The sequence below is a fragment of the Panthera pardus genome, unplaced genomic scaffold (genome assembly GCF_024362965.1).
Source record: "Panthera pardus isolate Hobbes unplaced genomic scaffold, ASM2436296v1 HiC_scaffold_10, whole genome shotgun sequence".
NCBI classification, from domain to species: Eukaryota; Metazoa; Chordata; class Mammalia; order Carnivora; family Felidae; genus Panthera; species Panthera pardus.
The window spans coordinates 15,212,804-15,356,982 of NW_026526655.1; the positions used below are offsets into that span (position 1 = coordinate 15,212,804).

A 144,179-nucleotide genomic window follows, 5' to 3' on the forward strand; every position below is an offset into this window, starting at 1 on the left:
AGGCAGTCAGACTGATAACCTATCACCTAAGTCAGACTGTACATGTGTACGTAGATGCTCTAGCAGAAGAATCTTTCCATGACAGTATCGACCTACCTTAGCCTAAAGTTATAGTTGTTACTTAGTGTGGTACAAGTATTAAGCGACTAATGTTTAAAATAACAACATGAGCCAAGTTGATGACACAGAAATGAGGCACCATTATATCTAAGTTGATGCAAAACACAATGAAGCTGCTAGATCCTTTTTGCTACAGTTGCAGGATTCCATACAACCACCTGCTTTTATAGAAGTGCTACGTTAGCCTAAAGGTCCACACACCTGGGGTTTCATCAGAAACAAACATCAAGTGGCCGCTGAAGACAGGGAGGGGTCGGTCTCTGAGACATCATGGCAGGATGGAATTCTTCCACAATTACAGGATTAAATGTTGGCATAAAACCTTGATTTATGCCACATTGCTTTTAATCCCCCCCCACACACACACACAAATTTTATCTAATAATTCAACACGTCATGTTATGTGAATATTCTAAGTGTAGAACACATTTTATCAGGACCGCCTTCTGCGGAGTCAAAACCGTAATGGAAAGGAGGCATCAGGAAGGGTGAGAGAAGGGGAGAAGAGAAGAATGCTATAGGAAACAAAGTCAATTAAGAGCAGAATTTCTAAGATTAAAACATTCCCAGGGCGCCTGGGTGGCTCAGTGGGTTCAGCGTCCGACTTCGGCTCAGGTCATGATCTTGCCGGTCTGTGGGTTCGAGCCCTGCGTTGGGCTCTGTGCTGACAGCTTGGAGCCTGGAGCTGCTTCGGATTCTGTGTCTCCCTCTCACTCTCTGGCCCTCCCCCGCTCACACTCTCTCTTTCTCAAAAATAAACACTTAAAAAAAAAATGTGTCTTAGTTCCCTTCAAATGGATTGGCTAGGCCAAGAAAGAAAATTCTCCAAACTCCTTTTACAAGTATTTCAGGACTGTCAATTAACGTTTGACTTTATTATAGTTTTTTTTGAATAAAACAAAATATTGAGTTTTAATATCAGAAAGTTTTTACTTATCTTTATTCTTCAAACTTCGTATCAAGTTACAAATGAATAGTCTGTACCATGAAGCTACGCTGCTTATGATGTACACTTCCCCGGGCGGAAAACAGCAATAACCAAGAATACACAGAAAATGAACTCACAGTGAAGAACCAACTGTTAAGTATAGAGAAAGGACACATTACATTTCAGTGTGGCCCAATACGTACACTGTTAAAAGCGAATCCCCTTTAAAACATCACCGATGTACCTAATACTCTTACAAAAGAAAGAACTCACACACAGAGATTTTATTTTGTCGTTTTAAAGTTGTATCCCAGGGAGTAACTGCTTAAAAACTGTAAAATGTTGTGATTTTACCAGCAAAAAGTTATTCCAGGATAATCTTTTTTTTAAACATGGCTGAAAAAATTGCAAGCTTTAGAGAACACCATGGATATCAGATCCATTATTTAAAAACAAGCAGTACTCATAAAGTAGAGGCCACTTTCAGTTTTGTTCTGTTGTCCGTAAAAACCTGTTTAATTGCAGCTGAAAAATCCCAGCAGGAGAGGTTGCGGAAGCTGGGCGAGAGGAGGAGTGGAGTTAGCCACAAATCTGCCCTCTAGAAACCCCTCCACTTACTGTAACAGGAAAGGCTGAAGAATTCTGTTGTAACTTCCTTCCAGAAAACAAGTTCTTTGGAATCATTCTTTTAGGGTCTATGGTCTATTTTCAGATGTATTGGATTTGGCAACTTATTCTGAAATTCTTCAAAGTTTTTCTCCCCAGGCATCTTTTGGCTAAGCCGGTATTTTCTATAACAAAATCTTCGTTGTTGGGTTTTTGTTTTGGTTTTTACACCAACTGGTTCTTTTTGAAAGGGTGATATTAAAATATACCATTTTTAAAATATATCACAGAGTCATTTGTTTGAAAGGGGATTCTCCTCACTTAATTTCACATTCTGCTGTGGCATGACACCCGGCATCTGGGATTTTAGGATTCAAAGGAATCATCAAAAATGGAAGAAAAACGGAAGTAGATGCAGATTAAACCAGCCTTCATCGATGCTTCCGAAAAGAAACAACTTTTATTCTGAATCAGGGGTAAGCTGCACATTCACCTGAAGCTGTTTGAAGTCACAATTATATTGTTCTCTCTCCTTTGAAGCACTGACCCCTTTTTTTCTAAGTACAACTTCAAGTCATTTGAAAGCAAATACTACTACTAAAGATCAAGCATCAGAAACAAATTCTCCACCCACCCTGACTCTCATTTTTAGATTCCCAACATCCTGATAGGTTGCATTTCATTTCTTTCATGGTTTAACTTCTTGGCAATTTTCCCAAACTTTATGAAAATTTAAACTATGACAAGGAGAAATGCACTCCAAACAGAATACAAATAGACACAAATACAAGAAAAAAGTTCAAAACACAACACCGTATTGCAGTATCCCCAAACATGACGTGTATGTGACATGACCAAAAGCTACATGGCCCTGGGTCTCAACACTCCCACTATGCTACACAGATCTACATTCAGAACTTTTTGTCCTTTTTTCTTTGTCTTTTGATGCCTAAAGTAACTGAGAAACAAGAAAATAACCAATATAACATTAAAAAAAAAAAAATGGTACCTATGTTTTTTTTTTAAGTCTTGAACACCTCTTCCTTCGTTGGTGCAATATTACTCTTGATAAATGCTCAAATAACACTAGGCAAGCAACACACACGAAAAGACTTACTATGTTATCATACAAGCAGTGTTTTTGGAATAATAAATAACTCCTACAGTAACATAAAACACCTACAAATTAAATCTTAAGTCACCTCGGTATAAAGTGAATTAAATTCTCCTGTATCTTAGTCAGAATGCCAGTATCAGAAGCATTCTACATGTTCTCAGTTTCTGTTTCACAGAAAGGGTAAGGTGCTTTTTTAATAAGCTGCCAACAGACACACACACACACACACACACACCCACACACAACCAGTGCAAACGATCAAGAGGAAAAACACCCTAATTTTTCAATGAGACAGGATTACACATCTCGACTCAAAGTCCAGAAGTGGACAGAATGATCTTCCAGGATTGATGTGCTGTAAATACAGACAACTCAGCGTACATATGATCGATGAAATAAAGAATAGGTTTCTATGCTTTGTGTTTTAAATTCCATCCCGATTTTTAGGATTGCTTCCAACTCTTAAAAAAAAACAAAAACAAAAAACCCCAGCTAAGATATCTTATTTTCGAAGCTACCTAGAAGACCCTGAACATTCTGAGCATCAGCCACTGGACACTAATTATCCACTGGTGCTACACCTGCCGTGTTTTCTTCTTTGCTACTGAACCTAACGCCCTAGTGCTATTTCGTTTCATGCAGCACCAACCAAACTGCATTGTTTCCCTAATAAAAAATAAATACATAAAGAAGACGCTGCCAGGCATATATTCACAAGGTCTCAATTTCTCAAAACATAAGCGTGGGTATATTTATTTCTCTCAAATGCATACAAGACAATAATTACACAGCAACAAATCTTTTGTTCAACAATGATTTGATTCATAAGCGTCTGAATTTACATAATTTCACATCCATACCCTTGCATTTTTAAATACTGTAAGTAAAAAAGCCCCCCAAATAACCAATTCTTATATTTCCTATTTATCCCTCTATACATCCAAACTTTAAAAAGTTACAAACTCAACATTATACAGAACATATAAATCATGTTTAAAAACTTGAGGTTTTAAAATCACCGTTCCCCAAAATGATTCGGAAAGTCCTCATGCTGACAAGTGCAGTCCTAGGTGGTAAGTTGGAAAGGGGCAAGAAAGAAGAGGCAGACACCAGTTTGCTGTCTTAATGTTTTACTAATCCTGTCAGTAAAAATGGTGACGTCATGAGAAGTAACAGTTTAGGCTTTAATACGAAGAATGGGGTTTGCCTCACAGCTGGAGACACGCGCTTCAAGTATTTTCCTATTTGATCTGAGCTCCCTGTAGCAAACGGTGCTGAGAGAGAAGAACTACTTTCTTCCGTACATCCGCTCAATGTCCGCCTGGTAATGTGTTTTAAGCTCTTTGCGTTTCAGCTTGAAGGCGTCTGTCACCAGGCCAGTTTCGGGGGTCCACGGTTCAGGGCTCAAACGAATTTTTACTGGAATTTCAAATTTTTCTAGACTTGCTGAGATGGTGGAAAAGAAAAAAAATAAAACATAAATGCAAAGGCATGAAAAATGTGCAATTATGATTCTTAGCGAACAGTGTAACTTCCCCAATCTTTGGTGAACACCCAACATCCCACGAACCTCGCTCGTGATAATCCATGCCTCAAAAAAGTCTAGTAGAAGTACAAATAAATAAACAAAAAATAGATATGTATGAGAACTGTAATAGCAAAAAGCCACTTAAAAAATCTACCTGACCGCCAACAGAATGAGTTGGATTAAGTTAAGATACAGGCACATAGGGGGGCGCCTGGGTGGCTCAGTCGGTTGGGCGTCCGACTTCAGCTCAGGTCACGATCTTGCGGTCCATGAGTTCGAGCCCCGCGTCAGGCTCTGGGCTGATGGCTCGGAGCCCGGAGCCTGTTTCCGATTCGGTGTCTCCCTCTCTCTGCCCCTCCCCCATTCATGCTCTGTCTCTCTCTGTCTCAAAAATAAAATAAACGTTAAAAAAAAAAAAATTAAAACAAAACAAAACAAAACAAAACAAAAAAAAAGATACAGGCACATAGGGCGCCCGGGTGGCTCAGTCAGTTAACCGTCGGATTTCAGCTCAGGTCAGGATCTCACAACTCACAATCATGAGATCGAGCCCCACGTCAAAAACAAAAACAAAAACTGGAATATAATAGGCATAAAATGGAATATAATTCAGTCATTAAAAATGAGTTAGATCTATATGGCATGGGTGTGTAAAGATATGTGCAATATATCGTTAGGCTAAAAAGAGGTAGTTTTTTTTTAATACTAGACAAATGTTACACAGGTAGATATTCAGGACGAGAAGGATACACACCAAACCATAAAACGGACACCTCTGGGGCCTAAGAGGGAGGATTAAGGAAAAGCAAATGTCACACACCTATTTGTTTCGAGTTTACTGTAAAGAGCATAATCACTTTAACTAATAAAGTTTAAAGAGGACCCTGTCATTGAAGCTTGTCAGCATATTCAGCAGAAGCTATGAGGACACAATGTTTGCTCACTATCGCTATCGTGTTCCTAACACACTGTTGGATACCCAGGAGGTTCTCAATAGCAGAGGGCTGGAGAGGGAGAGAGGGATGGGAAAGGAAAGGGAGGGATGGGGACAGGGAGGGAAAACAGGGAGATGTTGTTTTGAAGGAATATGTTTCTTTAATAAGAAGGGTTTATTTTTCAGCATTCGTTCAACAAATAAATATTCATTGAAAAAATACCACGCAAAGTGCTTTACTAAGCACTGTTTAAAAAATACAAAAAACGGGGCGCGTGGGTGGCTCAGTCAGTTAAGCATCCGACTTCTGTTCAGTTCATGATCTTGCAGTTTGTGGGTCGCGCTCTGTGCTGACAGCTCAGGTCATGATCTCACAGTTCATGGGTTGGAGCCCCGCGTAGGGTTCTGTGTCTCCCCCTCTCTCTGCCCCTGCCCTGCTCATGCTCTGTCTCTGTCTCTCAATAATAAAGAAACGTTGAAAAAAAAAATTTTTTTTAAATACAAAGATAGTTTCTGTTCTCAAGTGGTGTTACAATCTAACAAGGATAAAGAGGTAAACAGGTAAATACACGCTTACTCGCTCACTAAATTGAAGACGGGTAAGTGCCTTGGGAGCAAAAGAGGTATTCGTTTTAACTTGTAAACATAAACACTGACATACCAAGGTTTTCTTCTTGGAAGATTACAACTATTTCAGGAGTGGTACAGTAAGAAAAATAGGTAGGATTCAGTAGGCAGAGAAGGAAAGATTAGGACCTGAGGTCCCCCGGTAGGGAAGAAAACACATCTTCTGGAACAATGCTGGGAGTGTCCGACCACAGCAAACCCCCTCAGGCGTTAAGGTTCCGCTTAAGAATGTAACAGACCCCACCGGCTCCCCCTCAGGTTCCCCTCAGGAATCTGACTCAAGACCTGACTAAAAAGTAAGTAGCAGACTTACTTTTAGGTGTCACCCGTAGGGAAAAGATGTGCCCACAGACCACCCCTCACACAGTGGAATCGGGCCAATCAGAACTGGACAACGCAGCACCTTGACTTATCCAGCCAGCAAGGGTAGGACCTGAGAGGCGGGCGGTGACCAGAACCTTATAAGAAACAAGGGCCCTCGCCTATAGTCGCGGCCATTCACTTTCCAATGTCCTCTCTGTAAAGACTGCTTTCCTACCATTCTTCCTTTCGGATCTTATCCCCAGTCAACTTCCTCCTGCTGCTCATTCAGTGCCCACTTCTTCATTCTTCAAAGCAGCGGGACAACGAACCTCGGGCATTGAGGTAAAAGTCCTGCGACAGTGGGGCACTTGGGTGGCTCAGTCAGTTAAGTGTCCGACTCTTAATTTCAGCTTAGGTCATGATCTCGCAGTTTGAGTTCAAGCCCCACATCAGGCTCTGCGCTAACAGGGCAGAACCTGCCTGGGGTTCTCCCTCCCTCTCTCTCTGTCCCTCCTCTGTTTGCTCGCTCTCTCTCTCTCTCTGTCAAAATAAATAAACTTAAAAAAAAAAAAACTTTAAAGTAAAAAAAAAAAAAACCAACAACTATTTCAAGAGTGCTTTGCTAGAGGGAAAACCACTGTTAGCAAAAGCAGCCAGGCCCGGACCTCAGGACTCAAGGGGCAGAGGAGTCTGGCACTCCGTAGATGTGGGAGAGACTAAAAAGCACACACTGGAGACCACATTTAAGGTTTTCAATCTCGAACTGCTCGGTACTGGACTCTGTGCCTTGACTCAAGATTATGTCATGTGTAGTGATAGCCTCCACTCAGGAAAATAAATGCAGCTACAGCTACGTGACCCGTCAGAGGAAGGAGTGCTGTAATGGGAATAGTCCTTTTTTATTTTGTGTCTGTACGTATGTTAAAGCAACTATTTATATTTTCTTCCTTCTGATTCTGTCATAACAGACATTAAAAAACTTTATATCACTGTATTTAAGTTACAGGAGGGGCCCCTGGGTGACTCAGTCGGTTGAGCATCCCACTTCGGCTCAAGTCACAATCTTGTGGTTTGTGGGTCCAGACCCCGTGTCAGGCTCTGTGCTGACAGCTCGGAGCCTGGAGCCTGCTTCGGATTCTGTCTCCCTCTCTCTCTGCCCCTCCCCCACTCGTGCTCTGTCTCTCTCTCAAAAATAAGTAAAAACATTAAAAAAAATTTAAGTGACAGGATATCACAGAAGACAAGAAGAGTAAAAATCACTCACACGGTGTGTACCCTCTTCTGCGGAAAAGGCTGATGTGTTTTCAGTTGTGTGCAGGGCGGACGTAGCACATCAGGGGGGAGTCTTTGTTACTGTCCTTGCTTAGAAATCAACTAAGCTCTAAGGAGATGTACACGGGGGCCAGGCTGACAAGTCGCGGACTGGGAAGGTCCATTTTATGTATCGACCAGGCTACATCCGAGTTCCCAGTTATTTAGTTGAACGCTAGTCCACGGGTTGAAGATATTTTGTACATATGATTAAGTCCATAATCAGTTTGCTTTATGGGAGGAAAACTGTCTCAGATAAACAGTGGGTCCAATTCGGTCCACTGAAAGGCCATAGGAGCAGAGCTGAGGCAGTCTGCCCTATGGATTCCCAGCTTTGCCTAGTCGGCCCCCAAAGATCCCGGAAACCAAGTCTCCACAGTAAGTCTCCGTCTATAACCTACTAATTCAGAGGACAGAGCATTTTACTTAAGAATGAGGTTCGGGGCGCCTGGGTGGCTCAGTCGGTTGAGCGTCCGACTTCAGCTCGGGTCACGATCTCGCGGTCCGTGAGTTCGAGCCCCGCGTCGGGCTCTGGGCTGATGGCTCAGAGCCTGGAGCCTGCTTCTGATTCTGTGTCTCCCTCTCTCTCTGCCCCTCCCCCGTTCATGCTCTGTCTCTCTGTCTCAAAGGTGAATAAATGTTAAAAAAAAAAAAAATTAAAAAAAAAAAAAAGAATGAGGTTGGATCCCTTCTTCACATCACATAAAAATGAACTCTGATGGATCCAGTAAGAGCTGAAAGTAAGAGCTGAAACTAAAGTTCTTAGAATGAAACACAGGACTGTCATTTGAATCAGGCAGTGGTTTCTCAGATGTGGCACCAGAAGCACAAGCAACAGAAGGGGGGAAAATGTATCTTCCAACATTAAAGCTCTTATACTTCAAAGGATACCATGAAAGAAAGTAAAAACACAGGGACGGACGCCTGCGTAACTCAGTCCCTTAAGCGTCCTACTCTTGATTTCGGCTCAGGTCATGATCTCACAATTTGTGGGTTGAAGCCCCATGTCAGGCTGTGTGCTGACAGCTCAGAGCCTGGAGCCTGCTCTGGATTCTCTGTCTCCCTCTCTCTGCCCCTCCTCCACTTGTTTTCTCTGTCTCTGTCTCTGTCTCTCTCTCTCTCAAAATAAATGAACATTAAAAAAAGTAAAAATACAGCCCACAGAATGGGAAAAAATATTTACAAATTTCTTATCCGATTACAGCCTTGTGCCTGGAATATATAAAGAACTTGTACAACTCAATAAAAAAAAGGCAATCCTATTTAAAAAATGGGCAAAGTCCAGCTTCGGCTCAGGTCATGATCTCACAGTTTGTGAGTTCAAGCCCCGCGTCGGGCTCTGTGCTGACACCGTGGAGCCTGGAGCCTGCTTTGGATTCTGTGTCTCCTCCTCTCTCTCTGCCCCTCCCCCACTCATGCTCTGTCTCTCTCTCTCAAGAATAAATAAACTTAAAAAAAAATTTTTTTTTAATGGGCAAAGGATCTGAATAGATATTTCTCTAGAAGATATACAATGGCTACTAAATATAAGAAAAGATGCTCAACATCATTAGCCACCAGGAAAATATAAATCAAAACCACAAGACCCCATACTTCATACCCAGTAGGATGGCTAGAAGCCAAAGGATGAACAGTAACTAACCAGTGTTGCAAGGCTGTGGGGAAACTGGAAGCCAACACTGATGGGAATGGTGAGAGGATGTCACCGTTTTAGAAAACAGTTTGGGAAATACTTGGAAAAAAGTATTCCAGTAAACAGTCTGGTACTTCCTCAAAAGGTTCAACATAAAGTTAACACAGGCCTAGCAACTCCACCCTGATGTATCTTCCCAGAAGGGAGCATGGCCACACAAAACCTGCACCTGAATGTTCAGAGCAGCATTCTTCATTACCAACCCAAAGCAGAACAACCCAAATGTCCCAGTCTCGTTGCGGCCCCCCAACATACACACACACACACACACACACACACACACACACACACACACACACGGGGTACAGGACCTATCCGTATCAGCAGCTCCCAGTACACTAACAGTGTAGAAAACGCAAGAAGAGAGCCTTGGACAGTTCAGGGTGGGCCAGGGTGGCCAGGAAACAGCTGAGGTAAGAGAGCAAGGGCCAACCCAGAAGACAGAAGCTGCAGAGGCCAGAACGTTCCGACTCATGCACATGAGCCACGGGAGCAGGTGACGCGAGCCCTGTGGACGCACTGGGATGCAGGCCTGACCAGCATGTGCCTCCATCCAACGGCAGGGAAACACCAGGAATCGGCGTCACCGGGCCTGTGATACAAGAGCCTACGTAATAAATTCAAGCGCTCTCTCCTCTCGGGCCTTAGGGTCCGGCTGCCACTCACTCACCTGAAACAGCAGCTTCGGAAAGCACTTTGAGCACCTCGTTCTCCATTTCACAGCTGTTGCACAGTTCCTCCCACGTCCCCTGAAGTCCCTTCTTCCGGGCGAGTTCCGTTAGTTCCTTTTGATTTGGCACGACAAATCCAATGACGTAGGAATGGTAACTGCGATACACGAAGGACAACGTGGCTGAGGCACCGTGCTTACCAACGACACAGACGCGGCTGCAATCAGCCCGGGACTACTCGAAAGGACACACACGAGGCGTGTTTGGTACCAGCCCACTCATTTCAAGCGACGGCCACCGCGACTGCCCGATTCGCCATGGGCTCCAGGCTCTGACAGAGCTCACTGCTAAGCACACCTTAATCTGATACTTGATGACAAAGTTCAAACATGTGTAACTGTTACCAATAGCTCCGTGGATACATCTCTTAAAAGAAAATTACAAGTATTAGAAAAATCTGCTTTTAAAAAAGTTTGTCATTCACATCAACTGGCTAAACAAAAATAAAAGCTAATGTAAATTTGAAGTTAGATCTAAAGATGGGGCGTCTGGGTGGCTCAGTGGGTTCATCGTCTGACTTCGGCTCAGGTCATGACCTTGCAGTTCGTGAGTTCAAGCCCCGCATCCGGCTCTGTGCTGCCGGCTCGGAGTCTGGAGCCTGTTTCAGATTCTGTGTCTCCCTCTCCCCTCTCTCTCTGCCCCTCCCCCACTTGTGTTCGCTCTCAAAAATAAACATTAAAGAAAAAAAGTTGTGTCTAAAGAAATTTGGGAGCAAATCAAAGTAACGTGGTTGTATTCTTTTCTTTTGTTATCATGAGCATTTGGTGACAGAGCCTTAGGTGGCCTGCCCATGGCACTACGGAATGGCAAGCAGTGTGCCAGGGAGAGAAGGGCGGTCTGATTACTATCACACACGTAAAATCCAGAACTGTAGCATCGCTAAAAAAGTTACCTCATAGCTAATTAAAGGGCAGAATAATTTATAATTCAATGAAGTAAATCTTTAAAATCTCGAAAGTTTCTAAGTTGGTTCTTCTGGCAGCAGATTTTACTTTTTCATAATCACCACTTTATCAACTGCTGTGGTGTGGTTCCCTGGCTGCCCACAAAGTAGCTGATCGCGAACAGCAGAGAATAATTTCCCCCCAGAACACCGCAGTGCCAGTCTGAGATTCCGGCACATTTCCCAAGAATACACTTCTGGGATTTTTAACTTTAAGCTCTCCTTCCCAGCTGCCTCTATTATCATCACGGACTAGAGATGCTATGTGTTCAGCCACAGCTTAACGTAGCTTAAGGCAGAAGCCCTCGGCCCGGCCCGGGTCCCAAGCAGGCCCAGGTTTAGAGCAGGATGATGAGTGCTGAGCAGAGTGTGGCTTGGTGACTCTGTTTCTCCAACTTCCTTCTTCACCCCCCTTTGCTCTGACTGGTTCTGGGAAGCTTCCGTGTGCTGGGGACAGGTAGCTGGGGGTACCAAGGTGGCAGGAAGGAGGCCGTGATTTTCGTCACCTCCCTACCAGCCAGGACACCGCAGTGAGGTACGGAGCAGGAAACAGGGACACAGAGAAAGACGAGGAGGAGACGCACCACAAGGGAGGAATCAGTTAGTGTCTACACTGCGCTGAGAAGAGGCCTTTCCCAGAGACAACAGATAAGAAGGGAGAGTTCCTAGTATAATCTGGCAAAGAAGATTCATCAAGGAAGGAAATACCAAAGGCACACAAACGTTCTGAGCAAAAGTAGGAGTTCTACTTTCTTACCTGTTTGCGTATGCACAAATGTTATCGATGAGTGAGAGATTCTTCAAAGCTGCCTCTACCTTCCCAAGAGAAACATATTCTCCTGCCTGCAGTTTCACAAGGTCCTTTTTACGATCTGGGGAGGGGAGCACATGAGAGATAGTCACAGTCAATACCTATGAATACTGGCCATTCCCGAAGTCATGTGCTATCAACTAAGGTCATTACAATAGTTACGCTAAAAGTAAAGGTACATAGTAAAATTAGATCCTAATGTTTGTAGTTTTAAATAAATTCTTCCAAAAAAGAAAATCAGCTTCTGACAAGGGACCCCGTCATCAGGGCCTCAGGTATGTTCTGCCGAACAGGCACGTGTCTGGGACCAGTTAACACCAGGAAGGTAAAGACTTCTCAGCGCCATCTGAAGGCTCACACACCGTCTGGAGAGCAGCGTGAGCAGGGACACATCACATCAGGACAGTATGGCAGTGGTGAAGTGTCAAACCTCCCCAACCTGGCTTGGTCGGTTAAGCGTCCGACTTCGGCTCAGGTCATGATCTCACGGTCCATGAGTTCGAGCCCCGCGTCGGGCTCTGTGCTGACAGCTCAGAGCCTGGAGCCTGTTTCAGATTCTGTGTCTCCCTCTCTCTCTGCCCCTCCCCTGTTCATGCTCTGTCTCTCTCTGTCTCAAAAATAAATAAACGTTAAAAAAAAAAAATTAAAAAAAAAAAAAAAAAAAAAACCTCCCCAACCTGCTGCTTTGGAAAGAATGCCTCCAAGTGAGGCCTGAGCGGAGTCCTGAGGGAAGATCGGACGGTCACCAAGGAGAAGAGCACTGGTAAAGAACACAGACGGGGCGGACACAGCCAGTGATGGAGGTGGAGGCGAACTGGGGCTCCGTTAACAGAGGTACACCGAACTGAGCCCCTAGCAGCAACGTGGCCCAGTGAGATCAGTGCTGAGGAATCACATGGTACGTGTGTGTGTGTGAGAGGGTGCGTTTCAGGAGGGATGTCAACGTCGACAGAGAGGAATTTCTTACAACGAGGTGACAGAAGGTGTAAGCCTGATCATGGGAAGAGGGCACAGAGAACGAAGACAACAGTCTTGAGGCATGTTTCACATGACACATCAGTAGGGTGTGGGTAAGATACGAGGAGTTGACTGAAGAGTCTCATCTCCTCCCGGGTTTCTAGGTAGCATGACTGGAACAGAAATGCTATTAAGAAAAAAAGAATGTAAGAGGGAAGACGGGGAGCTATTTTTTGCCCCTGGGGGGGTCAATACTCGAACTGCCAGGCCTTCCTCACAGGCAAGGCCATGACACCATTCCAACAGGAGAGAGCCCTGTCCAATAACCTCTAAACAGCAAAGAATGCACAAAAAATAAATATTTCCTACTAAGAATTTGATTCTTTGAGGGTTATCTAATAATTCAAAATACCACTGCTATTGAACAGACTGAGACCTTCTAAAATGTCAAGCCTTAAAACTCCCACACAGTCCCTAGTATAAAATTTTATATTCCAGGGATGATACAACAGACTGTATCAACACTGCAGAAAGATACATTCTTATATTATTGAACAGCTTCTCTAAATATACAGTTATCTCTTTTGTAAAACTATTTCCAAAATGTCCACTATCAGGGGGGAAAAAAAAAAATGAGATAGCTCACCAATAATCTTTAAACAACCGTCAGGGTCAAACTCCCCAACATCTCCAGTACAGAGCCACCTCTGTCCATTTTCATCTTCAAAGAAATCAGCTTTTGTTTTTGCTTCATTTTTGTAGTATCCCATTGTCACATTTTGACCGCCAATAAGAATTTCACCCCTGGGGTGTGGCTTATCGGTATTAAAGTATCCACCTAGAAAACACAAATAATTTAGAGTTAATTCAACATTTTTATCCCTACGCCCATCATGTGAAAATTGGAAACTATGACTGTCTAAATAGGGAACATCTGATTTCAATCCAAAGAGTTTCCCAAAAGAAGTAAGGCAGACAGCATGAATGAGCAAAACCCATTAATATAGAACTAGGTACAAATTTTCAGTTGCTTAACCATAAGCACTTCTGCACTTAAAACCACTAGTCCAAGAAAAAAAATTACACCGAAAAATCCAACACTTCCGGTATTAAATAATTACCTAGACTACACAGGTAAATCCTTTAAGGATTCTGTAGAGATTCTTACACATCTGATGAAAGTATTAAATCACATATTTAATAAAATACCTCTCTGTATAAAATCAAAATTACACTGTATTTAAAAGATTTATGCCTTACAGATAATTTCAGAATGATTCCAAGTTTAAATTTATTGAACATTTTCACTAATTCTGCTAAAAGATAATCGGACAATGGCATCAAACCCTCAGAATCTTTACTTTGAATAAAAGAAAAGTGCATCTAATCCAATCAGTGAAAATGTATGCACATTAACTGAAACAAATAATTTTTTTAAAAAGTGATTAGTATTGGGGTGCCTGGGTGGCTCAGTCAGTTAAGCATTCAACTTTGGCTCAGGTCATAATCTCACAGTTCGTGAGTTCAAGACCCACATAGGGCTCTGTGCTGACAGCCTGGAGCCTGCTTCGGATTCTGAGTCTCCCTGTCTCTCTGTCCCTCCACCGCTCATGCTCTGTCTCTCTCTCTCTCTCTCTCTCTGTCAAAAATAAACATTGAAAAAAAAATTTTTTTAAATAAAAAATAAAAAGTGATTAGTATTTAAATGGTATAAGCAACAGATTTTTATGAAATTACAGTAAAACTTTCCTTCTGATGACTCTAGATTGAAGTCCTCAGGGGAAAAGAAAGAAAAAAAAATGTACAAATCTTCCGTTTCATAGATTACACTTCATGGTTTTGTTTCCATATAATACATTTATGATCATTCCTAATTTATGGACATTATTCATTAAGCAGATTTCTCAAGTTTTTGCTATAATTCTTATTTGCATTTATGCAATAAGATAATAAGCAAAATGAAAACAATTCTATTTCTTCAGAATCATCCTTGAAACAAGAAAAAGAAACGCATTTGCATGGATCCTGATAGAGCAGTTCTATCACAAAAGACACGAGCACTCGTGGATAATTTTATATTCTAGAATAAGGACGAAAATGAAGCACAATTCCCATTTTAAAGTCGAAAATGACACCAGCGAACGCTCTGTGGGGACAACAGACTATTTACCTTCCTCCCAGTTCTTCAGTTTGATTTCACAGCAAACTAATGGTGCTCCCACTCGGCCAGTATTGTAGTCCCATACTAAAGACACAAATGAAAAAAAAAAAAAGTATTTGACTGGAGTGGTAAATAAACAGTTTCATTTTTCTGAATTACCAAAAGTGATGACTTATCCCAAAGCTTTCACATCCCCAGGGAATCTTTAAAAGCAGGAGTCACGAACTGGTAAACCACAAGCCGTGTGGCCTTGTTCTGTGTTTTGATTCTGAACTGGTTATGGACATTTGAAAATCCAGGACATTTTACACAGAAGTGTGGAATCTCCAGGAGAAACAGGGTCCACACGCCCAGCAGCAAGTGTGGCCCCTTGAGACGGCCACGCCTGATCCAGGCCCCCCAGACTCCTTCCTTACACCCATCGTGTATTCTCTTACCTCGGGGCTCACTCCACTCCCCGCAGTGGCTGTCTGCTTCATGAGTCTAGAGCCCCGCTCTTATAAGGATGATGGCTCACGATGGTTTACACCTGTTCTGCTTTCTTATTAGACCTGATGGCTTTGTAGTACAAATAACCTCTCCTACCTTCTCCCTCCCACCCATCACTGTTTCAGAGAGAGCCTCCCCGAATCAGCATACGCTATCATCTGTTTAAATTCATGCAGTGAGAGTTCAGAGACCAGGCTGGAGATCGAGGTTGGCTTGCAAGGATCTGGGAAAAGCACACACCATTACTGTGAACTGCTACTGTGCTATGTGCCCTTCTCAGGGGCAAATATCAGAAATAAAAGGCTTATCTTTAATACTTTACAGGTTGTTTTCTTTACACCATAAACTGTAACCGATTAATCACATTCAACGTGAATCTTAAAAACAGAAGACGTAAGGATCCTCAGGAGAAAGGAAGCATATATGCACGTATTTAAGGTTGCTTGTTTATTTCCTGCAAAATGAGACTTCGAAGTAGCTTCCAAAATACAGAAAATATCACTGAAAACAGGAAAATACAGAAGCAATGCAAGATAAACCTGCCATAAGAATGGACCACTGAAACAACTCAGCTAAGTAGGGGAAAATGATCAGTTAAAAGCTTGAGTATCTGTGAGTACCTAGAAAATGCAAAGCAGCTTTTCCTAGTAGTGAGAAGCAAAGTAACTTTCCTCCATAAAGGGACAGACACATAATGCACTTTGGGATTCATCACCTACTTGGATAGTGGATCACCTCTTCAACCACGTCACCAGGACCCAGAAATTACCCTGGAATTTATATTCTCATACCCTGGAAATTATATTTTCTAGAACTGAATCTAGTTTCCCTCTCACACAGACCACGCCCATAAACCACTTCTGAGTTTAAGACTTAATATACACACCTAAACAACTCTACAAAACATGGTAATTTTTCTACACACAAAAAAACTTCTTACCTGATATAAGAAAATAAATGTATATAATAAAGACAATGCTTGTTACTACAACTTCTTTTCCAGAATGCTAAGTAGCTTTTAGAGGACACATTGTAGTCTAACAGGAAAAATTCCTTCAACTACTGACTACTAGGTGTGCCTGATACAGTCTGGATACTGTATCAATAATCACCATCGTCCTGCACACGAATACCTTAACCGCTCTCATCTGATACACTGCCCGAAACAACCATCACCACACGGTGCCTGGAGCTGCACCCCAGCCTGTGCCGGCCACACCAGGTACTGATAACACCAACCTTCCGTAATCGTTCCTGCACCAGAAGATTCGGTGAGTCCGTACCCCTGCCCAACGGGACAGCAGAAACAGATGTTCATGAACCGCTGTGTGGTTGCAGAAAGCGGAGCGCCTCCACACAACAGAAGCCGAATGTTTCCACCCAGCAAGCCTCGAACTTTTCGAAAAATAAACCTTGCAACAAATAAAAATAAAAATAAATAAGCAGAGAATCACAGGATTTTAAAGCTGAGTGGGATTTTCCAAAGTAATCTCCTGACTCTGAGGGTCAGGCTCACCCAAGGCCACACCACCCATTCGGGAGATTCTCTGACCCACTACTTAAATCCTAACTCTTGTAAGTTCAACCACCAAGTAAAGAACATAATGACTTTTCTCTTAACTTGTCAAGTAATGTTTGAATTCAAAACTGTCAGGTTTAACTTTGTATAGTGACGGCAAACTAGTGACTTGCTTATGGCCAGAGCAATTAGTTTTATATTCTATAATATATATATTAATACTGAATAATCCTGTTGGATCTTAACACAATGCTTTTAATTTAGCATTAACATTTAATTTATTTTTGAAAGACAGAGTGTGAGCAGGGGAGGGGCAGAAAGAGGGGGGATACAGAATCGGAAGCAGGCTCCAGGCTCTGAGCTGTCAGCACAGAGCCCGATATAGGCCTCGAACCCACGAACAGGGAGATCAAGACCTGAGCCAAAGTCAGATGCTTAACCAACGGAGCCACCCAGGTGCAGTCGGTTAAGCGCCCGACTTCGGCTCAGGTCTTGATCTCGCGGTTTGTGGGTTCGAGCCCCTTGTCGGGCTGTGTGCTGACAGCTCAGAGCCTGGAGCCTGCTTCCAATTCTGTGTCCCCCTCTCTCTGCCCCTCCCCTGCCCATGCTCTCTCTCTCTCAAAAATAAACATTAAAAAAATTTTTTTAAAAAGCAAATTATTTTTTGCTTTTCATTAGAAATGTGTACATATTTGAATGACCTAACTCTTTTTAAAAATTTCACTGGATTCTGAAGTGTTTATTGTTTTTAAGATGTCTGCTAAATTAATGGGGAATGCCTGGGAGGCTCAGTTGGTTAAGTGTCTCTTGATTTCGACTCAGGTCACAATCCCACGGTCATGGGGTCCAGCCACGAGTCGGGCTCCAGGCTCCGTGCTGAGCATGGAGTCTGCTTAAGATTCTTTCTTGCTCACTGTCTCTGACCTTCTCCCCCAACTGCGTGCTGTCTAAAATGAATGAATGAATGAAAAAAGATGTCTGCTAAATTAAAAAAAATAAAATTCAAATATCTAATTAAAATATTTCTGGAAAGATACTAATAAAAAGATTACTTGCTAATCTTTATCAGAAAAAGAGAAGGGCTTTTTTTTTTTTTTTTTTAAACTCTGGAAAAGGTGAAGACTAAGCAGCAATCATTTAAAAAGTATTAACAGGCTTTGGGGTACCTGGGGTATTCAGTCACTTGAGTGTCCAACTTCGGCTCAGGTCACGATCTCACAGTTCGTGAGTTCGAGCCCCACATCGGGTTCTGTGCTGACAGCCCAGAGCCTAGAGCCTGCTTTGAATTCTGTATCTCCCTCTCTCTCTGCCCCTCCCCAGCTCATGCTCTCTCTTCTTCAATAATAAACATTAAAAAATAATAAATAAAATTTCCAGTTATGTTATATATGTATACATGTGTATATACATATATATATACATACATATATATACATACACATATGTATGTTAACAGGCTTTACAAAGTAGGTTATATATCCCACTAAGAAAAAAGCTAAAGTAAGGCAGGAAAAAAAACCAAAGTTTTAAATAATGTGGAGTATCTGAAAACTATATTAATATTCTCATAAAAACAAATTAAATGTTGGGGCGCATGGGTGGCTCAGTCGGTTAAACGTCTGACTCTTGATTTCAGCTCAGTTCATGATCCCAGGGTCATGGGATCAAGTCCCATAACAGGCTCCACTCTGAGTGTTGGGCCTGCATAAGATTCTCTCTCTCTCTCTCTCTCTCTCTCTCTCTCTCTCTCCTCCTCCACTGCTTGCTCTCTCTCTCTCTAATAAAAATAAAAAATAAATAGATTTAAAAAAAATTAAATGTCATCTTTTGTGTTCTAATTTCTAAATTATTTACAATTAAATCTATTTAAATCTATTAGCACTACGAAAACAAAATAACAATAAGGCTGGTGGTAAAACCTGTCATTTAACACTTTAAACACAAAAGATTTACTCATATTTGGTTGCCATTTTATATTCATATTGAAATACATTTAAAAGCAAAGAGAAACTATTTCTCAACTAAAATCACATACCACATAATGTGTCAACAAAAAATAAAAGCACACATTTTTTTTTTAAGTTTATTTACTTTGAGAGAGAATGGGGGAGAGGTGGGGGGGTGTGGAGGGAGGGAGGGAGGGAGAGGGACAGACAATGGGAGAGAGGCCAAGAGAAAAGGACATAGGGAGGGAGGGAGGGAGGGAGAATGGGGGAGAGGCAGAGAGAGAGGGACAGAGACAGAGAGAGGAGAGAGGCAGAGAGAGAGGGACAGAGACAGAGAGAGGAGAGAGGCAGAGAGAGAGGGACAGAGACAGAGAGAGGAGAGAGACAGAGAGAGGAGAGAGGCAGAGAGAGAGGGACAGAGACAGAGAGAGGACACAGGCAGAGAGAGAGGGACAGAGACAGAGAGAGGAGAGAGGCAGAGAGAGAGGGACAGAGACAGAGAGAGGAGAGAGGCAGAGAGAGAGAGGGACAGAGACAGAGAGAGGAGAGAGGCAGAGAGAGAGGGACAGAGACAGAGAGAGGAGAGAGGCAGAGAGAGAGGGACAGAGACAGAGAGAGGACACAGGCAGAGAGAGAGGGACAGAGACAGAGAGAGGAGAGACGCAGAGAGAGAGGGACAGAGACAGAGAGAGGACAGAGGCAGAGAGAGAGGGACAGAGACAGAGAGAGGAGAGAGGCAGAGAGAGAGGGACAGAGACAGAGAGAGGAGAGAGGCAGAGAGAGAGGGACAGAGACAGAGAGAGGACACAGGCAGAGAGAGAGAGGGACAGAGACAGAGAGAGGACACAGGCAGAGAGAGAGAGGGACAGAGACAGAGAGAGGACACAGGCAGAGAGAGAGAGGGACAGAGACAGAGAGAGGAGAGAGGCAGAGAGAGAGGGACAGAGACAGAGAGAGGAGAGAGGCAGAGAGAGAGGGACAGAGACAGAGAGAGGAGAGAGGCAGAGAGAGAATCCCAAGCAGGCTCCACAGCCAGCGCAGAGCTGGACACGGGGCTCCATCTCCTGAACCAAGAGATCATGACCTGAGCCAAACTCAAGGGTCAGATGCTAAAGTGACTGAGCCTCCCAGGCGCTGCAGAAGCACACTATTAAACACAGGAAAACTGTAAATGGAACATTTTTTCAAATAATATTGCAGTATTTTTAATTGCTCATATTCTTATGCAAGATGGTGTTTTATAGTCCCTTTGACTTTTTAAAACAAATTTCTTACAACTATCTCAATTAACTGGGCTAGTAATAAGAAAAAATGATAAGTTACCAAAGAGAGGGGGAGTCTACTGACCTGTCACACAGAGGGGTGCCATGCCCTTTTGAAATCTGCTCCATTTTGTAATTATAGGCCAGAATAAACAGATTGCGCTGGAAACTACTCATTTCATTCACTTTATTCATGACATTTTTGTAGATCCGATCCATGATTTCCTAGATATATAAAAACGAGTTAATATAATCAATAATGCTATCAGCTGTCTTATATATTACATCTTCACAACAGATAAATATTTCTATCAGTACTGAGGCATTTTAAAAATTATATTCTAAGAGGAACAAACTTTTAAAATAGAGCCACAACTAGTTTAAAACTGAGGTTTCTATAAAAATAATTTTTCATAGCACAAATATACCTAGATGCTCATAGGAGTAGTTAGAAGAAAAAAGAAAAGCCTTAGGGCAGTAATGTTATCATTACTGATTTTTATATTGCCTTGCTTATAAAATAAGCAACCGTCAGGGCGCCTGGGTGGCCCAGTCGGTTGAGCGTCCGACTTCAGCTCAGGTCACGATCTCACAGCTTATGAGTTCGAGCCACACGTCGGACTCTGTGCTGACAGCTCGGAGCCTGGAGCTTGCTTTGGATTCTGCGTCTCCCTCTCTCTGTGCCGCTAGCCCACTCGCATTCTGCCTCTGTCTCTCTCAAAAATAAACAAACATTAAAAAAAAATTTTTTTAATAAATAAATAAAATAAAATAAGCAACTGTCTTATTTATTTTGGAAAATAAACGAACTAAATAAATGAACAACTATATGAAATGGTTTCTTAAATTCTCATACCTTAACTTATAAAAATACAGCCTCACTTTGCTGATAAAAGGACCATAGGGTTGGGGTGCCTGGCTGGCTCAAGTCAGTTAAGTGTCCAACTTCAGCTCAGGTCATGATCCTACGGTTCGTGGGTTCGAATCCTGCGTTGGGCTCTGTGCTGATGGCTCAGAGCCTGGAGCCTGCCTCAGATTCTGTGTCTCCCCCTCGCTCTGCCCCTCCCTCACTTGTACGCTCTCTCAAAAATAAATAAAAGTTAACAAATTTTTTTAAAAAGGGGGGGACCATAGGGTTATTTTGGTTGGTTGATGGTCCCTTTTTTTTTTTTAAGTTTATTTATTAGAAAGAGAGAGGGCAGGGGAGGGGCAGAGAAAGACAGGGAGAGAATCCCAAGCAGACTCTGTGCTGTGAGCGCAGAGCCCGACGCGGGCTCTCCCTGTGAGCCGTGAGATCATGACCTGAGCCGAAACCAAGAGTCAGACGCTTACCCCACTGAGCCACCCGGGCGTCCCAGTTGATTGTCTTTTAATGCTACACGCAGGGAATCTTCCTTCTCTGCACTGCATTTTGCTCGCTAGGCCTATCACTATGCAGTATACTGTAATGACTTGAGATGGCTTTTCCTCTACAGTTTTAAATTATATTTAATTTTATAGGAACCAATACATGAACTTTTAAAAAGTAAAATACTACACCAAGGAAACTCCTCACCTCTAGAGACTATCAAACTACTCGTCATTTATACCGTGGTAACTACGTTAACTTTGCTGGCTGGGAGCACTCAAGTGTTTGCAACAATCCCAACACTTTGAGACAAAATCAGAAGCCACATAAATCTTACATTAAGGAGACAGAAAATTCCTTGCTACCCATTTCTACTCCTCTCATTCCCAGACCCCTCCCCATGCCTGGTATATTGGGATGCAAAGCGCTTCTCAGGTAATTAATTCAAAGTTGCACCAACTTCTTTGTCCCTTTTTCCAGTGACTAGGCCAGACCTCCTGTCTCAGGAAGGCAATGACACAATTGGCTTTGAGGAGAAGGATATCACACCTTCCCCCCATCTCCCACTGGGCTTCAGGTTTCTACTCATAGCAAACATATCATGAAAATGATCTGAGTAAGAAGCTTATTTAGGAAAAGGAGCTGATAATATCATAGGGAAGCTGAAACTAAGTTGAGTGTTTAGTAAATTTAAATAAATGAATAAAGCTAAAAAAAAAAAAAAAAGACTGAATAAATCCTGTAGCGCATAAGGCAACGTAAATAATCAAGAAGTAATAACTCCCACAGAAACTGCCTCGTCAACAGTGTCTTTCCCACTAGCATTTACATTCTGTAGCAGAGGATACTTGTTCAGTGCTCAACGTTGATTAATGGTCAATTCTTACCGGAACAGCCGCCATCAGTGTTGGTTTCAACATGGTTGTATCCCCTTTGCTTCCTTTCTTTATTTTTGAAGACTACGGAAAGAAAAAACAATCTCTATAAAGTGATCCTTACAGTGGAATTCTCAGACCAAAAAGTCAATTATCATAAATTCACCATTTTAACTCATTCATTGTAAAAAGAACTTAAAAGGCAAGTGATTAACTGATTAACTATCAGTTAATAGTTTTTTTTGCAACATACTGTCACAAGGATGGGGGGAAACGTGTTCAAGAAATTTGTTAGTATCTAAAGGCACCGACATTTAATTTACCTGATCTGCTAACGTCTGTGGTGAAGAGTAGCCGATGCGGCATCCGTGAGAAAGACACACAAGCTCGGCACTTAATTCTAACACGTGGGCCAGAGGCAGATATCCAATGTAAACATCTTCCTCTCTGAAAGACAAGGGGATATAAAAGCAACCGTCAGAGGCCAGCTCTGCAGGAAGCGACTGCAAAAGGGAGCCCGTGTGGGGAGAAAGGGAGAGTGAGAGTGTGTGCGTGTGTACGTGTGGGGGAGGGGGGCGGCAGACACACACTGGGGGTGTGCGGGGTGTGCAGGGAGGGCGGGGGCGCACAGGGGGAGAACCACAGCTCAGCCTGAACCCCAGGAGGCAGACACTAAGGAGGAGGCTCGTCTCCGGTCCTACTCGAAGGCACTAATTAGGAGCGCTGCAGGAGCCACATGCTAGGAGAGAAGAAATGAAGGCTGGGGGCCAAAAGAAGGGTTCTCTCGAAGGGCAGGGGAAATCATCCGAAAAGGAAATGGTCTTTAAAGCTGGTGGGCTCCCAAACGGAAGAGTCCAAACAGAATCCACAACTGTTGGCCAGGAGTTTTACAGAAGAGACTCCTGTTTTGAGAGTTATTTACAAATAATAAATTCTACCATGCACAAGAAAACGTGTACGTATGTGTATCTATTTCAAGAAGTGCCCCCACCTCCAAAAATATGAAGGGCAAACTAAGACTAACCCAGAGAACTGCTGCTCTGAATTCTTTCTAAAAGGGATCCATTCATAAGAGAAACCTCTCTCTCCATCCCTAAATTCAATTCCACAGTAACTGGCATGAGCGTAATTTCTGTGCACAAGGGCATCAGAAACATCCAGCCATGACCACACACCAGATCAGTCGTCCGCCCACTGCCATACAAGCCCTCACGGTCCCATCTGTTCTCCTCCGCCAGTCTCTTCCCACGGCACGCCCACCCTGCCCGTTAGTGCCGGAACTGCTCTTAAGAAGAAAAATCGGAGGCTGAATGAAGCTCAATAAACATTTCCTGGAATCTATGAAGTTACTTGTCCACCTGAATCACACCTGTTTAGGTATAAAAATGACTCTAGTGGCAATACTATCAACGGATTAAGATAATTCACATGAAGGGATTTGAGTCAGTTAAAATTTACTTTTAAAGTGAAAAGTAAATATTAACAATGATATTGTATGTAAAACTGTATTTTAAACCTCACAACTGTAACCGTTTTGTAATTAATTTAAGTGTCCTGCCTTTTTTTTTTTTTTTTTTTTTTGAAGGAAATGCCAACTGTGAACAGACTCTGAGAGACTAAGTTGGCCATATACTACTAAACGACACAAATGCTAATTTAACAACAGGTACAACCACCTTTACTATGACTTACCCCAGCCTTGGAATCCTTTCCGCCATCCCAGTTATACCAGCAATAATGTTGCTGTGGGAGATCATGACTCCCTTTGGAAGTCCTGTGGATCCACTTGTATACATGATTACTGCAATATCTAAGGGCCCTGGTTTGCTATGAGGTTTGTTTTCTGCATTGGAGGAAAAAAAACACACACTTCTGAGAAATTTAGCCATATTAACCAATTTTTTCCATAATCATGTTTGTTAACTCGATTCAACAACTAGGTCAGCAAAACAGATCAAGTCCCCTCACATAAAGGAAATATAGAATATAGAGATAAATCATAAATCTATAATGTCATAAGAGCTATGAAGAAAAACACAGCAAGACTAGGTGAGATGACAGGAGAAGCAATTTAGATGGAAAAGTCAAGAAAAACTTTCCTGTCAAGTTGGCATTTTAGTAAAGACTTGAATACAGTGAGGAAGGGAGCCATGGAAACCCTGGAATTGGGAGAAGAATGTTTCAAGCAGAAAATAGGCAAGAGCGAAGGCCCTGAGGTAGCAATGTGATTGGCATACGTAAAGACCAGTGAGTAAGAGGAAAAACAGCAGGAAAGGATGCTGAAGTCACAGCCAGGACCATATCATGCAAAGCCTTCAAGGCCTCACTCAAGACTTTGGATTTCACTCCGGGGTAGAAAACAATGCTGTTTCAAACAGCAGTTCCTCATCACCTGTGGCTGCTACGAGGCGACCCAACTTGAGAAAGGGACGAAGGGCAGTAGGGACACAAAAGGCTATTCCAGCAATCCAACTAAGAAATAAGGGTGGTTGCTAAACAATGTTCTCGGCCTCACATGGTGAAGCCAAGCTGACTTGGCTACAGTCCGAGTCCTGGATTAAGAGACCGTGTCCTCCTCGGGCACAAGCTAAGGACAGCAGCCAACGTCCAGCAGACAGCAGAAAGACAACGAGAAGCGGGTCACGGATGGCACTGCCTGGGTTAATCCTGGAAGCCCAGGTGGACCTCTTCAGTAAGTGGGGGGGAAGCGATTTTAAACGTGTTCCCCAGTGAACCCTTCCTCTCCAACATGCGCAGGCAGATCTCATGACAACGGTCTTCGTTCCAGTCCCACCTTCCTAGCCTGCCACTCAGCCCTTCATCCCAGGCACCGTCCTCCACCACCACCGCGTCCTACGAACTGCTATGAGGCGGCCCTCCTGCAGCCCCCGTGTCACCTGACTCCCGCTGACGACTCCTGCCTCACTGATGGGCTCCTCTCGCTTGGATTCCAGGAACCACACAGCATGGTTTCTTCCCTCTTCTCTGACCAACGCTCCGCTGCTTTCAGAGGCACCATTCTCTGTGGGTGGCCTCACCTACTTCCACAGCTACAATTAAAACCTAAGTGCTTCTGGCCTCTGAATCTCTTAACTCCAAACTTAGCTCCAGAGTATATGCCATACCCCCACTAAAGATCGACACTGAGGGGCGCCCGGGTGGCTCAGTAGGTTAAGCATCCGACTTCGGCTCAGGTCATGATCTCGTGGTCTGTGAGTTCAAGCCTCGCGATGGGCTCTGTGCTGACAGCTCCGAGCCTGGAGCCTGCTTCGGATTCTGTGTCTCTCCCTCTCTCTGCCCCCTCCCTGCTCCCACTCTGTCTCTCTCTCTCAAAAATAAAGATTTAAAAAAAGTGCTACACTGACTGTCCCACTAGCACTGAAAATTCCATATGCCCAACACTCATGTCAGCACAGCCCTATTCCCATTCCACAGCTGAGTGCTTACATCTAAATAAGCACTATGTTTCCAGCTACAGAGGAAATCCAGTCCCGGCATCGTAGCAGCTTCTGTGACATTCCCAAATCCCAATACGCTAACACTCAGTGACACTGAGAGTGGGAACCTCCGGCATCACCATGCCCACGTGTTCCAGCTAGAGGATGAGAAGACATTCCCTCTGGAAGGAAGAGGGAGAGTCTGAGCCGGGAATGAAAGCGGGGATCCAGGATTAGCCACTCCAGCCATCTGCCCATACTTACACAGAATTCACACAGCACTGGTTGGACGCCACGATTTACGAAAGTAACTTCAAACCACTCAAAACTATCAGAGGAAAGAAACGGGAAACCTGTCGAGAACATAAAAGTCTGTCCAACTAATCTCAAATACGTACTACTTTTTAGAATACGAATAAATTAACGTGTGGGTTCTTCCTGAAACCTTTCTTCAAAGGGCAGAAAACAGTAGATGTAGAGTGGCCGTACTTCCCAAAGTGACGGTGCAGGAAGCGGGTTTGTCCCTGACCTGACTTCAGGGTCTGGAACGACTCCGGAGAGCACGGTCGCTGCAGAACCCCGGGAGGGACCTGGCGGGGTGTGCCGTACCTGCGCTCGCCTTGGCTCCGAGGGCCTGCACCGCGGCCATGGTGTGCACGATGACGCCCTTGGGGAATTCGGACCAGGTCGGTGGCTTCCCGTCCACGGTGATGATGTGCCGCAGGCGTGGGACTAAAGAAACGATATCCTGGAAAAACACAAGCGTGCCTCATGTTCTTCACTGTCCGTCAGCGAACAGCTTAGAGCCAGTCCAGGACCCGAGAAAGGTAGTTTACCACAGTCACAGAATTATCCGTTTCTTGCCTCCAAAAAAGGGTGAGGGGGTGCACTGGTATGAATACCACTTCCTTCAGATGGAGAAATACCGGTCGGAAGTTTACATTGCTATTTTACGGCACTAGACTTACTGTGTGCCCTGTTCTTCGGTACAATCCTAATCAACAAAGTCACTTCCTTACAAAATAGGCGTGTAAGAACAATGGAGCAGCCATCGCCCCGCATGTTTTCAAGAGGCTAACAAAGATGGGGGGATTCACTTACAAACCTGCATATAAAAAGGGCGCCTGGGTGGCTCAGGTGGTTAAGCATCTGACTTCAGGGCACAGGTCATGATCTCACGGTTCGGTTTGTGAGGTCGAGCCCCACATCGGGCTCAGAGCCGGCTTCAGATCCTCTGTCCCCTTCTCACTCTGCCCCTCCCCCACTGGTTTTCTCTTTCTCTTTCAAAATAAATAAACAAATTTAAAAAAAAAAATCGCCAGGGGCGTCGGTTAACTGTCTGACCCTTGACATGGGTTCAGGTCATGATCTCGGGGTCAGAAGACTCAGCCCCACATCGGGCTCTGTGCTGACAGCATGGAGCCTGCTTGGGATCTTCTCTCTCTCCCTCCCTCCCTCTCTCTCTCTCTCTCTCTCTCTGCCCCTACCCCGCTCATATTCTTGAGAGTGCTCTCTCTCTCTCTCTAAAAATAAATAAACTTAAAAAAAAAAAAGGCAGATATTACTGTTTTCACAGGAAGTCATCTAGAGACTTAAACCCCTTTTCTCCTATAGTTTCATAAAGTCTCCTTTTTCCTTAAAAAAATTCTAAAACCTCATAATGACCCAATGCTTCCAACATAAAATGAGTTACTACTTTAGAAACAACCCTTCAAAATTAGAAATTTACTGAAAATAGACTAGAACACAAGTGAACACAATGAAAGTTATGACCCCTTCCCCTTAGACACGGGCGTATATATTATACTTACCAATCACTCTGAAACTCTATGCACTACTTATACATAAATACAGGCAAAATCTACTTTTTCTTTTCTAAAGGAAAGGAATGAAGTATGATATTCCTAAAAGTTTACAAAGATATTCAGGATTTGAAAGGTCATAATAGCATCAGTATCAGAGCCCAAGACACTGAAAATTCTCAGGTTTTGGACAGTTACAAAATAACTGCAGTCCTCACCTTCAACTTTGTTTGCAAGAGTTCTTTACTGGTAATGATGTTGGTCACCTCTGTTTCATTCAATCCATGAACAATAGCCGGACCTCCTAGAGTAGCATACAATGTAACAACTACAGGGAAAAGAAGGGCAAGTCAAGTGTTTGAACATTTCATGGAAGTACCAAATATAAACAAAGTCTCTGAAAGTGGTCATGAATCATAGTGGTATACTGAGCCCTAAATTTAACCATCCGTGGCTTATTACATAACTGTGCTACGATTTTCTAAATTATTTCAATATACTAATAAACATGCCCACTCACTCACCCTTTCCTACCTAATTGCTCCCCCAAGATTTCCAATATTTTAAAACAAAAAAATCTGAGGGGTGCCTGGGTGGCTCAGTCAGTTGAGCATCTGACTTTGGCTCAGACCATGATCTCATGGTTCATGAGTTCAAACCCTACATCGGGTTCTATGCTGACAGCTCAGAGCCTGGAGCCTGCTTCGGATTCTGTGTCTCCCTCTCTTCCTGCCCCTCCCCTGCTTGGTATCTCTCTCCCTCCCTCTCTCTGTCTGTCTCTCTCTCTCTCTCTCAAATATAATTGAAAAAAAAAATTTTTTTTTTAATTTTTTTAAGTTTTGTTTCACCTACACATGTTGCTCTGGGATGCCACAATGGAAGGGATTATATTTGACTCCTAAAACGTCAAAGCCTTAGTTAACTACTTGGTACGAAAATAAGAAAAAAGAAAATATACCAGTAAGACGCACTGAGTACCGGGTTGATGGTGCGATATATTAACATGAACAAATGGCAGTACTGCTTACTCTAAAGTAGAAAGCTAAAGAAAAACATTCTAGAAACGCTGACATTTAATGATGATCCTGTGGGCTTTTATTTGCTTTCTGCCTAACTGACAGAAGCTAGACTTAAAGTGACTTTGAAAGCTAATTATTTTAAAGCTTCTCAAAAGAAGCATACCGTAAACCCGAACCTATGAAAGCCAAAGGGTATCTCAGTTTTTAAAAAAAAATATTTACAGCAGAAAACCTGATAAAAGCGTCATCTTTTCTGTTTCATCTCAAAGGTAAGTCAACGTCCAGACGTCACGTCACGTTTTGGCACCAAGGCCTCTGAGCTAAGCTCCCGGGACGACCTCACGGGCTGGGGCCTCAGGGTTGCCACTTGAATTACTACAACATAAAAACTCCCTATCATTGAACTTGCAGTTGGGTTCGAGTACTGACGTCACCTGTCACTGCTAACAGAAATGGCACAACAAAGTGACACTAACTTCACAAGAGAGCTCCTGAGAGGACCGGCCGAGCCTTCCCTGACCCACAGGCGTAGGCCTCACTCACTAGGCCCCGAGCCCCGCAGTCATACGTTCCAGTCCCCTTACCACACCGGCCCCCCAACTGTTCCACACTTGATTCCTTTCCCAAAGTAGACCCACAACTCGAAGTTGTAACAGAATTCTCCCCTGATTAGATGCAAGGTGAAATTAACTCCCGGATTTTAATTTCTTAAGAATGAAATATTTATAAACAAACAATATCCTCTGTCCCACAGTAACTCAAGTCTGCTCTTCCAGAAGATCAGAAAGCCTACGTACGCTGAAAATTATACATAAAGCACGCCTGTGCAGCAATCATCCATTCGGCCCTGGTTTCACAGAAGATGGCGATGTTGGTCTTTGGTTTCTGACCCAACATCTGTAAGCCATTTCCAAAATTAAGAGCTCTAACGAAGACATCTTCATAGGAGAGCCAATTATAGTGTCCGAGAATAACCTGATAAACAAAAAACATATAAATACCTTTTAATGTAACCAAAATATTGTCTTCTAGAAAGAAGCCAAGAGTTGCTCCAAGTTCTAGGACAAACCAGAGTTACGTCTGCATGTAATTTAACTATTTCTTTCTAACAAAAGTTAGACAGTGAGTTTCAAGTGAAAAAAACCTGTTTTGAAAATTAGCTATTTTGTGACATTTTCTATGACAAATCGCATGCTAAATCCTTCACTGTAATGGCGGGGGGGGGGGGGGTTATTTTCAAAAATCTTCAGAGTTTGACAGGATTTTAAAGATCAATTTTTTGACCAAAGGATCCTACATTATTAATTCACTTATAGATCATTAACTTAAACAATATAGATGTTAGCTTAAAATTTAGCCTAATATCAAGTACTAAGGGTACCAATATTTTACTTTCCTTCTATTTATGAATTCCCAGATTTTAATATCAAATGATACAATATGATTCACAAACAGAAACTGGACAAACCCAAGATAATAGACATATTTATGGCTGTTCAATTTGAATTGCTGTATCCAACCAGGACTAGTCACATTATTCATCTAAGCCTTAAGTACCAACTGGCACCACTGGGCTTTCAACGTTTTATTTGTGTTTACCATAAGTACAGGTAACATTAAGTCTACGTTAGTAATAATCCTCTTGTAGAACTGGCTAACATTTTTGTTTAGGAATTTTCTCCAACTTATATCGTACCATAAATCCCCAATTACCTATAGATTGGATAAAAACCTCCTCACACTACAAATATATACATATAGTTCCCAAACATGGCTGTTTCACTAATACATCTCTCACACACCTTAAAACCATCTAACCACATTCATTTTCAAAAATGCATACATTTAAGACAGTTCTAGAAATAAGAGGCTGGGCGAAGATACAAAAAGGAAAAAAAGGGGGGGGTAAATACTGCCCTCTAGTGTCCTATTCCATAATGTACTTAAGAAATAAATTCCTATTTTGATGGTTAAGGCAACTGGATTTAAAATACTTATTGAACTTTAGTGGTTCCAAACTCTCACCTTGCTCTGCACCCCCATGAAATGCTCAGCACGGGGAGCTCCAATGACTTCAAAAGGAGCTCTGTGGGGGTGAGAAGACAGATGAGAATTTGGCCAAAATGTTCACAAACTGGATTACAATTATTAAGAATTTTATACTCCAAAGATAAGCATGAGCTACCTCTTAGATTCCAGAATCTAAATGATGAGCTTTGTAAGTTTCAGAGAATGTGTGTGTTCTGAAAGGTATTATCTGTATAATCCAAGTATTTAAATCCATATAATGGGGCCACCATATGGCAAAGAAATCAAATCACAAATTTAACTGAAGTGTAACCATACTGAATTTCACTAAATTCTTTAAACCACTGAATCTTCTATCTTTCCCATCAAGATTCCATTTAAAGGCCCCTACCCACCCTGCAATTTTGTCTTTTACTGGAAAAAATTTCCAATTCTAACTTTGTCCCTATGGTTAGCTCAAACCTGAGATTAAATTCATTTATTTACTCCCTGCCCACACTGCTAAAAAGAACACCCAACCTCATTCTATCCAGGATCATAGACCCAGCAATCCTATTATGCTTCCCTGCTGTATTCATTTTCACTCCCTCTGAAATGGCTACTTGAAACCTTCTCTCCACTCAAATATCCTCTGCCCCACCCTCTCTCCCTCGCTTCTCCACTTCCAGCTGATGGTACGATCTCATAGATCACTGAGAAATTAGAAATGCAACAGGAATGACCTTATCTTCCTACCACCAAGTTTAACAGCCTACATACATCTGTGTCCTTGGTCTCTGCAGAATCTCATGGTATCACAATGGTTGAAGCACCCCTAGCAAAAGCCAAACTTACAAAGACTTTACTTCAAGGCGCTTCCCAAACTTCTATCTCCAACCTTAACCACCTCTACATGCATAGCCAAGTTCAAAAACCTTACCCTGGCCTACAAAGCCCTGGGACCTAGCCATTGCCAGCATCTCTGTGCTCATATCAAACCCTCTTCCCCTAACTCATTACTTCCTGTAAATGCTTTGTCCTTTCTGTCCTTCAAACAGGCTGGGCCAGGGAAGGAGCTAAGATGAGCCAAGATGGGTGCCATGGGCACCAAATTTAGAGAGGTGCTCGTTCTCAGGGTCAGAATACCTTCCTTCCATTTGGCACCCCAACTGCCTCACCCAACAGGCTGCATTCCAGTTTTAGAGTCAGTGAGTGCACTATCCCGTCCCACTACACAGAAGGTTCATTACACAGATCTTCACAGAGGTGGCTCTTCTGTTGTTCAGACCTCCACGAAGAGAGGCTAACCCTGATCTCCAATTAGCATTATGTCTTCACAGTAGATATTAAATCTTTAACTTACTACTTACTGTCGCTCTTCCTCCAATACAAATGTAAGAGCCCTGAGAAGGGTAACCCGTGTGTCCTGTTCATTATTGTCTCCCTAATGGCGTATAGTTGGCACTCAGTCATTATTTCCTATACGCATAGAATGAGCAGTGTTAATTAAACACAATTTCAATTCACTCTGGGCTTCAGAGAGTCTTCTGACCCCTGTCTCCTCTAGAAGCCTCATTTTTGAAAAAAGTGCTTTTAAAAACATCCACATCCACCTGATCATTTCACCCCTCAAGCTACTTTTGTTCTGGCCACCCTTCCATTGTGCACATCCTTTGCCTGCCACCTCTCAACTATTCTTATCCATGGGGCGCCTGGTTGGCTCAGTCAGTTAAGCATCCGACTCCTGATTTCAGCCCAGGTCACGATCTCAGGGTTCATGAGATCGAGCCCCACGTCGGGCTCTGTGCTGACAGCTTGGAGCCTGCTTGGGATTCTCTCTCTCCTTCTCTGCCCCTCCCCCGCTCATCTACACACACCATATATTCTTATCCATGACCCCTGAGACACTAATCTGTTCAATTTTCCCGACTCTGAGTCAGGAAAAGGAATGACTAGTCTGGATAGGTAAACGTCTACCATGGAGCCTTTGAGCAGTTTCCTAATTTGTAAAGTTAGAGGGAAAGTTAAGATAGGCCCTATGGCTGCTTTCCTCGGGTGGTTTCCTCTCTCACATTTAATTGGCTTATCTTTATTCTGTGACAGGTGTGACATACACATGTGTAAATATCAGTGTTATCACTCAGACTACCACTGCCCAGAACAGAGAAACTTAATAATTGACTGTTCAGGAACATATTGATGATGCTAAGATGAGGGCCTCTTATCTCAAAAGATAACCTATAAAAATAAAGTGGAGGTAACATACAGAAAATTCTGTAAAATAAAAGCATACAATACTTAACTATACAGGACCCTGACAAATGACACAATCAAATAAAGATCAAGTTTTCCGGTAGCTAAGGGTTTGACCAGTTCAAGTACCAACTTTTCTTTTACTTTAGCCATTTAGAAGAGAAGTACTTCAAAACGAACACTTTCCTGCCTTCCTCGACAAAGTACACCTGGTTTCATTTAGCCCTACTCTGTGCGAATGAAGATCATGACAATTTATCGTGAAGGAGCCAGAGGGTGAAAATATCCAGCAGGTCTGGATGATGGGTGATGATCATGAGGAGAACGACGATGAGGAGGAGGGCGGCCAACCTTTGCCAGTGTTCACGCCGTGCAAAGCACGCTGCAGCAGCAGCTTGTAAGACTCTCACACTAACTCTTGAGACACAGTATTATTAGCCCTATTTTACCAATGAGAACACCGAGGCATAGACAGAGTAAGCATAACTTGCTCAAAAATCACACAGCCGACGTAGGACCAGAATGCGAACCCGGACAGGCTCATTCCGGAATCTAAGGACTAAATTACAGGGCTCCGAGGATGCTACAGAAGGAGGCGGCTGTCACTGTGCAGGTGAGAACGGTGGCCTGATTGACATTTGTAAAAGATCCTTTCAACTGCTGAGTGTGCGTGGGTTAGAGTAGGGGCAAGCGTGGAAGCAGAAGACCCGTAAAAAGGGGGATGGGGGAACTATTAAGGGGGGGAAAAAAAATCAGACTCCTGGTTCTTTGGCTCGAGCCATTTGTTACCCGGCGGTGCCTCTCACAAACGGGCTGACCAGGAGAGAAACAAGCATGGAAAGGAAAGCCAAGGTTCTGGCTGGGGAGAGCACTCTAACAACCGAAACACGAACCCTGGCCAAGAGACTGCCCATTGTTTTTTCTATAAATTAGGATGTAAATGTCCTAACGGGTCAGAAAATAAAGACCATACACATATGCAAATAGATTTATATATTTATATATATTCATATATATATATATGAATGACTCTGGAATAAGCAATAACACAAAAGTAGGCACTGCGGAAGAGGCAAGCTAAGTCAATTTCCAAGAGCAGAAACGAGTATTTCTATGATCTTTTTGGATCAATTTACAAAGAATAGCATAGCATAGTGAAATCTTCTCTTTCTAAGCACCATGATTATATGATCTCTTTTACTTTCTTCTAATGTGTGCAAAATACAGTGTTTCTGGTGGGTAGATTACTAAATGTCTGAGCTGGCTTCATGCTCCTTTTTATTTCACTGTAAAATTATTTTTTTTCTTTGCAACTTTGTTCTATTTCAGGTCCATGTATTTTAAAGACGCTCTGGAAATCAATCCTTCACTGTTCTTAATTTCCAAAGACCTTAGTACGATGCATTCGATGCATTCGTGGCCAGGAAGGCTGGTGTTGGGAGAGGCTGACACAGGTCCCAGGTGCTCAGAGCCCCACCGTAGTTTCATACAGCCAGAGGAGACTTCTGGAAAAGCTTGCCAAGCCTCAAGAACATAGCAGCCTCTGCTTCTCTGCCTTTTTTCTCTTTGTGCCCCCCAGAGAGACCGGTCTTAGTGAAGCAGAAGGCCACACCACCATGGGCATAATCAGAGTAGAATCATCACCACTGACTTCTCTGCTTATCTTTCCTCGGGAGCTCGAAACTGACTTAGGATAGGATGGAAACAAAGCTTCAGAGTTCTGGGTATCTTTATTTGAAATAAAGGTCTGGGTATCTTTGTTTCAACTACATCAGATACATTCTAGGGTTAATCCCCAAAGCTCAGCCCCCAAAACAAGAAGGAAGGAAACGTTGACATACTGCTACATCACTGGCTGGCTTTCCCAATTCAAGATTACTGTCAAACAGGGAAACTACCGAATGACGGTACATTTCATTACAAACACGTCTGCGCTCTAGTTGGGAAGCATTCCGAGCAGAAGCCACATTACCCTAAGCAACTCCACTCTTACATCTACCTAAACACCTGTTGTGAAATGTCCCCCTTTTACTGTCAGAGCAGAGGCTGCTTCTGCTGCAATACAGTGGGTGTAAACAAGAAAACAAAACGTGAAAAAAAACCCAGCATGTTTATAACACCCAGTTGAGATACCCACAGTCCAATGTTAGAGTTACAACACAGACCGAGAAAACCAGAGTCTTAGCTAATCAGTGGTGTGGCACTTTCTTCTTGAGTAAGGCTAACAGAAAACATTGGATTCGTTTACTACACACGAAACCTAAAAATTAATTTTTTCCCAATTAGCCTCATTTCAAATATGACATTTTCTATATCAGAGTTTATTTATATAGAGCCCTCCCGAAAAAGTCCAATGAATCACAAATGCCAATCGCATGGCAGACAGACTTGACAGTAACATGATACAGACAGAGAAGGCAGCTGACTACAAGTGTTTTCCTTTTCAACTCTCCTATCTGAGTTCAAATATTTCTGTTGAGTAAATGAGGACAACAAAGACACTGCAGGCAGGACAGGGAGGAAAAGGCTACACACACACACACACACACACACACACACACACACACACACACGACAGGGAAAAATTTTCCTTGCATCCGTTGTGTTATCTGGCCACGTTGAAGGAGAAACTTCGATAGCTCTAGGATTTTATTTTGTCCTAATTACACTGATACCTGAAGTAAGAAGGAATCTCACGTCTACCATACTGATTTCCTGTTCACATACTTGGAAGCTAGTTTGCTACTGTGAGGACTGAAAAATAGTGCCAGTCTTATAAAATGCCTATAACACATGTGCAATTCTGGAGAAAAAAATTAACCCTCCTGCTAAAGGAGGACTTCTGTTACACATGCTGAGATTAAAAACAAGAGAACCAATCTTTGAATTCAAATAGCATTAGATCAACAAACAAACAAAAGGAATGTTTTTAAGAGAAGGCAGAGGAGTGGAAAACTTTAGCACCTAAGAAAGTGGAAGTGTTTTTGGTACCCTGTATAACTGCCAGATCTCTCAAAGACAAAATCGAGGATGGTATTTCATAAAAAGTAAATATGGCAACTAAATATCAGATACCATTATGATAAAATGTTTTATAAGTTAAAATCTATAGGCTAGAAGAATAAACAAACATAGGTAACTTTATGATTTCCGTTTCAAGAAATGTGCTATTAACTCCAGATAGACCTTAAGTGAACTTAATAGAAAACAATTCATCTAAGTCAGCAGAAGAGAGAATATGCCTTAAAAGTAGAGTGACCCTATCATTTCCCCAAGCCACTACACCGTTAACGTGACAGGCAAAGCAAGATAAAACAAGGACGGCTCCAGGCAGAACAAGATAAAAGATCACTCTGCTTAGAGGGGATGAACACTTACAGGTTCTGTTGTCTAGACTTAAAATCATGTTTTAATTTCTAGGAGTTACTGATGTTAACTTGCTTGCCACCTCCTTCATGTTTAGAAGAAAAGGACTACAGAATTTGTATGGATAAGTGCTGAAATTAACAGGCTGGTAAGTTAAGGAACATCCCAGGAGAAGCTCTGAGTATTTCATTCCATGGTGTGATTATTTGAACTCTCCCCCAAACCTGAGAGGTTCCTTCGTGACTAACAGAAAAAAAAAGCAGCTGGAGTCAGGATGTAGATGGAAAAAAGAGTAAGAGGAAAGAACAACTTCGCCTACATACGTACTAAACATATAACCTGACCAAATTATCAAACAGCTACAGATCACCTTACTGCTTCTAAAAAAATTGTGTATCTTGGGGCGCCTGGGTGACTCAGTTGGTTAAACAGCCGACTCTTAGTTTCAGCTCTCATGGGTTTGTGAGATCGAGCCCTGTTGTTGGGCTCTGCACTGATGGTGGTGATAAGCCTGCTTGGGATATTCTCTCTCACGCTCTTTCTCTCTCTCCCTGCCCCTCTCCTGCTTTCGTGTGCTCTCTCTCTCAAAATAAACTTTAAAACAATAAAAAAAATTATCTTCAGTTTTTACCTACTGGAACTTTAAGAACTGCTTATAAGAAAGTCATGTGTCGGGGCACCTGGGTGGCTCAGTGGGTTAAGCGTCTGACTTCAGCTCAGATCATGATCTCACGGTTCCGTTTGTGAGTTCAAGCCCAGCATTGGGCTTCACATTCTCTCTCTCTCAAAAATAAACATTAAAAAAAAAAAAAAAAATCCTGTATCCAAGTTCAAAACCAGCATTTTCGTGCCCTTTCTGTACTCCCTACCCTTCAGAGTGTTGCACTGCTTGGTGATATGTACTGTATTCATTCATATAATTTTGTCCACCAAATTCTCAAGACAATAGTACTAATGCAGTCTAGGGCATTTACCCCAGATGCCACAAGCTATCTACACACATGTGTTTATATGTGCACACACATTCAATTTATCCTCTCGACAAGTCTGAGAGCTGGCATTTACGAAGCATGGAGCAGGTTCTAATCTTCACTTTACTACTTGCTAACTGAAATGTCCCCGTGTACATTCTCCATCTGTGCCTCTGTGCTGTCATCTGTAAAATAACAAGGATAACACTAACTCATATGGCTATTTTAAGTCTTAAATAACTTGATATATGCAAAACACTTAAAAATAGCCTGACTCCTACGAAATGCTAATAAATATCAGCAATAATCATTATCTTCACGTTACAGATAAAGAAACTGAGGCCGATTTGTTAAATAACTTTTACAAAGTCACACAGCTAGTTAAGTGGCAAAGCTGAGATCCAAACCCATAGTGTGGATCTGGAATCCAGGTTCTTAACCACTATCTTTATATTTTCTTTAAGGATATCTTATCCTGTTTCAAATCAACAATGGCAGGCTTGTCTATATTTATGGAAATTTTTTCTTTTTCTAATTTTTTTTTAATGTTTATTTTTGAAAGAGTCAGCACAGAGCCTGATGCAGGACTCGAACTCACGGGCCATGAAATCATGACCTGAGCCGAAGTCAGACGCTCAACCAACTGAGACACCCAGGCGTCCCAAAGAAAATTCTTTACAAAACATGCAATTGCCACTGTCAAAGTACCAAGACATAAAGCACCCAACAGAACCTACATTAAAATCAGAAACAGCAGGCCCCACATCCCAAAACCCAGAACCATCTCAAGCACACACAAGTGCTTGTGTAACTACCCAGGAATATGGTTTCAGACCCAAAACTGCTCTAGACATTCTATTCCAAGCCACGTTAGACATTCAGGCTCAGTGGGCAGTCTCAATGGTTTGTGAAAACTCAGACCAATCTGTGTAAGAGAGTACAGAAGGAGATCAGGGCACAGTCAGGTCCCCTTCCTACCCTGTTCCTCCCGCCACATCAGCAACGTCCAAGAGAAGCAGGCTGTACCTGTCCCCTGCCGCCATTTCTACAAGCACACTTTACTCAGAGGAAAAACAAAAGGCAATGAAAGATCACCTTACCTTTTTAAAAATTTTTCCATTTGGTTGTACTTCATCTTCCTCATTTAAAATTTCACGTGTCCCCAAGAGTCTTTTGTCCTTAAATTTGTTTTTTGCATACATAAAGACTTTATCTAGTGTATCACATCCAGGGTATAATACGGAGGCCAAACCATCCAAGCTGTTAACAGATCTGTATGCAGACTCAGGTTTTGAATTCACAGGCTTTGCTTTAATTCGGTTTGATTTTTCTTGTCTTGTCTCAAACAGAAAATAATATGGAATGTACGTTATAACAGTATAAAGTGATATTATAAAATGTATGAAATACAAAAGAATGGGGTTGATGGTCTGTTTTAGCTTCATGGTAGATGGTTTTGAAGATACGTGGTTATTCATAAGTGCTCAAAAAGTAGAATTAACAGATTTCCATAAGAATCTAGAAGGAAGAGAAAGAAAGGTATTAGTTCAAAATCATTTTTAAGTAACTTTAAAGAAAAATCCTTCATATTAGGTGGGCAAATGGAGATATTTTTTTCCAATCAAGCAGCAGCAAGTATTGGCCTCCAGCAATGTCCTGTCCACCCTGATATGGCACAGGTGAGTGTCTTCCAAGTGTCTTGTATCTCTTTCCACATCATTCTATAAACAGGTGGCTTTTCCAACCTAACCCCAAGTGGTGAAGAAGGAGCAAGCCAGAAGACCTACATCAGAATCCACAGCGAAAACGTGCCGATTTCCTCTTCCCGGCAATCTCCTCACTTCCCCAGGGAACGCAACGGCATACACCATTTCCTCCCTCGTGGCTCGGCAGCCACTATTAAATAATCGCTGCATTCTTTCCCAGTGGGCCCCATTCCCTCTCTCTAGGCAGCAACAAGCAGCTGGAGTTGGCAAACAACACAGAATCCACTTCCTGCGTGGTATTTTCCAATTTAGGCAGGTTGGATGGTGAAGCAAGGAGGCTGTAAACCTTGGTCTTTATACTTATATCATCAGATCTGTTGACAATCTACTATGTGTCGGATACTCTCCTAAGTACAGGAAATACAACAGTGAACCTCCTCTCACGGAGTCCACGCGGTCGCTGGGAGCAGCGGACGAACAAATATACGTACGCAGGCCAAGTGTCGGCAAATCCCTGGAGGAAAAATGAGCCAGGGAAGGGAAACACGAGGTGAATGGGCAAGGCTGGAGAGACGCTCTATGAGGGGCCCACAAGAGCCGCTCGGGCTGTGGCAGAGTCCCTCTCTAAGGAAGGCGGTAAGGCCTTCTCAGAACAAAGGAAGGCAACGTGCAACGTGGCCCAATCAACTTCTCTACACATATGCATAGCTCTGACACGACTCTGTAACTTGGACTATGTCCAATCGGACTATACGTGTCACCATATATGGGACACAAAGAAGTAGAAATTGCATAAAAGGCTACAACCCGTTGTACTTGGGGCTCAGTTTTTCAGGTACGAACCCACTGAGCCCGTGCCGGCACGACGAACAAAGTTGCTTCCCGGACAAAGAAAGCCTCGGTGTCCCGTTTCTCTGTAGGAGAACCCTGTTCTAGGGCCAGTGATATCCGAGCAGAGGCTTACAAGGAAGAGAGAGAGTGGGCCACATGCCTATCGGAGGGAAACTGAGCACTCGAGAGGAGACACTCCTCTGTGTGGTAGGTAGGTAACAACATCATTTTTGAAGAAACGAAACTGAAGCAAACTACTAATGACTCCATCCAGCTTCAAACCCAGGGGTTATGATTTCTAGCATGCTCAGCTCCTCTCCCCAACTCCATGCTGTAGAAATTCTATTCCAGGCAAATGTGGCCAGGAAACGCGAGGAAGCTCTACTGCGGGCACAGCCGGCCAAGAACGCTGGGCACCAGTTACCCTTGCCTCAGCCTGTCGATAACGTCCAGACAGAGAGCAAAGCTCCAGAGAAGACCAGTGGCGACAGCCGCAGCCCAGCACCTCACTTCCAGAGCACAGGCCAGGCTGCTGTCCCTGCCCCTGGCTCTGGAGCAATGGCACACGGGTTCCGCTCAGGCCAAAGCAGGCTGTGAGGACGGAGAGCCCCTTAGCAAGCCCCAAGCGGGCTGACTTTCATCAGAACAGAGAACAGGGAGCTCAGGCCTAGTGGCGCTGAGGAAAACAATGGAGACCTTGGTGAGGAGCGATTCGGCCGAGGCTGGTAGTTCCAGGAGAGCAAGGAAGGAGTAAATAGAAGTTTCATGGAATCAGGGAAAAGAGAACCTAAGAAGAGCCCTTCGGGAGTCAGGACAGCTCAAAGAGTGGCCTCAAACACAGCCCCTTTACAAAGGCCGTATAATTTGACTGGATCACACGGTGAGGCAATTTATGGCCCAGGGCTCTGTCCAATACAATAAGGCAATCAGCTAGCTATCAGCGGAGAATAACTGCTGGGCGTGAACTTGGCAGAAGTTTAACAAGGAGATCAGAGAAAGAAAATAGTTAAAGAGCGTCCTACTAAAACCATGCTGTCATCCCCTAAAGAGGGCACTTCAAGGGCACTCGGTGTGCTCCCAAGGCGGGGGTGGGGGGTGGAAACTGCAGTGAAATAAGCCAGCCAAGTCACTAAACAAATAGGCAAGCCAGCAGCACAACAGCAAGAAGCCAGGGGAAAGGGGGAGGGGAGTCAGCATTCAGAAATGCTGAAATGTGCAGCTTACAGCAAAAAATTATGGGGCATACAAACAGACAGCAAAGGAAGACCCAAACACAGTGGGAGAAAGCAGGCAACAGAAACTGTCCACAAGAGGGCCCAAATGTCAGACTCAGACAAGACATCAAAGCAGCTATCATAAACACGTTCAAAGAACTAAGGGAAAAAATTAAAAGTCCAGAGATGCCTGGCTGGCTTGGTCAACAGAGCAAACAACTCTTGATCTCAGGGTTGTGGGTTCAAGTCCCACGCTGGGTACAGAGATTACTTAAAAAATAAAACCCTAAAGGGGTGCCTGGGTGGCGCAGTCAGTTAAGCGTCCGACTTTGGCTCAGGGCATGATCTCACAGTCCATGGGTTTGAGCCCCGTGTCGGGCTCTGTGCTGACAGCTCAGAGCCTGGAGCCTGCTTCAGATTCTGTGTCTCCCTCTCTCTGCCCCTCCCCAGCTCACACTCTGTCTCTCTCTCTCCCTCTCTCTCTCTCAAAAATAAAAACATTAAAAAAATATTTTTAAATAAATAAAACCTTCAAAAATAAAGTAGATGTCCAACTCTGCAATTTTACAAGATAAAGAACACCTCCAAATTTGCCCACGCAAAGCTGGTGAGAAGCCACGACCCTCAAATAGTCCCCAGGCTCTGTTCACCGTTCCACACTGTTTTCTTTGACAAGTCATCTGGAGGAAGAGTCCAGAGAATCTAGATTTATGCCATTAATGGGGACCCATTGAAAGTCTCTATTTAGGAAAATGGCACAATAAAAAATAAACGGTCCTGGGGTACCTGGGAGACTCAGTTAAGCTTCTCACTCCTGATTTTGGCTCAGGTCTTGATCTTACAGTTCATGAGATCGAGCCCCGTGTCATGTCGGGCTCTGTGCTGACAATGTGGAGCCTGCTTTGGATTCTCTCTCTCTCTCTCTCAAGATAAATAAACATTTAAAAACAAAACAAAAAGACAAATGGTCCTACTACTTCCAGGACATCAGAGCTGCAAAGAATAAAATGTATCTCAATAATCCAGGGGAAGGATGTTACCTAAGTATTCTCCCTGAAATTTTATTTCACATGTCTGTGTTTTGAATTAAAAAATAACACTGTAATAAAAAAAATCTTATCTGCAGATAATGACTGTATGATGACTGTACAGAAAATCCTAACTAATCCATTAAAAAACTAATAGAACTAGTAAGCAGCTCAGCAAAAGTCACAGGGTGGACGATGAATATATACAGATCAATTGTATTTCTATACAGTAGCAATGAACAATCAGAAAATTAGGTTAAAGCAATTATATTTATCAGAAATAATACTTTGGATAAGATATAACAAGAAGTTTACTATGAAAACTAGAAAACACTGTTTAAAGATATTAAAAGCCTAAATAAATGGAAAAACATCTGCTATATATGGACTGTAAGACTTACTACTGTTAAAATGACAATTCTCCAAACTGGCGCACAGATTCAACACAATCCTTATCAAAATCTCTACTGGCTTTGATACGGAATCGTTCAAGCTAAAATTTGCATGGAAATTCAAAGTAGCCGGAACAGCCAAAACAACCTTGAAAAAGAACAACGCTGGAGGGGTCATACATCTCAATTCCAAAACTCAGCACAAAGCAATAGTGATCAAGACAGCGTAGTACTACTAGCAAAGGGATTGAGGGGTGGGGGGGTAGAGATTTTTAAACAAAGGACACCACATAATTTGAATAGGCACCAGAAGCAGCAGGGGTTCCAGTGGAGCAGGGTGGGGGTGAGGAGACAGGGGCAGGGCATTAAAGTCAAATCCTAAGGTCCTTTAATGCTGAGAAGAAACTTCATGGGCGTTCCACTGTACATTGCATTCCAGTGTTTTAGAAAATTAGTTAACCACGGGGCACCTACGTGGCTCGGTCGGTTCAGCGTCTGACTTCGGCTTAGGTCATGATCTCACAGTTTGTGGGTTCGAGTCCCACGTCGGGCTCTGTGCTGACAGCTACAGCTCAGAGCCTGGAGCCTGCTTCGGATTCTGTCTCCCTCCCTCTCTACCCCTCCCCCATTCATGCTTGATCTTTCTCTCTCTCTCTCCCTCTCTCTCCCTCCATCTCTCTCTCTCTCTCAAAAATGAATAAACATTAAAAAAATTATTAAAAAAAGAAAGAAAATCGGCTGTCAGCTAAAGGCAGCAGAAACATGAGGCGAGGCGATCAGATGAACCAGAGTTGAAAATAATCCTCGGCTCCTGGGAGCAGGGTGACTAACGTGTGTGACGGGAAGCCAGCAGCTAGGATTCCCAGCTCCCAATTGCCCAACTGCCCAGAGGGTGGCAGCAGCCACTGTTCCTCCAGGCCTTCCCAACAACTGAAATCTTTCTTAACACAGTGCAGGTGGATCAGAATCCTAGCGAGGAAAGTCCCGAATGAGAGGAGCTGCAGTGAAAGAAGGGAAATGGCTCGGGTGCCTTCAAGTGAGACAGAGACACGAGAAGTAGCTGGTCAGCAGCTGGATGGCTGGTGGGAAGGAGACGAATGCAAGTCTTGACACTAAGGAGTTTAAGATGCCTGTGAGTCATCCGAACATAGAAACTATGGGAGTTAAGAGGGATCAGAGCTGGAAGCACACCTTTTAGAGCCATAATCAGATGGAGGAGGACAAGGTAGGAAATCTCCGAGATCAAGTTCAAGGACAGAAAACTCTGTAAGGAAACCAAAGCCAAGACTGAAGAGCAAAATCCCACTGGCGAGACCAATAAAAGCAGTACCTGGAGAGGGCAGGACCGTGAAAGCCAAGGGTTGGGAGAGCCGAGGAGGAAGCGTTCAGTAGCATCACACGCAGCCTACATGTACCAGCCACATGCAATTAAGACATTTAATTTTTCTAAAATGTTTTAGACAAACAAGGTAAAGTAACGAACCTTTGGCCAACTGCATCCTATTTGCTGAAGGGGCTGTGGAAAATCTAGAACTAGGAAAGCAGTCACAGGTACCCTCTTATGTTGCCTCGTCTTAGAATGAGTATCACCTTTCAGAAAACAAACCCGAACGATAAAATCTGTTCATTTCCTTCACAACTTTTAGATTTCCAACCCACTTTAAGAAGGCCTCATCCATCCCAGGGTTAAACTACTGTCCTCCTGTATTTTTTCCAGGATTTACATAATTTTTACATTTAGACCTTTCATCATTACGGAGTTTGTTTTTCCACATTGTACAAGGGAGAAAGCCAACTTGTTCTTTCAGATGAATTACCTGAACCGCTTATTAAATCAACCCCACTTTTCTCAATGACCAAAACGTCATCTTCAACAGTGAGTTCTTGTTCACAACTGGATCTGTGTCTAGACATTATTCTGCTCCTTGGACCTGTCTACTGCTTTGTCATGCCTCCAAATACAGTAGATTTACAACAGTGATTCTCAACTGTGATACATGGACCAATCATACCAGAATTGCTTAGAGCGTATTTAAACAGAAGGCTCCTCAGACAGGTCTTCCCATTCTTTCCTCCCTACCCTATAAGTTGAAAACTCTACTGGCAGACTCACTTTTAAACAACCACCATGTAAGTTTTATGTGCACTGTTTGAGAACTACTATTTTAAATATCTAGTAAGACTCACACTCTGCATGTGCTTCAAAACTTTCTTATCAATTCTTACAGATTTACTCTTCTACATAAATTTTAAAGATTTAACATTTGTCTGGTGAAACTATTTGAAAATCAAAAGGAAAAAACACATGACAAAATATACAAAGAGCTGTTACAAATTAAAAAGAAAAAAGAGGGGGCGCCTGGGTGGCGCAGTCGGTTAAGCGTCCGACTTCAGCCAGGTCACGATCTCACGGTCCGTGAGTTCGAGCCCCGCGTCAGGCTCTGGGCTGATGGCTCGGAGCCTGGAGCCTGTTTCCGATTCTGTGTCTCCCTCTCTCTGCCCCTCCCCCGTTCATGCTCTGTCTCTCTCTGTCCCAAAAATAAATAAAAAACGTTGAAAAAAAAAAAAAATTTTTAAAAAGAAAAAAGAGTCAAGCGTCGTAGAGGAAAACGAAAGAAAAGATGCATACAGGTGTGAAGGTCACTGTTGACCTTGAAAATAGCTGTGTTAAGGATCAAAGCCCAACTGGAGAGAGTTTAGGAAAGAAGAGGAGGAGCACTTTAAAGAGCACTTTAAAGAGGAACAGAGAAGTGGATACTAGGACAGGACAAAGCAGACTCTTTTGTTTTAAAGATAAGAGATAGTTATAGCTTGTCTTCATGCTGAGGGCTATGACCCAGTAGAGGAAGAAGAAGATTAAGCAGAACAGAGAATGAGACAGGCACACAAGTGGAAGAGGTTGGCCTTACGGAGCAACAGGGGCACAGATGCATGTGGGCGGTACCAGGAGCTAGTAGAAGGTTCTTTTCTGAGCGCTTCTATCTTCTCAGAGTAATAGGAAGCACAATCACTGGCTGAAAGGGAGGAAGAAAGAAGGGTACTAGAAAATTGAGAAAGGGGCACCCAAGTGGCTCAGTCAGTTAAGCATCCGACTCTTGATTTTGGCCGGGGTCATGATCTCGCGGTTCATGGGTTCGAGCCCCGTGTTGGGCTCTGCACTGACAGCACGGAGCCTGCTTGGGACTGACTGACTCTCTCTCTCTCTCTCTCTCTCTCTCTCCGTCCTTCTCCCTCCTCTCAAAATAAAGAAACTTAAAATTAAGGAGAAGTAAAGTATCAAATAATCCTCTAGGAGAACAGGAAAATAGACGGAGCAGGAGCCAGTAGGCTCCCTCGGCAGCGCCTAAAGCCCGCCTGAGGTCTGAGTCCTGATGTAAAGAGAGACCCACCCAGCTGTTGTGTGCTTCCCAGCCAAGTTCGGCTGGTGGAGCACAAACGTGAATCAGACAGAGAGCTGCATTAACCCAGGAGAGGGTTTTACCAGCAAGTCCCAGAACAAAACGTGGGGAAGGGGAGGAAGACAAGGGAATGAAGCCTATTTCCAAGGCAGTGGCTACCATGACTAATCAGGGAGTTTTCAGCCGAGGGAAGGATAGCCCCTAAGGAGGTAAAGGGTTTGTGAAAAAGAGACAGGATCAAGGCAATCAGGTCCTGCGTTGGGTTACAGAACTGTTGGCGTTGAGGTACTAAAGGAGAGCAAGATGGAACTGTCTTACTAAAAGGAGGTGATGGTCTGAATCGAATGCTTGAAACCGACAGTGTGGAAGGCATACAGTTATTGTTCATGAAGAGGACTAGGTTGTGATAACAAAGGGACAGCAAAGGCAGAGTATGAGATCATTTAAGGACAGGAGGTCAAGAAATTCAACTGGGAAGACATTGAAACCACTAAGAATCATGACAGGATAGAAGCAGAGTCACAGCTTGATGTTCAAGTATTTCAGGAATAGGGGGACAGATGACTGCAACAAGAAGGAACAGTAAGCAGTACAATTTAAAGGCAAAGCTTGGAGGACATGCCACTATCACTTCAGAGGCAAAAAACTGTGTTAAAGTAACCAGACTAGGCCCAAGATGGAGTCACTCAGGCTAAACCCAAGCTCAGGCTAAGCCCCAAGTCAGCAACCCAAAACTTAAGCTTCCACCGTTAGCTCACAGAGAAATGGAAGACTTGGGTCAACCAGTCGGCGCCTGCCCTCTCAGCAAGTTACCTGAACTGGCTCCAAGACGTTCCTTTGCTCCACATGAGAAAAGGAACCCTGCCTTAAACAATCAGCAAATGCCCAGTATACCTTCCGTATTTCTGCTCCCTTTGATCTATAGAAACCTCACCTTTCAGAGCTCTTCGGAGCTCCTTTCTATCTACTCATTGGATGCTGCCTGATGAATGAATTACTGTATCAGTAAATTGTTGGTGGAAAATTTTCTCTAAACAACTGAAAACAAAATGATCTAAATCAATCAAAGAAAAAGCTGAAGAACATATACATCCGCAGTATGAACGATGAGGCAGCCACTAAAACTAGTTATATGTACTTGCAGTTGACCTGAAGGGACTTCCATGCACCTTGCTAGTTCTTAAAAGAAGGTATATACGGGCCTGCATGGTTTATGTCTGACAACAGTATGGACAGGTCAAGGTTTTTAAGCGATTATTTATAAATTTTAAAGGAAGCTATTTGGGGTCAAAGTACATTAATTTCCCACCATAAAGAATATAAAAACTTCCATCTTTACTACACTCCCAGAACTGCTAATTAAAATAACAAGCTGACTCAAGTTTAACAATATTAAAAGAAAATGACCCATCAAATACAACCTTTTTTTTTTTTTTAGCAAATACAATCGTAAAATGAGATTGTTACATCAAAAGAAGGTATTCACTCACATCTTGCACCACTTTAGCAGTTAGTTGCTTTAAATCATCCTAACGATCAAGTTTAAGAAAATTCCTTCTCTGTGTGGCTTCTACCACTTGAGAGGAAGAACACAGGAGACCTGGGGAGGGTGGAGGTGGAGGTGGAGGTGGAGGTGGAGGTGGAGGTGGAGGTGGAGGTGGAGGTGGAGGTGGAGGTGGAGGTGGAGGTGGAGGTGGAGGTGGAGGTGGAGGTGGAGGTGGAGGTGGAGGAGGAGGTGGAGGTGGAGGAGGAGGTGGAGGAGGTGGAGGAGGAGGTGGAGGAGGTGGAGGAGGTGGAGGAGGTGGAGGAGGAGGAGGAGGAGGAGGAGGAGGAGGAGGAGGAGGAAGAGGAGGAGGAGGAAGGGCATATAGGATTTTGTGTGACTGTCAGAAAGCTGAGGACAAAGCAGCTGGGGTTCTGAAAATAACTGTGCATCAGGTAATGGAGATTAACACCCACCTACAAAATCACCCTCAAATAATACACTCAGGAGACATATGAATTCTGATGTTAAGATAAAATTTTGGGGCGCCTGGGTGGCTCAGACAACCGGTTAAGTGTCCGACTCTTGATTTTGGTTCGGGTCACCATCTCACCACTTGTGGGATCAAGGCCCACGCCGGGCTCCAGGCACACAGCACAGAGCCTGCTTGGGATTCTCTCTCTTCCTCTCTCTTTCTCAAAATAAATAATAAAATAAACTTTAAAAAAAAGGTAAAATCTTATGTTTTAAATTGTTAAGGAATATTATCATAGTCCTACAACCTGTATTAACTCCCCAATTTTCTTTAAAAGCCAAAAAAAAAAAAAAGCTACAAGTCATATGAAAAGCTTCCACAGACACCATGTGCTTTAGTAATAGGAAAAAACCTGTAAATGCCTGTATTGTGGGGGAAGGGAAAACCAGTAAGTAGGTTGCCACAGGGATCATGTTCATACGCACATATTAAATGGCTTTGCCTGCTTAGATCTGGTTGCATCTGCCTACAGAGACTTCAAGAACCTCTGAGGCACAGGAGAGAGAGGGCACAGTAGTATCTCAAGCCATTCATCTCCATGCGCCGCAGGACTGACCCAACGGAAATGGGAGTCTGGCTCAGAATCCACGACTTCTACAGTGTTCGCGGGAGGGAAGCGGCCAGCAACACCATTACGTTACTCCGCTAATACAGAGCGTCTGTCTGCTCACTACCACCTCCCTCCCAAACACCACCTGCAAGCTCCAACTCCCAGAGCAGGGGCAGAAGCCCAACACTTAGAAATTCTCCTACAAATCCACTGGGAGCAGAGAGAACACCCCAGGAAAGAGGGGAGGCGACGAGACAATGCTCCAGAGGGGTATCTTGATTCTCCACAATTTCTTGGTTAATCCTGCCCATTACCCAATCTTATTTCCACCCGGATTTTCCTTATAGCCAACAACACCCAAACATGCATCGACACTCCAGAAATATTTATATCTGGAAAAAAAAATACAGCTTAGCATGTTATCTCTAAGACAGTATATAAATAAGGGGATTGTACACCAATGGATATCAAGGTATCTGTATTTGCTGGCGTGAAATATGCCTTGAATTTTTCACCAAACTTGAAATAAATGAGCAATTCTGAGTACCAATAACGCAAGCACCGTGTGGGCAGCTTTATATCATCTCACTGAATTGTTACAAAAACCCAATTTCAAACAGATCGTGCCCAAAGGCACTTACAACTAACAGATGAAGTAGAATTTTAACCTGTATGTTTGACTCCCACCCAAGCTTTTTAATTCCTCCACACTCCCTGAACTCTAGGCTTAATACTTTATTGTTAAAAACAAAACAGGGACGGGGCGCCTCGGTCACTCAGTCAGTTAAGCATCTCTAGATTTCCACTCAGGTCCTGATCTCGAGGTTCCTGAGATCAAGCCCCAAGTGGGGCTCTGTATGCTGTCTGCTTGGGATTCTCTCTCTCCCAATCTCTCTGCCCCTCCTCCACTCATGCTCGCGCGCGTTCTCTCACTCTCTCTCTCAAAATAAATACACTTAAAAACTAATAATAATAAAAGGAAAAAAAATGGAGTCCTTCACTACTTTAGAGACACTCCTTTGCACAAAAATCACATTTTACGTAAACCAAAAAAGTCCCTGAAAAATTATCTAAACTATTTGTTTTGAAATAAGAAACTGGGTCAAGAAGGGCAGAAAGAAAGATTTCCTTCCCAGAATGAGGGTCTAAGGAGTTGTAATGAGAAATGCAACCAGCAATGACTTGCTCTCAGGAAAAAGTTTCTTTAGAGGCAGGACCCTGGCTCTGATGAGGACGCTTGCTTCTCTGCTTCCCCAGGCTAAAACCGTAATAGAAATAATATGACAAAATGCATCTCTGGCTCAGGAGAATGTGTTGTTGTTGTTGTTTTTAACATTTTTTTCCTCAAAGCTTCTGCCATTTAATTTTATTTTTTTTTTATTTAATGTTTTATTTATTTTTGAGAGAGACAGAGCACGAGCAGGGGAGTGGCAGAGAGAGAGGAAGACACAGAATCAGAAGCAGGCTCCAGGCTCTGAGTTGTCAGTGCAGGGCCTGACACGGGGCTCGAACCCACAGACTGCGAGATCATGACCTGAGCCGAAATCAGACAGACATCCAACCTACTGAGCCACCCAGGTGCCCCTCACCCTCCCTTTTTATGAAAGAAACACAAAGGATTTCTCCTAAAACTTCCAATATTAATACAGTGATTAATAACTTGGAAAATTTCAACTCTGACTCCACAGTTGTTACTGGTCTATGGATTATTAGATTGTATGGCTGAAAAATCGAGGCCATTAATCCATTTAAGTACTCCCTTAATACAACAAATAAAAAAGTGAAGAAATTCTGTACCAGGAAGTCTACTAAAAGCATTATTAGAGGTTTGAGTCATATTTTCATCTGAATTAGATTAACTTCCAAATTCACAACTAGAAAGTTTTATGAGGAAATAAGAATTGTGTCCTTTTCTTTTTAAGACAACTACTAAGCTTGTGTTTATTCTAACCACAGGAAATGAAATTCTGACCCTGAAGAAACTGGAAGGGAGAGGGGTAAGGAGGAAGAAATGGGAGGGAAGGGGAAAAGGGAAGAAAGAGGGAGGGAGGAAAATTCAGCAAGTCTTTGCCATAAACATATTTACATTAAAAATTAAAAAGCAGCTGACCAGAGTCAACTAACTTTACATAATCTTCAGTTATTCACTGTAATTTTTAAGCTTTTTCAATCCTTTTATCATAATAGTTGAAATAACAGTAGGCCTCAAATATTCTCTTTGAACCACAAATATAGTCCCCTGACTCCCCTAACTGGCTAAGACACATTTTTTTTTCAATCTACTTTTATCCTATCTTCCTTTTCTAATGTCTGAGCCAGATGTTTTTTAAAAAAAGAGAAGTGCTGAACCTTGAATGAATCAAATAGGAAATAGAAATTAGGCAAAGGAACTTATTATACCTTTCTCAGCTTGATATAGAACGGGGGTTTCAAACACACACACACACACACACACACACACACCCCACAACACACACATACACAAGTATACTAGTCCCGGCTCTGCCACCACTTACCATGACACCCTGTCCAAGTCAACAAATTGTAATTTTCTCACCATAAATGTTGATGGGATTCAAATAAATCTACTGTAAGACTAAACTGTACTGATGCTAAGGGCTCCCAAATCAATTTCAGAGCAGTGACAACCATCAAACATTGAAGATGTAGGAGGAGCCCAATCCTATTTCTGTCTTCTACATAAGGTACTCTTCCCCCTTGGTGGGGGGGGGGGGGGGGGGGGGGGGGTAGAGCAAGAGTTCCCTTGCTTTAAAAAAAAAAAAAAAAAGCAAGACCACTCAAGTTTTCTAAGGTCTATTTCCAAAATTCTAATTTTTTCCAATCAGATCAGACTATCTCCATGGTGGACAAATGAAGAGGTCCAAGAAGCGAGTAAGGAAAGCCTTTACTTCCTTCTCATTTTGAATCACGTGAATGCACTATCTTAACAACAGCAATTTTTAACATAGTCTAGAGGCAATATGGGCAGTCTGTGAGAATGTGCCCGTGTTTGACAGGCTGATCCAGCAAAGATGGCATAAGGCTCGATCCGTCTCGGCCAAATTTCCTCCCAAGTGAAGAACCACTTCAAACCAACCAACACACACACACACACACACACACACACACACACACACACACACACGTTTCGACGCATTGAGCACAATACGGTTCCATATATTCATCCTGAACTCTGGCATCTCTAGCCACAAAGTTAAAAGAACAAGAGTCAAATACTACCAGATGCTACATTTATTTAAGCAAATAAATGTATAAAACCTAAGGTCTACACAAAAAAGCAGCTAAGTGATCTTTTTACACATCAGAACATCCCTTTACTCTTACTTAAGGCTGTCAGATTTAACAAATAAAAACAGAAGACAGCCGGTTAAATTTGAATTTCAGAAAAACAATGAACAAATTTTAGTGTACATATGTCTCATGCAGGATCTGGATCATGTAGTAAAAATTCAGTCGAGGGCGCCTGGGTGGCTCAGTTGGTTGAACATCCGACTCTTGATTTTGGCTCAAGGCATAACTTCACACACAGATCATGGGTTCAAGCCCCATGTCGGGCTCTGCACTAACAGTGCAAGAGCCTGCTTGGAATTCGCTCTCCCTCCCTCATTTATGCACACGCACTCTCTCTCTCTCTCTCTCTCTCTCTCTCTCTCAACAATAATAAACTTTAAAAAAATTTTTTTAATTGTTTTTTATCTGAAATTCAGATTTAACTGAGTGCCTTCTTCTGTTTTATCTGACAACTGTACTCCCACCCCCAGGTGACCACAAAGTGTGACAATTAATTAGGATGACCAACCACTCTGAGGTGCCTAGACTTTGGGGTTTCCCAGGACACAGGACTGTCAGTGCTAAAACTGGGAAAGTTTGGGGGTCCCTAGGTGGCTCAGTAAGTTAAGCATCCAACTCTTGATTTTGGCTCAGGTCATGATCTCTGATCTTGAGGTTCATGAGATCAAGCCCCAAGTCAGGCTCTGTGCTGGCAGTTTGGATTCTCTCTCTCTCCCTCTCACTCTGCCCCTCCCTGACTTGCACATACCCATGCACATTCACTCTCTCTTTCAAAAATAAATAAACTTTAGAATATAAATAAAAAATATGGGGTGCCTGGGTGGCTCAGTCAATTAAGTGTCCAACTTTGGCTCAGGTCATGATCTCAAAGTTTGTGGGTTCGAGCCCCACATCGGCCTAAATGCTGCCATCTCACAGCCTGGACCCTGCTTCGGATTCTGTGTCTTCCCCTCTCTGTCCCTCCCACATTCATACTCTGTCTCTCTCTTTCTCTCTCTTTCCCTCCCTACCTCTCAAAAATAAACATAAAAGGGGCGCCTGGGCGGCTCAGTCGGTTAAGCGTCCGACTTCAGCTCGGGTCACGATCTCGCGGTCCGTGAGTTCGAGCCCCGCGTCGGGCTCTGGGCTGACGGCTCGGAGCCTGGAGCCTGCTTCGGATTCTGTGTCTCCCTCTCTCTCTGTCCCTCCCCCGTTCATGCTCTGTCTCTCTCAGTCTCAAAAATAAATAAAACATTAAAAAAATAAAATAAAATAAAATAAAATAAACATAAAAAATTGTTTTAATAAAAAATGAATAAAACCAGGAAAGTTTTAGGCAAACCTGGACAAGCTGGTCACTCTACAATTAACCATCTCAAGGAATAAGCGAACAAATTATAGCCTCAATTACACCACTAGTTAAGTTTGATCTTTTGTTTATGAAACAACTTTTCTATACTTCATTTTCCTATATGTGTCATCACTTGGATAAAATGGAATGCAGCAAATAAAAAAGGACTTTGGAAAATGCAAAGGCATTATAAATGCCACTTATTAGTATAGTTGGTTTGGGTTCTCTTTATGCAGAGTTTCAAAGCAGACCATTACTTGGTTTTACTGTGCTGACAGCTCAGAGCCTGGAGCCCGCTTCAGATTCTGGGTCTCCCAACTCTCTCTGCCCCTCCCAGCTCATACTCTGTCTATCTCTCTCAAAAATAAACGTTAAGAAAATTTTGTTTAATAAATAAAAGAAAACAAACAAAAACGAACATTTTTTCTCATGTCTAGTACTCCACGTGAAGTGTAAATATCCTTGGACACAGAACTACTGGGTCCCACTCTGTGGATCCCACTCCAGTTCCAAAGGTAAAGAATACACATAGAATATAATTCAGGGCCAACTCGGTTTAGCCAACTCAACTCTTCTGGCCTCCATACATCTATAAAAGATGATCCTCAACAAACTTCCCTGTCAGGATTTTTAGAGTCTCCTGTCTACCCTTAACAACCTCATGCCAGAACTCAGCAATACACAGGAGAGTACTCAGAAGTGGTTCTGTTGTTCCTTCATCAATCTTGTCACGTGACAATCCCCAACCACCCTCCAGCCAGACAGCTTACACACACACACACACACACACACACACACACACACACACACACACAAGCTCAGGGTTCTGAATCATTTTGCCTCAACTTCCTCATCTAAGGGAAAACCTATTCCTACTGTGCTTTCTATTCGTCTTCCAAGCCATGTAACTCCCCTCTAATGATTGTACCCAGAAGAGGTAATCTGAGATTCTCTCTATAGAAGTACACCTTGTTGTATCAGATAATTTTGTTCACGGTTGATGCAGTGAAGGGAAATGGGGAGAATGGCATGTTCAGTCATCCTTATATTATCCACATGTCAGGGCAGAGAACTTAAACCCTGGAGCCCTACTTCACAGCACTGTTTTGACAAATTCATCAGTGTGTCCTAAACAGCCAAGAATTAAATGCCCGGACCATATTAGAACAATATTAAATAGGACCATGTACTCCTTTGAGTGCTAATTCCTTACTTATTCCAATTATCTCCAAAATGGTTAATGAGAGCCACCTATATAAATATTTCAGGAGACCCTAAACTATTAGATTATATAATAACATCAGCTCGGCTGGTCGGTACTTGAGGGTCTTAGCAATTTCAACCCAATCCAGCTAAGCATTTCACTGAGTATTACATTAACCTAAATCTGAGCGAGTGGATTGGTTGCTGGTTCAGTTAACAACTTCACTTTTGAACTTAACTATTTTCTTCGCTACAATAAGAATAGAACACAAAATTAAAGAAAATTCAAAAGCCAGAGGCTAAATAGTTGCAAACATGTGAAATATGTCGGCAAAAGCAAATGTGCATAAAATCAGCAAAATAAAGTATGCGTGTTTGAGAAGAGGCAGCTCAGGAAAGTTTAGCCTTTGAGAATGTCAAGACATTAAAGTGTCAAAATTAAGATTTTCAAGATAATTTTAATCTACACTAAGTCTACCCAATCTATACATTTTAATTTCAAAGATTTATAAATGATTCAGTAAGATTCTTTACCTATTTGCTTATCTTTTCCTTCATTCCCCTCAACCCAAAAGCCCTTACCTTGCCATATCAGTTAAAAACAAACTTAAGAAAAAGCAAATAATACTAAGAAGAAACCTATAAGTCGTGGAAATATGGAACTACAGGATAAATAACCTGCATTACACCAACCAACATGAGATCAACTTCATTATTTGTACTATCTAAACATTAAAGAGCTAAGAATAAGGTTTAAATATGCAATACTTCCTATAGTCAATACTTAGTTTTCACTATATTTCATTTTATTCATATGATCTCATTCTATGTTTCCTTTTTTAGCTCTTTACATAAATGTTCTTCTTCCTATAAACCGCCTATTTTACCCCTAAGGAAGCTTTTCTCAAACAAGAAGTTTCAAAATTAAAGCTATGAAGATAAAGAGTAGTCTTCCCTCTCCTCCATTCGCCAGTGTGCCCAGCTTTCTGGCCTCTGCAGCTTTTCCACACGTGGTCAAAACCTAAACTGTTGTTTTAAAAATAGAAGGCACGTGGGAATGCAAGCTGGTGCAGCCACTCTGGAAAACAGTATGGAGGCTCCTCAAAAAACTAAAAATAGAACGACCCTGCGACCCAGCAGTTGCACTACTGGGCATTTATCCACGGGATACAGCTGTGCTGTTTCGAAGGGACACATGCACCCCCCCTCATGTTTATAGCAGCACTATTAACAGTAGCCAGAGTATGCAAAGAGCCCAAATGTCCACCGATGGTTGAATGGATAAAGAAGACGTGGTGTGTATATATACAATGGAGTATTACTCGGCAATCCAAAAGAATGCAATCTTGCCATTGGCAACTCCGTGGATGGAACTGGAAGTATTATGCTAATTGAAATTAGTCAGTCAGAGAAAGACAAAAATCATATGACTTCACTCCTATGAGGACTTTAAGAGACAAAACAGATGAACATAAGCGAAGGGAAACAAGAATAATATACAAACAGGGAGGGGGACAAACCAGAAGAGACTCTTAAATACGGAGAACACACTGAGGGTTGCTGGAGGGGTTGTGGGAGGGGGGATGGGCTAAATGGGGAAGGGGCACTAAGGAATCTACTCCTGAAATCATTGGCGCACTAGATGCTAACTAATTTAGATGCAAATTTAAAAAAAATAAAAAATAAAACAACAACAAAAATAGAAGGCACAAGAGAAAGGAATCTACCTTCAACCGTTAAGAGAAATACTTGGCCCAACTCAAAGAAGCCTTTTCCTGCTAAGCCACAACAAGCCGCACACCTGCTGCTGTCCGCACCTCCCTCCAAACTTCAAATCTAGATCACCTTCACGTACAAATGACACTATTCTGAATGATTCCTCCCTACTGCATGGCTACACGCAGATAGCTCTCTCTGCTACCATCTGAACGGGTAACACTGGATCATTAGGATGAGAGATGAAGTCCTGAAGTCCATCAGAACTCGTCTAGTCTAGGAAATATTTAAAGAGGGGCACCTGGGTGGCTCAGCTGGTTGAGCGTCCGACTCCAGCTCAGGTCATGATACCACGGTTCATGAGTTGGAGCCCTGCATCGGGCTCACTGCCATCAGCACGGAGCCCACTTCACATCCTCTGACCCCGCTCACTCTGCCCCTCCCCCGCTCAGGCTCTCACTCTGAAAAAATGAACACTAAGAAAAGAAAAATTTTTAAATATAAATTACTAGAAAGTATTTAAATGTAAATTACTAGAATCACTGACAGAATACACTTTTTAAAATCAATATATATACTACTTGGCAAGGAGAAAGAATGAAATATGCCCCTCTGTAGCAACGTGGATGGAACTGGAGAGTGTGATGCTAAGTGAAATAAGCCATATAGAGAAAGACAGATACCATATGTTTTCACTCTTATGTGGATCCTGAGAAACTTAACAGAAGACCATGGGGGAGGGGAAGGAAAAAAAAAAAAGCTAGAGAGGGAGGGAGCCAAACCATAAGAGACTCTTAAAAACTGAGAATAAACTGACAGTTGGTAGGGGTGAGAGGGAGGGGAAAGTGGGTGATGGGCACTGAGGAGGGCACCTGTTGGGATGAGCCCTGGGTGTTTTATGGAAACCAATTTGATAATAAATTTCACATTAAAAAAATAAATCAATAAGAATAATGAACTTGCTGAGCATCTATAATAGATTTAAAACACTAGATAATAGCTACAGTAATGGCTCTAAATTTACTTTTGCCCAATTCTATGTTAATGTTCTCTTTCAAATTCTACATGTCCTTTTTATCTTTAAATTTAAAAAAATGTTTTAATGTTTATTTTTGAGAGACAGACAGACACTGAGCACAAGTGGGGGAGGGGCAGAGAGGGAGGGAGACACAGACTCCGAAGCAGGCTCCAGGCTCCAAGCTGTCAGCACAGAGCCTGATGAGGGGCTCGAACTAACAAGCCTCGAGATCATGACATCATGACCGGAGCCAAAGTCTGATGCTCAACCGAGTGAGCCACCCAGGTGTCCCTAACCAATAAACAGCATTAAGATAAAACTCTGTAATCAAACTGCTCTTCCAGATTTTTTAAGGAGTATAAATAAAACACTGTAATCTAACAACTACACTCTGGACATCTCTGCATGTGAATCAGTTCAATTTTTACACCATTTCTGAAGTCACAGGCCTTCTGAATATGTGCAGTTGCCAATGTGACATGGAGGAGTTCTAAGTTTTAGAATTCAAGACACTGGGTTCCCCAAAACCGTCTGGGACGTTCCTTTTACTTCACAATATACTTAACCTGTATACAACGGCAAATGTCCTTTCCCTTTTTGGGTACCTGATCAAGTCTAGGCAACATTATGAGAGACAAAATTACTTTTGTCCCTTTGCCACAGCACTTTTTTCCTATCCCCCAAATAGATACTTAAACTCTAAAATCACTTCCCCATTGACCCCATCCAGCTGAGCCTCTATAAAGGCAATACTAACTGTAGTCATTTATATAAATGCCTTACTATTTAATACCCATCGCTTAATACACAGTGAATTATATGTGCGATTTCAATTTCATTGTAAATCTGAATTCTGTTGACCCATTCTTAGCTAGAAATTCAAAGTTTGGAGTTTCCAAAACCCACTAATCACTAAAAGGAATCTGCAGAGATTCCTACCGTGTTCTGACATTTACTTAGTTCAAAGCACTCCTCATGCGGCCAAGTACACCACTCAAGAAACTGTAGGCAAAGAAAGGTCTAAAATAAAGTGAAGGCACATCAATGGGCATGGAATATTCCTTTTTCCATCACACCTGCTTCATTAAAAGATGCTAATCTTGGATATGCACATGAAAGGTCTAGAAGGACACACTCCAAATTGGTAAGGGATAACACCCTTGCAAAAGAACCACGGGAACAGCAAACTTATCTGCTACTTACACACTCCTATACTGTTTAGCTTTTAATAACAGACATACTATTTGTTTGAATTCTTTTTTAAAATTGTTAACGTTTATTTATTTTTCAGACAGAGTGCGAGCAGGGGAAGATCAGAGAGACAGAGAGACATAGAATGCAAAGCAGGCTCAGGCTCTGAGCTGTCAGCACAGAGCCCGACGTGGGGCTCGAACTCACGAGCTGTGGTATCATGACCTGAGCTGAAGTCGGACGCTTTACCGACTGAGCCGCCCAGGTGCCCTGTTTGGATTCTTTTTAAAATCAGTAGATAACATAAAAATCAGTAAGTTTGGCCGATATAGACAAAGATTTTGGGGGGAAGGAGCAAAGACTCTGAAATGATCTTCTGAAACAAGATAAATAAATATCAACCAGCATGATTCTAACTGATAAAAATGCTTATTGCTTTTATATTCTCAAAGCATTTTATCAACACAGACTATTCCTTTTAACAGTTCTATCCAATTTTACTTTTACGATGAAAATTTTCAGTTCACTGGATCCCCAAATTCTTGCCCCAAAATTTCAAAAACCTAATTCACTTCAGAAACCACAGTAAGGAAAAAAATAAAACATTCTACATTCTATCCCATCACAACTATAAGTGACGTGCAGAACTTAACTGCAGGTGAACAAAAAGCCCACAGCCGTTTTCCTGGCCTAGCACCTACAACTTCTGTTAAAATATCCACTTAGAAATTTAAAATAACACTAACACAAATTTAAAATGACTGTCATGGGGCACCTGGCTGGAGGCTCAGTTGGTTAAGCGTCCAACTTCGGCTCAGGTCATGATCTCATGGTTTGTGATTTTGCTTCAGATTCTCTGTCCCCCTCTGCCCCTACCCCATTTGCACGCTCTATGTCCCTCAAAAGCAAATATTAAAAAATTTAAAAATAATAAAAAAATGACTACCACATATTGAAATAATACCACTCTAATCAGTGCTAAACTTCACAAAATAAAGAGGCTACTGGGGCGCCTGGGTGGCGCAGTCGGTTAAGCGTCCGACTTCAGCCAGGTCACGATCTCATGGTCCGTGAGTTCGAGCCCCGCGTCAGGCTCTGAGCCCCGCGTCAGGCGCTGGGCTGATGGCTCGGAGCCTGGAGCCTGTTTCCGATTCTGTGTCTCCCTCTCTCTCTGCCCCTCCCCCGTTCATGCTCTGTCTCTCTCTGTCCCAAAAATAAATAAAAAAACGTTGGAAGAGGCTACTGAGTTCAAATTCACACAGATACTTAAATGAAATTAAACTGAGAAAAGGAAAATCAGTAATATCGGTGAATAACATGGCTTAATATTCCAATGGGTTTGTACTGACTTAAAATTAGTAGGAAAGCTACCTTCTAATTTTCATTATTCTACAATCACAAAATGGGAAGAATTAATAAACATTTTTCTCTTAGACCGTTTATACACACTTGATTTTAACTTAATACATTTTATGCCTAAGAGAAATATTTTATAATTAAAAAATTAACATTTTACCAGTTGACAACGGTAGGACGTGTTAGTGCCTTCAAGGTATGTGCCTTTCCTTCAAGATCTGTCAAAACACACATAGACAAACATTACTACTTGCGGTCTAGTTAATCGGAGCCAAATACCAGCCTTTTCCTAGAAATATTTTTACTTCCAAAAACCCACAGAAAAATTTGTGGGTTTTTTTCTGAAAACACCATCTATCACACTAGCAAATGACATTTTATCACTGAAAAAAGCATATGGTTTCTTACCACACACCTATCATAATGGCCAAAATCCCAAATACTAACATCACCAAATGTTGGCAATATGGTGCAAGAGGAACTCGTTCACTGCTGGTGGGAATGCGAAATGAACGGCCACTCTGGAAGACAAGTTTGGCAGTTTCTTACAAAACTAACATATTCTTTACAATATGATCCAGCAACTGAGCCTCCTTGATATTTACCCACATGAGTTGAAAGCTTATGTGTCAAAGAAAAACAAAAGACAAAAAACAAATACAAACATTTATAGCAGCCTTATTCATAATTGCCAAACCTGGAAGTAAGCAAGATGTCCTTCAGTAGGTGAATGGATAAACTGTGGTCCATCCAGACAATGGAATATTACTCAGCACTAAAAAGAAATAAGCTATCAAGCCATGAAAAGCCACAGAGGAAATTTAAATGCATATTACTAAGTGAACGACGTCAATCTCAAAAAGCTACCTACATACTGTAGGATTCCAAATTTATGACATTCTGGGAAAGGAAAAGCTACTGGGACACTAAAAGGTTGCCGAAAGGAAGGCGGCATGAAGAGGCCGAGCACTGAGGATTTTTACGGTGGTGGAACCACTCTGGATGCTGTAACAGCAGATAGACACGTGTCATTACATATTTGTCAAAACATCATGCAATGTACAACACCAAGGGAGAGCCCCAGTGTAAAATAAGGTCTTTGACAACGATTTATCAGTCTAGGTTCACTGACTACAATAAATGTACTATGCTGGTGTGGGATTGCTCATAATGGGGAAGGCTGTGCATACGTGAGGGCTGGGGGTTTACAGGAAAATCTCTGAACCCTCTGCTCAATTTTGCAGTAAATCTGAAACTGCTCAAAAAAAAAAAAAGTCTCGGGGCGCCTGGGTGGCTCCGTCGTTTTAGCATCCGACTTCAGCTCAGGTCATGATCTCAAGGCTCGTGGGTTCGAGCCCCAAGTTGGGCTCTGTGCTGACAGCTCGGAGCGTGGAGCCTGCTTCAGATTCTGTGTCTCCCTCTCTCTCTGCCCCTCCCCTGCTCACGCTCTGTCTCTCCATCTCTCTGCAAAAATAAACCTATAAACAGTATTTCACTGTGTATACAACACTTTTATCCATTATTTCAGTGATTTGCTCAATTGCTTGTGAAGCAAATAGATTTGCAGTCATCATAGTCATTAAAGAAATATTTTAACATCAGCCTAAACTCACAGAGCCTGTAAGAGCTAACTAACGGTTTATTAATTTCCTCATTCCCTGTAAGGCAGCCAGAGATACTAAAAAAAGGAATAGGTCTTAAAACCAGATATCCCTGGGTCCAAAATCCCCACTCTGTTCCTCATTAGCTATGACTTTAGACAAATCATTCATTTATTCACCCATCTATCCTTCGGGGGTTGGGGGGGAATCTTATAAATCTACCTGCTATTTCTTGTGCCAGTTTATCCATATGTAAATAAGGACAACAACATATAAACAATTCATATCCACAATATTTGGATTTCTATAAATACAGGACAACTCAGCAGAAAAAACAGGCTATTAATATCCATGAAAAAAAACCTCAATGTCCATCAAATATGAAATAGTCAGCCCCACTAGTTATCAAAGAAACACAAATAAAAACATTATCATTTCCCCCTATTGAATTTTTTTAATTAAAAAAACACATCACAAGCCTTGGCAAGGATATAGGAAACAAGCTTCTCTTGGCTTTGTTGGGGGAAGTGCAGCCACTTCGGAGAGCAACTTGGCAGCACCCAGACAAAGCTGAAGATGTAAGTTCCTATGACCTAGCAAATCCCTTCTAAAAAAATTTGCCCTGGAGAAATCCTGGCACATGTGCACTTACTTTACCCTATTTTGTTTTGTTAATTAAATGGTCCAACGTGACAGGTCACAGTATTTAATTGGCCCTTAATAAATGTTGAATCTCCTCGACAAATATTTAGTGAATGCCTACTCGGCTCCATACCTAATGCTTCCCATTCTGGAAATGTGCCCACGGTACTCAGAAAGTTCCCACTCCTGTGGCAGAGACAGAAACGACAAACAGGCCTGACGTGGCCAAAACTGCTGGGTAAGTCCACGGGCTGTATTAAGAGAACAGACAAATGCAATCCTCTGTCCAGGAGGGGGAAAAGGTCAAGGAAGGCTGGCTAAGAACATAGTTGATCCACATTATCTTTGGCAAAAGAGACGAGAGAGGACACGACAGGCTGTAGTAACAGCATCTACAGAAGCGCAGGGGTATTCAGGAACTCCTAAGTACCTACAAAAGCAGGCTGATAAATGACCCCACAGGTATCAGCCCCTAATCCCTGGAACCTGTAAATGTTACCTTATTTAGGAAAAGCATCTTTGTAGATGTGATTAAATTAAGGGTTTGGAGAAGAGGGAGCAGCCTGGGATTATGAGACGGGCCTTAAATGCTGTCAAGGATGCCTTCAAAGTTTTGAGGGAAATGAATTTTAAATCTAGAACTGTACTCCTAGCTAAATTCCTCATTAGCTGCATTTAGAATAAAGAAATTTCCAGACAGGCAAAGACTTAAGAAACTTATTCTGCAAACAAACTCTGCTAAGAAATTACTTTAAAAAGTCCTCCACCATGTGCATATACTATTTTGATAGTTTTTTTTTTTCTTTAATGTGTTATTCATTTTTGAGAGAGAGACAGAGACAAAAGTGCAAGCTGGAGAGAGGCAGAGAGAGAAGGAGATACAGAAATCGAAGCAGACTCCAGGCTCTAGCTGTCAGCACAGAGCCTGACGCGGGGCTCGAACCCACAAACCGTGAGATCATGACCTGAGCTGAAGTTGGATGCTTAACCCACTGAGCCCCCCAGGTGCCCCTTGATAGTAGTTTCAAAGACAATTTTATTAAAGCTAGAATTGACCGACGGTTTTGTACTATTTTACAAGAGCTACATCCCACAGGTTAAGGGCTTAGTCTCACAAGAGTATTCCCCACTTGCTAGTCATGAGTCACCAGCTGGTTATAAATCAGGGATTCCCACAATGCCCTCTTCAGGTTCAATAATTTGCTAGAATGGCTCACAGAACTCAGGAACACCCATTACTTATGTTTAGTGGTTTATCATAAAGAATAACAGCTCAGGAGCAGCTAAATGGAAGAGATACATGTAGTAAGGTATAGGGGGAGGGAGAGACACAGGAAACTTCCAAACCCTCTCCAGGTGCGCCACCTTCCCAGCACCGGCTGTTCACCCACCCGGTGAACCCGGAAGCGTAACCGATTTCATTGTTCAAGAGTTTTTATCTCCGGCCCCTCACTCCTCCTCAGAGGTCAACGTGTGGGTCTATAGGTTTAAACCCTCTAATCACTGGGTCTCTGGGGTGATCAGCCCCATCCTGAGGCTATCTAGAGACCCCCCCCCCCCACGCCCTAAGTCATTCATTAGCATAAACTCAGGTGTGATCAAAGGGAGTGTTTATGAATAACAAAAGATTCCTATCATTCAGGGAAACTTTAAGGGTCTTAGGAGCCGGGTACCAGCAGTGGGGACAAAGACCAAACATACTTTTGTATTACACAGCAGAATTCTGTTATCATCCTCTAGACTAGCAGCTTATTTTTATTTTTACTTAAGTTTATGTATTTATTTTTCCAGACACAGAGCGATGAGGGGCAGAGAGACTAGTGAGAGAGAATCCCAAGCAGGCTCTGCGCTGTTAGCATGGAGCCCCAACACAGGGCTCGATCTCACAAACAGTGAGATCATGACCTGAGAGCCACCCAGTGCCCCTCCATTAGCAGTTTAAGTAGGAGGTAAAAGTGCGATCATGTCAGTCACGTTAAAAACAAATCTTCCATTAGGTACAACTCCCTGGCGCTCCCCGCTCCTTGCTAGGGGGGATGCTGCCTGATTTGTGAATCATTTAATAAAACGAATTAGGTCTTCAACTCGAATGGTTGAACTGTCTTCTTTAACAACAACAACGAATAAAATAGAACAATTACAACAACATGCTGTAATGAAAGTTACGTTGACCATATTGGAATTAAGATTTAAAAACTTAATTTTCAAAAGCTATGTGAATGCAATCTTTCTCAAAACATCTCACTATACTGCACTCCCCCTTCTTGTGATGATGTGAGACGATCAAATGCCTAAGGGATCAGATGAAGAGAGGTGTGGAAGAGAGGCAGCCTCCAGCTCCCACTGCCCTCCGAGGACAGGTCAGGGGCAGGAGCATCCCATGGTTGACTACGGGTAAGTACAACCACGGACAGCGAAACTCAGCTCAGGGGGCACGACTATACACTGATTAGATAAAACATATTAAAATTACTTGCTTCTTTTTACTCTATTTACTATGTCTACCGGAAATTTAAAGTCATGTATGTGGCTCATATTTGTAGCTCTCACTGCCTTTCTCTGAGCCCAGCACTGCAGCTTAGCCAGTGCAACGGTGAAGAAAAGAAATGAGGAGCAGGAGTACTGGAAAAGGAGAACAGAACCTTCACTGTTTGTAGATCATTGCCGGTCTGACAAGAAAATCCAGAAGAATCATTCGAAAACTATCCAGACAGAATTCACCCAGATATCTGGACGCTAGGTAAATAATAAAAGTCTGTGGTTTTTCTATATACCTCTAGTAACCAGTTAGAAAATGGAATGAGGGAAGCACCTGCTGGCTCAGTCGGTATGGCATGCAACACTTGATCTTGGAGTCATGAGTTCGAGCCCCAGGTTGGGGGTAGAGTTTACTTAAAAAAAGAAGATCATGAAAAGAGAAAAGATCTTAGCCACAACAATAAAGCAACTTTCAAATACCTCATGCACACAACACCTTACTTAAACATATGAGTGTATGCATGCACACATGTATAAAATGCTACTGATGGACACTAAATTCAAAAACAGACCAGTCAGTTCCTGGGTAGCAAAGATCATTATAATTCTGCCAAAACTAACCTATAAACCAAATGCAATCCCAATCAAAATCCTGGTAGGACTCTGTTACTTGTTTGTTTTGTATGATTACTTGATACTAGTTCCAAAGTGTATCTTAGAAGAAAACCTTTTAAGATTTGCTAATAAAACGTGAGAACAAGAATACTTGGTACATACTTGCCCTGTTAGACGTCAAAAGGAACGCTAACTATTCTGGCACAGAATTTTAAAACCAGAAACAGTCACTGGATTTTGATATTTGACAATGGCAGTATTTCAGAGCAGTGGTTAAAAGATTATTCAATAAATTAAGCAGCATTAAAGAAAACTCAGAACTGAGCCAATGGCTGGATTTAAGTCCTAGAAAGCTGAGGGGCAGATCCGAGAAGCAAACAATCAGCCAGGCAATCCCTCTCCTCCACAGTTGCCACGTCCCAAAAAGGATTTGTTTCTAAGTCTTTTTTCTGATTACGGAATCCTCTCCCGTGCTAGCAAGGCAGCCTGCACAGCCCAGTGCCTGGCCTGCAACTTTTGCGAAGAGAAACACTGCTTCTGTCCGAACTGTGTGACACCGCTCCGCTCCTGTGTGTACCCCAGAGAACCACAGCAAACGTGACATTCACAGGGACCCAGCAGCCTATGAGCTAGGAGGCCCGTATCAAACACATGGACGTGTTGATCCGAGAATATTCTCTCCAGAACTTAAAACTGGAGTCGAATTAAGAGAATTTGCGAGAATTAAGAGACGCTAAAAAGCCTGCCAAAGTAAACTTGTCCTTCAAGATTGAGTTGAAGCCTCTCTGTGAGGTCCTCCTCGGTCCCACAGACAGCTACACTGACCCCTCTGTGCTGACTCATCCCCCCTCCCTTCCTGTCTAACACACAGAGGCATGAACAAATACAGAATGAGTAATCCCAAGTGGCTTGACAGATGCAACACAGAAAATGAGGGAAGCTAGAAGCGAAAATGAAATATAGAAACAGGTAGCAGATAGAATGAGGTGGGTTTTTTAAGCAAAGCAGTTGGTTGATCCAGTTTGTTTTATCATGATTCCTTGGGCTATCACAGAAAAGAAACCATAAAGGATTCCAGGTATGAAGTTACTGGAATAGCCCAAGTGAAGGACAAAGAGGTCCAAAGTTTAGGGCAATAGTTACAGAAGAAGGATTAACTGTAGAGATTTTTCTCAAGTAAAGCCAATAGGATATGGGGGATGTGAAGATTAATCGTGGAAGATTAGCATCAACACTTCTAGAACGTCGGGTGACTTGTACTAGACATGAGGAAATGAGAGGAAAAGCAGCCACATGGGAGACTGCACGAGGACAGGGCTGGATACGAAGTGTGTGGGAATGACCAGGAGAGATATTCAAGATTTTTGTCAGAAATATAGGACTGGGGCTCCCAACAGAGCTGTAGGTGTACATGTGGATTTTAGAGTCATCACTGACCCTACCCGCATTAGAGTCCAAACCATGAAATCCCTCAAAAATAGTATATTCACCTATAAGGACAGACGCCACAAAAGCCAGTTAGAAAGGTTAAAAAAAAAAAAAAAAAAGCAATCCCTACCAAAATAACACCAGCATTCTTCACAGAGCTAGAACAAACAATCCTAAAATTTGTATGGAACCAGAAAAGACCCCGAATAGCCAAAGCGATCTTGAAAAAGAAAACCGAAGCTGGAGGCATCACAATCTCAGACTTCAAGACCTATTACAAAGCTGTAATCATCAAGACAGTATGGTACTGGCATAAGAACAGACACTCAGATCAATGGAACAGAATAGAGAACCCAGAAATGGACCCACAAACATATGGCCAACCAATCTTTGACAAAGCAGGAAAGAATATCCAATAGAATAAGACAGACTCTTCAGCAAGTGGTGCTGGGAAAACTGGACAGCGACATGCAGAAAAATGAACCCGGACCACTTTCTTACAACATACACAAAAATAAACTCAAAATGGATGAAAGACCTAAACATAAGACAAGAAGCCATCAAAATCCTCGAGGAGAAAGCAGGCAACAACCTCTGTGACCTCGGCCACAGCAACTTCTTACTCAACACATCTCCGGAAGCAAGGGAAGCCAGCAAAAATGAACTACCGGGACCTCCTCAAAATAAAAAGCTTCTGCACAGCAAAGGAAACAATCAGCAAAACTAAAAGGCAACCGATGGAATGGGAGAAGATAACTGTAAATGACATATCACATAAAAGGTTAGTATCTAAAATCTATAAAGAACTTATCAATTTCAACACCCAGACACTTAATAACCCAGTGAAGAAATGGGCAAAAGACACAAATAGACACTTCTCCAAAGACATTCAGATGGCGAACAGACACATGAAAAAATGCTCTATATCATGCATCATCAGGGAAATACAAATCAAAACCACAATGAGATACCACCTCACACCTATGAGAATGGCTAAAAATTAACAACTCAGGCAACTACAGATGTTGAGGAAGATGTGGCGAAAGGGGAACGGTTTTGCACTACTGGTGGGAATGCAAACCGGTGCAGCCACTCTGGAAACCAGTATGGAGGTTCCTCAAAAAACTAAAAATAGAACTACCCCACAACCCAGCAATTGCACTACTAGGGGGATACGGGTGTGCTGTTTCGAAGAGGCACATGCACCCCAATGCTTATAGCAACGCTATTGACAATAGCCAAAGTATGGAAAGAGCCCAAATGTCCAGATGAATGGATAAAGAAGATGTGATGTGTACACACACACACACACACACACACACACACACACACACTGGAGTATTACTCGGCAATCAAAAATAATGAAATCTTGCCATTTGCAACTACATGGATAGAACTGGAGGGCATTATGCTAAGGGAAATTAGTCAAGTGAGAGAAAGACAAATATCATATGACTTCACTCACATGAGGAATTTAAGATACTAAACAGATGAACATAAGGGAAGGGAAGCAAAAAGAATATAAAAAGCAGGAAGGGGGACAAAACAGAAGAGACTCTTAAATATAAAGAACAAACAGGATTGCTGGAGGGGCTGTGGGAGGGGGGATGGGCTAAATGGGTAAGGGGCATTAAGAAATCTCCTGAAATCATTTGTTGCACTGTATGCTAACTAACTGGATGTAAATTAAACAATAAATTTAAAAAAAAATAAGAACACAGTTCTACAAACCAAGGGCAGACAATGAAGGTCAATAAGGACACTGTCAGGAGTGTCAAAGGCTACAGAGAAGGCAACAAGTAGATATAATATTAAGGCTCAAGTACTTGGCCTGGCCTGAGACAATCTATCACACTTTCTCATCTTCCTTATCAGGAAATTTCTAAATTATAATCCGTACATATTACTCAACCAGCTAGCTATTCAAATGCATATTTTATCAACAGTTAAGTCCGCTCTTTCAGAATTCCTGAGCTCCCACTAATAAGCATATACTGGTCATTTTGGGTCAGGTTGTTGGCCTTCCAAAATTTTTCTGGTGTTATGTTCAAGTCTCTCAACTCAATTTAATAGACCCTATCTCACATCCTTTACTGTGCCGGGATGCAAACACTAATTCATGCAACAAAATATGAGTTACTTCTATATGCTGGGCACTGGGTGTGCATCAGTAGATAAAACACAAAAATATACCTGTCCTCACAGAGCTTTCTTTCTAGCGCAGGGATACATTAAACACAGCTACTGTCCCCTAAGGAGCCCCAAAGAAACACATCACGTTCCAGACTTACCCGGCAAGATAACAAACGCATTTATTATTTCATGAAGCCAATGTGAAATCAATCAGTAACAAGAAATACAAAGCTATAATTAATCACCTACAGTGAACCTGCCTGTCCACTGAAATCATACAATACAAACAAACACTATTAACTCAAACATCCGTGCAGTCAGCTCTCAGTTACCTGGGTAAACTATCAACGCATCAAGAGCAATTCCTTAATACTGACTCGTGTTTCTGGGTTAGATCCATCCAAACTTCTACCATGTAGTCTTCTAACACGATATGGTGTAAAAAGATACAGTTTTAAGACTTCAGAAACTAACTCAAATCATTACACATGCCAGTTTTACCATGTGCACCACTTTTCAAATGAACTTGCAGAGACATGCTCCCGAAACCCAATACCCTTCAATTCACTTCCCAGAGCCCATTAACCGAAGCTCCTGAAACTCTTCCCAAACTCGATTCATCTCTGAAGCCGCCTCAAACTAATAAGCCTCCAAGCCCCGACCTAGCTTCAGTCTAAGAGTTCAGTCTCTAAACTTGAAGGATCACAACAAGCCCCTTTTGGTAAAAGCTACTGGTATTCCAAACACGTGTACCTTTAATGCTGGGTGTATGTACTACTGTCCTAGCATACCGTAAATACTACAAATCATGCATAAAACATAGAAATTCTTAAAAAGAAGTAAAGTTTCTAAACTTTTCTTCCTGCACCCTAGCGATGGGTTGCAGACACACCTGGAACACAAGGACCCGACAAGAAAGACTCATCCTTATCCGAAAGAAACCGAAGCTCAGAGGTTAAGGAGTTTGCTGCGCTCATAAAAATGAGACAAAACTAGATTTGGGGATTCAAGTAACAGTGTGGTCCCAAAGCTCAAGCCTTTCGTCACCCTTTTCTCCAGGCCAATCTCCTTCCTTACACCTGGGGTCCCATGAGCTCCCTCCCTGACCTCACACCAAGCTCCTAGCCAGCTGCCACCTCTCACAATGCTCCCACCTCAAGATGCTACTAGATAAAACAGGAATTCCTTTTATGCCTCAGTAAATGACACACAAACCAAACACTATGAATTTCTAAAGAGAGTGCTATGCTGTCTAAAAAAGCATACAGTCTACAAAGAAAGGCTTAGTTTCAGGGTAAATGATGAAGACAAATTCTTAAACTCTAGCATGTCAGCAACACCAGGAGTTACAATTCAAAAGGAAAATGACTTAGGAAAATACTCACTATGGATATGTAAAAAAATGACACACGTATTATGGTCCATGTGGTATAATTTCAATTAATGTTAATTCTGTTTACATTAAAATTATGTCAAATACAGTTCTAAGATTAATTGTGGTTTATTCTGGTCATCTATGAACTAAAATAAACTCCATGCTTCATCTTAGAAAAAACTCAGGGGTGCCTGGGTGGCTTAGTCAGTTAGGTTAAGTGTCTGACTTCGGCTCGGGTCATGATCTTGTGGTTCATGGGTTCAAGCCCCACATAGGGCTCTGCTGATAGCTCAGACCCCGGAGCCTGCTTTGGATTTTGTGTCTCCCTCTCTCTGCCCTTCCCCTGCTCACGCTCTCTCTCTCTCTCAAAAATAAACATTAAAAAAAAATTTTTTTTTTTTTTTTTAAAAACTCAACAGGAGGTTTCAAGTCCAGAGATCAATGGTCCTGAATGGGAATTCAGGGTCCTGGTTGTTTCACTGTTACAGTAAAAAAAAAAAAAAAAAAAAAAAAAAAGTCAAGGTCCAGAATGAGGATTACTACAAGGTCCAGAATAAGAAACCTATATGGTTGAAGAACTTTTTATAATGCTGGCCAAAATGATACTGAATATTTTACAGAACATCAGAAGAAACATCAGTGAAGAAAAATGAACTCTATTACATTTCCACAAAATCAATTTAGAACTGAAATAATATTCAAAGGTTAAGAGCTATCTATTTCAGCAATCAGCATAGTTACTATCTAATAAAACCCATGCAAATACCCCAGCGAATTCCGAGTAGTAAACACATAAAATGAACACACAGAAATGCACAAAGCAAACTAATAAAATCTCAAAGAAACCAAAGAAAGAAACAGGGCACAGATAACAAAAATCCTGAGACAAGAGGAAGAAGAGGAAAGGAAGGTGAAGAAAAAGAACGCTGATGGAGAAGATCATAACGCTACTGAGCAAGAAAGGATTACAAACAAGGAAACTGAACTCCAGAAAGGCTAACTGGTGTGGAAAACACCACACCGCCAGGCACGATATGGCCAGTGCACATCAGCAGCCATGGTGACAGGGTTGGAAACATCTTGGGCCAGACCCCCAATGCTCTTCCTGCAACAACTCAGAGCCCACATGATCCTCCTCATTTGCTGGTTGCACAGTCTCCCTCCTACTCCTAGAACCTTCCATTCATTCAGCAATTATTTTCTCAATTGAAAGAATCAATGAATAAAGTTTCACAAGCTCTTAATTGTTTTGTTTTTCCACCCTCTGTTTTGTGCTTCCCCCTGGGCTGTGATTTATCCACACAGCTTTCCTAGTTCCCTTTCTATCTGCCAGCCCTGCTCTTCCCCAACTGCCTTGGACGTCCCATCTGTGCACCAAACTCAAACTCAACTCTTTCTTCAAATCCAACTTATGTCTCCTTTTGCTCAGCTGACCTTTCCCTGGACGCCCTGGCCAAACACAACCATTCTGACCTCTGCATGGCTCACTCAACATTAACCACATCTCGTGCGTATCTTCCTACAGCTTGAACATTCTTGTCTTTAAGAAAAAGTTCCTACTCCTCTTTAAATGACGTACACTTTTATTATATGATGGATTCTCTCACACACTGGAGTCATAATATCTCGTTATTGCTTACCAAAAAACTACTCCTGAAGGACACAGAAAAACAAAACAAAACAAAAGACAAAGAGGCACAAGGAAATTTTTGGAAGTGATAAATATATTAATTACCTTGATTGGGGTGACGGTTACATAGGTGTATGTATGTAGAAACTCCAACTGTATACATTAAATATATGCAGACTTTTGTATATCAATTCAAAAGCAGAGAAAGGAAGGTGGAAGAAGAAGAAAAAACTGGAGAAAAAGAGAAGACAGAGAAGGCAAGCAACTAACACAGGAGGTCAAGTGTGTGCCCTGAACTACCATCTGTTGTCTCCCTTAATGCTCACAATAACTCCGTGAGGGAGAATTAAAATATTTATGTTCATTAAAATATTTATGTTAGAGAAACTGAAATGAAAGGCTTAGAAAGGTTAAGGAACCACCTCAAATTTACATAGCAAGTTTTATACACATGCTTGGCAATGATTCCTTCTCCACTCCACAGCAGAGTTGATGATATAGGATAATTAATGTATTTAGGAATGCCACCTAAATCATTATCAAGGTCATATCACAAAAGGTATTTAAAACAAGAGGGGACTCTTGTTAAGTTACTTGAATGAGAAGTACACTATGTCAACCTATTTCAATGTGCTTTATATACATTTCTAGAAAATGAAAGCACAAGATAAATCCTAAATTACTAGTGTTAAAATAAACTAGGTAATGTCCCTCTCAATTTTCTCCTATTTACAATATCTCTTCTCAGTCTCCCCTAACTAAAGGTTACAATACATTAGACGTTTCTTTGAAGTATATTTGTATATGCAAAGATAATAATGCTGCTTCAGAAGAGAAGGCAATAATAAAAAGTGGATAGGGGCGCCTGGGTGGCTCACTCGGTTGGGCGGCCGACTTCAGCTCAGGTCATGATCTCACAGTCCATGAGTTCGAGCCCCGCATCAGGCTCTGTGCTGACAGCTTAGAACCTGGAGCCTGCTTCAGATTCTGTGTCTCCCTCCCTCTCTCTCTCTCTCTCTCTCTCTCTCTCTGCCCCTCCCCTGCTCATGCTCTGTCTCCCTCGGTCTCAAAAATAATTAAAAACATTTTTTAAAAAGTGGATAACTTAGAATATATTGCATACTCTAAATACAGTTAAAATAGTTAACATTTATTAAGTGCTGACTGTGTACAGACACTTACCTCATATAAATCCTTATAACAATCTACAGGTAGATTCTATTATGATCCCTATTTCACAGAAGAAGCAATGGAGTCACAGAGAGGTTAAACAAGCTGCCCAAGGTCATAGAGCTAATAAGAAGTAGAGCCGGGACTCAAATCCAAGCCATCTTAACTCCGAGTCCATCTTCCGACTCACCAAATGACAATGGAAACGAGCACATTTTAGAGAAAAAGTATTTAAACAAGCACTAAAATGCAGAACTGGACAAATCAAAAGTAGATTCACAAAAATTTCCCAAGGGGAAGGGCACATATGAATTATCCCTACAGTCATTTATGAAACTTAAAATGAAATATTAGGTATAATATGGTAGGAACAAAAAAAGAAAAGCGAAGAAAGTCAAACAAGGTTGATTAAAAGTTACTAAAAAGAACTTTAAAGGAAAAGCATCCACTGTGGTTTTGCACTACAACTAAGACAGAACCTTAAGTCAAACAATGACAAGACTGGAGGAAAGCGGAGCTAGGAAAAATATACAGAGCAAAGAAAAAGGAGAGCAAGGATGACTACAGTGTCAACAATGGAAGGACACAAGGGATGACGGTCAGGAACACTTATGCTAATATTTGGAAGGACAAACGAAGGAAAGAAAGGAAACAACCGAAAGGTCTAGCAACAGAGCAAAGGGGAAATAAAATGTGGTCTAGCCCTGAAATGTCAGAGCATATCACCGTGAAAAGAAATGAACTACACAGATATGTACATACCTACTCTGATGAAATGCAACGGAGGAAACCACAATGATTAAGTGATAAGGAGTGAAAAAACGTATGTTGCAAAATACATACAATACTATCTATCTGAAGTTTAAAAACACATAATACTATACACCGTTGGGGGATAGTAAAACTGTACAGAAATGCAGACAAATAATAAAATTCAGATCACCAAGTTCATGTCAGTGGTTAACTGGAGGATTTGAGGGAGGGAAACAGGTCTCTTTCTTTGGATTAAACATTATAAAATACTTTTCAGACATACAGAGAGCACTTCTATTTTTTTTAACAGAAGGAAAATAAAAAAAGGAACATGATATTAGATGATGGCATTCCAAACTGCATTATATTCCTGATCCAAAAAATTCCAAAAGGGCAATGATAATGATTCCTGAAGAGGAGGATATATCCTTAAGTATTCACATTCGAGTACAAGAAGAAAATTCTAATCAAATTCTCTCAATTCAGTTCGTTTCTCTTTATTTATGCTCTCCCTGTAAAAACAGGGCTGTGGGGGCTGGGGGAGGGCAGTAAAACTATGTGTAATCAAAATAAATATTGTCCTGAATGTCATCACGGCTCCTTTCCTGATATAATGGTGTCTTCAGAGGGAAGAGCCCCAGAGAGGAGGCCCAGTGCCTGGGCTAATGACACAGACTCTGGAACCAAACTGCCTGACAGGAGATCCAGCACACCTTAAGCAAGTCACTTTAGATCCCCTGGGCCTCAATTTCCTCATCTGTGAAATAAAAAGGATTAAAAAAAAAAAAAAAAAAATTGAGAAGAAAACAGAAAGAGCATCTGACCAGAGGGAGTATTATTGTAAAGGTGTCGGCTATTAGCCTTCTTCCAAAGACCGTTAGTTTAGAAGAAAAACCAGGATTTGTACCAGAAAAATATAATTGCGGTTACTTTCTAAATCAAGTAGGGGATAACAAAGCTGACCACGACAGGACAGGAAGATGGACAGCTTTTTCACCTCCCGCGCAGTCAATGTTAGGGTAGCAGGGTAAGCGTTTTATTTTTCTAATAGTCTTTGGTATCATTATAACATCTCCAGTGTGTACATATTTGCAAACATACACACCTGGACTAAATTCAAGTTAAAACACTATTCCCTGGCTCCCTTGTTCACCTGCCAGCCCAACTCATCTCAGAAAACCAGGCTATCACCTCCACTGTGAAGATTCCCCCTTCCCCTCCTCTGCTCCATCTGTACAGCACCATACTGCAATACATCTGCGCGTACACCTTCTTCGCCTACACCATATAATGTCCATACGCCTCATTCTTTTCGTGAACCATGAGGACCTCTTTCAAATTCCCAGTGTGTCGCAAGATAGGCACTAAATACGCACGTGAATGAATACATCGATTCCACTATATTCTCTTATAACAAATACCTTCAGAAACAAGTAGAAACCTGTATTCGGAGGTGGTTTATCCAAAAGATTATTTAGGTGTCTTCAGTTCTATTTAAGAATTAGCAGATCAGTTGGAACCACTGAATCATCTACCAGTTCTTTTTTTTTTAATTTTTTTAATGTTTATTTATTATTTTTGAGAGAGAGACAGAGTGAGAGCAGGGTAAGAGCAGAGAGAGAGGGAGACACAAAATCCCAAGCAGGTTCCAAGCTCTAAGGTGTCAGCAGAGAGCCAGACGCGGAGCTCGAACTCATGAACCATGCGATCATGACCTGAGCCGAAGTCGGACACTTAACTGACTGAGCCACCTAGGTGCCCCATTATCTACCAATTCTTTATGCCTCAAAGTGGGAAACATTAGAAGTATGGAAGTATACTTCAGTAAAAACAGAAGCTAAACTTTGAAATTAAAAGAACTAAGGCATTTAAAATGTCAAGGAAACAAAAGTAGTCTAAAAACTTTCTTATGAAACTAAAAATAGCATGTACGAGAAGATACCACAAGATTTAATGTTTATATCTTCTCCTTTTCTCCTTTTTCAGAAGAGAACTAATCACAAGTCAGATGAAAGGATTTTCCCTATTAAAGTGGATAAAATCAAAACTAAACCATGTATTAAATCAATTTCACATGATGCTTCTATAGTGAGGTTTTGTAAAGACCCTATCAGTCAGCTAAAAAGATGGGCTGATTTTTAACTTAACAATTCTTGGCAATTTTTTGGAAATTGCCAGGGCTCCACTAGAAGGTACTGATTCGCAACAAATCAATTCCAGGCCTTCCTTGGGCTACTACAGAAGGGGTGTCCCTCCTCCCAGCTAAGGGGCTGGCCTCACTTGGATCCCACCCCCTCCCATGTTCTCAGGAACTTTGCACAAAGAAGCTAGCACTTTTCTCATCTGTATTCAACCTCTCCCTTCCAAGGAACACCTACCTTCCCATCGGCTTTTAAATTTAAACAATACTCAATTCCCCTCTCATTGGAGCCCCCACCCCTGCAGGCACACTGCTTCTGACTATGCCCACACTTCCCAGGCCACTCCTCCCATCTGCGGTGCCTCCTCTACCCAGCTCTATCCCAGGCCTCCCCCAGGTCGTATTCTAGTCTCTTCACAGGCAAGCTCACCCAGGCCAGAGGGTTCACCCACCACCTCCACACTGATGGCTCCAAAACAGTAAAACTAGTAATCGCTGGACATCTCCTTCTCTCAACCTCTAAGCTATTAATCACCATGTCTGGCAATTCTACCTCCAAATTTCCTTTTTCTCAGTATTTCTGCTCATGATATGAGGCTCTTCAGAGGATCAAATGAGCTAACGTGATAGTACTTTGAAGGGAGACAGGGGGACTTAAATCTGAGTATTAGTATTCATTAAATTTAAATCTCCTTGAAAACAGGGCCTTTATCAAATTCATCTTTTTATGCATCGAGTAAGCGTACTGCAATGCATTATTTGCATTGGCTTAATACACATTCAACTGAAATATTCATATACTTAACAGCTTGCATTTCCCAAACCACATTATTATTTTGTCTCCTAAGAGGTGAGAATTTTAACTGTAAACTACTCTGGTTACCTTCGATCATTATGATGCTGGCTCATCTAAAGTGAGAAAACCCTGTCACCTTTTTTGGCCTGGCGTTCCCGACAACATCCAAATCCCATCAAGTCCAAAGCTCACCTAAAGATCCTTGGTTCCCAACGTTCATGTTAGGAGGGGAAATTTTAAGTGTTACAGGAACATTTAGGCCGGGAGGCAGAATGCTGCAAAAAGTTCCCCATCTCATTTTTCTATCTTGCAACGTGAGCTAGAGTACGCTGGGTAGGAACCAACACCGTGAAATGAAAAGAATGTCATCGTTCAAAAGTTCTCAAACTCTCGCATTATGTACTTTCGATCACAGACTCAGAACGCAAGACTGTAAAATCTCACCACATCAGTTCAAAAAACTCCCTCATTTCCATCTCAATCACAATCCTCATTATACTCTTCATCCACACTACTTTTCCTTCATTGCACTTCTCATAACCTGTAATTATGTATTTATCTGTAGGATGATTTGCTTCATACGTTTCCTCCATGAGGGCAAGGATCACCTCAATTCTGTTCATTGCTATATTTCCAGCACTTACATGGTGCCTAAAATGTAACAGGAGTTAAAAGGCTGTAGCTGAGCAATTAATTGAATGAGGAATAGAAGTAGTCATTTAAGCAGGGAAGCACATCAGCAATGAGAAAGATCCTGAGGCTCTAAAATCTGACCCCCAAACCAGTGGGCATGATTTTCCGCTCATAATTTATCCAGCCTTCGTTTCTCCATCCCCTTTTCCTTCCTTCCTTCCTTCCTCCCTCCCTTCAAGGACATTTTAGACTCAAAAAATATTTCAGCTTTGAAGCCCAACCGAACATCTTAATAAATCCAGTAACTGAGACCCAAAGACACCAGGTGACCTGTCACCTGGACCCTGCTCATAAAAGAAGAGACAGCACGAAAAGCCTAAAGAACAAGCCACAGTGACTGCAGAAGTCTTAGTCATCCCTAAGGGTCAGAACTGTGCAAGAAGATGCCAGAAAACAAAAGGATGAAGTCTGTGCAACGGACTACCACATCACCACACCTCTTCCCTGTAATAACCTTCTAATTCGCTTCAGGAGCCAACTCAGCGACAACCTTCACCTCCCAGGACTAATCTGGAGAAACAAACAAGGTTGCAATGGTCATGAAAGAAGGTCTTCAAACTACAGCTCTCCAGGGCCCGCCCCCCCCCCCCCCCCCCCAAAAAATCCACCGTGGCAACAATTCAGCCAGCCACCAAAGAGAGGCAGCATAATATAGTGGTTAGATTCAAGAGCTCTGGAGTTTTAGACGACAGCCTAGTCTGAATCCCAGCTTCTCTTACTTGCTGTGATCTGGGGCAAGTTATGTGTCCAAACTGCGGTTTCTCTAGCTGTAAAATGGGAATGAGCACCACAACAGAGGGCTGCTAACTGTGTGAAGATATCACGTATAACGCACTTTGTACAGGGCCCGGCATGTAATAAAGTCTCAATAAATGTCAACTATTTGTCACTGTATTCAGCCGTAATCGCTTTCGCAAGGCCTATTCCCTCTCTAGCTGCCATATCATTTTAAAGACGTTGTTCTACCCTTTCCACGTTGGAGGGGCCATACATACAATAGCTTAGAGCACATTTTCTAAATCCAGACCGGGGGAACCAGTTAAATGTCGCTGCGTCTCAGGTGGCTCACCTATGGAGCGGGCCCGATAACTACTCCCCCGCAGGACTGCTGATAACGAGCACCACCTCGGCGTTACACATTCTATTACTGGATGTGTAATTAAAACGCACTTACGGAAAAGTAAACCTGCAACTCTCAACCCCAACCATCGGCCAACCGTGGCCCCACCAGCCAGGGGCCCAGAACAAATGCCAAGGTCGACCCCGCTCACCCACCCAATTTCTGCCCCCAGCCGGCAGCAACAGACACCCCCGCGCGTCCCTCCAGCAGGGTTTCCCGCAATCGCAGGGCTATATCCTCGCAGGGACCGCGTCAAGGCCCACCCAAAGGAAGATGCCAGCACCTCCCCCCCACCCCCCACTGCCCGCCAAGCCGCCCGCCCCCTACAGAGCCGGGAAGGACCCAGGGCATCATCCTTCCTCCCCCGGACTGCGCGGACGCCCGCGCTGCGGTTCCCCCAGCTCACGTGAGCCCTTCGGCCCAGGCCCCACGTCACCCGCTTCCCGGACCCCACGGCGGCGCCTCCCACCCTGCCCGGCTGCCTCCCCCACTACGCCGCGGGCCGCCACGCGACCCCGCGGCCGCCTGCGCGCCCACCCCCGGGGCCCGGCTCCGCGGCCTCGTCGGGCACCCGGGGCCCCCCGGGCCGCTCGCGTCCCACCCCCAAGCCCAGGAGGCGGGAGGGCCCAGCCCGGCCGCACGCCGAGGCCGCGCCGCCGACCGGCCCCGCCGCTCCCACAACGGGCGCCGCACTCACCGCGACGCAGGAGCCCTCGTTCTTCCAGCCTCGGGCCCGCGCAGGCCTGGCTGCGCCCCAGAGAATTCACGCCCCGTGCCGCCTCCTGAGGACCCCGGCGCAGCCGCCGCGCCCGCACTGCGAGAGGACGACCTTCTGCTACCCCGGCCGCAGCCGCCGCCGCCGCCGCCGCCGCCGCCGCCACCGCCTCGTCCCAGCCCCGGCCGCGGCGACACACGCAGCGTCGCTCGCAGGCGCCGGCAGACCAGCGTCTGTTGAGCCGAACCGCCCGGGACGCGCACCCCCGGCCGGCGCTCGTTGCATATGCAGAGAGGCCGCCGCCCATTGGCCCGCGGGCGGTGGCGCGTGCGGGGCTGGGCCTATCGAATTCCGGCCGGGGAGCGCGGCGCGGTCGGCCCGGGGCGGGACGGGGTTACTACGGGTCATTCGGCGGAGCCGCCGCGGACGGGACTCGGCCGCCACCGGCGCGGGGCGGGGACCCGGTCGGCGGGAGGGATCGGACCGCAGCGGCGGGGGGAGGGGAGGCGGGCTCTGCGGCCGAGACGTGGGCGGAGGACAGGCGGGTCCAGCGGGGTCTGCAGTAGGGCCGTCCCCTCGGGGGGAAAAGCCCGCCCCTCCCCAAAAAAAGAACTGGAAATGCACTGTTGCTGCTGTGGTGTTTAAATCTTAACATCGATCATGCGATAATACGCGTATCCTTTTCATACTTAAGCGCATCACTATCCTTTTCTTCTTGCACACTTTTTTGTCCAATTTTGTAAAATAAAATGATTTTCGGAAATAATCGGAAGCGAGAGAGGCTCCTTTATTATTTCTCTTGTTTTGGCCCCACTGAACCCAGTAAATAGCCCATCAAGATTTGATTGTTTTCAAGGGATAAAGTTTATTCCACGTTATTGTTTTTAGACATGCTTCTTCTGCATCCAGAAGTGTTTCTGTATTTTAAAGAGTTTGTCGTTATATCTCATTTTAAACACTACAAAGCAAAAAGGACAGGAGTGCAGGTACACTGCCTCCCCACAAGCAAACAAATGCAAACCAAAACACAAATGACTAACACAAAAACTACAGTGCTCTGAAAAAAAAGATGCCTTTCGTTACCCACTAGTAGGAGGGCTGGGCCTTTTTTTTTTTTAACCCACCAAAATATTTAATTGGTCTGGGAACAAAGTTATAACAATAAGTCAGATGTGATACCACAGGAAATAAAACTGATTTGGAGGGTTTTATTTTTTTTATTTTTTTATTTTTTTATTTTTAGTGAAGGCGCTAGAAATAGCTACTTGAATAGTAAATCTCCCCGCTATGCAAAACTTTTCTTTAAGTAGGTGAAAGGTGACGTTTCTGAGCCAGCCGGAGGCTAAAAGCAAGGGCGCACTTCCCAAGAGACTCTCTAAAATCAGCGAAGCCGTCTGAACTTGAACTCGGTGGAGCGTTGATGCGCACAGCAAAGAAAGCTCTCTCACCTTGGGCCCCAGGCCAATTTAGCTACCTAAAGGAATGGCTACCTGACTCAGGCAACCTGTTCTTCCACTAGGAAATATGTTCAGTTGCTGCTAGTCTATAGAAATGCTATCAAAGGATGGACTCTGGGACGCCTGGGTGGCTCGGTCGGTTAAGCGTCTGACTTCAGCTCAGGTCATGATCTGATAGTTTCATGGGTTCGAGCCCCACCTCAGGCTCTCTCTCTGTCTCTCCCTCCCTCCCCTGCTCTTACTCTCTCTGTCTCTCTCAAAATAAACTTAAAAATAGTTATTTAAAAAAAAGTTTTCAGTATATTTTTATTTTTATCTAGAGCTTTTGAGAGTTACAGGATTTGCCTTCGCTTTCCTTTTAGAAAAATTCAATTCAGAAACTATAACGGCCAAGTAAATGAAAGCATCCAACAGTACCTTTTATAGCTTTGTTATTTTTCCAAATTACAGGGGAATTCAGGGAGATGTCTTTGTAATTCTCAAGAACACTTAATGATCTGTTTTATTTGAAGGGTCGCAGAAATAGTCTGTGACCGCCTGGCTAACTACTGCTAACATTTTCCATAATCATTATAATGTAAAACCAGGGCCAGCTGATGTTCAAAAGTGTAACAAAAGCCTTTTTTGTTCTTTCATTTCTGGGGATTGAGAAGGGGTGGGAGGAGCTGAGGTAGCACGGGATACTATAGGTTTGAGTTATGATGGTTCTGGCTCCAAGGATCAGAACAATCAACAAAAAACGATGACCTTTATTTGCGTCACATAAAGATTACTCCAGAGGCAGGGCAAGTCCGAGACGAGTCCAGAGACTCTGCCCTGTCACTGAGGATCAGAGCTTTTACCACCTTTCACTGTCAGTCTCAGCATATCGGCTTCATCAGAGATGGCAGCCACAGTGTCAAGTGTCACTTGAAAACACAACAGCAACTGGCCCAAACCTAGAGGCATGTTCCCTAAGGCCATTTCTTATTAAGGTGGAAACCCTTCGTCAGAAGGCTCGCGACAGACCGCTCAACTCCCATTGGCTGGAATTAGGTCACATGTTCATAGCCTAGCCGCAAGGGAGGCCGGGAAGCGTTGGCCCTCCCGGTCTCCCTAATGGGAGGCAGGCACCGTCAACGTGGAAGCAGACAGGGAACGAATAAATGTGGGAAGGCCTGCAGTATCTGCCACAGATATCACCTGAAAGTACTTCTCTCTGACACAAAGTGCTCAACCAATAAAACCATCTATTAGCTCGCTTAAAATGGCCGGAGGAAAGCACTTCCGGGGTTCCTTCAAAGGCTCAATTGGTGTTATCGAGAGCCTAGCTTCTTCCTTCTCTGCGTTCTGCCAAGCTCAGTGTTTCTGTTCTTTCCCTTCGTGATTTTGCTAGCAAGTGAAATGCTCCGATAAACTGAGCCCCCTCACAGATCACCTACCAGGGCTGGGAAAGGACAGTCTAGCAGCTGGACACAGCATCATTTGACCTCCATTTCAAACCATAAGAAGGGCACTGTGAAGGACAGGGCCCACCCCAAAAGAGGAATCCTCCTCAAGCTGGCTCTTTAGCACTGTCCTTTAAGGGACCTTTAAGAGTTTTATCAGGCAGGGCATGCCCAGTTGGCTCCTTTGGTAGACCAAGCAGCACTTGATCTCAGGGCCATGAGGTTAAGCCTCCCCCCCCTCCCATTCTGCTTACCTTTTTCTTTCTTTCTTTCTTTGAAGGAGGTTTTTTTTAATTTTTAAAATTTTATTTAGTTTTAAAATTTTTTGTTAACATTTATTTATTTTTTGAGAGACAGAGCACAAGCGGGAGAGGGGCAGAGAGAAAGGGAGACACAGATTCCGAAGCAGGCCCCAGACTCTGAGCAGTCAGCACAGAGCCAGACACAGAGCTCGAACTCAGTAACTGCGAGATGGTGACCTGAGCCAAAGTCAGATGCTTAACCGACTGAGCCGCCCGGGCGTCCCTCTGCTTACTTTTTTAAAAAAGAGTTTTATCGGGCAGTACTTACCGGGGAGGAAGTAGTATGATAGGACCCGTGGATCCCGTAGTCACATGCCCATCATTGCTCCTCTGCCATAAAATGGGTCCCTTAGTAGCAGACAAATGTTACGCAAGATTCCATGATGGCAAATCAGACACTCTGTGAGCCAAGACTCAGTGGGCAGGATTGGCAAATCCATACAAAGATTTTGTAGCAGCCCCAGTAAAGGCAAATAATTGCCCTACACACTGGTAGGGAGAAAGCCCTGAGGTGGAGATTCACAGGTGCCATCAGCATATACTGGACATATGAGTGATAAGATATGTGCGGGGCATCAACACATCTGCTACAAGTGGGCAAACAATTGTGTCTACCATTTATCTTTTTGTTGGGGGGAAAAAAATGGAATGTATTTCAAGGAATTTTCCAGTTACTGAATTTCAAGGAAAGAATCAGGAGAATTCGAAGAGGTCCTGTGTGTCCAAATCCTGTGGTCCTGTCTTTCTAGAAAGCCCTTTGTAACATAGGCATCAGATTCAGGAGGAAAGTGCATGGTGATCATGACGTAAGATATCACAGTGGGATACCCTCCTACCCACTCTATATAAAGACCTCTAGGGATTGAGATTCTTAATGTCAGTGTCCTCAATGACACTAGATTGCATAAACACTCTTATCAGTATGAATCTATTCCCAGCCCTACCCATCAGAATTCCATAAAAATAAGCTAATGTTAATTATCTTTATATATATATATATATATATATATATATTTGTTTATTTTGAGAGAGAGAGAAAGAGAGCATGAGCAGGGGAGGGGCAGGGAAAAAGGGAGAGAGAGAATCCCAAGCAGGCACTGCTCTGTCAGCACAGAGCCCGATGAAGGGCTCAGTCTCATGAACCATGAGATCATGACCTGAGCCAAAATCAAGAGTCAGACGCTTAACTAACTGAGCCACCCAGACACCACTAATTAGCTTTTGAAAGTAACAACACATACTTTCTCATACCAAGTTCATTTTGATTAAGGATAATTTCCAATCAAGGAAGTGAACATTTTTTTTAAACATTTATTCATTTTGGAGAGACCACAAGTGGGGGAGGAGCAGAGCGAGGGGGACAGAAGATCCGAAGTGGACTCTGTGCTGACAGGCTGACAGCAGCAAGCCCAATGTGGGGCTCGAACTCACTAACTGCAAGATCATAACCTGAGTTGAAGTGACACTTAACCCGACTGAGCCACCCAGGTGCCCCTAAGGCAGTGAACATTTATTAGCTACACATTTGTCTGTGTCTTAAAGTCTCTTTAAATCCACTGTTGGGCTTGTTTGCTGCTCTATGTGGGAGTCTCTACATATATAGAGTCTTATAATATCTTCATTAAACTTTATAATTTTTCAATTCATTTGAATATAGACATAAAGAACTCTGAATTCAGGAAGTTATAGTAAACTCTCCAAAATAGTTGGTTTTCTAGTATTTTTTAAAGATATTCTGGAATAGAGACTTGATATGTTCGATTAAAAAGAAACAACTGAGACATAGCAGTTAGAATTAAGTTTGACTGCATGTAACTGAGAATGCAAAATAATAGTGGCTGAAGCATACAAGGACTTTAATTCCACCTAAAAGGAGTATGGAAACTCCATGTAATCATCAGGGACCCAAGAGGATTCTTTCTACTATTATTCCTCATGTGTGGCTTTTTCATGTGTGACTTCCCTACTCAAGGTCATAAAATAGCTGCCAGAGCTCCAGCCATCACATCTACCTTCCAGGCATCAGGAACAAAGAAAAGAAGATTGTAAAAGGCATGCAACTCCCAGTAAGTCTCTTTAGGCAATTAAAAGAATTATGAAATTGTTTTTCCCACACATCTCACCCTACATGCCATTGACCAGAATAGACTGGGATGTGAGATCTCCCAGAAGCACACATTACCATCCTAAATGAAATCATGCTTCTGTTACTAACCATGAAGGGAAGTTATTGGGTAAGTTATTGGGTAAGGGAAGTTATTGGGTAAGCAACCTACAGTCTGCCCCCCCGCCCTTGATAAAGATGGGGCAGTTGATGGAAACCATAATATGTTGAGCACTGAAATACGTGCCTTTATTTTATTTTATTTTATTTTATTTTATTTTATTTTATTTTATTGGTTTATTTATTTATTTTGAGACAGAGAGAGAGAACAAGCAGGTGAAGGACAGAGAGAAGGAAAGACAGAATCTCAAAAAGGCTCCATGCCATCAGCACAGAGCCCAACGTGGGGATTGAACTCACTGTGAGATCATGACCTGATCTGAGATCAAGAGTTGGACACTTAACTGACTGAGCCATTCAGGTTCCCCTGAAATACATGCCTTTAACCTGATGTTGTTCAAGTTTTCCTAGGGCCAACGAAAGTGCTCCTGTTCATTTCTCCCTTTGATTTAGAAGTTTGTGACAATAGAGGGCAACTGTTCTACATTTTTCTGACAAAGAGCTTTCATATAATTGTGAGGTTATGTGTCCTTTCTCTTCTTGGGAACCATCGGTCTTAATTTTCTTCACAGTTCCTTACTGAACTTCATGCTTTCATCCTTTTTCCTTCTTCTTTCTGGACCTGCTATAGTTTCTTTATATCATTATAAAATGTTTGGAAGCCAAGCTGGGATTCAATGCTCTAATTAATTGCACATTAGTTCAAGATATTTCTGTGCCACTAGGTGACAGGTACTGTGCCAGATGCTGCAAATATAGCACTTATCAAGACAGAAAAGGTCCTGACCCTTAAGGAGTTTATATTCTAAGATAGGATCACTATAATAAATAAATAAAAATAGTGAAACAAGATAATTACAGAGTCAAAGACGCTCGTTAGACTTTAGGATAACTGGAAGAAAGGAAGAACAGAGGCACTTTTGGATAGAGAGGTCAGCGATGACAACTCAGAGAGGTGACACTGCAGCCCTGATGAGGAACTGGCTGAGAGTTTTGGCAGGAAAATCATCTTCCCGCTCTAGAGAGCTTTTCCCAGAGCCTAGGGACATATACTTGTATCACGTGAACTTGACCTGGCCTTTTTAGGAATCCTGCCCAGTTTGCAGAATCAATAAATGTAACGAGGACCATGGTCCTATCATCTAAAGCTTCATTAGATCTTGCTTTGTCATTTAAGTCATTTAATTTAAATGTCAAGTGCTCTGTGAAGCTCCCAAGCAAAATGACACGTCCCATTTTCTGTGCTTTGTTTGTGCCATTGGGTTATTGGTTAGGCCTCTTTAGGTTCCAAAGAATAGGAAACGGAAATTAAACTTGCTTAAGCAAATGGCATTTATTGGCTTACAAAATTGAAGGGAGTTTATCTACCCGTAGGGACAGCTTGAGAAGGAGCTCGAAAGAAATCAGAAAGAGCAATTTGGACTCTCTCTCCGTTCCGCAGGTCGGCTTCCTTTGGGGCGGGTGTTTGAAAACCCCCGAGCAGTAAGACGGCTGGAGGCCCTTGCCTACTCGGAGCCCACAGGAAACTCAGAGTCTCTTCCCAGAAATCTCTTTTCCGCTTGAGCTTCTGGGCGTCCCTCCCTGCCCAATCTGCGTGCCCGGAACACCCCGCTCTGTCCCGACCTGATTGACTTGCTCCCCCCTGGGAAGTGAAAGTGGGGTTCAGGAATCCACACCCCAAAGGCACCGAGGCAGTGTGGTGGAAAGGCAGACGTAGCTTTTCCCCAGGGAAATCAGAGCGCGTCACTAGTCAAGGTGAAAGGAAACAAGGACATCAGATGGCACCACCATGAGCTCTTGTGCTGTCTCGAGGCCAGTTGTGTCTTTCTCTTCCTCTGATTCCGTGCTGAGCTGTTCGAGACGAAACGTTATTTCGCCTGCGACGGCTTTCGTTTATCTTAATGTTCATTCTTTCTATGAATGCTACTGAATTCATACTTATACGTTTCAATCCACATTTAATTGACCACTTCGCAGGCCTTCTAAGCCCTTCCAGTCTGCCCAAACTGGGAGCTCGTAAGACATGCGGAATCTCAAGCCCAGGCCTACTAGCACCGGATGTTCATTTTAACAAGATTGTTCAGGTGATTCATAGGCACATTAAAAATTGAGAATCACTGGTCTCCGGGTCTAACTAGCGCCATCCTCTGGAAATCTAATGGAAGCCACATAGGTGATTTCATATTTTCTAGTAACCACACTTAAAAAGTTCGAAGAAGAGGCGCCTGGGTGGCTCAGTCAGTTGAGCGTCCGACTTCAGCTCAGGTCACGATCTCATGGACAGTGAGTTCGAGCCCCGCATCGGGCTCTGGGCTGATGGCTCAGAGCCTGGAGCCCGCTTCCGGTTCTGTGTCTCCCTTTCTCTCTGCCCCTCCCCCGTTCATGCTCTGTCTCTCTCTGTCTCAAAAAAAATAAACGTTAAAAAAAATTGAAAAAAAAAAAAGTTCAAAGAAAAGAGCCACATTCATTTTACTAATATATTTCAGGTGACTCAACATATCCCGAATATCATCATTTCAACGTATAATCAATATAAAAAATATTAATGAAAAACTATTAGAGGGTGCTCTTTTAACCTGGGTATGTATACATATTTATATTTATATTTTATACATACAGTATACCTCAGTTTGGACTAACCCCCTCCGAGTGCTCAATAGCCACATATGGTTAGTGGCTATCATATTGATCACCCCAGCTCTAGACTGTAAGACGCATGAAAACAACAGATGGCGTGTGTTTCACTCTCCGCTGTATCCCAGCGCCTAGCCCAGTGCCTGACAGGTAGGAAGCACTCACTAAATGCTTGTTGAATTCATAAATTGACAGGAGAGATGTTTAAAATATTTAACCAGCACAGCAAAAGCACTGACCAAAGAGTATAGGTCCCCCGTAGCAGTCACAATTGACACAGGGCATCGACAACCATAACTGCGACATCGGTGAGGGCAGACGTAGCACCAGCCAAGAGTACGTGCCCGGGTCCAATCCCTTCATATCTCAAATGAGGACACAGAGTCCAGACAGGTAAGTGATTTGTGCATAGTCACCCGTTCTTTATGCACAAAGCTAGGATTAGACATTCAGGTCTCAACTTCCAACCCAGAAAGCCTTCCACTAAATTCATTCATTAGCGAGCACCTATTGTGTGCAGAATCACCCTGGGGGTGGGGAAGGGGGGCACAGCAGGAGAAGAAACAAAGAGGAATGATATTCCTGTGCATCTGAGGACACCCCAGCCGACTAAGATCATTTTCTTTTTCAGTGGACCAGAAACCTCAACTCCAGCTGATTTAAATAAAAAAAGGCATGTATTCAGTCATGTAATTGGAGCCCTGGAGGTAGAGTTTCCTTCTGGTGCAACTTCATCTAGACTCCCTTGTCATCAGGCTCCTCAGTATTTCGGCCCCTCTGGGCTTGTCTTTCTTCATGAGTTGACTTCACCAGACCGGTAACCCTTAGCTCTGAACTACCCTTCCTCAAATCGCCAAATTAAGCCCGAGGAAAAAAATAGCTATCTTTTTCAGAAATCCTGGGAAACATCTTCTTGCATTGTGTTGACTGTGATAAGACTAATCTGCTATCCTTACCTCAAAAACAGCTATGTGTGCAGGGAGATAAAATATTCTTGCTCAAGGTTGTCAGGGCCTGTCCCCAGAGCTGAGAGTGGGGCACCAGGGGTAGGCGGCACGTAGGCTTGAGGTGAGGAAGAAGTTGGAGTAAACTTACCTTACACTGGGTAGAGAATGCTGGTGTGCAAAACACAGCAATGCCGGCTCCTGAACCTGTGTTGTTGTTGTTTAATGTTTATTTATTTTTTGAGAGAGAGAGTGGGGGAGGGGCAAAGAGAGAGGAAGACACAGAATCTGAAGGGGGCTCCGGGCTCTGAGCTGGCAGCATGCAGCCCAGCTTGGGGCTCGAACTTATGAACCATGAGATCATGTCCTGAGCTGAAGCCAGCTGTTCAACCGACTGGGCCACCCAGGTGCCCCAAGAACCTGTGTTTTTTAATTAAATTACCCTACCTTCAAAAAGGTTCAAGTCAATCGAAATATCCGTTTTCTCCTCTCTCATTTTTCTCTCTCCTCCATTTTTCTTTCCTTTCTTCTTCCCTTTCCATTCTCTTAAAGGTGGAAACATCAGGCAGACAGAATCGAGAGCTATGGGCAAAATCAAAACAGAGAAGTCATTTCAGGGTTTCTTTTTTCTCCTTCAGATCTTAACTTGAAAACCTTTATTATTTCTATTTGTCTTACTATTATAAAGACAGTTTTCGTCTAGAAATTTGTCACGAAGACCATGTACCTGACTTCAAAAAAAAAAAATCTACACGTGAAAATTGTTTATTTACATCTTGCTAATTTATTCCTGGTTACACTAAATCTCTAATGACTTTGTAAACATTCCTGGACTCCGTGAACAAATACGAAAACATTTTATATGTTTTATATTTTATCTGTTCTATATACTTTCTATGTAATTTCTAAACCACCACACCCTGGTATTGATTACATCACACCATGCTCAAGAGGTTATTTCTTAAACGAATACACATTGCTGAAAATATCAAAGGTTAAAAGCACAGTGAGGGCACCTAATTTATTTAGGAAAGCCTTCCCATGACTTTAATACCTTGTTGCTCAAAATGTGTTCCCATGGTCAGGCAACATCAACTTCACCCAGGAATTTAGTCGAAATGCAGCCTCTCCAGCCCTTCCCCAGATCTACTGAATCAGAATCTGCATTGTAACATAACAAGATCCCTAGGTGATTCCTGTGAGTCTGAGAAACACTGATTCACCATTGGTGTCAGCCTGTCTACCACCAGCTGGAGATATGCTGGCCACTGAGACGAGCCAGGCATCGAAAGGAGAAAAAACCCACAGGCCCAGAGACCCAATAGAGCGTCTCCAATTTCTAGTGCCTGGGCACTTAAGTAATCGGTATGCCAAACGTGGGGCTTGAACTCATGACCGCAAGATCAGCGGTCACATGCCCTACCGATTGAGGCAGCCAGGTGCCCCGTCCAATGTAACACTTCTTATTGCCACTATCAAAGCAGCTCTGAAAAATAGTAGTTTCCCTCAATACTTTAGGCTATAACAAAGACCTCGCTCTCTCTCTCTCTCTCTCTCTCAAAAATAAATAAAATAAAAACATTATTTAAAAAAGAAAAAAAAGCCACCACTTCCCTTTGAGAACGGGCTCCTCGCCATCCTGTGCGTTGTGTTTCTGGTGACCAAGCCTTCCCACACTGGCCACGGAGGTGAGTAAAAACCCCAACCTGCCATCAGAATGTCCTATCCCTCAATACCTCCATACCTATGGTTTGGTTTAAGGGCAGTCACATGATCTGAGCAGGCCCAGTCATTCCAACTCTAGCATTTTGCTTCTTTATACAGAGGCTGAGTTGGGATGGTTTAAGCCCGAAGTGTACCGAGTCCAAATCAACTCTCTCTCAGAAACCATCAGGCCAGCACAACCCAGGGAAGAAATGAAGGTGAGACACCCCCAAAGGTGGTGGTTCTTGAGGTCAGCATCGACCACTATCTTGACGGGTAAAATGAGTCAGGACATGTGTGTGCTTGCTGAAGCCGGTGTTGGGTCATTCACAACACAAACGTCCTAATACACACACACAGGAAAATGAAAGGAGATTTTCAAAATGAAATTCACTGAAGCCTTGGAAGGTAGCTTCTCACTCTTGGGAAATCGAGAGTTATATCTTTCGTAAACAGACTCATTCAGCCTTTTACCAGGAGTCTGCCTACATGCTACCTTCCCATCTCTGTAGAGCAGGAATCGTATTTCCAGGGCTTCCTTTTCTTCCTGCACTAGGTCAGGCAAGCTCAGGTTTCTGAGTAAACACGGTAAAAAAGAAGTTAATGCAGTGTTTCCTTTTAGACACGTCTTCTGTCTGAGTCACTCTTTCCTCCTCTGTCCTGATTAACTGGCTGAATGGCATGAAGTGTCCATTGACGATTCTCTAAGTCAAAATGTTAAGATGAGAAAATAGCACTCATGTATTGAATCAGTGTTTTACGTGCATATTATTTTAATTATTAAATAAATACCCCAGTGACACTAACAGGATTTGAAAAGCAGGGATGGAAAACCTGGGAAGGCAGGAAGGCTTGCTTTTGACCTGGCCCTGCTGAGTCCTTAGCCCCATACGCACTCAACACGCTGACAGCCCAGCCCTCCTTATTCAGGCTTGTGTACAAAGATTTCCTGCCCCTCCTCACCCTTTGAAACTTGCCTATCCTGTATCTCATTACCTAAAGGCATTTTCTGGGTTTTTCTAATCCTTTAGTTGTAGGACAGTGACGCGGAAAAGTTTCTAAAATATACTGTTGCTTTGCAAGACACATAATGAAAGTGGAAAGAAAAAAGGACCTGGAAAGTACACAACATAATTGGGGGGGGGGGGGTGTGGGAGGAGGGGCAGAGAATGTGGAGGGGAGATGGTAAAGTGAGGCTGGAGTTTACCCTTTTGTTCCTTATATTTCTGTATTTTCTAGATCTTTTACATTAAGCACCTATTTATATATTACTTATGTAATTTTTAAAAATGAATGGGAAAAAAAAATAAGAAAAATCCATAGTATAGTTTATTCTTCTTTTACCCGGACACTGCTCAGTAGCAACCTTTTGGAGAGGACTGCTAAATTACTAGAAGGGATTTGAAGGAAGGAGCAAGTTGAGATATCCTTGGGGTTGGGGGACAGAGAGAGAGGGGAGGTGATTCTGTAGCTGGGCCTTTACCCTTCATGTGGATGCAGGCAGATTCCATTCAGTCCATAGCCACCATGTAAAACAAACCTCGACGTTCTTTTTTGCATCCATACTGGGTTATAAGTGTTTAAAAATGCAAACTGAATATGGGGTGGCCTCTGGAGGGGGGTGATCAAGGAAAAGACGGGGGACTTTTTGCATTCTCTATATTTCAATGTCTACCAGAAGAATGTATTCAAGTGCGCATAGTAATTAAAATTAATATGAAACAAAATCAATTTTGAAACATGTTTTTGGTGAGTGAGAATGGGATGGGCACCAAATGTGCCCCATCTGTGGGCTTTTTTGTTTTTTGTGTTTTGTTTTTTAATTTTTTAAATGTATTTTGAGAGAGAGAGAGCCAGGGGAGGGACAGAGAGAGAAAGAGAGGGAATCCTAAGCAGCCTCTGCCCTGTCGGCCGAGAGCCCAACCTCAGGAACGGTGAGGTCATGACCTGAGGGGAAACCAAGAATCAGATGCTTAACAACTGCGCCACCCAGGTGCCTCATAGATGTGCCCCATCTAAGTGGGCCATAGTTTGAGACCCAGAACTCCCTCTAGGGTACTCTTTCTTCTGCTACATGTCCAGAGGGTCAATGACCTCAAGACCAGAGGGTCACCGGGTGAAATGATTTAGATGGAAGGAAACATACCCTTGTCACAGGACCACAGAACCAGGGGTCTGTGCGTTCATTTTTTTTTTTTTTCTAGATTTGCTGACTACCCTGATTTCAGAACTAATAAAGCCTCCTTGGGTTGCCAGTGACAGATACCCAGACTGGATTACCTTATTCAAAAAGGAGAATTTATTTTATGACAAGCAACAAAACAAAACAGGCTTTCACTTCATGCAAAGTTGGATTTGGCGCTCAAACGTTATCATCAGCAATTTGTTTTTCTGCCCCGCGGCTCTTCCTCCTTTTGCCACGGGCTTCATTCTCAAATCTTTTCCCACAAGAAGAAGATCAAGCTGGCAAACAGCCACTGCAGGTTTGTAATTCTGTCTTAGAGTTCCAGCAACCAACCTCAGGGAAAACAGAAAATTTCCATTTCGCTCCAGAGAAAGTCCTGGCACTTAGCGTCATTCAGTGTCCGGGTTGGGTCATGAGCCTATCCCTGAGCCAACTGCTGGGAAAGGGAAATGGAACACTGACTGGACAGGCCTGGGGCATGTGTCTACCAGTGGTGTGGAAACCGGGGATCAGTCCCACCTGAAACCAAGGGCTGGGTCGATGGAGAAGGGTTGGTGTTCCAAAGACATACATACCAAGGTACAAAGGGAAAACATTTCTGGAAAGCAAAAACAAGAAATGTCTACCAGTTTCCCCGACAAATAGTCACACTGAATCATCAAGTTTCATTATCGTTACTCTCTTTTTTATGTCTCTAATGTCTGTCTGCCATGCTCTGACTTTTGGTTCTCAACCAATTTCTCTTTTCAACCTTGGAGTCTCAAGAAGCTCTCAGGGCATTGCTATTAGCACTGGGAAGGATTACCTGATAACCCCCTATGATTTGGACTGAGGAAGGACAATTTTCCAGGCAAGGAGCATTTACTCAACATGTGTTTCATTCCTTCTCTGTATCAAATGGCTTGACCCAGTTCCTACCTGTACTCATTAGCCTTGTGATAGTGCTAGCCAAGAAAATCAGTATTAAGACATCATGATAAAGAGTAGAGTAGAGTTATGCACCCTACTGATAGGGCTAATAGAGGAAAGTTATGAAGGAGAAACTTCAAAATTAGCCCAGGGCCGTCAGGACATGCCTAGTTCTAAAAGAATATATTTAAGCTATATCCCTAAGGACATGTAAGGTTTAGGGAGAGGTGGGGGATGAGGGGTTAGATGGACATTCCAGGCGGAGAGAACAATACATATCAAAGCACAAAGGCAAGAGGGGCCAAGGTGCATTTTTGGAATTTTAAGCTGACGGGGATAACTACAGCTCAGGGTAGGTATAGGAAAGTGGCCCCGAGAACACGAATGAACTTGTCGGCCGTATCAAGCCTGGATGTTTGAAAGTTATCTTGCAAGCAAGCATTAGCCCCTGAAAGCTTTAAGGCAGAAGAAAAATATGACCAGGTGTGGTTTCATTCATCCAGTCATTTTCTGGAGAACGATTGCAGAGAAATACGCCTGGAGGCAAGGAGACAAATACAGTCCACTTCATCCTGGTAGGTTTTGATAGGGAGGAATTGAACAAAGCACAGTGGGAGAAAGAAAAGAAAATGATTAGCCGTGTATCGGAGATAGAATTGACAGGACAGAAAAACTAGGGGGGGTGAAAAGAAGGAGAAGGAGAAAGAGGAGAGGGAGAGGGAGAGGGAGAAGGAGGAGAGGGAGAGGGAGAGGGAGAAGGAGGAGAGGGAGAGGGAGAGGGAGAAGGAGAAGGAGAAGGAGAAGGAGAAGGAGAAGGAGAAGGAGAAGGAGAAGGAGGAGAGGGAGAAGGAGGAGAGGGAGAGGGAGAAGGAGGAGAGGGAGAGGAAGAAGGAGGAGAGGGAGAGGAAGAAGGAGGAGAGGGAGAAGGAGGAGAGGGAGAGGGAGAAGGAGGAGACGGAGACAGAGATGGAGACGGAGACAGAGGAGAAAAGGGGAGAGTCCAAGAGGGTTCCAAGGTTTCTGGCTTGGGTGACTGCTTGGTTAATGCGGTCATTCCAGCAGAAACTAAGGTTTCAGAACAAGATGATGGATACAGCTGGGGACATCCAACTGGAGACAATATAATGGCTCTAAGAGCTGTCAGGACTGGAATATGTCATTGGGGACCAGGGGTAGCTGAAGCCATGTGCGTGGATGGGTCAGTCACAGGGATGTACAATATGAAAAGGGAAGTGAGAAGGACAGAACCCTGGGTATGGCCAACATTTAAAAGTCCAGTAAATGATGAGGAGTCAAAAAGAAGACAAAGGGGAAGGGACGAGACACAGAAGGGTGCAGTGAGGATGCCACACACCAGGAGGGGCAGATTCTCTTCCTCATGGCCATTTGCAGTCCTCTTTAGGAAAACTGCTCCCTCTCCTCCCCACTCCACCTCCTAGCTGCTAACGCTGCAGATTGGGAGTGAAGATAACCAACGCTTTGGGGATGCTCTGCTGGCTCAGTTGCTGGAGCACGTAACTCTTGATCTCGGGGTCGTGAGTTCAAGCCCCACAATGGGTGCAGAGATTACTGAAAAATAAAATCTAAAAAAAAAAAAAAAAAAGGATTTGAAGAATATGCAGAAAAGCTGCATCCTCTACACTATAAACAGCTTGGTACTTTAACATCATGTTACTCGTTTCCGTTCTCCTATGTGGTAACAGGTAATGGGATTTTGGGTTATCGCTTCTGGGTTTTGGGCTATCTTCTAGATAACTGAGGTCACAAATACAAGAAGCATTCCAGTAGCACTTTCAAGGCAAAACTTACCTTTATAAACAATCAACTGGACTGGAGAAAACTCTCTCAAGTTTCCCTTCAGAACCAGGAAATTCTCCTTCACGGGACCCACAGGGCCCTTCTCCCCTACTAACCACAATCTGTTGCTGTAAAGAAGGAATGGGTATCTATGTTTGGGTTGCCTTGATAGATCGTGGGTAGAGGAACCTACGTATTTAGCCCTGGGGAAGGACTGGACTTGAGCCTAATCCCAGCTCTGTCAGTTGGTAACTATTGGCCACGAGCACCTCTCTGAGCCTTAGTTTCCTTAGTTGTCAAATGGAGACAATAATTTTTACCTCATGACACTGTGTGAAGACAAAGGTGACGTGAGATGATCCAATGTGTATAGAGCTCCTCGGTTCATGTCCCAGGTTCCGTGTGAAAAGAATAGAAGAATTATATAATCAACTTTCCTTTTTATCTTACTGTAATAAAGGATAGACAGCATGAGATTTGCCATCGGTAAGTGCAGTTCAGCGGCATTAATCACATGCACGATGTTGTACAGCCATTATCACCATCCCTTTCTAAAATTTTCCATCACCCCAAATAGCAACTCTGTACCCATCAAGCAATTAACTCCCATCCTCCCACACCCCCCACCCCTGGCAACCTCGAGTCTACTTTGTTGAGCCTGTAAATTTGCCTATTCTAGATATCTCATGTAAGTGGAATCGTACATATTTGTTCTTTTGTGTCTGGCTTATTTCAGCTGGTATAACGTTCTCAGAGTTGATCCGTGTTGTGAGATGTATCAGAGCTTCACTCCTTTTTTATGGCTGAATAATAGTCCAGCGTGGGCACGTACAGCATGTTGTTTCCCCCTTTCATCTGTTGATCGACACAGGGGTTGTTTCCATCTTGTGGCTATTGTGAATGATGCGACTATAAACACTGGTGCACAAGTATCTCTTTGAGTCCCTGCTTCCAATTTTGGGGGGTATATTGACCCGGCATTGCTGGGTCATATCGTAATTCTGTGTTAAACTTTTTGGGGAAACCACCAAACTTTTTCACAGCATCGCACCGTTACGCTTCCACCGGCAAGGTGCACGGATTCCAATTTCTCCGTATCCTCACCAACACTTGCTATTTTCCCTTTCTTTTTTCTTACATTATATCCATCCTAGTAGGTGTGAAGTGGCATCTCACTGTGGCTTAATCAGTATTTTATTATCTCTGTCAATGAATGAAAAATAGTTCAAATAATCAAATATAACCAACAGTCCAAAGATCATCTGGATGAAGTTTCGTAATATCTGGGCATTATTTGAAAGAGTCTGTGCCACACAAAGCAACGATGATTATCTGGTTTTAAAAATACATTTAAGCCATGTACATATCTGGCTCTAAAAAAGGCTGGAAGCTGGTCCCCGGCTGGGTGACTCCCTGACTGTGACCCACACTGCTAATTAATCTACAGTGACCCATGACTGATCCACTATGACATGTCAAGAAAGGCTGGGTGCTTGCTCTAAGGTTGTCTTTCTGATTTATGACTTCCTCAAAACATAAATAATTGTTTTGTTTCAGAAGCTTAACAGTTTTGATCACTGAGAGTTAAAGAGAAATAATAGCAACACACACACACGCACATAATATATTTATATTTTAAATGGTATATATATTTTAAGAAATAACAGCAATATTATTTTTTTTAATTTTTTTTTAACATTTATTTATTTTTGAGGTAGAGAGAGACAGAGCATGAACAGGGGAGGGTCACAGAGAGAGGGAGACACAGAATCTGAAACAGGCTCCAGGCTTTGAGCTGTCAGCTCAGAGCCCGACCCGGGGCTCGAACCCACGGACCGTGAGATCATGACCTGAGCCGAAGTTGGACGCTTAACCGACCGAGCCACCCAGGCGCCCCAGAAATAACAGCAATATTATTAATGGTCACTAACGGACAAAGGAAGTGATGCTGAACTTGAATCTCTAGGAGGCATACAAATTGCAAGGACCAGCCTGACCGCCAATAGATTTATAAACATTTTTTGAAAGATAGTCAACTGGGCTATCAAGAGCCTCAGCCCTTGAATTTATAACACCTAGAAAAGGAGGATCTTATTTATTTTAGCTCTTTTAACAATCCAAAGAACTCTCTAGTAGGTATTATTAATGTTCTTAGTTTATATGAGGAAATAGTCTTGGCGATATTAAGAAACTCGCCCAAATGATTGAACCAAGATCAAGTCCATTTGACTTCTGAGCCACCTTCATGCAAGAAGGAAATGTGAGCTGAATGGAGAAGGTGCTGTCAGAGTAGCTGTGTTGGTTTCCTGGGGCCACAGTCACAAGGTACCACCAAATATGTGGCTAAAACAACAGACATTCATCGTTTCACAGTTCTGGAGGCCAGAAGTCCAAAATCAAGGTGTCTGCGTGGTCAGTTCCTTCAAGGGCCATGAGGGAGAATCTGTTCTGTGTCTTCTCTCTCAGCTTCTGGTGGCCTTGGGCATTCCTTGGCTTGTAGATGGCATTCCCCTAGTATCTTCAGATGGCTCTCCCTCTGTGTCTGTTTTCCTTTCTGACCCCAATGCCCCTTTTTATGGAAACGCCAGTTGTATTAGATTAAGGCCCACCCTAATGACCCCATTTTTTCACTTGATTACCTCTGGAAAGATTCTATCTCTGAAAAAAAGTCACACTCTGAGGTACTAGGGGTTAGGACTTCAGTATATCCTTTTTCGGGACTTGGGGGGATTCCACGACTCAACCCACGGCAATGACTTAATATTGAGTTGTTCATACCTCCAAATGAGTTTGTACTCCTGTCTTCACATAAGTTTATAATGTCTGAAAGACATTTTCACACATTTTAAGTTAGAAAATGTAGGAATGTGGGGCACCTGGGTGGCTCAGTCGGTTGACTGTCCAACTATTTCGGCTCAGGTCATGATCTCATCATTCGCGGGTTTGAGCTTTGAGTTAGGCTCGGTGCTGACAGCACGAAACCTGCTTAGGATTCTCTCTCTCCCTCCCTCTCTGCCCCTCCCCCGTGTGTGTGTGTGTGTGCGTGCTCTCTCTCTCTCTCAAACACAAAAAAATTAAAAAATTTACAAAAGAAAATGTATGAATGTATTTTTAAGTTCAGAAAACAAAATGCATAATTTTCTAACTGGGAGTTTACTCCCTTAGTTACTTAAAAACCCTGCCACAGACTTTCGTACATCTGCTGTTACAATCTCCTCAAATTTTGAACTCTTAAAAAGTTTGGTTCACAGGGTCTGTGGGCCTGCTTGACTTTTAGCATCGGTTCAAAAGGAAGGTCCTCTTTATTTTCAAACTGCTTCAAGGTTTATTTGGGGGGGAAAGTTTCCATTTCCTACGGAATTCACAAAGTTTAGTGTAGTGGAAAAGAATGCCTTGGGTTTCAGAAATATATTTTGGAACGTAGACTTTCGTTTCGTTTATCCCAAACAAAAAAGATTTAACATTTCAGTTTCTGTTTTGTAAAAAAGTAAGACCACGTTGTACCACAATTTTTGAAGGGGTTTCTGCTTGTTTTTTAAGATGTTGCTGAGTCTTTGGTTTTCACCTGGAAGATCTATAGGCAGAGCCCAGGGCCCAGGACTTGGAGAATGGCTGGTGGAAGAATGAGGGATTATGGGGGGTGCGCTCTGCTCCCCAGATCCCTCCCCCGCTCCCTCAGGGCTGAAGGATTTGTTTCTTCAGCTGCTGAGAATGTTGGCAGCCCATAGCCCTCAGCTGTCAGCCCTCTTTAGGAACTGGCTGGACTGAGTCAAAGCCCAGCCACTATCTCTTCCCAGAGCAGCCCGCATCCAATGACTGGCCTACGAGGAGATAATCAGGGCCAACTCAAGTCAGGACGACTCTGAAGAGCCTTCTCAGCTTCAGGACTCTGTGGGCTGAGGCCCTGTTGCATTTGTGCGGCCGCACGCCTGTCTTTGCCCACTTTTGTTCCTCACCTAGTTGTTGATCTCTAGGACAGTCCCTGAAAAATTCATTGTGTGATAATCTCAGTGTATGCTTCTGGTGAACCCAACCTGCGACAGGGAGCCAAATATCAAGACTCTGAGGAAAAGAGTCTACCGTGGGAATAAAATGGGAGCAGATTCTAGGCTGTGGCTTAGGTGAGACCACAGGACAGGTTGTGTGGGAAGCTGCTTCCAAAGGAATGGTCTCAGCAAGCACCTCAAGCAATAGTCCTGGAACCTGAATGGGAAACAAAAAAAATATTCCTCCAAAAACACAAGGGGAACTCAACAGCAATATCCCAAACCAAAGAATGGAGAGGAAGGTGACCAGGAAAAATGTATGGGTCGGGATGCAAAAATAAAGCTGCTGGCTAAACTGGGAAAAGGATGGCAGTAAATGTCAGAAAGTATTGCTTCACTGTTCAAAGTTGGGATAAGCCAACAGGGGAACTTGAAACTGTATCTGTAATTCAGCACAACAAAGACCTTGACATCTTCCCGCAGTGTTATAAGATGTCGTCTTCCCCTTGAACCAGTTGCTTGATTGTAGTAAACAGGACAAGTTGAGAGTATAGCCGGAAAAGCCCAGGCAAGCATTCAGGGACATGGTTTCGATGGCGAGGTGGTGTTTCTTTACGGCCTTAGGTGGTAACAACGAAATCTGGCCAGAGGCGATGACCGGAAGCCTGATGGATGTGCGTCACCGTGTGTGTTTAATCTGTATCTGCACATGCGTGTTTGTGTGCGTAAGTATCTCTGTGTGTCTGTGTGAGTATACGTGTGTCTGTGGTATCTGCATGTGCACACATGTGTATGTGGGTGTGGATGTGCGTGTAATATGTCTCGTGTATCGGGATAGGTTGGGATGGGATCACCTACCACAAGGAAGGAGGAGTCTGCTTCTTCCGGGTAGAGTGTATCCTCTTTTGTCATTACTTTGGGTCTCTCCAAAGGCAGAAGCAGGATTTGAGTGCAGGTAGTTTAATTGAGAGGTGGCCCCTGGAGGCAAGAAAGAAGGGCAGAGACAGGAAAGGAGGAAATGCCAGTAAAGGGGTGTACTATCTATTCCTTCTGTGGGATAAAGGGGGTCAGTCTCCCTTGGACCTCTTGAGAAATGTTCCACATGCTTCCCAGAATTGCCCACCCAAAGGCCAGGCATGTGGAGCTCTTCTCACAGGCTCTTCTTCACTCCCTGAGGGTTGCCCCTGTGGGCATTGACTCCCCCCACAATTGCATAATGTGCTTCCGGGCTGGGTGGGCAACCCCCCAGCTTGGGAAGAGGCTGTGGCGTTGAAAATGAACAACACAGGGTGCCCACCTGAGGCGGTACAGTCTGAGCTCACAGAGAACCATCCACCAGCTGTGACTGAAATCAGAGGGGGTAGAGGGCTGGATGTAGGTGGCCACACACCTTTACCACGGTCATAAACTGCCGAGAGCCCTAGGAAAAGCAGGCACATGTCTTAAAAAGGGTTTCTTGGTAAATCATTGCTGAGCACTTACAAGGCAAATTGAAATATTAACAAAGATGTTTTACACTGAGTGTCTTTGACTCCGTAATAAGCCATGATGGTTGCTGAATTTTAAATAAAGAAGAAAATAGATGTTTTATATCTGGGGAGTTTTAAGAGGTCAGTAAACAATAACACTCCCTTCTTCCCCTGTGGCGCTCTGAAGCATCTGAGAAAGAGGACACGGGAGACCAACAGACGGATGTGAAAGTGGCAGCTGATTGCAGGATATGGATTTATACCTGCCACCAAAAGGGCAGGGCTGGCTAATGTTCTATGCCCACACCGCAGTCTGAACTATGGAACTGAGCACCTGAGCAGATATCTGGGATCACTGCCTTGCTCTGGTCTGGCAGAGGGAAGAGCGTGAATCTTTGATGATTTGCCGCCTTGCAGATTTTAAGTGGTTGACTTTTATTCCGTCAAGGGATGTGCACCATTTGCCATGGGATCCTTGTCATTCACCAATCAGAGAACTCATTTCTAATTTTTTTTTTTAACGTTTATTCATTTTTGAGAGACAGAGTGCAAGCAGGGGAGGGGCAGAGAGAGAGAGAGGGAGACCTGGAATCCGAAGCAGGCCCCAGGTTTGGAGCTATCAGCACAGAGCCCGACGAGGGCCTTGAACTCACGATCTGCGAGATCATGACCCGAGCCGAGGTCGGTCGCCTAACTGACTGAGCCACCCAGGCGCCCCAGAGAACTCATTTCTAGGGCAGGCACATTGCTCTGATGGGAGTTCCCCCGTGCGGAACAGTGAGGCAGGGCAAAAAAAGAAAAAGATTTCTTCCAACAATTGTGAAAAGAAAAAGAAATCGTAGGAACAGTGTATGGTCGGGTACTCACTATCGATAGCATTGGTACTTTAATGCTGTGGTTCTAAGTGTTGACAGCACTCCATTTGACATTCAGCTATATTTTACAATTTGCTCTGACAACCAAGAGTAGAGATGTCTCTGCGAGTCTCATTCCCCAACTATAATGTGAACTCAGGAAGGGCCTCTGTCACACTTACTAATTGAACTGAATAGACTCTGATGTGGTGAATGGGGTTAAGTGCGACCTAATAATGAAAATAAGACTTGACGTTTACTAACAGAGTACAGCATACCTATGGAAGCGATAAGCTCAAGGAATAAGCATTGGCTTGGCTTTGGACAGATCTGAGTTTACATCCTGGTTCTGTCACTTTCTTTCTTTCTTTCCTTCTTTCTATCTTTCTTTCTTTCTTTAAAGTTTATTTGTTTATTTTGAGAGAGAGAGAGAGCGCGAGCAGGCGGAGGGGCAGAGAGAGAGGAGAGAGATAATCCCACGTAGGCTCCACTCCATCAGCAGAGACCCTGACACAGGGCTCGATCCCAAGAGCCACGAGATCATGACCTGAGCTGATATCAACAGTCGGATGCTTAACTGGCTGAGCCACCTAGGCGCCCCCTTGTCACTTTCTACCTTGAGAAGTTTACTTGACCTCCCCAGTCCTTCATTTTGTCACGGGTGAAATCAATTCCTACCTTGGCGTTTTGTTGTAAAGACTTAATAAAATAATGTAAGTAAAATAAATAACATTTTGTCTGCGAGGTGCTCCAATAAGTGGCAGTGATTACCTTGTTCTCTAGGAGAGAATTGTAAAATACCATGGAAACATACTTGGTTTGACGAGTGGGGCTTCCGAAGGATTATCTTTGAGTCGTTAATTAACAATCTTAAAAATCCCCAGGCATTTGTAGGTAAGAGCGGGTGGAGTTATAAGTCCATAAGGCAGGCCTCCGCAGGCTTGCATATTAGCAGGGAAAATTTCTCAAACATTTCTAAGCACACCGGCTTTACATGGGTTCAACTCTTCCCACCAGGCCCAGCTCCTTCACTTGGTCCTAAGAGAAAAGATGAGGGGAAAAAAAACCACACTACCTGGCAAAGAAGCATATATTGAATGAGCAAATGAGTAAGTAAAATAAATGAATTACAACAGCAAGAAAGAGTACAAACATCCTTTTTGCCATATGGAAATGGTCAGAGACAACAGGTTACCTTGGAGGACCCCCACTGGAAAGCAGTCAAATAGGCTGTCAAGATCTGGGGGGCTGTTTTGTTTTGTATAGTTTTGTTTCATTTTGTTTCATTTTGTTTTACATCTATGTGTCTCCAACTAAAAGGTGATAGGAAAGGAAAGAGCATGGAGAGGAAGGGCATCATGGGTTTCGGATGACTGCCTTTTCTATATCCATTATTCCATCTGCTGCCATCAGGGACTTCACCCCTGCACAAAGGATAGATTTCATCTCTGGGAAGGAGAGGGGTAATTTGAGACTACAGACATGTTTCATACCTTTGGCCACAGAGATAGGTCCAGGGATGGACATGTGCGTGATTTTGGTCAAAGACTGTGCATCCCACAACTTATGAAGGAGCTAGTTACCCTGGAAGGCATGGAGAGGTGAGATCTTAGAATGCTGCCTCCATATGGCCACCTGAAGCTCCGGGGTGGGGAGAGGGTGGTGGGATGCCCTGGGGAACCAACCAGAAGATGGTCTCCTCCTGGTGATGTTGTCTGAATTGTCAGCTCAAACCTTGTCTGAAGGCTATCTGTCTTGAGACTTTTAATTATGTGAGTCGATAAATGCCTTTCACTGTCGAAATTAGTTACAGGTGTTTTTCTGTCACTTACAAAACGTTCTGTCACTTACAAAAAGAGTCTTCTTTCCTCCATGCCAGGTGACATGTTGCTGATGTGCGGACTCTGACATAAAATCCAACTGAGGTCAATGTCTGAGAGTACCATATACATAGGGTTCTGACCTTGAAAATGAACTTCTAATACATTTTGAAAGACCTTGGTTAAGGTGGACTTAGTTACCGAAGGCACAGGTTCTACCCTGAGTGGGTTTCCTGCAAAATCCTACAGAAAGGTTTTAGTTTTGACTGGCTCCTTACTTAAATACTTATTACTTAAAAACTAAATACTTACTTAAATACTACTTAACAAATAAGTTCAAATACAAATATGTAAAATACAAATATAATACACACAGTATGTAAAGTATTTGGAACTACACGTGTGGTATTTCGCAGTCTTTTATACTATACTGAAATCTAGAGACATGTACATAAAAGCAATACGTACATTTCAAACAACTGTTTAATTCTTGAAATCCACAAAGAGACTCCATAAGTGACTAGAAACAGAAAGTCTTTGTTCCCCTAAATAAGATTTTAAGTTAAAAGTTACAGGGGAAAATAACTTCCAGCCCTGATGATTACAGAGCGCATACATAAATATTAAGAGGAAAATAAAAACCAGACATGTTTTTTTTTAAGAAAGTATATTTAAAAGCCCCTACCATGAAGATTCAGAATCTAAAGACATCATATTAAAAACTAGGTGGAAAGATAACTAAAGAGGTTTCTTGGTTTATTTGATTTTATTTGATTCAGATATTAAGTCTACATCTGATTATGGTCAGACTGTCACGATTTACAGAGCATGAGGGAAATAATCAAATTGTGACCCATCTGCAACAAATTCCTACTATTTCCTACTGAATTTTAGTCAGATTACTTAGATTTGATTCATAATTCTTTTCCAAGAAGAGAGCCTTTGAAGTTAAATAAGGATTTCAAAGCTACAGGAAGTTATAGTTTGAGTTAAGAGCTATTTCTTGGCTGTCTGTACCATGAAATATACATTTGAAAGCTGTAAAGGTAGCCCCAGTCTTCGTTAATGAGTTAATGAGTCAGATTAAAAAGGTCCTTCATCCAGAGATACAGATAATATATGCACAAGCTTGGAAGAAAGTGATGTTGGTGCAAGAAAGGGTCGAGTAATAAACTGGTTTTGAACTCTGGTGTACGTTGTATATTGTTTTACCGCTTAGTGCTGAATTTAATTTACCTAGAGAGATTGCTATTTAACTAATGTAGGTCACCTCTCATCCTAGATGGTAGTAGTAAATAAATCAAAGCATATTTTCTTGGTTTAAGGAAGCATTGCTTCTTCATTTTTATTTTTGGTTGAAGTTGGTATGTTTCTGGTTTACCAACGTCTGCTTCTCCAATACTCCATGGTATGCAGGAGTGGTACATTTAAAAAAAAAAATTTTTTTTAACATTTGTTTATTTTTGAGAGACAGAGCATGAGCAGGGGAGGGGCAGAGAGAGGGAGACACAGAATCTGAAGCAGCCTCCAGGCTCTGAGCTGTCAGCACAGAGGCCGACGCGGGGCTTGAACCCATGAACCGTGAGATCATGACCTGAGCTGAAGTTGGATGCTTAACTGAGACACCCAGGAGCCCCAACAGGAGTGGTCCATTTTTGAGGAGAGGGTGGCATAATCTGCTTGAAGAACTGGGAGCTTTGGGGAACGTGGAGAGGCTTACAAGTCCTACCCTTTGGGGTTCTGATTCTCCTTAAGGGGTTGAAACGGTATGCAAGGGGAATCTTGCCAAGAAGGAAAAGACAAACTTGCTTGGACTCCAAGGCCTGATATCAGGGTCTAGATTACTGACAGCTGGTTCCAGCAGAATGCACGGCTTATCCTGGCAAGAAAGCCGTGCTTTGGGAACTGAGGCAGAACATATAAGCATAAACCGAGGGCATCTGTGGAAGCAGCAACCTCAGCAAATGTGAGCTCCATCAGTGGACTAATCGTATTCTTCAGATTCTGTTGACGAGATGTTTGGAAACAGGCCTGGCCAGGCTCGGCTGTGTAACCCGTTGATGTTCTCGAGAAAGCCCCCCAGGGGAGAAAGCAGATTCGTCGCACAAGCTGGCAAGTAGGGCCCCATTGATTAAAGGGAGATGTGACCTTATTTGAACCTTGAACATGATAGAGCAGGTTAGCCTTAATTTAAATAATACAATGCTATGATCTCAGCAGGTGTTGGATATTCTCCAGCTATTCATGTGCTATATCCATAAATGACCAAATGGGTGTGTTTGCTTCAACACAATCGTTTCCTCTGTATTCATGGCCAGACTACAATAGAAGACAGTTAACCTTCATATACAGACTTGTCCAAGTTAGTATACTTCTTTTCTTTTTTTTTTTAATTTTAGAGAGAGAGGGAGCACACAGATGGGGGAGAGGGGGAGAGAGAACCTTTTTTTTTTTAATTTTTACTTATTTTGAGGCGGGTGGAAGGCAGACAGAGAGAGAGAGAGAGAGAGAGAGAGAGAATCCCAAGTAGGCTCCATGCTGTCAGCACAGAGCTTGATCCCATGAACCATGAAATCATGACCTGAGCCAAAATCAAGAGTCAGATGTTTAACTGACTGAGCCACCCAGGCACCCTGGAAAGAGGCTCTTAATCACAACTCCAAGATCAAGAGTCATACACTCTACCAACTGAGCCAGCCAGGTGCCCCTAAAAGCTCTTTCGTATTAAATTATTACATTTAGTTAATTCTTTAGGCAAAATTGCTTCACAGAGTTTTTATTTCCCCTCAATTTTAAACTTTTGTGAAGATGATGCTTCACTTGGTAACATTAAATTATCAGGGTGACAAATTCTATTTTGAATGATAATTGGGCTTTTTTGTTATCATTTTAAAAAACTCCCCCCTCTGCTTACTTTTTGCAGTCAAAATATTCCTTGTCTCGAAAAGAGTATGTCACAAATTCGATATCCAAAGAGACTACTTCCTGCAGGAATAGCAATATAAGTGTCTGAACTCTTATGTCATTAATATTTCATTTCCAGTTCAGAAAACGTATAACCAATTTACCCCAGGGACTTTATAACTGCGTTCTTATTGTATTCTACAAAGAAAACCAATGTTGTGTTAGGGAGATGTTTAAACAGATAACGAAAAGGCAGAAGCCCTTCAGCAGAATAGCAAAGTCATGTTTTGCACTTTGAGGCCAAGCTTGAGAGAGGAGCAGGTGCATGAAAATGGAAACTCAAGGGAGACAAGGCGAAAACGGAAAACATTCTGCTGACTCCAGGCACACTTCACTTTCCCCAATGACTCAGACGCACACCTAATCAGATTGTCGGTTTATTTCTTATGTATTAATTTTTTTTTTTTGAGAGAGAGAGAGAGAGAGAGAGAGAGAGCGCACGCAGGTGCAAGAGCAGGGGAGAGGCAGAGAGAGAGAGGAGAGAGAGAATCCCTAACACCCGGTGTGGAGCCCGACGGTGGGGCTCGATCCCACCACCAGGAGATCATGACCTGAGCCCAAATCAGGAGCCAGAGTCTTAACTGACTGAGTCACCCAGGCGCCCCAGAATGTCAGTTTAGATGACGGGGAGAAAAGTCATCCTCCCCTTCAGCAAAGTACGCTGCTGATGCTCTAGTCACTTGGCCGTGTGGCTTATTAGCAAAATCAAGACACTGTCTTTGTGATCTTCAGGTCCAGTAGGGGACGTAATCACATGAGTATCTAAAGCAGGATAAGGACAGAAAGTTAGGGACAGGTTTGGCCTGGGTGGGGGTGGGGGCAGGGCAGCCTGCCCAGAGGAGATGACGTTCAAGCCCAGATAGAAAGGAGGCAACATTCCAAGCAGAGGAGGATTGAGTCCCAGAAACCCAAGCAGGCAGAAGCCTGGGCTTCTTGGCCAGCATTAGTACCTTTCATCCCGTCTTTTGGGCTTCCCCTTAAGGACCTGCCCCTCCCATCTCCTTCTACCCCTCCCTCCTCCTCCCTCCCTTTAGCTCCACTGAAAAACGAAAGAGTAAGGCAATTACATATCTAAAATGAGTCACAATTTTAGTTAGAAGAGAATGAGGTTAGGAACCACTGTGAGCTCCATTCAACCTGAAAAAGTAAGACTGTTATGTAAGGCTGCAGAGAAAAGCAGGCCCCGATTTATCTCTCATGCCAGAACAAATGAAGGCAAATGTCCCCAGTCTTTCCTGTAATGACTCCTCTGTAGTCACTGCAGAGATTTCTCAATGGTTTTTCTCTGCTCTCCTGGTCTTCTCTGATTTCGTGAAATCATTCCTATTGAAACTTGTTTCTGATGGGCTTTGCTTTTGAGGGGGTTTTCTGTTTAGTCGTGGGAAGTGTGCCACTGTTGATTTTGATCCCCTGGGGAAAGAATTCCCACCAACACACGGTTTTTGTCTGGTTCTAGGTCAGCGTTCATTTTATCAGAGATTCAGTCTTTCCTCGGATAACCTCCCCGGAAGGCTCTTCTGCACTGGTACTTGAAGGAGATATAGATTGTAATCTGGGCAATTAGGCAAAGCTGCAAAGAGAATGCAGAAACACAAAGGCGAAAGCAACAAGCCTCACTTCACGGAGGGACGTTCAGAAGATGGGTCTTTTGGCTTTTGACCCTGTTTATTCAACAGTCTTTGCTTGTTTCTATCTACTAAGGGATAGAAGCCAATTCTCGTAAAGACATGAGTGGAGTGTCTGCCCTGATAATCCTGTAGAAAATAAAAGGACACGGAAACCTATCATGTAGATAAGAACCAATGTGCTGGACTTGAAATTTACTACTTCACCTGGTGATATAGAAATTACCTAGATAAGACCAGAAGGAAATACACACCACATATATTAAGCATTAACTATATATATATTAAGCATTAACTATGACCCACCCTACATTAAAAACACAAATAATTCCACAAGAAAAACATAAGTGTATATGCTTGGGACTTCTTACTTTTTCTAAGCAAAAAAATCTATATTGCTCTGCTAAAATAAGAATACCTGTAATGGAGATACTATTTACCCACTTTAGGAGAGCTGATGATTCAAGATATGAAAAGTTAATATCAAACATCAAAGGGACGGTTAAAAGACTGGATCAGGAGACATACTTTATGCCTGACTTTGTGTTTTTGGAGCTGAGGCAAACTTTAAGCCTGATCAATATCAGCAATAAATTAACATTATCTTGGAAAACAAGAGTGTCCCCAACGGACCAGAACAGTTGAAGAATTACTAACAGAAAGCCCTAAGGGTCAGCACTATGGATGAATCAAGAAAGGGAAACAAAGCTTAATGTGGGGAGCACATTAAGAGCACCCAGAAGAGCACTCAGCTCAGACGCAATGGAGCTAAAGAGTAGCATACACAGAAGGTGATGAATGGGAAGATGACTTGGGAGAGGGGGGGAAGTGGGCTATTTGTTGAACTGGGGGGTTTGCCCATGGAAAAAGCTTGAGTGTAGACATTGGTGCTGGAAAAGCAAGATCTGGGGAATTACACATCCCCATGGGCACTAAAGGCTTCCGTACTCAGAGGAGAAGCTAAAGGTAGATTCCCTTACCAACATGGCTTCTCCAATTCACTCTCACATCTCCCCAGAACACAAGATATGATGGGCACACGGCCAGAAAATTTCAACACAAAGATAAGTGGAAACCAAGTATCATCAAGATTTTAGGGGGGGGGGGGGGGAACACTACCATAAAAAGACATCAAATTCAACAATAATTTTTAAAAAAGAATAAATACCTGAAGAAATACAGTTAATTAGGCAGGCAAAAATGTTCTAACAGGTGACATCCTTAGAAAGATTTGAGAGGATATCATAGAAAAAAATAACTACATGTTTTGGAAATTTTTGTTTCTTTTCTTTTTTTTTTTTTTTAAAGTTTTTTCATTTATTTTGAGAGAAACAGAGAGAGAGAGGCAGAAAGACCATCCCAAGCAGGCTCTGCACTGTCAGTAGGGAGGCCACTGCAGGGCTCGAACTCATGGAACTGTGGGATCATGACCTGAGCAAAACTGAGAGTAGGATCCTTAACCAACTGAGCCACCCAGGTACCCCTGTCTTGGAAATTTTTAAGTGTAATAGATAAATATTAGGGCAAGGATTGAAAAAACAAAACCAAAAAGTGAAGCATACCCATGAAGGAATAAAAATCCACTTTGCAATAAACTTGCAACGCAATTTAGTCTTTGCCTTCAAGGATATGGCACATTTCTCTCTTTTCATCTACATCTTTTACATCTTTCACATCTTTCAATTTAAACTTGTAGTTTTCTTTTAAAAAATAAAAAATAAAATACACAGGAGATTTCCAAAGAAAACCACTGTCTCATAAAAGAAGGTGTAAGTCCTTTAACTCACTATTGAAACATCAGCAAATTATACTTGTTAAAAGTGAAGGGGAAGGGGCGCCTGGGTGGCTCAGTTGGCTAAGCGTCTGACTCCTGGTTCCGGCTCAGGTCGTGGTCTCACGGATTGTGGGTTCAGGCCCCACGTGGGGCTCTGTGCTGACAGTGCAGAGCCTGCTTAGGATTCTCTCTCTCTCCCTCTCTCTCTCTGCCCCTCCCCAGCTCACTCTCTCTCTTGCTCAAAAATGAATGAATGAATGAATAAATAAATAAATAAATAACTAAAGGGGGAAGAAAGAAGGAAGAGAAGGAAAAAAATGGCATCAGTAGCAGTTAAACTGTGCCCATGGTCATTTTTGGAACAAGAGGATAATTTTATAATATAAACCTCTCTCATATTCTAGGTCTTTACTGAAGATATTAGAGGTGACTTTCAAACATTTAAACTATCACCCCCACAGAGAAATGTGTGCAACCCACTGTGTATATACGCAGACATATGTACAAACAAACATTTCATAGAACAACACTTATTTTCTGGTATTTTCTAAAAACCTGTTTGTAATTTCTTTTTTTTAATATTTATGTGAGAGAGAGAGAGAGCACGTGAGCTAGGGAGGTGCAGAGAGAGTGGGGAACAGAGGATCCGAAGTGGGCTCCACTCTGACAGCAGAGAGCCAGATGCAGGGCTTGAACTCACGAACCAAGAAATCATGACCTGAGCCAAAGTCAGATGCTTAATCCACTGAGCTACCCAAGTGCCCCCAAACCTGTTTTTAATTTGAATGCCCTCCCTGCCCCCAATGCATATAGCTCCCAGTTTGGGAAGTGCAGCACTAAGAAGCCTCATTAGAAAGGTATTTGCCCATACCTTCCAAAGTACCCAATTTTTCACGGCACACAGAGTGAGTTCTGGTTCCCCGGTTTCTCTCAGGTCCCTGGAACACCTATGCAAACACCTCTGGTGTATTCTACCGTGATCTCTTCATATCCCTCTCATCTTGGAAGACGGATACTCTGGTTTCACTCTCTATGCCTCTTCGATTTTGAGTTATGCATGGCTTTTTATAATTCTTCAAGGACCACATACCATAACAACATTTATTTAAGATACAAGGAAGCTTGTCTCCGAATCTCACTGCTCTGCGTCGGGACAGTGAGCTAGCCTGAACAGTAAGACTGCCCTTAACATAGGGAAGGTTTTCTTTTCCCACTCAATGCACGCCCCTCTTCACCCACTTTGTACCTTTGCTGCTAGAAAGAGGAGGTTCTGTAAAGCAGCACAGCCCTAACGGAAGCTAACTGCTACTTTGGCTCCTAGGTGTGGCAAGGTGAATGGAATTGTTTCTCTGTCCCAACAACCGCATACGTGCATACATTGGTCATGCCCAGAGAAGATAAAATTTAAAAAATATATATGTGTGGGTAGAATGGGGTGTGATCTAATGAGGTTTTTTCCACCTCCACAATCACGAAGGTGTTTTGCTGATATCCTTACTAGAATTAATGAAAACCTAGGGGCGCTTGGGTGGCTCTGTTGGTTAAGCATCTGACTTCGGCTCAGGTCATGATCTCACGGTTCATGAGTTCGAGCCCCGCTTTGCGCTCTGTGCCAACAACTCAGAGCCTAGAGCCTGCTTCGGATTCTGTGTCTCCCTCTCTCTCTGCCTCTCCTCACTTGTTCTCTCTCTCTCTCTCTCTCTCCCTCTCTCAAAACTAAGCATTTAAAAAAAATAAAAAAAGAATTAATGAAAACCTAGATCCCTCAAACTTCTATGTGTTGTCTAATTCTGCAGGACAGGGCAGTGATATCCACGACTAGAATTGCCTGCCAGGGGTTTATATACATGAAAGGCTGGGAACCTCCTGCTGAGAAACAGCCTCTTCTAAGGGAAGAGGGAGCCATGCCCAAGAGACTTTGACCCAGGAGCAAAGTCGCCAACCCTGGAGAGGAGGAGAGGAGTGCTCCCCGGGAGAGCACCAAGCCTCTTGTTCACATCTAGGTCTGGCACATTCTCCGTAGTGGCCATCAATCTTATAGAGGCGGTGGGGGGCGGGGCTGGGAAGTAGGGAGAGAGGGGCTGTAAGTAAAACACAAAACAGGCGGTTCAGTAAACCTCCTCGAGACAAAGCAGCAGCACAGACCACATGATTCTCGTTTTAACCCCCGGAAAACCAGTTCGATCACATACTGGTCTTCCAACTTGGTCAAGCTGCTTTAAACTTCCTATGCCTCAGTTTCCTCCTCTGGCAAAAAGCATTAGTAATCGTCCCTACCTTGTTGAGTACGATCAAATGAGGTAATTAAAAACAAGCGTGTAGCATAGTGCCTGACACAGAAAACCATCCAACAGACGGCATCTGTCATGACGAAGAAGTGTCAGATCTCAAGCCAGTGCCAACACCGAGAGGTACCTTCTCCACTTTCCAAATGAATGCGGGTGTCGGGGGGCTTTGTCACCTCGAAGGTCCCGCTCTGCATTAAGAGACAAGCAAATAGGTCCAGAAGAGACGAGGTATTAGAAGAAGTTTCGATGTCGTTAGAATATAAGGTCCCTAAGGGGGATTGGATGGTCTTATTCAAAACCGTATCTTGGTATTTAGCACCGCGCATGGCATCCCAGGGACTCAGAAAGGGCTTGTTACATAAATAAACAAGTGTCTAGATGAATGAACTCGTGGATGAAAAGTCTGAGCATAAACCGTGGCTGTGAGCACAGGTGAAAGCCATCCTGCGTACTTGGCGGTGGGGGGGGGGCACTTTGCAAGGAGTTGGCGTTGAGTGGCATTGAACTGGCTAACGCTGTTGTGCACGAACAGTAAGAGTGATTACAACAACACTGACATGACATGTTTATACACTGCCTTTCATCTCAGGTGCGTAAGCCATCATCCTCATCAGCATCAACATTTCTTTGAGGTTACCTCAGTGGGTAATTTTACTACCCTTTTTATGGACTCAGAAGCTACAACAAAAGTGTAGTCACATGCCCAAGGTCACACAACAGATTAGAGACAAAATCCAAGACTCGTCAGTCATTCTTTCACGCTTGCAGGCATGCATCCTCCTGCTAATTAAAACTAGGGACATTCAGGCCACGGAGCACATTTTATTAGGTTAGCGTTATGCATAAACATTTTTTTTTTTTGGCGGGGGGAAGACAGTGGGCTCATTAGTATTAAAATTTAAACAGCCAATCTATTCTTCTTTGATACAGATATATCACGTGCTGTTTGTAACCTTTTCTTACATTCTATCCTCAAGTTCATTTCATTTTTAATAGGGGGCAGAGCCTCAAGAGCTAATGTAGCAGCATAGATAGCAAGAAGTAAGAGGGCAGATGGAGAGGCAGCCCGAAGTTTAAGAAACACATACTTAGGGGGCTTTGGGCCAAGCCACAAGAAGGGATGGCTTCCTCCTTGAACTAGGATCTCTTCCTCTTGCTTCCTGCCTTTCTTCTCTTCTTCCTTCTAGTCAAGAGACGGTCTGTGAACTGCTAGCTTCCTCAGTGTGTTTTATTTCAAGAGAAGTGAGGCGTGGAGGGAAAAAAAAAATGCCTCAGCAGGGCAAGTCACGTAAGTTCTTGAGGCTTCAGTGTCTCCAGCTTTCGGATGACAGAGTTGGTGGGATAACGTCAGGGGTCCCTCGGAGTTCGGCCAACCCAAGCTTCTACCTCCTTTCATCACTTCTTGGCATCCACTTATGTCCCCTGCTTAAAAAGAAAGGCGTATTTTATGTCAGCAAAGGATCTTCGCCTGTAGATTTCTCTGAATGTTCCTTGAAACCAAAGCTTGGTCTGATGGCCCATGATTTATTTTATCTTCACTTGTTTCTCTCTCTGTCCTTCTTCCCCCTTGCTCCTGGAAAATTCTAACAGTCTGAGAACCCAACAATCAAGAGGATGCCTGCATTGCCCCTAGATGATGCTAAATATATTCAAATAGGGCTTTTTATGTGAAATAGTAGAGAGGTCAAAATAGACTGGTTTCCTCCAGGGCTATCATCATCAATTTTGTCACGTTCCAGACTGAGTTTCCTTCCACAGGTATTCTTACACACACCACAACCAAATTTCCTTCTTTCGGATTAGGACCAACTGCCTCCCACAGGAAAGCACTTTCTAGTGATTCTCAAACAGCAGTGTCACCATGGGCTTGGGGTTTTTTTTTTTTCTTTCTAAAAGAGAATTGTAGGAAGCAACATCTTCCTAATTAATCCATCATAAAAAATGAGGAATGGCTTAATCGAAATCTCTCGTGTTTGGGTAGTCGTTCCAGGAGCAGATCTTGCCTACACTGCTCTAAGTAATTTGCTGGGTGCAAAAAAGATTCCATCCAGCCTGTTAATTACCCCAGGCTCCCTCTGCTCTCTAATCTCTCACCCAGTGAGCAAGCATTTCTGGGCTCCTTTCAAGTGACCTTTTGAAGGGTTATTGTGAAACCACCGACTTCTCTGTGAAGTCTGAACGGATTTCTGCATGGAACATGCTTAATGTTCTAAATTTGCCTAACACAGTACATCAGTTATGTAAACAGAATGTTAAAACAATGTTCGCTTTGGTGAACACTAATTGCTTCATATTTCTTATTAAATAATAACCATGCAATCATTTTTTTATTGTTTCTGCGAGGCTTATGGGTTTTATTTCCATTCTGACACATCTAAAATGCCTTTAAACCTTTCAACAGTGATGCTTCTGTTCTGCAGAATTTTGCAGGAGACCTAATTGTCTAGGAATAGATCCGATATATCAACTAGGTTTGTGTTTTATGTAAGCCAGAGGCCAGCGCTGAAGGGCTTAGGCTTCTCTCTTTAATCTATTTTAGGATCACATTACCTAGCATGGAGAGCCAACCCTCTCTATCACAAAACATCACAGCCATTGAAATGCCCTCAACGACGCCAGGGGACAGTTTAGATTAGAAAATGAAAAAGAATCCCGTGTCCAATGGAAAAGACCGGGAGGAGTGTGTCAACGACTGTTTATGGAAGGCAGTGAACTTCTGAGGGAGACAAACCTGTTCTTTGTTCAAAAGCGCAGAGAGGAATCTGTGCTTCAACAACGGTGACTCGAGTCGGTTCCCGGAACCAAAAGAACACAGGAGCGTTGCATTTTACAAACTGCATTACTAAATCAAGGGGAAACCTGGTGCAGACCCCACTCTACACCATTCCCTTTCTCCCCGGTTTATAGCCCATGCTGCCGTTAGGACGGGGAAAATAACCCACCTCCCCCTTTGTTTTCCTTTCAGTACAAATGAAGTCAAGGGCGGTTCTGACAGCCTCAGGAGGCAGGCCGCCGGTGCAGGAGCGCTTCTGAAATGTTATAAAAGCCAGTCTGACTCAAATGGCTCTGACAACAAGATTAACTACCCAGACCAGGTGGGACTTGTTTTTCCATGCATGACGGGACAGGTTGGCATTCCACTTCAGTTTACGAACCCGTTGTATATATTGATTTATTTCATGGAAACACAACACCTTCTTATCTTTAGCTGCGCTTTTTCAAAGCAGTTTCCTATGAATTAATTTTATGCTCATGGGTGCTCTTTCCTTTTCAACTTTTCTCGGGTTAGAAACATACACCCTAGGGGCGCCTGGGTGGCTCAGTTGGTTAAGCCTCCAACTTCCGGCTCAGGTCGTGATCTCGCGGTTTGCGAGTTCGAGCCCCGCGTCGGGCTCTGTGCTGACAGTTCAGAGCATGGAGCCTGCTTCAGATTCTGTGCCTCCCTCTCTGCTTCTCCTCTGCTCACACTCTGTTTCTCCCTCTCTCTCAAAAATAAATAAGCATTAAAAAAGAAAACACACACACACTAAATACAAATCAGGGTGAAATAATTCAGAGATATACTAAGAAGAAAATAAAAATTGCCTTTACTATTCTTACACAGAAATCACCACGGTAGGGGCGCCTGGGTGGCTCAGTCAATTAAGCTTCCGACTTCAACCCTGGTCATGATCTCACAATCCGTGAGTTCAAGCCCCACATGGGGCTCTGTGCTAATAGCTCAGAGCCTGGAGCCTGCTTCAGATTCTGTGTCTCTCCCTCTCTGCCCTTCCCCTGCTCCCACTCTGTCTTTCTCTCTCTTTCTCTCAAAAATAAATAAACATTACAAAAAAATTTTTAAAAAGAAAGAGAGAAATCACCGTGGTAGGTCCTTGGGTTTTTTTTTTTCTTTCTAATTTATTCTAACTTATTTAAAAGTTCCCTGCAGTTAAACCTCAAAACATTCCCTTGAATGAAGGTAGGTCAGGAATTATGTCAGTTTTGCTGATGAGGAAACGGAGGCCCGGTGAAATTCCATGACGTGGCCAGTGGGCCACCAAACACCAGCTGGAGACCCTGGCTGGCCCCTTGGTGGCTGCACAAGGTGGCCCCCCAGGCTGCCCTTCTGTATAGGTCCGCTTACCTGTTCCATTGCTTCTGCAGCCGGTGTGATGTTCCTCAAATGGAGAGAGGACTTTTTTTTCATTAATTATGATTACACTCCCTCCTCATCATTCACAGGTTTCCGACTTGCAAATTCGCCTACTTGCTAATATTTATTCTAACCCCCAGATCAATTCCTCCCGCGTCGGACCAACTCGTGGACAGGCAGCCACAGATTGGAGCCCCTCTTTACACCCGTTCTCAGCTGAGTTCAAACAAGGGGACACTCTACTTTCTGGCTTCAGCTCTCAGACTGGAAACCAGTGTCCTCTCAGCAGTCTCTTTAGTGTACATCACCTGCAGTTTTGTGCTCTTGTCGTTGATTGTGCCATTTATATCTTATGTATTTTTTCAAACGTTTATTCCTTTTTTGAGAGACAGAGCAAGGGTGGGGGCGGGGCAGAGAGAGAGGGAGACACGGAATCCGAAGCAAGCTGCAGGCTCTGAGCCATCAGCACAGAGCCCGACGCGGGGCTCGAACTCACGAACCGTGAGATCATGACCTGAGCCGAAGTCGGATGTTTAACCGACCGAGCCACCCAGGCGCCCCTGATTTTGCCATTTTAAAATGGCCACCAGGTGCAGTACCAAAGAGCTACTGAGTGCTCTCAAGCGCGGAGAAGACCTGGGTGTTAAATCCGGCTCCTTCAGCCGAGAGCTACAGAGCTGTTGACTCTGAGTTCACACGGCAAACAAGTTATGCGCTGATAGCTTGATAAAAATGTTGTTACCGGAAGCTTATAGGAGTGTAACGGTATGATAGGCCCAGGAGCAATGCTTCAAGATTGGCTAATTCAAAGTTTACTGTGGCTTTGAGAGACAGAGCTACCATGGATAAGCGGAAACAGCTGTATTCTTATCGTGGCTGTTGGGGTTGTTTCCCAACGAAAAATGACGTGGCCTCTCAGAATTCCAGCTTATGCTTTAGGCTTAGTCAACAGAGTCTGACCTTTAATGTATATGTCTTCCTGCCACGAATGCTGAGGAGCTGTCATCCCATCCTTTGTAGCCTCAAAAGGATTTCTGGCCCCCTGCTGGCAATTAATCATGGTTCCAGACTGTTTGGAACTGAAGCCCTCCTGTCTCGTGCCTGGTCCTCCCGAAGCACCAGGATGGCCCCCTTACAAGTTAAGGCAGGCTTGCTTCTGCCTTTTCTGCAAGAGCATCAATGTCAGAGCCCTGAGGGCCTGGCCATCAGTCCTACTTCCGTCACTGCTCCTTTCAGGAGATACGGGGTCACCCACACAAGAGTCCCCTGGGCGGATACGCAGATCAGACCTCAAATCAACAGTGTTCTTTGAGAGACGGATGGCTCACTGCTAAGAAAAACATATAAACCTTGTGCACCAGTCTCAGAACCTCAGGACATTAATTGTAAATTAGTCAAAGCGTATATGTCTTTGCATGTCCTTTAGAGAAACCTTAGTTTCAAATGGAAAAACTTGCTCGGTAAAATGGCTAACAAAAAGGGGAGAATATTCAGAGAAACAGCCTCCCCTCCCCCTGCCAGGAAATATTAGAGCCTCTTTTTTTGTTGTTGTTTGTTTGTTTGTTTGTTTGTTTGTTTCAGAGAAATTCCAAATGGGACTGGTGAGGAGCATCTAACCTATAATGAAGTAATTCGATTGGTTATAAATAGATGTTTTGTTTTTATTTCATGTGAGTTGCAGTTTCATGAAAAGGACAGTCGTGTTGCCAACCAAAATGATTCACTACTGAAAGATCATTTCTTAATTAATCTAAAAAAAAGAGCAAACTGATTTGGAAGTAAGCAAATTATAGTCCTCTTGATACTCACGTTATAAAGATAATTACTTATCCTTAAAAATATGTACCTTTATGGGGCACTTGGGTGGCTCAGTTGGTTAAGTGTCCAACTCTTGATCTCGGCTCAGGTCATGATCTCCTGGTGCGTGAGATCAAGCCCCGCATCAGGCTCTGTGCTGGCAGAGAGGAGCCTGCTTGGGATTCTGTCGGTCTCTCTCTCTCTCTCTCTCTCTCTCTGCCTCTTCCCTGCTTGCTCTCTATCTCTTTCTCAAAATAAGTAAAAATAAACAATACATACACCCTTATTATAACCATCAGTACTAAAATGACCGGACCCCTGTTGCCAGATGCAAACCTGTGAAAATCAAGCATCTCCGGGACGCCCCTCAACCCATCACTCTGGTGAAGCCAAGAGAAGGTCGTTCAAACAAGGACATCGTGAGGGTTGTCAATATATATGGATATCTATCTTCACCATAGTAAGAAACATGCAAATGAAAACCATAGAGAGATTTTTTTTTTTTTTAAAGCCAACAAAGTGGCAAAAATTCAAGAACTTGACAGTGCTCTGCTCGTAAGGCTATGAAGAATTAGGCTTCTCATACGTTGCTGGTGGCAGTGTAATAGAGTAAGTTAGGCACATCTAACAAAATAACGGTTGCATATACTACCTGCTCCAGAAATCCCACTTCTGAGAAGGTATTATACATACGGGACAGCACACACAGGGAATGACATGTGTTCAAGGTCACTCGTGGTGGCATTGCTTGAAGAAGCAAAGACTGGGAAGAACCCACGCTTCTGATAGGGGAATTATTTAGCAAAGAGTGCTACCTCTGCACAGGAGAATACTATGCAGCTATAGAGAGCGATGCTACAACCTGGATGAACCTTGAAAACATTATCTCATGCAACAGAAGCCAGCCACCAGGGACCACACATTCTATGACTCCAAAGAGGGTGGCACTCAGCCTCCATTCTGATCCCCGGGCCTGTGTGCAGGGAGCCCCTCCCAAGAGCCCAGGCAGGATCCCCAGCCCTCGCAGATTGTCACCCACGTGTCTGCTGAGGTGGCCTGGAAAGGGGACAAGGACAAACAGCACAGGGAAGGGATCCACCTGCAGACAGTGCTTTGAAGAAGAAGCCGTGGCTGTGGGTTCTGCCTCTTGCCACACTTACGAGTTTTCGCTCATTGATTTCAAAATATGAATACAATCTCAGCTCTTTCAACCGCTTCGAATCCATCTGGCACTGAGCATTGTTACAGCTACCAGCTGATAAGAGGCATGACATTGCCTCAGACGCGCCAGCCAGGGAGGGCACTCCCGTAGTTAACGTGGCAGAGTTATTCCAGAACGATATCCCAGGATTTATTGTTTGGTGTGTGTCTCTCAAGGCGTTCCATTGGATTCTCTGTCTTCAAAAACACAAACTTTATTTATTTATTTATGTTTATTTTTGAGAGAGAGAACATGAGTGGGGGAGAGGAACAGAGGGGGAGAGGGAAAGAGACAGAGAGAGAGAATCTTTTTTTAAATTTATTTTTTAATTTTTATTCATTTTTGAGAGACAGAGCATGAGCCGGGGCGGGGGGGGCGGGGGGGGTGCGGTGCAGAGAGAGAGGGAGACACAGAATCCGAAGCGGGGTTCAGGCTCTGAGCTGTCCGCACAGAGCTCGACACAGGGCTCGAACTCATGAACTGTGAGATCGTGACCTGAGCCGGAGCTGGGCACTTAACCTACTGAGCCGCCCCAAGCACCCCCCAAAACACTAACTTTGAATGTCAAAGCACGTTATTCCTTTCTGGCCACACTCAGTAAATTGTCCATTTACTCCACTATGTTAGGATCAGACAAAAGCAAATTCGAAAGAAATGACCTAACAAGAATGGAGACATTTCCTGTTCAATTGGAGGTGAAGGACTGAGAAGAAGTGCTTTCTTTCCTAAGAAGAATCATTAACAGTAATATCATCCTTTATATTTAAAAATAAGGCATTGTGTTGGGGCACCTGAGTGGCTCAGTCGGTTGGGTGCCCGACTTCAGCTCAGGTCATGATCTCACCATTCATGAGTTCGAGCCCCATGTCGGGCTCTATGCTGACGCCTCAGACCCTGGAGCCTGCTTTGGATTCTGTGTCTCCCTCTCTCTCTGCCCCTCCCTTGCTCATACTCTGTCTCTCTCTATCTCTCAAAAATAAATAAACATTGAAAAAAAAAAATTAAGGCATTGTGAGTGCCAGAAAACTAAATATATAAAATCAACCCTCCTATAAAGTCACTTGTACCCTAACTCCATTAGGGGAGAGAAAGGAAGCCCTAAAACAAGGAACGTTGTTATTTTTAATTCATTCATTCCGTTTTATCCAAACTATACCACAGGGTCTGAAAAAAATGCACCATTCTTAGGTTAGGAAAAATGAGTATTACTTCTGCCCTTATGTCTTTTATGTTACTGTGTCCAAAACATTTTCCTGCCTGTGTTCACCTCAAAGGTTAAAATATAGCCCATAACCTGAGTGTTGTAGAATAATTTACAGTGATACATTTATTCTAGACAAAATCAACATGGAAAAATATTAAATGAAAGAGGAATTATGTTGTTTTTAAAAAGCATGATTTTTGTTATGCTTGGGAAAAAGACTAGAAGGAATACGTATATCAAGGTCTTAATGATTACCTTTGGGGATAGGATAATTTAACTTTTAGTTCACTTACCTGCATTTTTGTAGTTAGTATAATTCTTTCCATAGTCTTTTTTTTTTTTTAAGTTTATTTATTCACTTTGAAAGAGAGAGCACAAGTTGGGGAGGGGCAGAAAGAGAGAGAAGGAGAGAGAATCCCAAGCAGGCTTCGCACCTTTAGTGCAAAGCCCAATGTGGGGCTTGAACTCACGAACGGTAAGATCATGACCTGAGGTGATGTCGGATGCTTAACCGACTGAGCCACCCAGGTGCCCCTATAGTCTTAAGAAATTCTATTCTGTTTTTTTTAATGTTTATTTTTGAGAGAGAGAGAGAGCACACGCGAGCATGAGAGACGGAGGGGCAGAGAGAGGAGGAGACACAGAATCCGAAGCAGACTCCAGGCTCTGAGCTGTCAGCACAGAGCCCGACGTGGGGCTCGAACTCACAGACCGCGAGATCATGACCTGAGCCAGAGTCAGAGGCCCAACTGACTGAGCCACCCAGACACCCCGATTATATTCTATTTTAGAAAACAGATTAGAAATATATACATTAAAAAAAGTGGGCTGATGGATATACACATCCAGTAAATCAGAAAACAACCTTGAGAAGAAGTCATCATTTCTAACACAAATGGTCTTAATAAAAAATTGAATTTCTCTGTTTCTCTTTCTAAGCTTTCCGTCAAATTTTTTTTTTAACGTTTATTTATTTTTGAGATAGAGAGAGACAGAGCATGAATGGGGGAGGGTCAGAGAGAGGGAGACGCAGAATCAGAAACAGGCTCCAGGCTCTGAGCTGTCAGCACGGAGCCCGACGCGGGGCTCAAACTCACTGACCGCGAGATCATGACCTGAGCCGAAGTCGGCCGCCCAACCGACTGAGCCACCCAGGCGCCCCAACTAAGCTTTCCGTCAAAACGGGCAGTCATGCCTAGAGTGAAGTAAACAGCTAGGTACAACATGCTAATGACTGCTTTGTTATCATCATTTCTAAAGAGCAGTTTCAGGAAATCAATTTACTTTCATGATATACAGTAAAGATCACTGACAGTTGGGCAATTCTCAGAATAAAAACAATTAAATGAAAATATCAGAAAGCATTTCTCTTAGCACATGCATAATGCTACCGAATTTCTTACTGGTTTAAATTTCCTAGTTGCCTGTTAAAGTCATAGTACTTTGTACTCCAGATTATAAACATTCCATTAGAAATACTTAATTGTTTTCTCAGGTAAGAGAAAATAGTTTATCCAAAGATAATCTTTTTTTTTTTTTTTTTGGCTCCTCGGTTAATGTGCAAAATAAGTACGTTAACCTCCTAGGGTTCTAGAAAATCTATTTAAAAAAAATTTTTTTTAATGTTTGTTTATTTTTGAGAGAGATGGAGACAGAATGCGAGTGGGTTAGGGGCAGAGAGAGAGGGAGACACAGAATCCGAAGCAGGCTCCAGGCTGCGAGCTGTCAGCACAGCGCCCGACACGGAGCTTGAACTCACGAGCTGAGAGATCATGACCCGAGCTGAAGTTGTACGCTTAACTGACTGAGCCACCCAGACACCCCTAGAAAAATCTATTTTTAAAAGGAAGAATTTGTTATGGCTTAAGGGGAAAATGTTTACTAAAATTAAAGTTAATTTTTAAGTGACTATGATTTAAATGCAGCAGGAATGTATGTGTAATCATTTATGTTTGGCCTAAGAAACAACAGTGCCACGTTTCCCTTGATGAAGAATAAGAATCTATCAGTTCATAATGTACCATTTGATTATTCACTCACCCAGTAGTCTGGGGAGCACCTGTTCTCAGCCTGGCCGTGGAGATAGAGTGGTGAACAAAACTCTTCCTGTCCCTTGTCTTTGAAGCAGGCCATCCCTGTGGACTCTGGTCCAACTCCTTTTCCTGCAACAGGCTGGGACATGGACCCTGAAGTGGCTTCATGTGTCCAGCCTTCCGGTCCGGGGTAAGGAGGCGGGTGAGGCAACCCTCACTTAGGTTTGGGAACCCAAGCACTGACGATGGGACAAGCCTTGCACTGGGGAGAAGAGGCCCTTTGTGCACTGGAACTAACTTAGCTATTTTATTCCCATTCATTGGAGGGCATGTAGGGAGCCTCAGGAGGAGTTCTGGGGGGGCACGTACCAGCCTCTCTTTTATCCCCCGCAACTACTTCGGGCGATATTTTCACTGCTGTCTTTATTGGTGTTTAACTTCACTCCAGTTGAGTCAAAAGCTTGAAGAGAGCAAAGCCTGTGCCTTATATTCCTTTGTACTCCCCTAAAGAGCTTCTTTAGTACATGACTTTCATACAGCAAAGGGTACAATGAATGTTTGTCTATGTGATGTGCCTTCTTTCAGAAAGATAAAACCCACATGTCAGGCAAGATCAGCCCACTGCGTGAGTTAAGGGTCAGAGTCATGCGGCTAAGTCTAAACAACTGGAGTTGACTGCCTGCACACTGACTTGTACTTGACCTGCTCGCTTGTACCTCTCTTAGAACTTCCCCCTGGCCCCCACCCCCACCAACACACACACACACACACACACACACACACACACACACACACTCTCACCAGGACTAAGAAAACAGTAGAAGGACAAATTTACAAGTCAGATCCCTTGTAATCAGCGTATTGTACCCTGAAAGAGACAACATTTAAGAAAATATTTATTATCGCAACTTAAATAAACTTCTTAAGCCTTTCTTGAGCGATGAAAATTACTAGTTTCTCTTTGTGACTATAACAAAAACCCCAAGAAAGGAATCACAAAATTCCATACAGGTAATAATAACCTGTAAGACCTATAAGAAATGTCCTTCCGATTAAGAATGCTATCATCTGATATAGTGATATGGTTTCCAAAATTGCATTTGCGTTGTCAGGCAAAAAAATGAAGTAACATTTTAATAAATTAATCCTTAAATCACTTGAAGGTACAGTATGATTGTCTGACTTTAGAAATGGGAAACCCCAGGGGCGCCTGGGTGGCTCAGTCGGTTAAGCGGCTGACTTTGGCTCAGGTCATGATCTCGCGGTCCGTGAGTTCGAGCCCCGCGTCGGGCTCTGTGCTGACAGCTCAGAGCCTGGAGCCTGTTTCAGATTCTGTGTCTCCCTCTCTCTGCCCCTCCCCCATTCATGCTCTGTCTCTCTCTGTCTCAAAAATAAATAAACGTTAAAAAATTAAAAAAAAAAATAAAAGGAAATGGGAAACCCCAGAGGCACCTGGGTGGCTCAGTTGGTCAAGTGTCCAACTTTGGCTCAGGTCATGATTTTGTGGTTCGTAAGTTTGAGCCCCGCATCGGGCTCTGTGCGGACAGCTCGGAGCCTGGAGCCTGCTTCAGATTCTGGGTCTCCCTCTCTCTCTGCCATTCCCCTGCTCACGTTCTGTCTCTCCCTCTTTCAAAAATAAATAAACATTAAAAAAAAAAAGAATGGGAAACCCTGAAGTGTGTGGTAGAAAAGAATTTTTCTATGGACAGCAATTTGCCAATAACTTCAAAAAGGAATTACTCAGAGGTATACTGGCAGTGTGCATAGCTTTCATTTCCAGAACATGGTATCAGGGCTTCCTCTAAGGTGCTTACCACGATGGAAGATGAAAAGCTTTGGTGAGCCCTTGAATCTAGAATGAATGCCAGCATGCTTCATCAGGCCATGGGCCCATGCTCCCTAACATCCAAATCCCACCTCACACCTGGGTAGCTCCTGGGATTGGGGTTCGGACTGAGAAGTGAGAGATTCCCACTATAGAATCAGTGCCTTCCTGCTGATGTATTCTTCAACCAAGTGGTAGATCAGTTCTGAAAAGAGGAAACACATCAAGTAATGAGGGACTCCAGTGAGCTATACCCTGGCCCAACCTCTAGGCTTGCTGTGAATCCCACAGTTCCCCGTGAGCCAGTTGCAAATGGAGGCAGATGGAACACTAAATCCCCTGTCAACATGTTGAATCCCCTCCCAGTGCATCAACTCTAAAGGATTTGCCGGGCAGTAGGTGGGCTGGGATTTTCACGGGACCCAACAGAATATCGATCCACCCCCAGTCTTTGAATATTGTCTAGAAAATTGGAATAATATAAAAGAAAAAGAGGAATTACATTTCTTTTTATTTTATTTTCTTTATTTTTGAGAGAGAGACAGACAGAGTACAATCAGGGGAAGGGCAGAGAGAGAGGGAGACACAGAATCCGAAGCAGGCTCCAGGCTCTGAGCCGTCAGCAGAGAGCCCAACGTGGGGCTCAAACTCACGGACAGTGAGATCATGGCCTGAGCTGAAGTCGGACCCTTAACCGACTGAGCCCCTCCAGGCGCCCCTGGAGGAATCACATTTCTAAGTGCTACTCAGAAACGGGAAGTGCGGTGTTTTAGTCACCAGAATTAAAGTAAGTCATTAAACATCCTGTTTCTCGGCCTAAGTCTTCTTGTCTTTAGGAATTACAATTATTTTGTTTATTCATTTTTAAACTTTTTTTTTTTAAGTTTATTTATTTTGAAAGAGACAGAAACAGCACGAGTGGGGGAGGGGCAGAGAGAGTAAGGGAAAGAGAATCCCAAGCGGGCTCTGCACTGCCAGCACGGAGCCGGAGGTGGGGCTTGAACTCAAGAACCCTGAGATCATGACCTGAGCAGAAATCAAGAGTCAGACACTTCACCTACTGAGCCACCCGGGTGCCCCAGCCTTAAAAGTATTTTAAAGCAAATAAATGGCAGTGATAAATAGGCAGACAGTCGGTCCTTGAATGACTAGAAATGTGTGTGTGTGTGTGTGTGTGTTTTCTTAAAGGCCAAAAACTGCTAGCTTTTAGAACTTTCAAATAATTCCTTTCAAAAGCAATATTCAGACGATTCTTTGCAGAAGGTAGATGGCACTAAGTTCAAAAGAAAGAAAGACTTCACCTGGAATCCTTTCCTCCTGGAGCCAAAGAAGATAAGCTTCTAGAGAGATTATTCTGGGGGAGGAGGGAGTTTAGGGGAAAGATGGGGAGCATCTTAGACGTTCAAGGTAGCATTAACTTGAGCAAACGTTATCTGCATTTACGTGCTGAGCGTTCAGAGCCTTTAGCCGCTGTCGCAGGAATCCATCCTAACAAGATTGAGGCTTCTTGAAAATGATTGAAGTATGGACCCCAGGCTTAATGTTAAGTGTGGAACTGCTTGTCATGTTCCTGTTTTAATAAATCTTTGAGGGTCGCCTGGGTGGCTTAGTTGGTTAAGTGACTTCGGCTCAGGTCATGATCTCAAGGCTCATGGGTTCGAGCCCCACATCAGGCTCTGTGCTGACAGCTCGGAGCGTGGAGCCTGCTTCGGATTCTGTGTCTCCCTCTCTCTATTCCCCTCCCCTGCTCTCTCTCAAAAATAAATAAACATGAACATTTTTTTTTCTAAATAAATAAATAAATCTTTGAGAAAATTTTTCCAACCAGAAAATAACAAGGCCTTTGACACATTAGAGTAGCTTTCAAAAGCAGTTCACCTGCAGTATTTCAGGAAGTTCCCCGGGGCCTGATTACTGGGCATTGAAGGAACAGGGCTACGTCTCACGGCTCAGCAGCTCATGGCCGCTGCCTGTCAGTGCCCTGGATGACAAGCACAGCAAGGAGCCAAAGGCCATCTCCTGGGCACAGGGGAGTGGGGGGAGGGCTCAGGTCCCTGTAGCCTATGCCCAGGCCTCTTTCCCCTACTGTTGGACTCTCACACCCAGGAGAGGCTCCAGCACGGAGGCGATGCTCAGTAAATATTTGTTGAGTGACCAAGGAATGAACATCAGCTCTTGGGCAGCCTGGAGCCCCTTCTGAGGCATCTGATTCCATACCTACACTGACTTTTCTAGTCGTCTCTTAATGCCTAGGTGTCGAGGACGGCAGTGCCAGTGTGGGAAAGTCACCCTTGCCCAGGGCGACTCTCAGTCCGATCATGCAGCACCATACCTCACTGTGGGTGTTTTGGCAGGTGAAGGTCACACCTTCCTGTCCCTAGGCAATTTTCCCACATGGCAAAGCTGATGTTTTCATGGTCATTTCATTCCTGGTACAAAAAGGCAAGTGGCTGGGACCTCACCCTTAGGCAGAAAGCACCGGAGTCATGGAGGGATATTTAGGGAGGGGAAGTCTCTTCGGTATTGTCGTCAAGAGGTAGTTTATCATTACAAGATCTTGTCAAGGAGTGCCTGAAATTTGTGCGTTATACAAAGCCCAGAAAAGAAAACACAACATTTAGTCCATGTCAAACAAAGGGCACATGGAAAAAAAGGTTTTTCCATTGGTCAGAGCACTAATTATCCTTTGGATTTATCCTCCAAGCAAAGTTCTGCTTGTACTACAAATATTGATTCTAGTAACAATGAGCACAGCAGGATATAGGACCAAAGATACGATGCACAGTGAGACTGTGTTGAAGAAATGGAGGGTGCATCCAGGTGAAGTCTAAATGTGATAGCAAATTCACCGAAAACAAAACATTTCCTTTCTCCTCTGGACAAGGTGACCCTGGGGGAAGGGTGGAAGAGGTTGGGATAAGTAAGGCTGCTTTTTAATCTTTAATGAAAGTGCCTTGAGCCTGGACCAGTTCCAGGTTGCTTGCAGATATCGCTGACTGATGGATGGAGAGTTTCATACCCTGTCCCACAGATACATTGAGCCCCTGACGGCCCAGGAGACAGAAACGTTCCTAGGCCATAAATGTCAACAGTGAAGGCTGCTCTCTTCGAGGACACGCTAACACAGCCCTAAATCAGAGAGAGAACAGAAAAAAGAAGAAAGGGAAAAATGGGAACGTGAAAGACAAGAAAACAAAGGAAGGAGAGAACACGAGGAGCACGTAGAGTAGGAAGAAGAGGTTATGGGGAAGTAACTCCAAGACCAGATGTAGTCTGGATGGGGAGCGCTCAGAAGGCACTGTATTTGGTGTTTGGTACTTCATGATGGGTCAGCAGGCTGAAGTCCAAGACTCAAGATAGGATCAGATAAACGTGTGAGCTGTACCATGAGTGAGCAGGAGTAGCACACACCTGATCTAGAAAACCAGTGGAGGTCAAGTTCACTGAAGGAAGCAAAGGGTCTCTAAGACCCAGGTATATCTTTTGGGAAAGGTAGCTTGGACCCAATGCCAAGACCAGATTCAGAACCCTGCAATACTGTCAGACGTGAGCCAGAGCGGACAGTGAGGAAGACCCCGGCACCGAGGTCTGTGTTGGCTCTCAAAGGCACCGGCAAGGCCAGTGGACCTCGATACTAAGCCAGCCTCTTCCCCAAGCAGACTCTGTAAGTCAGTTGTGGATAGGATGGAACACACTCGAAGGCTCACTGAGGTGGAGAAATGTGGACACCCCCACGCAGACGGCTCTGACCAAAATGGTGGAGACACAAAACGATGTCGGGTCAGACAGAGGTGCTTCTGTTCCCTGATCCACCACTCGCCAGCTGTGTAAGCGTGTCTAGAATTCACCTAACCGCTCCAAATCTCCCCCTTTTCACCTGAGCGGTGGAATTTGGTGGGGCTCCTCCTCAGCCTTCATGCACTGAGATGGATGTTTATAGTCGGTCTTCATTCTGATGGGTCGTCACTCAAACCGTATTCATTGTTAAGTATTTTGAGTATCACCCTGGGAGTAATAATGACTACCTTGTGGAGTTATTTTGAGAACTATAAATGATACGCATAGAGCAAGCTGAACGTCACCCAACACAGGTACTTAAATAAACAGTAGCTGTTACTGTTTTGCTAAAATGGTTATCACCATTGCTAACTGTTGTGGACTGAACTGGGGTCCCCCCAAATTCCATATGTTGAAGCCCTGACCTCCAATGTGACTGTATTTGGAGATGGAACCTTTAAGGAAGCAATGAAGGTTAAATGAGGTCATCAGGGTAGGGCCCTAATCTGATGAGAATGGCACCCATAAGGAAGAGACATCAGAGAGCTCTCTCTCTCTTTCTCTCTCTCTCTCTCTGCCCTCACATAGGGAAAAGGCCACAATGAGAAGGCAGAAATCTACAAGCCAGGATCAGAGGCCTCATTAGAAACCAACTCTGCCAGCACCTTAAAAAAAAAATAAGAAAGAAATGCTGTTTAAGCCACCCAGCCTGTGCTATTTTGTTATGACAACCCAAGCTGACTAATACACTAACCATAGATTTACAGTTGTGGACCAGGGATGAGCTCCATCCAGATGCTGATGGCCAAATCGCTGGCTGGCTTGTGCCCCACAATTTAGAACAGGAAATACCCTGAATGAGATTGCATCTTACCGTGTCTAACCCAAGCAGGGGTGGAATGTGTCTTTCGATCTATGGATCATAAACACAATCCTTCTGTGCAGAATCCTACGTGGATCAGAAAATGTAGGAGGAAGCTAGTGATAACAACTTACTTCAGAGGTGGAATTGAAGCCAAAGGCAGATTTTTAAAAATAATATTTCGGTAATATACGCTTTAAGAAACCTATTTTAGCATCTTTCAGTAAGATTTTATTTCATCAAAGTTTAATTGACCTACAAGTTTATATTAGCTTCAGGTGTACAACATAATGATTTGATATCCTAAGTGATCATCACAATAAATCTAGTTAACATCCTATTAACATCCTATTTCATAGTGTTCCTTTCGATACCTCATGAACGTTGACCATATCCAGAAATAACATTTTATTTATTTATTTATTATTTTTAATGTTTACCTATTTTTGAGAGAGAGACAGAGTATGAGTGCGGGGGAGGGGCAGAGAGAGAGAGGGAGACACAGAATCAGAAGCAGGCTCTGGGCTCTGAGCCGTCAGCACAGAGCCCGACGCGGGGCTCGAACCCACAGACGGTGAGACGATGACCTGAGCCGAAGTCGGACGCTTCACCGACTGAGCCACCCAGGCGCCCCTTGAAATAACATTTTATTTAAAAAGAAGGAGGAGGAGGAGGAAGGGGAGGGGGAAGTGGAAGGAGAGGGGAGGGGTCAGGGGAGGAGAGGGAGGACGCTTTACTCTGGAAAGACAAAGAAAAAGGAGAGTTTCCGGAATGTGACACAGCACTTTTTGCCATGGATTCACATTTTTCACATTTTGGGATTCTTACCCGTTATTGAGAAATCTTTTTTGGAAGAGCCACAGATTTTAAGAGAAGAGAAACGCAGCTACCCCGGGTAATCTGCTTTCCTGCCCCTCCTCAGACTCTACACGTCTCCATCGGTGCTAATCCTTCAAGCCTCCTCACGCCATCTCCATTGGCTTGACATGTTCCATCCAAATAGTCATTCTTTTTTTGCATTTACATATCTCCAGGGGAACCTTGTGCTGAATCCACACATTCTCCGCTCTAAGACAGACAAGCTATACTCAGAAAAGGAGGAGGGACTGTAACTAACCGGAAAAATCCTCTGATCGAGGCCCAGACCCAGCTTTCTGGCTATTTGCTGAGCCGTGAGAGGCGGACAGAGTGGTCCACAGTGAGGGGCTTAGAAACTCTCCTTTTCAGATGTGAAGGCAGCCTTTGGCCTTGATTCTATTACTTGTCAGAAGAGACCTATGATAAATTAAGTTATTGCAGATAGAAGTTACGAACATTAGGAAATTGTTTTTAATTGGCTGCAAGCGTTAAAGACTTGGCAGAAACTTCCACGGACAACAAATGGAAATGTGCACAGTCTGAGCACACGGTGTCCAGGCACCGCGTTCCCAGTCAAAGGCAGAAGTTCTGTTCTCACAATTCTGCTTGAATGAGGTGACAGGCTAAGGCACCCACTGTCCTACTTACAATGATGAGGGGAATGGCCCGGGGCCTGAACAAAGAGAAAGGGCAGTCCTAACTGAGGACTGGCCACTTTTTGTCCCATTTCCGTCCGAATCATGTCCCTGTTAGGAAATATTCATGAGGAAACTCCCTTGTCTCTATTTGAAAATGTAACACATCAAATAGAACCACGGACCTCAGAGAACAAAAGAACAACGTACGCTCAAATATCAGTTGTACGGAAATATTTCTAAAGCTAATTTCAGGTGCCTTTTTTTAGTGGGAAAATATGAGCTTTCTTTTTTACTGAACAGATAGAATAAAAGCAGAATTCTGTAAGACTGACTTTGAAAGCAAAATATGGTAGAGCTCATTAATTTGGAATAAATTGTGTTAACTAGTTTAGTTTTTCAGAAATTTTTTTCAGGGTTTATTTATTTTTGAGAGGCAGACAAAGCATGAGTCGGGGAGGGGCAGAGAGAGAGGGAGACACAGAATCCGAAGCAGGCTCCGGGCTCCGAGCTGTCAGCACAGAGCCTGACGCAGGGCTGGAACTCGTGAACCGCGAGATCCTGACCTGAGCTGAAGTCTGATGCATAACTGACTGAGCCACCCAAGTGCCCCTAACTAATTTAATTTTTAAGCCAATGAGGAAATACAGTTTATAGGGTATGAAATGATAGGTAAACATATTTTTTTGAACTGCTATCCACCTTACACGTATTTACAAAGCTCACATGCATATCCCTGGTTGGAACAGGATTCAGTGCCCTGGCCACGGCCAGTCCACTGCTCTAAAATACCCCGGTGAGGTCATCTTGGGCAGGGACTTCAACTCTCTGAGCCTTATTTCTGATCTATAGAACAAGAAAAATAATACCAATAAGATTATTCTAGGAGCGCCTGGGTGGCTTAGTTGGTTAAGCGTCCGACTTCCGCTCAGGTCAGGATCTTGGTTCGTGGGTTCAACCGCGACAGCTGTCAGCTGTGCTGACAACTCAGAGCCTGGAGTCTGCTTCAGATTCTGTGTCTCCCTCTCTCTATCTGCCCTTCCCCAGCTCGCACTCTGTCTCTCTCTCAAAAATAAATAAATGTTAAAAAAAATTTTTTTTTAATTATTGTAAAGATTCCATGAAATAATGCTTGTAAGCCTCAGATACCTATGGGGTATGAATTGTAGTTCCTAAAAATAGCTACTCAGAGCTCACACTTCCTAGAAAAGTTACGGAAATGTAGCCTTGAGTGGTGCCTTCTTGAAGCATAAGCCCCTGAGTATGTCTAGCTGTTCTCTCTGAGGCTCACAGGTTGGAATTCTTGGTTACACACAGAAAGCTCTGGTTGTTGAGGACACTACATAACTCAGTGAACAAACTGAGAAAAAATAATCTAAGGAAGGAACAAAAGGGGGTGCGGCTCTCTGACAGCCAATCATAGTCAACCAAGATGCAAACCCATGGGGACAGAACATGAAAATGTATTCTGGGGGTGTCACAAGGATGTGACATCGGGGAGTGAGGTACCTGATTGACTCATGCCAAGTCCCCGGCCCCTACTAATACAAGGATTTATCTCTTCTGGATACTTCCTATGGATGGAATCAGACCCTATTTGTCCTTTTGTTTTTGCCTTATTTCACTTAGCATAATATTTTCAAGATTTGTCCATGTTGTTGCATGTATCTGTACTTCATTTCTTTTTATAGTTGAATAATATTCCGTTATATGAATACACTACAGTTTCCCTAGCCATTAATCGGTAGATAGCATTTGGATTATTTCCACCTTTGAGTTACTATGAATAATGCTGGTAAGAACTTTTTAAAAAAAAAATTTTAATGTTTATTTTTGAGAGAGAGAGAGAGAGAGAGAGAGTAAGTGGGGGAGGGGCAGAGAGAGAGACACATACACAGAACCCGAAGCGGGCTCCAGGCTCTGAGCTGTCAGCACAGAGCCCAACGTGGGGCTCGAACTCCTGAACCGCGAGATCATGACCTGAGCCGAAGTCAGATGCCCAATCGACTGAGCCACCCAGATGCCCCGCTGTTAACATTTGTGTACACATTCTTCTGTGGACATATGTGTTCACTTCTCTTGAGTATATATACTTAGGAGTGGAACTAGTGGACCATGTAATAAATCTATGTTTAAGCTTTTGAGGAAGCGACACATTACTTTTCATAAAAGCTGCACTATTTTACATCCCCAGCGGTGGTACCCGAGGCCACCAATTGCCTCCACATTCTTGCCAACCCTTGTTATTATCTGTCTTTTTGATTCTAGCCATCCTAATTGCTGTGAACTGGTGTCTTATTATGGTTTTGATTTGAACTTCCTCGATGGCTGATAATGTCGAGAATCTTTTCATGTGCTTCTCGACCATTTGTATGTCTTGTTTGGAGAAATGTCTATTCAGATCCTTTGCCAATTTTTTAATTGGGTTGTTTACCTTTTAATTCTTAAGTTGTAAGAGCTCTTTATATGTTCTAGATAAAGGTCCTTTATTGGCTATGTAATTTGCAAAAAATGTTCCCCATTCTGTGTATTTGTATCTTTTTGATGGTCTCTGTTTCTGGCCTTTTTTTTTTTTTTAATATTTACTTATTTTTGAGAGAGAGAGAGAGAGAGAGAGAGAGAGAGAGAGAGAGCATGAGCAGGAAAGGGGCAGAGAGAGGGAGACACAGAATCCAAAGCAGGCTTCAGGCTCCAAGCTGACAGTAGGGAGCCCAATGTGGGGCTCGAACTCACAAACTGTGAGATCCTGACCTGAGCCAAAGTTCGACGCTCAACCGACAGAGCCACCCAAACGCCCCTCTGGTTCTGGACTTTTAGTCTTCTGACTGCTTTCCCTCTTTTCAACTCTGGGAAAAAGTATGCTCAGAGAATTTTGGATACAGAGGAAAATTTTGAACACAATCTAATACCCACCCCCCTCACTCTTCAGATTAAGAAACTGAGGACCAGAAAGATTAAATCACAAGTTCCACAGCTAGTTGTTGGCACACTAGAAATTAATATGTTATCAGTCAAGATTCTTATGGTTACAAATGTCAGAAAAAAAAAAATCCCAAACTGGGGTGCCTGGGTGGCGCATCGGTTAAGCATCCAACTTCGGCTCAGGTCGTGATCTCACGGTTTGTGAGTTCGAGCCCCACATCGAGCTCTGTGCTGACGGCCTGGAAACCGGGGAGCCTGCTTCAGATTCTCTGTCTCCCCCTCTCTCTGCTCCTCCCTGCTTGCACACATACACTGTCTCTCAAAAATAAATAAATAAAACATTAAAAAAATTTTTTTCAAAAAAATCCCAAACCAGCTTAAAGTAAAAAGGGTGACTGACAGAACATTAATAACCAACATTGCAATTGCTATTACCGGGGTGTCCTTGCATCATAATGCTAAATATTCATTTGCTAGTGATGATAACGATGGGGAGCAAAGAAGGCAAGTTAGTGACAAGATCGTCTCAATGATGGGCCAGAATAAGGGAAATAAAGCAAAAGACAAAATCCCGGGGGCTCCAGGGGTGGGGAGCATGGTATAGACAAGACTTACGTAAAAGGTGACAGAGATGGGGACCTCGCACAATCAGTGGAAGAAGACAAAGCTAAAGGCATGAGAACGACAGAGGGTCAGAGCAGGGTTAGAGCAAAATAAGCTCAAACTCAGGGATGAGGGCTGTCTTATTCCGTTCAGGCTGGTATAACAGAATGCCACAGACTGGGTGGCTTATAAACAACAGAAATTTATTTCTCGCAGTTCTGGAGGCTGGAAGTCCAAGATCAATGTGCTGGTAGGTTTGCTGTCAGGTGGGGACTCACTTCTTGATTCACAGATGGCTGTCTCCTTATTGTGTCCTCATATGGCTCAAGGAGTGAATGAGCTCTCCAGGGTCTCTTTTAATGGTAATCCCTTTCATGAGGGCTCTAGCCTTATGTCCTAATCACCTCCTGAAGGCCCATCTCCAAATGCCATCACACTGGGGATTAGGTTTCAACATATGAATTTTGGGGGGAAAGAAACCTTCTGTCCACAGTGGAAGCCAAAGCAGCAGACGAAAGTCTTACTGGGGTTGGGAGTCTGACACGACCAGAAGGTTGGAGCCCAGACAGACTTGTGGTCCAATAAAAGCTTGCAGTTCAATGCTCATTTTTTAAATATATATATTATCTGATATATATATCAGAAATAACTTCAGTTCTTATCAGCCCCATCTATAGGTCACAGTAAGTTTTAAAAGACCTCAGACTATGTTGGCATTGGTGGCATTACCCAGCCAGGGGTGCCCAGTGCTGCTTCCAAATCAGAGACGGGTCAGCCAGGAGGATCCTTGAGATCTCTTTGTTTTGTAGCATGACTCTATATTGTAAGGGTACTCTAATCATTTCAACGTGTGCGATTATTCTCTAGAAACAACATGTATTCAATCAGAACACCTCCTTCTCCTTTTCTTCAGAATCTTTCCCTTCTAGAACCGGCATCTGTCAATGGGTTTTGGAAACCGTTCTCGCTTGGTATCTTCACCAAGCACTTAGTAAAACCAAGGGGAAGAAGGCAAGGTCCTTACCCTGCTCAGGTGAAAAAGAGAAGAGGGACACTACCATGGCTCTTGAACATTTCAAGAAGAGAGATGGTCTAATTAAAAACAAAACAAAGCGTCCGCTGCTCGCGCTTCTCTCTCCCAAAGTAAATAAACTTTAAAAAATTAAAAACCAAACAAAGTAAAAACAAAACAAACGAAAACAGGGAATTTGTATCAGGTTAAAAGGAGGAATGTTGGAACCAATGATCAAAACTATGGAAATGGAGCTAAAGAATGTTCCAGAAAATAAATGACTATCAATGAGAAAGGAGGAAAGAAGAGCAGCAAAAGAACAAACAATTCTCTCACTGAATAAAGTATGAACACTTGTGTGAGCCAAAAGAACAATAGGAAACCAGAACATGTCATTCCAAAATCAGGACACATTTGTTTAATTAATATTGGTCGATGCCCTGAGTCACTTTGCTTCCTGTTAGTTTAATCATAAAAATGAAACAGGATACAAAATGTCCTGAAGACTCTAGTATTCAAATTAAGGATTTAGGCAGTGAGTCTCTTAATCGGTGGCTTTCCAACATTTTTGACCCTCACCCATGGTGAGAAAACGTATTTTACATCAAAGGCTGTCTCACACACACACGAAAGTTTCACGTTACCTCTACTATAGGCGAACAAAGCACTCTGATATTTGCTTTCTACTCTGTTTTATTTTATTCCGTTTCTCATTTGTAAAATGCTATCAGAGACCCACTAGGTTTATTTCATGACTCAGTCGTGGATGGCAGTTCAGAGTCTGAAAAGTATTTATTGAGTGGCCCGATCGGCAATGTCCTAATTCCTGAGGACGCACTGGTGTTGATGCTGCTGCTGAGAATCTCAGATCTGCCCTGCAAAGGCAGCTTTCTCCAGCTCAAGCCCACAGCAAGAGTCCCTGGAATGTGAACCAGACCCAGCTATGCTTCCAGTGGATTTCTCCCATCGCTTAGAGGGATGTGGTTCCTGTCCCTCCTCCAAATTGCCGGGGAAGCCACTGCTCTTGGCAAAGCAAGTCAGTCTCCTCAGGCTAACTGTCCCTTCTCGTCGCCCATCTTCCTTTGGTGTTGTTGCCCTTGGACACTACCAAGACACCAGGCTGGTACCCACCTGCCCTTGTGGTCAACAATGACCTTCGCCCCGGTTCCATTCTATCAGACTTGCTCCCTTTCTGGTTCCACTGCTCACCCTGGCGTCCCTGCTCAGGTGCTTTTACCATCTCGTGGAGGTGCTACAGCAAACCGGGGCTCCTGGGCCCGTGTCCAAGGTTACACTGGAGCCCTCTCAATCTGAGGGTTGGTTTTTGATCTCCGGCTGACCAGGATTGTACGAGTCTAACCGAACAGAAATGGAGACACAATCCTCAGAGGCAGCCACTCATTTGAGGGCAGGGGAGCTGTTTCCATCTAAAGTGCTGGGGTTGAGACTCGCCTACTTGGACGTCTTCCTCATGCACCAAAGCAGGGCAATGACCACAGGTGTCCCCCAGCTTAGGGCCCCCTGTTTTCCCAGTAGCTTCCTTCCCAGTAGCTTCCGTGTGGCATTCTCTTTCCCTCCCGGTGAGAGAGAGAGATGGGCTGACCTAACTGTGTGGGGGTCTATTGGAAATCCCCAAAATGCTCTTCACAGGTCCCGGACCAGGGAACGTAAGCCATGAGCTCATGGCTTATGCCATGCTCATGGTATGCCATGAGCAGTGAGCCTTTGGAACAAATATGGATCTGGGTATAAAAGGATGTTAGTTACAAAATTGTATTCGAATTGCTACATAAAACTCATTCACAAATAAAAGCATCTTTTCTGACAATGGCGTTGTGGAGAGGTTCCAATGGACTCTTGAACTCTTGGCACAAAGTTAGAGGTTTTGGTAATATACATACATAAGGGAGTGTTTTAGCGCTCTTAACCTACCTCCATGTATATAGTGAGTACTCGGCAGGGTACTTACTGGTTAAATATAGAAGAATTTGAGAATATTGCATTAGCTTATGGACTAAAAAAATCTTAAGGTTGGAGAAATTCTAGAGCTCATCTGCTTCCACCGCTATTTGCCTCCCTTGTTCCTAGGTTAGTTAGGAACGCATTTGGCTACAAATAACAGAAAACCTACTGCTGTGGCTTAAACAAATAAGGGCACATTTTTCTTATAGAGCAAGTATCTGAAAGTAAGCAGTTGCTGGCTTTGGTTTAGCAGCTCAGTGATGTCTGACCGATTCTCCCTGACTCTCTTGGCCTTTTCCTTGTGGTTTCAAGATGGCTTCTGCACTCTCTCTGTCTCAAAAATAAAAACGTTAAAAAAAAAAAAAGGGGGGGGGGCGCCTGGGTGGCTCAGTCGGTTAAGCGGCCGACTTCAGCTCAGGTCATGATCTCGTGGTCCATGAGTTCAAGTCCCGTGTCAGGCTCTGTGCTGACAGCTCAGAGCCTGGAGCCTGTTTCAGATTCTGTGTCTCCCTCTCTCTGACCCTCCCCCATTCATGCTCTGTCTCTCTCTGTCTCAAAAATAAAAACGTTAAAAAAAAAAAAAAAAGATGGCGTCTGCAGTTCTTAGCATCACATCTGCATTCAGGGCAGAATAAAGGGGGGAGGTAACCACAGCCATACCTCTTCCTTCTTATCAAATCTCACCCAAATGCCCCAGCAGGATTTTCTCCGAGGTCTGTTATGTTAGAACTGCATCACCTGTTCACTTCCAAATAAAAGTGAGGCATGGTTAGAAAGGAGGAAAGTCAGGGACAGATATTAAGTAAGTGATTGGGAATAACAGCCCGATTTCTTCAACCAGGGGCCATTCATCCTTGCTTGGACATCTTTCTGGTGACTCCAGAATGCTCTTTTGTTTTGAATCAGAATTTGCTTCCCTGTAACTTGTCCCCATGGCCTCTGGCTCTTCCCTGTGGAACTTTGCAGACAAATTTGAGTCCTTCTTCTTGGCGACAGCCCTACAAGTATCGAAAGACAGCTGTCCTATCTCCTCAGCGTCTCTTCTCATCCACATGAAGCGTCTCCATCATGTGACACGATTTCAAGTGTTCTCACTTTTCAATTTGCTCTTCTCTGGGTCTGTTTCAGTTTCCCAGTATCGCTCTTAGACTTTGTCGCCCCAGATGACATCACAGGTAAAGGAGTCCATTATCTCCGTGGTTCTGGGTTATCACTAAGGCAGCTCAAGTCTGCGTTCTCTTCTATGTGCTTCCCACTGGTAATTCAGCCAATAAAGGCCATAAATCTTTTCCATCTTTCATCCGCTCACACAACATTTGGAGGGGACATGAGATGCACGTGGAGAAGCTTGCTAAAGGCCTTGAAGTCTGGCCATGTTTTACCCCTTGCATAGTAAAGAAGGATTCAAGTATGCACTGCTATTTATCATGAATCTTGGTGTTGAAAATAAATAACAAGAAATAAGACTTGTTACATCTCTCCTAGCCCAAGACACAGCATAACCAAACACTGACTTATGTGTGTTCTACATAAATTAGCAGAGGACGTAGATTGTAACACATAACAGTTTGACACATGAAGAGCGCCGACCCCAATATTCAATGAATATCGTTTTTCCATCCTGTTGCCTGTCAACTCCTCCAAAGCTAATTTTATTCGATTTACCATAGAAAAGAAAAACACCACCTTAACAGAATACCTAGTGTCTCAGAAGGAGAATATCAAGGAGGGCTATTTATAGGGTGGGGCTCAAATGGTAGAGGGATGGTTTTTCTTTTTTCTTTTATTTTTTTTAAATGTTTATTTTTTGAGAAAGACAGAAAGAGAGAGAGAGAGAGAGAGAGCGCACAAGTGGGGGAGGGACAGAGAGAGAAGGAGAGAGCGAATCCCAAGCAGGCTCCACACTGTCAGCCCAGAGCCCGATGTGGGGCTAGAACCTGAATCGTGAGACCATGACCCGAGCCGAAGTAGACGCCTAACCGACTGAGCCACCCAGGCGCCCTGATTAGTATTCTTTAGAGAACTAGTTTCAGTGGGGAAAAGAATCTGCCTCTTTTTGTGATAGAAAGACCACAGACAGGGTGCCTGGGTGGCTCAGTCGGTTGGTTAAGCACCCACCTCTTGATCTCGGCTCAGGTCATGATCTCAGGATTTGTGGGATGGAGCCCTGTGTCGGGCTCTGTGCTGAGAGTGGAGCTTGCTTGGGAGTCTCTCTCTCTCTCTCTCTCTCTCTCTCTCTCTCTCTCTTTCCTCCCCTCGGCCCCTCCCCCTGCTTGCATGCATACACTCTCTCGAAATAAATAAACAAACTTAAGGGGTGCCTGGGTGGCTCAGTCAGTTAGGTTAAGCGTCAGACTTCGGCTCAGGTCGTGATCTCACGGTTCGTGGGTTCGAGCCCTGCATCGGGCTTTGTGCTGACAGCTCAGAGCCTGGAGCCCGCTTCGGATTCTGTGTCTCCCTCTCTCTCTGCCCCTCCCCTGCTCGTGCTCTGTGTGTGTCTCTCTCTCTGTATCAAAAATAAACATAAGAAAAAGAGAGAGAGAGAGAGAGAGAGAACAAATGTAAAGAGACAAAGGAATAACTGAATGGGGAAAATCTGTCTCCATAACTGTAAACAGAGCTCAAAGCACATAACTTTCCAAGAAGCATTACTTAAAAGCTCAGCATGTTGGCCAAAAAGCCAATACATTTCTCATCTGCTGTCAAGGTTTACTGTAGACCTTGTAAGTCAACTGAGTTAGGAAATATTAATACGATAGCATTGAAAGAAATTTCCATTATCACGACTGGACATCAAAGAGGAACTATGCGGGAAGCAGGGCTAATAGACAGGTGCGAAGCTGCCAGCTTGGGGAACGTGTCCCTAAATAAACCGACGATGCTGAAATCGCAACTTTCTTCCTGGTAGCAGGTCAGCATTTCTTCAAATCACGCTGTCGTATCTTCCGCAATAGCAATCACTGGTGTGATGACATAAGCATCATTCCTGGTTCTCGTTTTGAGATATTATATCCCACTGGAAAATTTCTAGGCTTGGAGTGTATCTTGGTATAATATTTTCTTGCCACTGATGCTCAGCATAAAGACCAAAGAACGCCAAAGTCCTCCTGAGGGAATCTTAACCAGATTGCTTACCGCTTTAAGAAGATCTCCTAGGGGGGCGCCTGGGTGGCGCAGTCGGTTAAGCGTCCGACTTCAGCCAGGTCACGATCTCGCGGTCCGTGAGTTCGAGCCCCGCGTCGGGCTCTGGGCCGATGGCTCGGAGCCTGGAGCCTGTTTCCGATTCTGTGTCTCCCTCTCTCTCTGCCCCTCCCCCGTTCATGCTCTGTCTCTCTCTGTCCCAAAAATAAATAAAAAACGTTGAAAAAAAAATTTAAAAAAAAAAATAAAAAAAATAAAAAAAATAAAAAAAGAAGATCTCCTAGGGCGCCTGCATGGCTCAGTCGGTTAAGCATCTGACTCTTGGTTTCTGCTCAGGTCACGATTTCCTGGTTCATGAGTTCGGGCCCCACGTCAGACTCTGTGCTGGCTGTGCAGAGCCTGCTTGGGATTCTCCCTCCCTCCCTTGCTGTCTGCCCCTCCCCTGCTCTTGATCTCTCTCTCTCTCTCTCTCTCAAAATAAATGAATAAACTGGGGCCCCTGGGTAGCTCAGTTGCTTAAGCGTCAGACATCGGCTCAGGTCATGATCTCACGGTTCACAAGTCATCGGGCTCTGTGTTGACAGCTCAGGGCCTGGAGCCTTCTTCGATTCTGTGTCTCCCTCTCTCTCTGCCCCTCCCCTACTCGCATTCTCTCTCTCTCTATTTCTCTCTCAAAAATAAATCAACATTTTAAAAAATTTTAAAAAGATAGGGCCTTTAAAGAGGTAACTAAGGTAAAATGAGGTCGTTGGGGTGGACCTTAATCCAACCTGACTAGTGTCCTTGTAAGAAGAGGAAATGGGGACACACACAACACACAGGAAGGGAAGAGACACCGGGGATGTGTACACAGGGAAAAGGCCGTGTGAGGACACGAGGAGAAGGTGGCTGTCTGCAAGCCAGTGAGAGAGGCCTCAGGAGAAACCAAAACCGCCAACGCTTTGATCTTGGACTTCCAGACTCCAGAACAGAAATAAGCTTTTGTTGTTTAAGTCACCCAGTCTGTGGTGTTTTGTCACAGGAGCCCTAACAAACTTCATTTTACTGTAAGTGATTTGCCCAAGGTGCCAGAGCAAATGATACTTGGACCAAGAAACTTAGATTTTAAATTTTGTCATTCGGGAGCACCTAGGTGGCTCAGTCGCTTAAATGTCTGAACTTGGTTTCAACTCAGGTCACGAGCTCATGGTTCATAAGTTCGAGCCCCGCGTCGGGCTCTGTGCTGACAGCTCAGAGCCTGGAGCCTGCTTCGGATTCTGTGTGTGTGTGTGTGTGTGTGTGTGTGTGTGTGTCTCTGCCCCTCCCCTGCTCACACTCTCTCTCTCTCTCTCAAAAATAAATAAACATTAAATTTTGTTACTTGGCCTCATTCTATTACTCCATTCTGCCTTTCATTGGTAAAAAAGAAACATAGACATTTTGCATAACATTTAAAAAGTAACCTTTATTACTTCCTCTGTATTATTACAAATGGATAAGTATCCGTGTAGAAAATTTAACTGTCAGTAGGATAACTTAAGAGAAGAAAATATAAACCATCTGTAATCCCATCACCTACGGCTACAGGCTCTGTTCATGTATTGGGGCTCCCCTTCTATGCTGATAGGAACTCCTGTTTATCTGTGGACAGATAACAAATTGGGGACAAATCGTCCCCCGATGACTGCTCCCCCGACATTTCCAGGTTTTCCTAAGTATTGACATCCCCTGTGCCCAGAAGCAAATCTCTCATGCTCTTTGATCTTGGACTTCTAGAGTCCAGAACAGAAATAAATTTCTCTCTGGGAATGCAAGCTGGTGCAGCCACCCTGGAAAACAGGATGGAGGTTCCTCAAAAAACTAAAAATAGAACTACCCTACGACCCAGCAATGGCACTACTAGGCATTTATCCATGGAAGACAAGTGTGCTGTTTCGAAGGGACACATGCACCCCCATGTTTATAGCAGCACTATCAACAATAGCCAAAGGATGGAAAGAGCCCAAATGTCCATCGATGGATGAGTGGATAAAAAAGATGTGGGATGTATATACAATGGAGTATTACTTGGCAATCAAAAAGAATGAAATCTTGCCATTTGCAACTACGTGGATGGAACTGGAAGGTATGATGCCAAGTGAAATTAGTCAGTCAGAGAAAGACAAAAATCACATGACTTCACGCCTATGAGGACTTTAAGAGACAAAACAGATGAACACAAGGGAAGGGAAACAAAAATAATATAAAAACAGGGAGGGGGACAAAACAGAAGAGACTCATAAATATGGAGAACAAACTGAGGGTTGCAGGAGGGGGTGTGGGAGGGGGGATGGGTTAAATGGGCAAGAGGCACTAAGGAATCTACTCCTGAAATCAGTGTTGCACTAGATGCTAACTAATTTCGATGTAAATTTAAAAAAATAAAAAATAAAATAAAAAAAAAAGAAAGAAATTTCTCTCTTTCCCTCCTCATGCCATCTGAAGATGGCGGATGACTTTTGTAAGATCGCTTCTCAGCCGGCCCAGCACCCTCACCCCCACCGGCAGCAGCCTCCCCAGCTGCTGTGCCCCCACCAGTCTGGTATCAGGGGACAGTGCCCTTCTCTATTACGTGACTTTGCTGCAAACAGTCACTCCGACCCTTCCCCAGGCCCCTTCCACACATCAGTCTGGGATATTTAGCAGAAAGGAAGGAAAGAAAGTACATCGAGAATAATTCACATCTCTTGCTCACACTCCCCCGAGAACCTCCAGATTTGTCGGCTTCGAGGGCACCTGGCTGGCTCAGTCAGTAAAGCCTCCTACTCGATTTTGGCTCACGGTTCCTGAGTTCGAGCCCCGGGTCCAGCTCTGCACTGACAGCGTGGAGCCTGCTTGGGATTCTGTGCCTCCCTCTCTCAAAAACACATAGACATTAAAAAAATTTTTTTTCAAAGGTTATGTGTATTTCTTTACCACCAATTTGCTTTTTAAAAAATATTCATAACTATGTTTCTAGAGAGGCTTTCTTTGGTGATCTTCTATATTTTATCCTATGCATCAAAATATATCTTTCCGACAAGTTGTCCAGAGGCTTCTCCAGGCTGCCAAAGGGTCCTGGCTGTCCAGAAGGGTTGGGCCCCCGCTGTGGAGTGAAGGGACCGAGTCCCTTGTCCACCTTGCACGCACCCGTTTCAGGACTGTGTCTGGGGGATGAGGAATCGGGGCACTGGAAAGAGGGGAGGGCAAGGATAATGGCAAAAGGCACCAGATGTGACCCCGCTTCCCTCCCAGCCTCCTGGCCTGGGGCTGAGGCCTCCCCGTCAGAGAAGGGACAGCCAGAGACAGATGAACTATGTCCCTCAGATAAGTGAAATAACTTTCATGAGAGACTTTTTTTGAGATTCTGAGCACGGGCTGGACTGCTTTGGATCACAGGTGGTGGGGAGTGACCCGGTGCTGGGGAGAGGGCCACTATTCCCACGTCTGCACGACCCTGGGCAGGACAAGCACCGCTGTAGGAGTCAGAGCAGAGGGCCAAGGCTCTTTTCTGCCCTTCCTTGGGCAGCCGGCACGGAGGGGCCGGAGAAGAGGCACAGAGCAGGTACCCTACGGCAACGGCCACTGGCTTATGGGCACACATTCAGATGCCAGTTTGGGACTCAAAGACGTAATGGGATTATAAATTTTTTTTTTTAACGTTTTATTTATTTTTGAGACAGAGAGAGACAGAGCATGAACGGGGGAGGGGCAGAGAGAGAGGGAGACACAGAATCGGGAGCAGGCTCCAGGCTCTGAGCCATCAGCCCAGAGCCCGACGCGGGGCTCGAACTCACGGACCGCGAGATCGTGACCTGAGCTGAAGTCGGACGCTTAACCGACTGAGCCGCCCAGGCGCCCCCGTAATGGGATTATAAATAGGATTCAAGGTTTTCCGCGAGCTGGTGTGGGGCCCCACGTCCATCATGATGCTGGTGTGCGTGCAAATGCCAAAATGTGTTTCATTTTTCTCACGGGGGGGCAAGCTGTGTCAGCACCGGGCAGGTTCCAGAGATCTGACGAAAACATCTCTTTATTCGTTTCCTGTTGGGAAGCTTCTCTAGAGCCCCAAGTTCTGACATGAGGAAGGTCAACCAGGTCTACTGTGGGCAAGCTTCTGGGGATCCGATGAACTCTGGAAAGATTCGGACCTCACTCAGGATACCCAGGACTTTTACAAACATATTATGATGCATGTGATGCTGAACTATCATAATGGCTACCATTTATTGAGACCATACTGTGTGTAAACAGTGTGTTAAATGTTTTATGTAATACCTCATTTAATCTCAAAATATCCTTGGGAATGGGCTTGTACTTGTATTATTATATCTTGTTTTATTGGGGAAAAACAAAAAACCAAAACAGCTGATAAGCGGCTCAGAGAAGTGAAATTGCTTACTCAGGGTCATGCTGAAGGAGTCTGCCTCCAAACTGCGTTCCTAAAAAGTTCCAGAAGCAACGTTGGCCCAGGGAAAGACCTCACCTAGCACAGAATCAAAAGGCCTGGCCAACTAGGACAACGAAATCAGCTTTAGCCCGAATTCAATCCCATCCTCAAGCTGCCCCTTGGAGTTTGGCTGGGAAGGAGAAACAAACAGCAATGTCCCATTTCTGTTGAAATGTAATTGAAATGGCTCATTGTTTTTTTTTTTAAATCTGAGTCCCCCAGGAGCCAACGAATTGTTAGTGCACAATGGAGAGCAGTACCAGTGTGATGAGTGAAGGGTTTGTAGGATAAGATGGAATCATAGCCGGTAGGAAGGATTTAGAGGGCAGTCTTGCAATCTTAATTGTCAATAACGATAATGAGTTCATATAAGGACATAGCCTTGCTCAGAATTCAGCGTTTGTTTTTCTCTTCTGAAGCTCTGAGTTACCTGTTTTACTTCCCTGGCATTTTACCATTTCCTTTAAAAAAAAAAAAAAGGAGGGGCGCCTGGGTGGCTTAGTCGGTTAAGCATTGACTTCAGCTCAGGTCATGATCTCACGGTTCGTGAGTTCGAGCCCTGCGTCAGGCTTTGTGCTGACAGCTCAGAGTCCGGAGCCTGCTTCGGATTCTGTGTCTCCCTCTCTCTCTGCCTCTGCTTGTGCTCTCTCTCTCAAAAATAAATAAACATAAAAAAAAAAAAAAAAGAATATAATTTTGGTAGATTAAATATCTTACTTAAAATATTAAATATCTTAAATGTAGAATTGCTGATTTTTGCTATCACTATTCAGCATCCTCATGCTCCAG

General features: G+C 43.4%; 1 protein-coding gene across 5 annotated transcripts; it reads right to left on the minus strand.

Moving 5' to 3' along the window:
• Positions 1–2,095: 2,095 nt before the first annotated feature.
• ACSL3 (acyl-CoA synthetase long chain family member 3) lies at positions 2,096–78,714 on the minus strand. 5 transcript variants are annotated; one of them, XM_019445794.2, is made up of 17 exons: positions 78,599–78,714; positions 59,488–59,545; positions 45,180–45,249; positions 38,165–38,582; positions 29,265–29,442; positions 27,667–27,776; positions 26,256–26,394; positions 23,902–24,052; positions 22,533–22,656; positions 22,222–22,293; positions 20,072–20,211; positions 16,499–16,671; positions 14,780–14,854; positions 13,256–13,447; positions 11,599–11,713; positions 9,838–9,995; positions 2,096–4,217 (listed from the first exon to the last, which is right to left on the minus strand). In XM_019445794.2, the coding sequence occupies exons 4-17, from the start codon at positions 38,540–38,542 to the stop codon at positions 4,060–4,062; spliced, it is 2,163 nt and encodes a 720-aa protein (XP_019301339.2). In that variant the 5' UTR covers positions 38,543–38,582; positions 45,180–45,249; positions 59,488–59,545; positions 78,599–78,714; the 3' UTR covers positions 2,096–4,059. The 5 variants fall into 5 exon arrangements, with proteins under 5 accessions (XP_019301339.2, XP_019301338.2, XP_019301336.2 ...); XM_019445793.2 differs by having other exon boundaries at positions 45,145–45,249; XM_019445791.2 differs by lacking the exon at positions 45,180–45,249.
• Positions 78,715–144,179: the final 65,465 nt, after the last annotated feature.

Bases quoted from the DNA above. Each gene is read 5' to 3' on its own strand.
- ACSL3 (XM_019445791.2), bottom strand. From the start codon at position 38,542: ATGAATAACCACGTATCTTCAAAACCATCTACCATGAAGCTAAAACAG. The intron at 26,395-27,666 runs GTGAGGACTGCA...GTGTTTTTCCAG, and splicing joins TCTTGCAAACAAAGTTGAAG to GATATCGTTTCTTTAGTCCC. The intron at 16,672-20,071 runs GTCAGTAGACTC...ATTTGTTGCAAG, and splicing joins GGCACCCCTCTGTGTGACAG to GTTTATTTTTCGAAAAGTTC.